Source organism: Prionailurus viverrinus, chromosome X (assembly GCF_022837055.1).
Source record: "Prionailurus viverrinus isolate Anna chromosome X, UM_Priviv_1.0, whole genome shotgun sequence".
Taxonomy (NCBI): Eukaryota; Metazoa; Chordata; class Mammalia; order Carnivora; family Felidae; genus Prionailurus; species Prionailurus viverrinus.
Genome location: NC_062579.1, coordinates 9,350,786 through 9,494,964, shown reverse-complemented (window position 1 = coordinate 9,494,964; position 144,179 = coordinate 9,350,786). Strand labels below are relative to the sequence as shown.

General features: G+C 41.2%; 2 protein-coding genes and 1 pseudogene across 5 annotated transcripts; all 3 read right to left on the bottom strand.

Annotated features, from left to right (window-relative positions):
- Positions 1–70,391: 70,391 nt before the first annotated feature.
- On the bottom strand, positions 70,392–74,018 carry MAGEB17 (MAGE family member B17). 2 transcript variants are annotated; one of them, XM_047844098.1, is made up of 2 exons: positions 73,947–74,018; positions 70,392–71,827 (listed from the first exon to the last, which is right to left on the bottom strand). In XM_047844098.1, exon 2 carries the CDS (start codon positions 71,769–71,771, stop codon positions 70,776–70,778), a length of 996 nt encoding a protein of 331 aa, XP_047700054.1. In that variant the 5' UTR covers positions 71,772–71,827; positions 73,947–74,018; the 3' UTR covers positions 70,392–70,775. The 2 variants fall into 2 exon arrangements, with proteins under 2 accessions (XP_047700054.1, XP_047700053.1); XM_047844097.1 differs by lacking the exon at positions 73,947–74,018 and adding an exon at positions 73,116–73,192.
- A 4,116-nt stretch (positions 74,019–78,134) lies between these two features.
- On the bottom strand, positions 78,135–119,095 carry GRPR (gastrin releasing peptide receptor). Of its 3 annotated transcripts, none has more exons than XM_047844810.1 (4): positions 118,298–119,095; positions 91,212–91,563; positions 89,234–89,613; positions 78,135–78,223 (listed from the first exon to the last, which is right to left on the bottom strand). In XM_047844810.1, exons 1-4 carry the CDS (start codon positions 118,708–118,710, stop codon positions 78,154–78,156), a joined length of 1,215 nt encoding a protein of 404 aa, XP_047700766.1. In that variant the 5' UTR covers positions 118,711–119,095; the 3' UTR covers positions 78,135–78,153. The 3 variants fall into 3 exon arrangements, with proteins under 3 accessions (XP_047700766.1, XP_047700768.1, XP_047700767.1); XM_047844812.1 differs by lacking the exon at positions 78,135–78,223 and adding an exon at positions 82,565–86,896; XM_047844811.1 differs by lacking the exon at positions 78,135–78,223 and having other exon boundaries at positions 82,565–89,613.
- A 24,840-nt stretch (positions 119,096–143,935) lies between these two features.
- LOC125157709 (60S ribosomal protein L17-like) overlaps positions 143,936–144,179 on the bottom strand; it is a 556-nt pseudogene continuing 312 nt past the window's right edge.

The following is a 144,179-nucleotide window of genomic DNA, read 5'->3' as shown; positions in this document are numbered from 1 at the left end:
GGAGCCTGATGTGGGGCTTGGTCTCACAAACAGTGAGATCATGACCTAAGCTGAAACCAGGAGTCTGATGCTTAACTGACTGAGCCACCCAGGCACCCCTGTTTCTTATGTTTTTTATTTTAGCCATTCTGACAGGTGTGAGATGATATCTCGTTGTGGTTTAGTTTTGCATTTCCCTGATGATTAGTGGTGTTGAGCATCTTTTCTTGTGCTTGTTGGCCATGTTTATGTCTTCTTTGGAAAAATGTCTATTCAGCTCCTCTGCCCATTTTTAATCAGATAATTTGGAGGTTTTTCGGTGCTGCGTTGTGTAAGTTCTTTGTATATTTTAGATATTAACCCCTTATTGAATAAAACATTTGCAAATATCTTCTATTGAGTAGGTTACCTTTTCATTTTGTTGATGGTTTCCTTCACTGTCCAAAAGCTTTTTAGTTTGATGTCTTCCCAATAGTTTATTTTTGCCTTTGTATCCTTCATTAAGCAACCATAATCTCATTTTAATCAGGTGTTCACATCTCCTATGACAACTTCTTTGATTTTGCCTTCTCCAAATCAGATCCTAAAAGTTTAATAAATCTTTCAGAATATATTTAACACCTAAAACTATCTTTGTAATTTTTTAGAGGGCTCCTGGGAAATCACAAAGTTTTGTTCTTTCGCCTTCCAAAAAGAAATGTTAGGTTTACTTATTAGTTAGTATTGATGAGTTGCATAGGAAAAGTAGTTGAATAAGAAGAGATACTCAGCTTTCCCTAGGTTAAATCTGTGTAAGTAAATGTCACTCATTAATATAAGTATTTTAGAAATTGTGGGGTTTATGGGATGTTCCTAGGGATTCATGAATGCCCTCACTGTCCCTGGTATGTTTCTATTTCTCGGAGTTTTGATGGTGCTTTGTCTGATATCATCTGATAGTATTACAACAGTATAATGTTATCAGTCATAATTTCAGTTATTTCAGTCATAATTTTCAGTTACACATCTGGGTCACAACCTTACTTCTTTAATTTGAATCTAGCATCTTTTAGTCCCGTGGATTTCAATTGGAGATGCACATCAGATTTGCCTGCCGAGTTTCGTAAAAAAAAAAAAAAATCAAGAACCTAATCCAGACTTACTGAATCTCTTTAACTTGATATACTTGATATCCTTACATATTCTTAGTATATGCTTAGAATATTCCTAGCATATTTTACATATTATGTTTCAGGATTTTTATGTATTTCAAGACATTTTCCTTTTGAATAATTATGTTCATTCATTTTTTTGGGTGTTATGCTAATCCATTTCTATACATCAAATTTAACATTCATCAACTTTGTGAAAATAGGCATAATCACTGTGCTTAAAGACATTTTGTCTTTCTTAACATTTGTGTGAATGTACATTTTGTGTATATTTTTAGAATGACTTTATTATCATTGTTTTTCATGGCCCAGAAACAATCTAATTTGTCAGCTGCATTATTATTATGAGCTCTCACCATACCTTTTACATATGAAAACCTTCAGTAAATGTTTGCTTTCAGTGCAAGTCTCTTTGCTCTGCAGATAGGTTTTGTTTTACTCTAATTCTTGCCTGAAGGCTCTGCTATAAGCTACAGGTTGTGTGTGTATCTTCAATAAAAAGGACCATCTCAGAACCTTGTGAAAAATGACCATCACATGCAATTCAAATTACTGAGACTTTGAAAGAAAGATTCTTGGGTATAGGCTTCTGATTGCACCATTTAGACAACTTGGTAAACATACCAGGGGACTGAGTCAGAATTTCCAGAAATTTTTAGTCAAGAAGCAGATGATTTCATGACATTAGTGACCCAAGATCCATGAGAACAAGAACTAATTAAAAGGACTGAATGAACTGATGATAAAGGGCACATAATTTAAAATAACGAACTCAAATTGACCAATGAATATTGATTGTATCATTTGAAACAGGAAAGAAATCTGAAAGCAGAGACCCTGATACTGGAGTGCTCAACACTTACAAGCTGGTTGCACAAAGTATGGTGCAAGGACCAACAGCAATCAGCATCAGTTGGGACCTTGTTAGAAATGCAGACTCTGAGGCCTTACCCCAGATCTACTGAATCAGAACCAGCATTTTAATAACATGTTTAGGTGATTCATGTGCACTTTAAAGGTTGAGATGTCCTGATATAGAACACAGGCCTACATACTACATAAATCAGTGAGATGACAATGAAGTATTGATTGTGTGATGCTTATTAATTAATGGCCCCCAGTTGCTCGGTGCTGGGACACATGAAAATCACCTAGAGAACTTCAAAATGCAGACTCAGCACCAGAGATTGCAAATTTCAAGTGGGGCCCAGAAAACAATTTATTTTGAAGGAGCCCCCCTGGTAATCACAGTTCACAGCCAGGTTTGGGAGTCACCGGAGGGTATGAGAAGTGAGACTTCCAAGAAGAGGATGGAATGGCCAGAGGAGTATGTCTTGAATTGAACCTTAAAATATGGGTTCAGTTGTTGCCAGATGAGGGCAATGTATTTGTGTGTGTGTGTGTGTGTGTGTGTGTGTGTGTGTGTGTGTGTGTGTAAACAAGACTGTAAAACAATGTTATTACAACTTCCTTCCAGAGTGAGAAACAAAAATGCGAAGTAAAGGAAAAATGTATTATTCTCTCGGGAGTTTTGGCAGGATTTTAAAACAATAACATTTCTCTGTTAGAAACTAGGATGGTATGATGCTGCTCATAATATCTTGGGAGCCAGTGTCACATTTGATTTATGTTTAGAAACAATTTGAATGGATAGAATATTATCAATTCCCACTTGGGGCTAATATATACATTCCTTTTCTCACATAAAGTCAATTTTAAACTCTTGCTCTACATTGAGTAGAAATAAACTAAGCTTGGATTCATTTTAAGGAAATGGAAAATATTTGCATGTGTTGGCATACTAGTTTGACTTTACTGGGTTCATTAAAAATCAGATGAGATGATAGATATGATTATAATTTAAAATGTGGGAAATACTATGCAAATATCAGGTCACAATCTGGATCCTTCCAGCCTCTCCATTCCTCCCCGCTTTACTCTGACTTTGCATACAACCTTCCTATTCACCATGGGTCTTCTTGACCCCCAATCAGATCAGACGTCCTCACTCCAAAACTTTCTTGATGTTTTTTTTTAGTCAACCCTAGACCTTGATTATATGTCCAGTGTTGCATTTTATAACCTTGTGTTATAAGTTATTTTTTTATATGTAGTAGACTTTGAGCTCTTTGAGGCAAATGATGACTTTTAAAGTTTATACTTGAATATCTGGTGCTGGAGTTTCATTTCCCATATGTTGGCATAAACCTCCTAACAGACCTAATCTCTTATGGATAACAACTATAAATTCTGGTCAAATGACAAAAACAAGTACATGGGTGCTGTGGAGAATAAACCAAGATGGGCAGATTTTGCAGGGGAGTTCAGCTTTGGAAGAAATGACTGTCACATTGCAACTTACCAGTTTTTGCAGCTTTGGCACCATGGCAGGCTGTGATCACAGCATAGTGCCATCTTTACCCGCTTTCTTTCTGGCCTGGGCAGCAAAAGGACAGAACTCAGGGAGGCCAGGGCTGCTGGAAAGTGCAAGGAAGCCCAGAAAAGAGATAGCCAGGGCAGGTGAACTTCACATTCTACATTTAAACCCTACTCACAATCTGACTTCATGCATCACACACATTCTGAAGATTCAAAGAAGCTTGCCGCTGAGGTGAATGGAACTGAACTGACATAGGAGTTTACCACAGGCAAAACAGAATTTTCCATTACATGTCTGTTCAAATAAAAAAAAAAAAAAGAAAAGAAAAAAAGAAAATCATCCATGTCATTTGGAGGAATTGAACAAAATTCTGAGTCTCTGCAACATAACTTATAATCCAAAAATCATTCAACATACAAAATGTTAGGAAAATATGACTCCGTTTTAAATGAAAAGGCAGTCAATAGATGCCAACCCTGTGATAACGGAGTTGTTGGAATTATCAGACAAGAACTTGAATGCAGCTTTATAATCAATCTCAACAAGGTAAAGAAAACTATAACCACAATTAATTAAAAGATAGGAAATCTCAGCAGAGATACAGACATTTCCCTTTGGTATTTCATTATAATGGTTAAGTAGCCTCAGGAGCTAGCCACCTATCCTACCCTATTCTTGCTTCTCTTCCTACTACCTTCTTTGTGCTTCAAATTAATATTTCACAAAAGGTATATATTTAACTCTAGCAGTATAATAATATCTCACAATCTATGATTGATATTTCTTTCAGGCCTACTTCCATTGAATTACTAGCTCATGTATGATGAAATGTCACACTGTGGTCTGGCTGTCAGCGAATCACTTAGCTAAACAGGCTTTGGTCTCTGCCCAGTCACCTTTATTAAATCTGGTTTGGGCATTATTGTCATAGAGTGTTAACATTTCTAGCTAAACAAACTCCTGGAAAAGAATGTGTTTCTCCTATAGACTTATGCCAAAGCTACACCCCAAAGTGTAATATATTGGGAAATTAATTTATTAATAGCAGCTAATGTTAATGATCTACTTAAAATAATTAAATCCCAGAAAACTTTCTTTTATCATTGAGTTTAGGAAATAAATACAGCAATTTATAAATGACGCTCCCTCTCATGATTTTTATGTTGATATAAGATTAAGTTTGGACATGCAGCTTTCTAATTTGATGGCAGTGGAGGCAGGACCTGTTAATAGTCATTCCATGACCACAATCATGGCAAACCTTAAGATAAAGTCGAATGGATCAACAGAAGGACACTCAGTCCTTACCGATATCATGGGGTCACTTTATCTAACTCTAGACTGTACAGTCATATAAACCAAAAAATCCACTTTGCTATTTGAACCAGTTTGGATTCAGTTTTCTGTTACTTATAGTTTCAAGTAACCCAACTGATATAAAAAGGTGTGTGGGCTCCCGGGTGGCTCAGTCATTTAAGTGTTTGACTCTTGATCTTGGCTCAGGTCATGATCTCATGGTTTGTGAGTTCGAGCCCTGTGTTGGGCTCTGCACTGGCTTGGGATTCTGTCTCTCCCTCTCTCTGCCCCTCCCTCTCTTGTGCGTGCACGGGAGTTGTAGGGTTAGTTATAACTTAATATCTTGCTTGAGTATATGCTTCAACTGTCATGAAAAATAATTTAGTTGGAATTTTAAAATCTCATTACATTCTAAAAACAGTGTTTCTCAGAAACATTTTTGCAATTTCTTATCGCCATCTATCAATGAACTGCAATTGCAGAAAATCTGAATTTTTCTCTTTAATTGTTCAGTGACATACAATTTCTTTCAACATTGCTGAATTGTTCTCTTGACTTCAGGTCTTTATATATGCTGCTTCTTCTGTTAATAAATCTTGTCTCCCAGCTCCTTACTCAGCTAAGAGATCATGATTCTGCTTAAGAGATCTTCTATGATGCTGTAGATTATATTCTCCCAAAATGCTGTATATTCTCCTTTTGTAACTTATTTTTCCAGACATTTCTTAATATCTTTCTTTCTCAATATTCTCCATGAGGCAGGTTCCAATGGCAGGTTGGATTATTGCTTCCAATTCTTTAGCAACTCCCTGTAGTAGAATTACACATCCATGCTTTTGGCCACATGTCTCTGCGGTAGCTGCCAGTGGACTAAGTGGAGGGTGAAGCAGAGATATCTGCTTCATTAACTTGAGTTTGGCCATATGATTTGATTTGTCCAATGAAATATGGGCAGAAATGACAGTGTACCATTCCTGAACTGAAGCTTTAAAAAGCATAGTACATCAGTCTGGATCCAATCAGGAAACAAACCACACGGTATTTTGAATAGAGAAAGTTTAGTATAATGATGACTATATCAAACTATGATACACATAGACATAAAGGGAACCCTAAAGAACACTGCAGGGATGAGAGAGAGAGAGTACTCAATGAAGGACAAACTTGGAAGGGGGCTGCCTTCCCATTGACCCCTCACTGGAGAGGGTATGGGTGCAGCACATTGGATAGTGGAGAAGTTTGCTGGGTTACCCTGGCCAGAGCTGGTCCACAGTCACAAGGTATCAGGAAACAATCCTTTAGGGTGCAGGTGAGCTGAGGCTGATGGACAGCAGTGCAGAGGGAGACAAGGTATCTGGAGTAGGATGGTAGGCAGCCTGTGATTCATGGTATCTGTGTTGGGAAGGGTGCAGGAAACAGCCTCTGGAGCACAAGTGAGCCAAAGCTCGTGGATGGGTATGCAGAGAGAGCTGGGGCACCGGTGCTAGCATGAGGTCTAGAGTGCAGCAGTGTCCACATTAGGAGGGCCATGCCTTGTGGGTCACTAGGCCTGTGGCCGACTGTGAGATCGTTCAGTGATGGTGCACTTTCAGCACATAGCTGGGACAGAGCACTGCTGTATGTTCCCTGCCCCCCTCCCCACACCATGGAACAGAAGCAAGAAAAAGAAAAACTTGGCACACTGGAATAAGGCAAAGAAGTTCCCTTCCTCCTGAAATGTCCCTCTACTGACAAAGCTTACTATAGAGAACATGAATACTGGGGCACTGAGTGGCTCAGTCAGTTAGGTGTCCGACTTCAGCTCAGGTCATGATCTCCCAGTTCGTGGGTTTGAGCCCCGTGTCGGGCTCTGTGCTGACAGTTCAGAGCCTGGAGCCTGCTTGGGATTCTGTGTCTCCATCTCTCTCACTGCCCCTCCCCCACTCGCTCGCTCGCTCGCACGTGTGCTTTCTCTCTCTTTCTCAAAAAATAAACATTAAAAAAATTTAAAGAACATGAACACTGTAAAGGACAAATAATTAAGAAGTCCAGTCTACTATTGCAAAGCCAGTACTGAATGGTGAAGTTGGAGTTGAGAGGCAATAAACTGATAACTGACAAGCATTACAAGTTTCCAGTAGCTCTTTTGAGCTGCTGCTCTCCATGAGAAGATCATGGGCCAGGGAAGCATTTCTTTTTCAGACTGAGTCTTACGATGTAGGGTAGAGATGAGCTCTAGGTGGAGCTTACCCTAGTTGAGACCATTGAAATGACAGCCAGTTCATAAATCCTGGAGTGTTAAGTACATGTTCATTGCAGAAACAGCAAGCTGTTGAGATTTTTAAAAATGTTTTATTTATTTTTGAGAGAGCACGAGCAGGGTAAGGGCAGAGAGAGAAGGGGACTGAGGATTCAAAGTGTGCTCTGTGGTGACAGCAGTGAGCCCAATGTGGTGCTGAAACTCATGAACCGTGAGATCACGACCCGAGCCAAAGTTGGACGCTTAAGCGACTGAGCCACCTAGGCGCCCCTAAGCTGTTGAGGTTTTTGAAGTTATTTGTTATACAGAAGGAAAAAAAAAACCTGGCTACTACATTTTGTGTTCCTCCATATCCCTGTGCCAGTGCCCAGATTATAAGAAGAGCTCAATATATACTTTTAGATGAATTGTTACTCAAACTTTGGGGTCTTTTTCTGATTGCTCTGAAGGTTTAGCTCAGGTGTTATCAAATGGGCTACAAAGTGACTCACCATTTCAGGTACACAGCAGAACAGGAATAATATTATGAAGAATCTTGATTTTGAGTCTGATCTTTAAAAGAAAAAAAAAACCCAAAACTCTTAATGGAAAACCTAACCCCAGGAATTGGTTTCTTAGCTTTTTGAATCCTTATAGCTCATTCAGTCTGGAGCCTTTATATGATGCAGCTAGGCTATTAGGTCTGGCTTCATCATCTAAATTGGTACCTTTTTGATGTAGCTTTGGGGGAAGAAGGTGAAAACTAATCAGAAGAAGATTGCCTTGTATGTGAGCCAGCTATTGCTGAAAGGGTGAATTTATGGGGGAAGAGAGAAAACAGATAATCAAAACATAGCCTCTGCTCCTAGGGCTGCAACCATCATAAGTTAATTTTATGTTCCCATCTTTTTCTCCTGTTTGGGGTCACAGAACACATCACATCCTCATATATAACTGACTAACATTGAAGAACTCTGTCCTTCCTCGCATTAATTCCTATGTTGATATTACTTTCATTACACCACAAAGAAGCATCAGCAGGCACTAACACATTCTTTGGTCAATTGAAATTATTTCCTGAATTTTATTTTATATTTCTGTATTATTTTTTACATACTCGATGAATATCTTTAATGTAAAGATATGAATCCCTTTCAAGAGTACCTGGTAGAAATGGTGGCATGATATTTCAGACATGATTGTTGGTTTGGCCACCATCGCTGGTCATGGCTCTTGGTGTCGTGAAGAGTTTGGCCCTGCTTCTCAAGGCGTGTGTGGTCGTGCTGCCCCGTCATTCGTGACCGCAGCTGTGTTTGAAGAGCTCGCTATCAGCTCTATGTCTGCCCTGGAACCTCACACTCACAATGAGCTGCCCTGAAAGCGCATTCACCTTGGACTTTGTACAGCTGCTGCGGTTGCTGCTGCTTCTTCGCACTCATCGCCATGATGCCACAGAGAGCTTTTGAGTTAATTTTTTCATGGTGGGTTTTGGTTTGTTTTGTTTTGCTTTGCTTTTTAATTAAACACTCTCTGAACCCTCCCTTTGTCAGTGGTATGGTCATTTATTTTTCTTCCAAGGATGTCATGAAAATGCTTTCACAACAAAATTGTACATCATGTTCATATTGTTTTAGGTCCATAACCTCTCTCTCTTTTGGACTTCTAAAGTTTTCCCTCTCTTTAATACTCATCCAATACTCATCTAAAGAATCTAAAATTGGTTACCATTTATTCATTTGCTCTTTTTCTGGCTTCTCTTTCTCTGAGGTGGAATAACTTTTGATACGTGTCTCTGAGCAGGGTTTTCAAGGAGTAGAAACGATATGGCTACTTATAAATGAAGATTGCAAACCGAATGTAGACCTAGATAGAATTTTAGATAACTTTTCTCGACCTTTCTCCTTTTGCAGTTGAGATTGAAAGAGGTGAAGCGGCCTGCCCTAGGTTACAGAACTAGGCAGTAGCCGAGTTAGGACCAGGACTTAATAGCCGTTTCTTCCCTCCCAGTTCTCTTTCTACTGTACTGTGCCACAGAGTGCACAGAGTGACAAATGGGAGAGCAGGAGGAGGTGTCAAAGATCACTCTATTTAACCATATTATTTTAAAAACAAGAAACCAATGCCAGGGAAATTTGGACATTTGAAGTGACGGTAGTGATGTGGGAAACAAAGGCAGAAGGAAATGGCAGATAGAATTAAATTTCCTTATAACCTGCATCCCATTGACAGATTCTTGAGGCAGGCAGAGTAAAACATTTCTCCAGGAACTGCCCACTGTCTTAATGCTAATGCTTTGCTAGAGGGAAAAACAACCTTGACTAGGCCTCCAGTATCCTGTGAGTCTTCTTGAAAAGAAATTTTTTTAATGTTTATTTATTTTTGAGAGAGAGAGAGAGAGAGAGAGAGAGAGAGAGAAGTCCGAAGCAGGCTCCAGGCTCTGAGCTGTCAGCACAGAGCCCGACGTGGGGTTCTAACTCAAGAACCAGGAGATCATGACCTGAGCCGAAGCCACTTGTGAGTCTTCGTTAGCATATGAAAATCTCTTTGGAAACTTACCCTGGACTTTCCCTCCCCCAGCTCCATAGTATATAATCAGTCTCTCCTCATGGTCCCAGGGCAGCTCTTCATGCCCACAGGTCCTGTCCCCGTGCTTTAATAAAATCACCTTTCGCACCAAAGATATCTTCACGAATTCTTTCTTGGTCGTCGGCTCTGGACCCCCAACCATCACCCCCAAAAACTTCATCAAGTAGTATTCTTGGCCTTCCAATAAACATCCCAGAGGGGACGGCTTGTTTTTTTTAAATCTCAGAGTAAAAAGTACCTCAGCGAATCTCTAGGCCAAAGGACTGACCCAGGTGAGATGAATCACTGAGGGCATCTGTGGCTTATACATTCATGCTTGTTGGGAACCTGAGCCATTCTCAAGAGTAGGCAGAAGGAGGAGGTGTGCTAGGCAATCTCTCCCAACAAAAATATCACCCTGTACATGTCCTTTTTGGGAGATTAATTCTTTTGGGTACTGAAGGCTTCATTCTTTCAGAATTCCCTATTAAAATGCACATAATCCTAAAGCATCATTTTGAGTCATTTCAGATGTTATTAGCTAATACTTCAGGGGTTTTCCTTAAGAGAAGGGCTCCCTTGATGTGCTCCTGTAATAAAGAAACAGAACTCGGGGAAAAGAGTTCTGAAATGAGATATTTCTTTTCAAATCAAGCTCCCTAAACCAAACTTAGGACGAAGTTGAATTTAAAACCTTGCCGCTTTCCAGAGGAAGCAGTAATCAGCAAGCGCAGTTACACTGAGTAGTTTGATCTAAATTATGCAAAATGTGGGAACCCCTAGATTTCCTCCTTGGTCTCATTTTGCAACTGCTTATGATCCCACATAGAGGAAAGGGAAAACTGGAGGTGAGTTTTGAGATAATCTAAATTCATTCTTTTTTTTTAATGTTTATTTTTGAGAGAGGGAGAGAGAGAGAGACAGAGCATGAGCAGAGGAGGAACAGAGAGAGAGAGAGAGGAAGACACAGAATCTGAAGCAGGCTCTGAGCTGTCAGCACAGAGTCCAACGCGGGGCTCGAACTCATGAACTGTGAGATCATGACCTGAGCCGAAGTCGGACACTTAACCGACTGAGCCACCCAGGCGCCCCAATCTAAATTCATTCTTGATTTTATTGGCAGTCTGCATATTTCATCTATTCCAACATGCCCCTTCCCCTCCCCATTTTAACATTTCTGAAGTCAAAATGTCCCTGATGTGTGGTGGTGTCTTACAATCATTGGCAGGCAGGTGGTCATTGTCAATGAGTTGTTGCATGAATGCGCGCGTGGCAGCTTGATCATTGTGCTTATGTTGTCATTTCAGCTGACTTATTTACACTGTTATTACCACACGTGTTGAATTTAACAGGCAGTTGAAATATATTTCATGGATTATTTCATGATGTGGTCTTGAAACATCAAGATTTTGGGGCGCCTGGGTGGCTCAGTCTGTTGAGCATCCAACTTTGGCTTAGGTCATGATCTCAGCTCGTGAGTTCGAGCCCCGCGTCGGGCTCTGTGGTGACAGCTCGGAGCCTGGAGCCTGCTTGGGATTCTGTGCCTCCCTCTCTCTCTGCCCCAACCCACTCCCATTCTGTCTCTGTCTCTCTCAAAAATAAATAAACATTAAAAAAAATCAAGATTTTGTGAATCAGAGTGGCATAGAAACAGCATCAGGGTATAAATTTAGATATTACTTGTAGAGACCAAGGGCAGGCCACCCCAAGATGGGTCACCTTGGTATGAACATTATTTTGATTTAAAAGCAGCCAAAATTCAGCAGATTTAGGAAAAGTTCTTTACCTCCCCCTCCACTGCTTAAATTTACTTTGGAAAGGAGATCCTGAACCCAGAAGAGAGCTATTAACAGAGATTTCTTTTTACCTAAAAAACTTACCTGCATAACAGGGCAACCTTTGTTTTCCAAATGTCTCTTCTCACCTTCTAGCTAATGGTCTTCCTTCCCTTTGTATCTCCAAACCCCTACCCCTCTCCTTCCTCAGGATGTCATATAAGCCTCTAGTTGCCTGGTTGTCTTTGGGATTTCATGTTTATGTGGATTCCTTGTATGTACTGTTATGCCCAGAATTCGTGATCCCCAAAGACCACCAGGGAGCCAAGTCCGATGCAAAAGCAAAAGAGCCTTTATTCGAGCTAGCTCGAGCTCAGTCCCCTACCCGCACCGACGCAGCGGTGAGATACTGTGGAAAGAGCGAGTTTCAAAAGCACAAAGGTTTTACTGGGGTCTAGGGACAGTTGGTGAGGTAATGGCTGTGGCCTCAGCCAATTGGCTGGGGAAGGGTCGGAGTCCTTTTATGCAGGTTGTCGGGCATGTTTTGATCGGGAAGTTTGAACGGGTGAGGGGGAGGTTACTCAAGGGGAGGAGGCGTGGTGAAGGTGAAGGACACAGAACTAGATGGAGTCGGCCGGCGTAGGCCCGCCCTTTCATGTACAAAACTAAATTTTATTTTCTCCTGTTAATCTCTATCATATCAATCTGATCCTTAGTCCAGCTAGAAGGATCTTGAAGGGCAGAGGAAATTCTTCCTCTCCAACATTAGTGAAACACATAGCAGTCACTGCAGAAATAATGACAGTTTCACATTTTTCTTCAGTGCAATGACCAAGTGCTTTATGGCATCTAGGAAGGGAAGATGATCACAAGTAGATAAAACTCTATTACATTTTGTTATTCCTGTTTATGCAAAAAGCTTTGCCTATACCTCCCTAAGCAAGACCGTACAGTATCAGCATTTGCAGAATGGGTGCTGGCCACATGGGAGAGAATCTCAAGGATAACAGTGGAGCACCATCTTAAGAAATGTTGTATTACCTACAGAGTTCTCAGTGGCGCAGAGAACAGGATCATATGTAGCCTACAGTATAACACAGATACAAAAACAAAACATAGGAAATTTTGTGTTGAAAATTAATTCCAGAGTTGGGTAAGGAACTTGAAAACCTCCTAGGAATTAAACCAATTTATTTCATGCACATTTCTCTTTTGACGTGTACATAATAGTGAACCATGATTAAAATCTATGTTTAAAATCTAAGCCTAAAAAGTTCTTTCAAAAGTTATATAATAAAATTTCTAAGTAATTAGGAAGTGTTGTATCATAATTTAGTTTGAGCCATTTTTTTCTTTTTTAGTGTTATACAAGTAATGGTGCATCCTATAATCAATGACATCTTAGATCCAATGGCAAAGGCTGGAAAAATCCAGGTCCTGTAACTGTCAAATACTTTGCACTATGTCCATTAATAGATAGTGAATGGAAGAGAGCTGAAGAAGAAAGAAGAGGGGGAACAGTCATGGTTACAAAGTCTGTCTTAGGTAATAGCAATATCTATGAGAGAAGGAAGCTATCCCTCAAGTTGATTTTCAAGTTGCTTTGACATTTACAACTCAAAATTGATCACTTTTTATCTAGTGTCAGATTTCTGCTGAAAAATTATTAGAGGCATGAACGGGAATTATCTTGATTTCCTGGATGAGATAATTAACTATGATGATTTTATAATCATACCTGTGATGACTCTACAGGAGGCCAAATATACTTATGGTGTTAAACTTTTGAGTAGTTTGGTGGTTATTAAGCAGCAGGTAATCAGATGAAGTGTGGAGGGCAAGGTCAAATACATCTCACCAAAGCAGATGAAACCCCCTCCCCCATAGATGGCTGCCACGGGCCAAAGATTTGGGTCCACTTACTTTACATCCTAGAAGCCCTGAGTAGCACCTATGTGATGATAAATGGGGAAGATTATGTGCAGGCTTACAGCACATAAGTGACTGTTCACGTTACACCATAGTGGCCTTTCTTCCGTTATACTACCATTCAATTTCTTTTTTTCCCCAGGATAATGACACTTAAAAATCGAAAACAACAATAAATAAAAAGTGCATTACAAGTATGTTTCAGCATTATACATTTCAGACAGACACACTCATTAATTTTATTTGATACTATAGTTTCTATAGTGAGAAGATTTCATTAAGAACAGATTTGAATAAATCTTCATTTTACAACATTTTATATACAAACCATATATTTTTGCTTTCAAATCGTTTGTTACTTATATAAAGTTTTTGTTATTCAACTGATATATATTTCCATCTGTGAAGTTGTATTTGGGTATCTTAGATTGGGATGGAAGGCATTATAATTCTCATTAAAATTAATAGAATTTAAATTAAAAAAAATTTAATAGCTTTTCATTTAGCAGCAGGGATTTTCAGGCTATGAATTAATAAGGGAATACATATACTTAGGATTCCTGGATTTAAAGAAGAAATAACCTTGCTAATGAGTATGTGATCCAAGGAAAAATATTTCTAGATTTGTACAAGTTTTGAAGTTTCTTGAGATTATATCAAGACATCATGAAAGACCAGCTACCCAGGGTTGGTTTTGGCTGGAAGCCCAGATGCCTAATACCAAAAGGTTCATGTGTGGAAGGAAGGGTGTGCCAAGTTCACTGGGATGCTTTTCTAGGCCATTTGTTTTCTCTTTTTGCCACATTTACATCTAACTCAATGGTTTATTTTCTCATCTTTGTATCCCTACTGCCTATCCAGGGTCTTTTTTTTGCCTTCCTCCTGTCCCAAGCCCCCTCTAACTAATGCATACAACTGGGCTCCTACAAAGCCAAGACTGAGAACCCCTAGAATAGAGGTATTAAAGGGGAAAAAAAGTTATCATTGACAGGTTACGATCAAAATACAAAGAAAATGAATATTAAAGACTCATGAGTGTATCTCTGAAGATAAATCTTCATATTAGATAATCAAATAATGCATCAACTCTTCAGAAATATTTGGAAGTTTGCTACCAAAAAAGATCATTTTTCATAAAGCAAAAGGAGACAGATAACACAAGAGCATGTGCATTTACAGATTGTTAAGGTTTTTCTAGTGCAGTAAACTGAACAGGCTGAGGTTGACATGGGAAAGTTTAAGTAGACCGAGAAAGGTGAACAGCTCTGGGATAACATTTCAGAATTTTTACATTCTGGAAGTCACAACCAAGTCTAAATTTGCTTAGAGATTTATTTATTCTATAAAATCTGGATTTTTCTATATTAATAATACCATAAAAGAGTAGTATGGACATATTTGAATTCAGAGATCCCGAGTACTAAGACCTATATTTTCTTGATGAGTTTTATTAATGTGAGACTTTAAAACACTTCTGGGATGTTGGTTTCCTTTTTCCTTGGCCCTAAGAACTCTAGTTCAGTGGTTCTTAACTGGGGGTGCTTTTGACCCCCAGGGGAAACTTGACAATATGTGAAGACATTTTTGGTTGTTTAACCGTGAGGGTGAGGAGAGGATGCTATTAGCATCTAGTGAGTGGAGGCCAGAGATGCTAGTTCTCACAGTGCACAGGATATCCCTCATGACAAAGGATTGCCTGGCCCCAAATGTCAACAGTGACAAGCTTTTGAAATCCTTTCCTAGATGATGCTGTCAGAGACTGGCAGAGTTTTTATTAATAAGTAGTTTAGTCAAGTACTTGAAATATGCATTGTGGGGTGGGTTTTTTTTTTTGCATTTTTAATATATATTATTGTATTTAATCCTCCTCACATCCCTATGAAGTGGGTATAATTATTACCGTTTTGTAGGTGAGCAAATGGAGGCATGGAGGTTTCAAATAATTTACCCCAATTCAAAGTTTGTACAAGGTAAATTGACTGCAGATCTCAAGCTCAAATCACCAAGCTTCATGGAAGCTTTGACAGAATGGCTAGGCGCATGCTAACACAATATGATCCAGAATTTTATCCAGAAAGACAAGAACTAATGTTTTGTGAAATTTCAATGAGCTAGTTTAGATTTCAGGAAAACTACAGCAATCCAAAAAATCAGTGGTTATTTGGTCATGTTTTACAGGTTTGTGACAGGGAGAATCTATTTCTTATCTACATTCCCCTCTGAGCCACAAGTTTTTTCATGTCAGGGAATTTATCTTATCCATTGTTTGATCCACTGGACCTTAAACATCTCCTGATACATAGCAGATGGGTAGTATTTATTCAATAAATGAGGGAATAAATGAACGAGTAAATGGATGAATAAGGGATGATAGTTATTCTCCCTGAGCAATTTTCATCCCCTTAATTTATACTGTGGTATTGCTAGCCACCAAAGTCTTTGAATATGGAATCTAAATCTTAGTCCCCCATAACTCTCTGTACTGTACAAGTGATAAAGATGTGCACTTTCCCCATACAAACAAACACGCGTGTTTGCCCATATTGACAAAGAACATGGATAATTCATTCTATGGGAGGGAAAAATCAATCAAGAGTGTTTGTTTTCACTGTGAACATCACCAGGAAAAAGATTGTTGCTGTGCATTTACTGATGAAATGTTTTAGGGGCAGCTGTAGATAATTTGCGTTTGTGCTTCCGGATCACAGAAATCTGCAGTCGCTTTAGAGACAGCAACTCTATTTTGTTTCTGTTTGTCTTAATCTCACAGCTGAGCTTTACTGGCTCCAATGTCATTTTAGTATTGTTTCCTTGCCAAGGTGAGCAGTGAAAATCACTTGGTGTTAGGATCGAAGATTCATTACAGGCATAGCTTTCATTCAGGTGGAGGCAAGCGTGACCACTGTTGACTCTGCAGGCATCTGCTGAGGAGCAAAAACTTTGGGGCATTGGGAATGTATCAACTCTCTATTGCTGCCTAACAAATTACCCCCAAACTAAGCAGCTTAATGAAGCAAATATTTATTACCTTATAACTTCCGGGAGTCAGGAATACAGGCACGGTTAAGCTGGGTCTTCTTGTTCACAGTCACTCACAAGGTCAAAAACAAAGTGCTGACTGAGACTGCAGTCATCTCCAGGCTTGAAGGCTTCTAAATTTACTCACGTGGCTGTTGATGGGATTCATTTCTTCATGGGCTGCTGGACTAAGGGTCTCAGTTCCTCCGTGGTTATTGACCAGAGGCGGCCCTCATGTTCCTGGTGTGCGGGCCTCTCCCTGGGGCAGCTTACAGTGTGGTAACTGGCTTCATCAAAGCAAGCAAGGAGGAAAAGCCAGAGAGAGAATGCAAACAAGATGGTAGTCACAGCCTTTTATAATTTAATCACCAAGGTGACACTGCATCACTTTTGCTACATTCTACTTATGAGGAACTAATCACTAGGTTCAGCCCACACTCAAGGAGAAGGGACCACATAGGGACATGAGTGCCAGGAGGTGAGGATCATTTTGGAACTATTTTAGAAGCTGCCATCATGGGAGACTTAGATTTCAGTCAAGTGACAGCAATTAGCATTGTGACAATTACTACATTATTTTGCTGCTTGGCCCTTAGTTTCCTCATTTGTAAAATGGAGGGTAGGGGTTGGACTGAGTTGCCATTTGTGTTCACAAAATGTTCATATAAGTATATTCTACTTCTGGGATTGATTTGTTGCATATAAGTATAAGGCATTTTTTATTGTGCTGGTTAAGCTTTTTGGCTTCAAGGAGTCAGGTCTTCTTCAAGTTACTGCAAGGAAAGTGATCATCTATAGTTGGGACCTGGGTGGTCTGAACTGAAATGGGAGGTGATAGGTGATTCGGAAAACTTACTCCTTTTAGACTCTCTGAGGGGCCTTTATCATGGCATTTTAAAAAAGTTTTTTTTTTAATGTGCATTTGTTTTTGAGAGAGAGAGAGAGAGACAGAGCGTGAGTGGAGGAAGGGAAGAGAGAGAAGGAGACATAGAATCCAAAGCAGGCTCCAGGCTCTGGGCTGTCAGTGAAGAGCCCAACGTGGGGCCCGAACCCACGAGCCACGAGATCATGACCTGAGCCAAAGTTGGACGCCTAACCAACTGAGCCACCTACGCACCCCTATCATGGCATTTTTACATTGCTCTGAGAGTCTCTTTTCTCCTCAGTCTTCTTTCTTCCCCTCAACACATATCTTTTACTTACTCAGTTTCTCTTTTCTCCCTATTTTAATTTGCCATCATCCTACTTCCTGACATTTCCTCTATGTGTCCTTTAAACAACTGATGCATTCCATATCTCCCAGTGTAAATTCCTGAGAAAGACAGTTGTATCGTTCCAGATCATATTTTCGTGACAAGCTTCCTGGAAGGTGTGGAAGGTCAAGACAGGCTCACTGTAAGTGATTTTACACAGATCCTCTGGTGTTTTGAATACCTTATATATGGAGTAACAAATCCAAAGATTACCTCTGACATGTCCAAAATGCTTCCACTTCCATCTTAGCTTTTTTTCTCTTTTCTCATGGATAAAAGAAAAAATAGTACACAATGAGGGGGAAAAAATGTAGGAAGGAGTGCAAATACATTATCTGTGCCCCAGACTCTATAGTAAGATAGAAATCTGAACAAGAAAAATTAACTCAAATGTATTGAGTGATTTGTTCTATTGATGAATTTTGGAAACTGATATTCTGACCCTCCTCCCCCACGAGAAGTATACTGGGCAAAGAATTATCTGAGTTATCTTTCATGAGAAGGTTTCAATTGATTTCAGCAGCCAAGACTTTCAGTTGATTTTCAGCTTTCCCGTGGATTTCAGTGAAATTGGAACTTGATAAATTCATGTTGACTTCCCAACTTAAAATGGAAGTCACAGCAGAAAATCCAGATCACTGAGAACATATTTACTCTGGAGTGAGGATGGAGAATGGCGCAATGCACAAAAGTCCCATCTTCAGTTAGGAATTAACATATTTTTTACATTTCCCTACTTCTGTTTAAAATAGAAATTCTAGCTTATAATGTAATTTCATTAATGCATTACTCTTGTAATTAAATTTGAAGACCCATCAATCCTTTTTTCATCTTTGTTGATATTTATCTTCCTTTTAATATCCTCTGAGGCTTCATTTCTTCCAGAAAATCTTTTGTAACTTGATTCTTTAGTTGGACTGATAATCATTTACATGCTCAATTGAGTCCATGTTTCCTCGTTCCAGATTTTAAAACCTTTATGCCTTAGTCAATCAATTAACAAGGTATTATTGAATATCTTCAGTTTGGGGGTACAGCCTATTATGGAGCTATGATATAGCAAGGGAAATGAGAAATAATTTTCTTAACCCTACATCCTACTTTTAGCCCTCAAGCCTGTGGGACTTACATTTCACAACCCCTTCCACTGTGGTAGTTATGGGTATCTACTGATCACATGTCCACAATTCTATGCTTCTTCCACCACATTCAAATATATCCTGCTACTTAGGCTAGGCTACCATATCCTATTGCTTTTGACTCATGTTTTTCTCAAGACAGCCCAGACTCCTTGCTCCCAAGCATGCCAAGCCCTGTCCCTTTTGCATCTTTATTCATGCTGTTTCTCTCCTTTTCTTTCTACCTGCCAAAGGCATTTGTGGTCCATCTCGGGACCTCTTCTTTCCTCGTAGCGTCTGCCATCTACTGTAGTCTGCAGGTGATCTCCTCGTGTCTGATGCTCCCATAGCAGGCAGAATACTTCTTTCATCCTTGACTGTACTGCTTTCCAATCGTATATGGACATAAGTCCTGTCTTTAACCAGACAAGAGGCTCCTTGGGGGCACAAAGGATAGTAATAGCTTCTTTTATGACACTCACAAATCCGGTATAAAAAGCTGAATTTGGTAATAATTAGAAAACACCTATAAGGTTTAGCTTAAGGTCACAGAACAGCAGAGATGATAGAGTGAACTTGCCCTTTGGTACAAGACAGACTAACTAGGAAATTGAGCTTATGAGACATTATTTCTTGATTCATTCATTCATTTATTGATCCTTTTACTTATTCATTGATTCCCTGCTATATTCCATGTGCTGATCTAACTCTATGGATAAAAAGTATGAAAGACTGGACAACATGATTCCTACCCCCTTGATACTTGCAATTGCACCAGAAAAAAAAAATAAATCCATGTAATTTGGATGGATAATATTTCTACATATTAACTTATAAAAGTTTTCTTTTTAATTCCCATTTTTCTCTTCCCCATTCAATCAAATGGGCAGCCGTGTGTTCTTTTTTTTTGATGGATATGTATGGAAAGAGTTGAAAAACAGAAGTCGTCCACACACTTTTCTGACTTTAATTCTCCAGGAGCTTAAGTCTTAGGGTCTCTATGATATCCTGAGGCTATCCTAGAAGTTATCATATAAGGTAAAAAGGAGTTACTGTGAGTTTTCAGGAATATTCAGAGTTTCAGAAGAGCAGAAGGAAGAGAGGGTTTCCTCCTTCCTGGACTAGAAATTAATTTCCCTAAGGTTGGAAAATGAGACGAAAAAGAGAAACCCAGGGTCTTGGAATAGCTTGGGTCTATAAACTGCTTCCTGACTGTTCTGTTGGAAGACCCCAAAGCTGATTGGCTCAATGGTGCATCATACAGATGTGAGTAGAAAACTGTGTCCCTGTCCCAATGGTAATGGTGTCAGAGATGGGGGATGTCTCAACAGGAGACTTCATGGACCATAACTGAAGATCAGATGGTCATTCTAAATCCTCCTCATCCCTGTCTCCAGTCAATATTTTGTCCCAAGACACAAACAACTTGATACATTGTGGAGAAGGTGAGGAAGTGCAGAGTCTTAGTAATCCATTAGCCTGTTGGAATGGGAATTTGGATTCAGAGATTAAGTTGAAGTACAAAACAATAATAATATTAATAATATAATAATAATAAGAAATGATAGATCATGTACCCATAAGACTATGGACTGAAGTATATGTCTGCCTTGTACTTTAGTGTCACAGTCCCATATGACAAAATGTTCCCTTTGGGCAGCCCAGATGATTAATATCAATTCCTGCACTTGTAAGTTTAACAGTATGCCATAGAAATAAATTTCATACACTCACTGTTTGACATTCTATAACAGGTGTCACTATACTCCAGGGTCCCACAAGATCCTCAAGTGAACCTTCCTTCATGTATCACTTGAAAACCCATCACCAAATTGCCAAAGCAGTGAGTTTAAAAATCTACCAAAAGTTTCGGCTCTTGGGTGGCTCAGTTGGTTAAGCGTTCGACTCTTGATTTCGGCTCAGCTCATGATCTCACAGTTTTGTGAGTTCGAGCTCTGCATTGGGTTCCATGCTGACAGCACAGACCCTGCTTGGGATTCTCTGTCTCCCTCTCTGCCCCTCACCCACTTGTGCTGTCTCTGTCTCTCTTAAAATAAAGAAGTAAACTTAAAAAGAAATCTACTTAAAGCAAAACATAATAAAATCAGACATACTCATTTCACAGTAAGTGGTGATGGCCACCCAAGAGAGGAGCCCTCCCTCAACTCGTTAACATATTCCTTTTGTGGCTTTGAGGGGTATTCTGAGGGTTACCATGATACAGGGATTTTTGGTTTTGTTTCTTCCTACAAAATCCTGCACCTTTGGACATTTTGCAAAAAAAAAAAAAAAAAAAAGAGTTTAGCTCAGCTTTTATAGTTGGCAGTTGACAAAGTCCACTTTTCTCTCTTGCTGAGTAGTAGCCTTGCTTCTGTGAATTACATCAGATATAAAGGGGGTTCACTTAGCATGCCCAAGGCAGAGTCACCAGAATTGAGACTTTCTGTGCTTGGTTGGCTATTCAGTTTGGAAAGTCTAGGATATGGATGTGATTCCCATGGGCAACAATTCACTTTTTAATTTTTGCACCCCAGCCAGTCACACCAATACTGTGTTCTCTGGTCAGGCATCCCAAGAAAGTGCTGTCAGAAGTCAAAGGGGAACATATTTCTCGATGGAAGATTTGTTCGTAGCTAATGAATATTTCATCACCAGATCTTATGTTATTCTGCACAAATATGAGCTTATCGATTATGTGTAGAAACTGCTTTGCTTAGTACCACATTTACTCCAAAGGATTTACATGGTAAACTTAAGTGAACAGTCTAATCCAAGCAGAATTAGCTGCCTTAGTGACAAGAGAAGGAAAATTTACATTTTAAAAAAGTGATTTTGAAATTTCATTATGCATGTGGAATTTCTCTTGCCTTTAGCCTTTCCTCTACGGAAAAGTAAAACTTATTCAGTCTCATATTGATACTATGGTTGAGTGTCTAAATATGAGTATTATTGTAATTTATAAGTCATAATCCTCTTGTTGGCATTTTAATCCCTCCAAAGGGCTTTTTGCTACCCCAGTAAGATTTTGTTCCTGCCTCTTCCCCTTATTGCCCCACCCCCAAGTCAGTGTATGTTTCTTTTACATTAATATTAATGTAGTGTAAGGGAAAGTGCAAGCAATGATAGCTAAAAAAAACTGAATAAAGTTTTAAAGATTGTTTTTTACTCCTATTTGGACCTAAGACAACAGAAACTGAAGTATTTTTAAAATTGTGAACCGCTGATTATAAAAGGAAAGCATACTGCCTCAGCAAGACTATGGAAACGCACCCTCCCCTCCCCCCCCCCCCCCCACACATAAACACACTTGTGAACCTAGATGCTCATCAAATCGTGCGGCTGCAAACCGCTTGAGTAGGTTGCCATTTTCTCGCTGGTTTGGCATCTCAATATTGTGGTTACAACTCATAAGTATGGTTTATAATGTAATTTGCTCCAAATTTATATTGGTGAAACCAAGTGGCCAGAAAAATATGAGTTAATTTAGGGGGCTATAATCTAATATTGGTATGCTAATGGCATTTAAGAGCTTCTAATCTTTCCAAATGAGGTCATGGCATATCAGAACTAATAGGGCATCTTGAAAAGATCCTAAGAACCAGATGGCTGGGCGATGGTTTACAAACTAGATAGTTTCCATTCAGGATATTTTCCATCTCAACTTAGGAAACAAATAAATAATTGTTATTTTGAGGAGGAATGATAACACATTCTAAGAGATATTTTTAAGGGACGGATTCCTTACTACTTGCTTTTTAGTTCTCAAATATGTCTATTGTAATCTTTGCTGGATTTTTAAAAAATATTGAAATATAACATAGATTCAATAAAGTTCACTAATCACAAGTGCACAACTTGGTGAATTTTATGAGCCAGGACCTGATATAGAGCATTCCCAGCACCATGGAAGGCTGCCTTATGCCTTTTCCCAGTCAATACTCTCTCCCCAGAGATAATCAGTATTCTGCCAGGCATCAGTATCAGTGAGCTTTGCCTGTGCGTACAGTTCATATAAAGGAAATTATATATATGGTATGTACTATTTTGGGTCTGGTTTCTTTCACTCATCCTTAAGTCTGTGAGAAGCATCTGTGTCATTGCATGTTGTTGTAGTTCATTTTCTTTTTACTGTTGTATGATATTCTATTATATGAATATACCACAATTTATTTTTCTCCTATTGATAAGCATTTAAGTTGTTTTCAGTTTGGACTATTGTGAGTAAAACTACTATGAACAAGTGTCTACGTCTTTGGAACACATACGCACTCGTTTTTCTTGGTTCTATACCTAGGAGTTAAATTGCTGGCTCATATAGTAGATGCATGTTTAGCTTAGTTAGATACTGTCAGTGTTTCAAAATGGCTTTACCAATTTACATTCCCACCAGTAATGTATATGAATGTTCAGTTGTTCTACATCCTTGCCAATACTTTGTATTATCAATCTTATTAATTTTGGCCATTCTACTTAGTGAATAGTAATGTCTTATTGTGGTATAAGTTCCCCTTTTCCTAAGGATTAAAGAAATTGTGTATCTTTTCATGTGCTAATGGACCATATGAATATTCACTTTGCAAAATGCCTGTTCAAATCTTCTGCCCATTTCTAAGTTGAGTCATTTATCTTTTTTGTATTGATTTGTAGGTGCTCTTTATGTATTCTGGGTATAAGTAATGTTTTTGCATATGTGAACTTTTTCTCTCTGTGGCTTATCTTTTTATTGTTTTAAAGGTGCCTTTTGATAAATATAAGTTATTAATTTTATTGAAGTCCAATTTATCAGTATTTTATAGTTATCAGTCTTCAGTCATTTTATATATGGTGTTTTGTACCATTTTAAAGAAAAAATTTGAACCTTTTCTAGTTTCACTCACATAATATAAGAATTGAAAAATATAAGCAAAAAATTTTAAGAAGTGAATCCAGCATTCTTATTGATGTGGATAATCAAAATTTTAAAGTGCTATAAAACCCGCTAAAATGTCTAAAATTTAAAAGACTAACAACATAAAATGTTGGTGAAGATGTGGAGCAACTAGAAGTCTCATTGCTGGTGGGAGTGTAAAATAGTAGAATCAGTTTGGAAATCCATCTGTCAGTTTTTCATAAAGTTAAACATTCACCCATCATATGACCCAAAATTTCTATCTCTAGGTATATACTTAAAAGAAATGAGAACATATGTCCACAAAAAGCCTTGTACAAGAATGTTTATAGTGAGATCATGACCTGAGCCGAAGTTGTATGCTCAACCGACTGAGCCATCCAGGCGCCCCAAGAATGTTTATAACAGCTTTATCTGTAAGAGCTCCAAATTGGAAATTACTCAAATATATATCAACAGACTAAATAAGCAAATTGTGGTAAATTAATACAATAGAATACTACTCAACAATAAAAAAAAATGGTAATAAACTACATAATACAAGTAATAACATGAATGAGTCTCATAAACGTAAGTGAAAGATATCAGACACAAAGAACACATACCACACTGCATCATTTCATTTATATGAAGTTGTAGAACTTGCAAATTAATATAGGGTAGTAGAAATCAGGATAAGCAAACAATTTACAGTTCAAGCAAATATTTTTCACGCAAGGAAAACACTATAGAGAATAGGGACAATGCAGAGAGAAAAAGTGTATTGTCTGAAACACAAACCCAAATCCTACTGGCAGGCAGCTTCAGTTTCTATTTGAGAGTATCAAGACAGTGACTGTTATTATTAGCAGCCCAGAAAATATCAGCCATGTGTGTCTTTGTCAGATGCTTTATTCTTCAGCACAGAAGACCATTTGGAGCTTACAGCTCATAGAAAACCAGTAAGTGTGACTACTGGGGAGATAAAGGTATGGGTAAGAGGTGACAGTCAAGAGGGTAAAAGGGCTGGAGACGGGGCAGAGCTCAAGATAAAAGGAAGGAGGAGGGTCCCCTTTACTATCTAAGGGAGAGGCAAGTTAGAAAGGGCTTCCAAAGCCAGAATTCCGAGAACAGTTTTAAGTAGTCTTCTGCATTCTCCCTTACCACTTAGTTACAATCGCCGCTATGACATAGATTAATCTACCCTTTCCTTATTGACCGTCGTTAGTGTGTGTCATCGTGAGACCTTTGAACAGTTACACTTCAGGTTTCAGCTTATATCAATGCTTATTTCCCATTTCTTAATATACTTTAATTAGACCATAGGCCTTGGTGCATCATCTTTTGGTCTGTTCTAGGTACAACTACAGATGGAATTATTTTCATGTTATGAGGAAATAAGAAACTAAGGAAAGGAAAGTGTGGTATCTGTTTTCCGCTGCAGTGTGGAAAGATCTTTTGGGAAGCCTAAGGCCCATTTTTAGCATGTTTGAGATATTTTCTTTCCCTCTGAGGTCTACATGCAGGGGAAGTGGTCATGGAGACTTACTCATCCAAAAGGTAAAACTCAGAATATTAGCTTAAAGATACAAAAACTGAGAAAGAGTAATGCATCCCTTATGTCCAGAAGTTGGCTTGGAACTATCAGCTAATCCTTGGTGTCACTAGGAACTATCCTGGCACAGGTAGGCCACGGTGCTTTCCTGTTGAACATTAGCAATATTATAAAACAAGCCCACTCTGAGACCATGATGGGTTAAGACAAAAAAAAAAAAAAAAACCAAGACCAGTAATCCAGTAATTTTACCAGTAAAAAACCAGTAATCATGTCTGAACACAGACAAAAACATGAGCATTGTTCAAACCACAGAAATGACCAAAAATCCTCTTATCTTGGCTAATATAAGTGACTTCTGCTGCTTCATCAATTATAACTTTAGCCTCATGCTAGTCTTCCCTCCTTTAGATAAGATTTATTAAGATACCCAGTCATAGAATTATCCCCATTTCCTGACAGCATCTAACCCAGAATAGTGTCTACTTCCTGAAGTTTTCTCCAAATCACCTACTCCAACCACATACTGTAATAAATCCTTTTTAACATCCTCTTATCGAGATACCCTATGTTCCCCACTATGTACATTCACTCTCATTGTGGTAAGTCAATAACGCCAACTTTGTTTGACTATAGGTATGTTCCTAGTGGTCTTTAGCTGATGGATATTAACATAAGTATAAAGAAATTGAGTGGAATTGCTAAGACAACATGAATACCAAGAAAAATCACATCTTGTGTATTTTCTGCATATAGGTCAGTACCCAAAGTCAAATTTGTGCCACTTAATGAGACTTATTGCTACTAGAAGCAAAAACAAATAAAACAACAACAACAAAAACTTGTCTACCTCATATAGAAACCTTGTACAGATTATGTGTCTATTCTAGATAAAGATGCCCAGGGAAGAAGTTTTAGGTGCCAGCCTTTGATAGGTCTGAGAGCACAGATATCATTATCAGAAGTTGAGGCTCACAGAAGCTGGAGAAGGACGAGTAGACCACCCCTGGGGTGATCGCCATAATGGAAAAAAAGTGTAAGAGAAAGGCAGGGTAAGATTGAGTCCTGGGACCCCTCCCTATCATTTACACGAGAACATGTGATGTGTACCTGAACCCTGTCCCAGCTCAGACATACAAATACTAACTTCGTACAGACTCTTGGTGAACAGCTCTATTCTCAAGGCTCTAGACAGTTTTACCAAGACATTGTCTTTTTGACATGGTATTTACGCTTACATTTATGCTAACTGTGTGGTAATTAAAAATCAGCTTCTGGAGTCAGAAATACCTGATTTTTAAATCCTTGCTCCATCACTTACAAGCTGATCTTGGGGAAGTTTCTTAACATTTTGTGTTTTAGTTTCTTCATCAGAATAATGGAGACGATAATAACTGTAGAGTTTTGTGTATTTAGAGGGTTTGCATAGCGCTTGGCACCTGGTAAGCTTTCAATAAAATGTAGTCATTGTTTTTATTGTTAGTCTGTATTTGGAAACACAATGTTATCTAGACCTAAAATTTAAATTTTGCTTTTGGAGAGTTTTACATAGATGTCATATATACTTATGTAGATGTGTGTATATGTATACACTCAAATATATATGTGTCCATATCCATCCACAAATACTTCATACATATGATTTTTCATAGATACTGGTAGTTAGATGGGCAAATGCAGTCAAATTACAGGGCCCAGGTTAGCTCAGGAAGGAATAGAAACCTGGAAAGTGCTGCAAGTGACCTTGTAAATTTATAAATCTTAGTAATAATTTTTATTTGGATTTTTCTCAAGCTGTTTTCCTAAGCATAGGTAGTTTGCTTCTTTTTCTTTCCTTTTTTAAAAATTTAAATCCAATTTAGTTAACAAATAGTGTAATAATGATTTCAGGAATAGGATTTACTGATTCATCACTTACATATAACACCCAGTGCTCATCCTAACAAGCGTCCTCCTTAATGCCCCTCACCTGTTTAGCCCATCCCCCACCAAGCACCTCACCAGCGACCCTCAGTTTGTTCTCTGTACTTAAGAGTCTCTTATGGTTTCTCTCTCTCTCGGTTTTTGTCTACTTTTTGCTTCCTTTCTGCTATGTTCATCTGTTTTGTTAAATTCCACATATGAGTGAAACCATATGAGATTTGTCTTTCTCTGACTTATTTCATTTAGCATAATACACTATAATTCCATCCACACTGTTGCAAATGGTAAGATTTCATGTTTTTTTAATGTTTATTTATTTTTGAGACAGAGAGAGACAGGCATGAGCAGGGGAGGGGCAGAGAGACAGGGAGACACAGAATCTGAAACAGGCTCCAGACTCTGAGCTGTCAGCACAGAGCCCGACATGGGGCTCGAACTCACGAACTGTGAGATCATGACCTGAGCCGAAGTCGGACGCTTAACCGACTGTGCCACCCAGGCGCCCCAAGATTTCATTTTTTGATTGTCAAGTAATATTCCATTGTGTGTGTGTGTGTGTATATATATATTTATATTTATATAATATATATATATATTAATATATATATATTCATTTGTCAGTCGGTAGTTTGCTTCTTTAAAGAATTTCAGAGGGCCTGGGTGGCTCCGTCAGTTAAACGTGTGACTTTGGCTCAGGCCATGATCTCATGGTTCATGAGTTCGAGCCCCACATCAGGCTCTGTGCTGTCAGCACAGAGCCTGCTTCAGATCCTCTGTCCACCCCACTCTTTGCCCCTTCCCCATTCATACTCTCTCTCAAAAATAAACATTAAAAAAAAAAGAATTTGACAGCTGTTCTTGTCATTTTTTCTCACCAGTTCTTGGGCCAGAAGTAATCATGCCCTCCCCAGCAGTGCTCTGACACTAGGGGCACCAAAGAACCACAGTGAATAATTATTTATCTATTATTAATTATTGCTTCTTAAAAGACGGACTCTTTTTTTTTTAATTTTTTTTCAACGTTTATTTATTTTTGGGACAGAGAGAGACAGAGCATGAACGGGGGAGGGGCAGAGAGAGAGGGAGACACAGAATCGGAAACAGGCTCCAGGCCCTGAGCCATCAGCCCAGAGCCTGATGCGGGGCTCGAACTCACAGACCGCGAGATCGTGACCTGGCTGAAGTCGGACGCTTAACCGACTGCGCCACCCAGGCGCCCCAAAAGACGGACTCTTTTAAGGAAGTCCCAATAGTCCATAACTTCTAAGTCCAAACAGCGATAATGTTTTTCATTAAAAGTAGCTTAAAATGGCTGTTGATTAGTTTATTGTGCTTTTTCAAAGGACAAGATCAGAAAAACCATCTAACACAGGGGAGGCATGATGGAAGACTTTAGAGTGGAAAGAGAGTAGCCTGGCCTTAACCAATTGTGATTGAAATTGCTTGCATTTGTGAGTTTGACAAGTATTTATGTCAATATGAATCATTACTAGGGCCCCTTCTAAGACCTTGAAAGGAGTCATTGCAAGTGTGGCACCCAGAAGCTTAAGCTTCTTTAGTAATGCTTCCTCTGCCCCTCTGCTCGCAGGCATTAAGAGAGTTTCAATTGCAGTTGTCACTTGTTGATCAAAAACGAATGGCTCTCTAGCAGTGCGGATTGGTGGGAGAACAGAGTTAGGATTCCCTTTCCAGGTGTTGGGCACGGTCAATGTCTGTCTTATTAGCTAGCACCGAATCCCCAGGGCCGCTATGAAGCCTTTCACAGAAGAGGTGTTCATAGTAAACTTGTGCTTCATGAAGAAGGAAAATATGAATTCTAATTCCAGGAAGACAGGGATGGTGAACTTCAGTGACTTATTGAGGGAGGAATAAATGATACCGGAAGTGTGCAAAGGCCTTTCTTATATGTTAGAGTTTGGTAAACCAGAGCTCATGCAATGGTGGGTCAAATCTAGCCCACCGCTTGTTTTTGTAAATAATGTTTTATAGGGGGGTACCTGGGTGGCTCAGTTGGTTGAGCGTCCGACTTTGACTCAGGTCATGATCTCACATTCCTTGGGTTCCAGCCCCACGTTGGGCTCTGTGCTGACCGCTCGGAGCCTGGAGCCTGATTTGGATTCTGTGTTTCCCTCTCTGTCTGCCCCTTCCCCACTTGTGCTCTGTCTCTCTCTCTCTCTCAAAAATAAAAATAAGCATAAAAATTTTTTAAAATAATGTTTTATAGGAACCCAGCCATAATCATTTGTTTACTTCTTGTCTAGCCTGTTTTCCTGCTACAACGGCAGAGACTACATAGTCCATAAAGCCTAAGATGTCTACTGTCTGGCCCTTTATAGGAAAGGTTTGTTGACTCCTGACATATTTGATCATATTTTGATTTTGAGTTTTATTTCATTCCTGTGAGGGAAGTCAGGTATTATTATTTCCACTTGACAGTAGGAAAGAAAAACAAAACAGATCTGGAGAGGGTAAATGTTGTTGCCTGGTTAGCTACACAGCAAGTAGAGTTGAAGCTGATCCTGAGTGCTGGGAGTAATTTAGGTGTACCACAAATGAAGGCTGCTAAACTACTTATAAATGAGCCCGTGTTATGAAATTTTAGACATGAAAAGCTTTGCTCAGATGAATTCATTAAATGAAGCAAGCCTCACAGTATCCACTAAGGCTTTGGGGCAAGTGTGGTAGGAGCCCCATACATTTCTCAAGCCTTACCAGTTAGTCTACTCCAGCTAACTTCCAACTGCCAGTGTTTACATGTCTTTAAGTGCAAGGCCACTCTGCTCATATATAGGACAGGCTGGAATTTCTGGGAAAGAATACTTTCCAGGAGCAGCAAATGTCTGACAAGAGTCGGTGGGTAAATACCCCAGCTCCCTTGCTAAATAACCCTCCTCAGCTAAATAACCTAAGGCATGGGTTTACACCACTTCCTTGAGTTTCCCTGTAGGATTGGGCTCTATTTGCCTACAGTGGAAGTTGGCTTAATAACACATCCTTTCTTGGCCGCCTTCTCTCCCTCTTCTTCTCATTTTCCCTCTCTCCTGCCAGTGTTATCTGCACCTCCCAAATAAACTACCTGCTCTCACAACCTTCTCTCAGCCTCTGCTTCTGGGGAAACCCAAGCAAAGACAGGTTGGGATAAATGGGAGCACTCCTGGAGAAAAGCAAATATTTGGCCTCATGCTGATAGCTGACCATGCTGTTTCAAAGGGGGAAGATCAGTCATTAAGATGGGGTTAATCTCTTGTGGTTCATTCTATTAACCCCACTAGTAGTTTGCTGATGAGGGCTCACTTTCCCTGCAGTCACTGGTCTTGGAATAACTCCACCCGCCACGTGGGGAGGGATGTGTGCGTCAGCCAAGACACATGCGGTTGCTGCTTTAGTGGAAAAATAGCACAATGTCATCAATCAATGCCTCACACATGCTCTCAGCCGAAGGGCAATTAGTGTTACTCAGGATGAAAACTAATATAAGGCTGTGGATGAATGGGTTATTGAAGAGACTATCGAATCAGCCTGGCTGTAAGAAGCGACCAGAGGCAGTGGGAGTGCTCCTTGTCTGTGCCAGGCAACAGCTAGTGTAGAGCAGCCTTCTGCCTCGGGCTTCGAAGGGGTCATTCCACTGATAGGAAGATTAGTCATTTTTACTACTTCCTCTTTTCTGGTTTATCCCCTCAACAGACTCAGCAAGCAAATAGGGTACATGTACTCCTATGGTTGTGGTCATGTTCTCTTTTTTAAAAGCAAGAAAATTGAATCCTTTCAATGTATTCACAGTATTTTTTTTTTTTTTTTTTTGCAAACTTTTTCCTTTTATGGCTACTTTTGTCTCTCTGGCTGTATTTCTCTCTTCCTTCTCCCATGGGTTCTTTCCCCTGCAATGCTGCCTCATCTTTCTCTCCCTCATTTTTCTATGTGCTTCTCTCTAGATTCCCTTTCCTACATTCTCTTTCTGTGCCCCAACCCCCTTCCTCTGCTCTGGTCCCTTTTTTGGGGGAAGGGGGGGGGTCCCTGGGACATTTTCTCATGTTCTGGCATTCTTAAAAATAGGTTCATTCATTGAATCCTTGATATAATCCCCCAAAGAAAAGCAGTTACGGTTACAATCTTTCTATGTCATTTGTGGCCAAATAACCCAACATAAAATCAGTTAGATTCATTCTCAAGTAAAATTCCCTTATGATCTTTAAAAGCCTGGCTCCTAAAGTTCCCCATCTGGATAGACTGCTTCTCTGTCTTTACCGAAGCCCTGCTGTCAGTGCTAAACATTACCCAGGCAGTGGGGGAGCACAAAGTTCAGCCATCTTTAGAAATAGGTTCTAAGTATTGTCTCCTCCTCTGTTTGCCTCGAGAGGGAGAGGCAGGAGAAAAAGTAGTAACTGGGGAAAGGCAGCTGTACGTGTCTGTGGTCTGCTGTTCACTGCCACCTGGGGCTGTGGCTTATTGGCTACAGTTCATGAGTGGGCCTGGGAAGAGAGAAGAGAGGCACAGCCTTCACCCCTGAATGGAACCAAGATGTCCACAGGCTGGATCTGACTGGATCTGAGATATTCCTGATGTTATCACAAGACTGAGACCCGGGACTTCCAAATAACTCCTGATTTTCTGTCTTCAGCCCAAACAAAGGCAGAAGTACTAAGAACCTGCTGGAAAACAGTGAGAGGAGAGAAAGAAAATGCCCTCTCAAAGTCTCAAAATGGTCTTGCAAACTAAAATTACAAAAAAAGTGAATAAATCATATGCTAAGAAAGAGAGTTGACAAAATCATCAGTCAAAACATGAATTCATGGATGATCAGCTAATAGAACAGCCTGTAAAAGACTCATAAGTATGTCTAAGATGATAGGTTAAAAAAGTAAATTTTCACAAAGTGAACAGGAAATTATAAAGCAAGGCAGACTTAAAAGAATCAGAGTAGGTAGATAGGAAAGGAACCATATAGAAAACTTAGAATGAAAAATGAAGTTATGGGAATTAAAGATAGGATAGGAAAGATCCTCAATAGATAGGATAAAATGAAATCTAGACACATTTGAATAGAGAATCCGTGAATTGGAAAACAGTTTTGAATAATTCATCCAGCATATAGTGCATGGATACTGATACCAAATATAAAAGAACAGTTATAATGGAGAAAGATTGAAAAATACATAAGCATAATACAAGTTCCATCAGAAAAAAAAAAGGGTAGAGTTGAAGTAGCAAATCTTAAGGAAATATTGATGAAATTTTCCCTTAATCGAAGAAAAAACTTGAGTTTGGAGAACAAAGCTCACTTTGAGACTGAGAAGGATAATTAAAATTATACTTCCTTTAGACACATGTTGCGTGGCAATGAAGAAGAACAAGGATAAAGAGAAAGTATCTTAAAAGCTACCAAATAGGAACAGACTAATAGAACAATTAAAAAGAGAGAAGACTTCTCATTAGCAACGATACTTGCAAGAATATAGTGGAGTAATATATGTGAGCTAGAAATTTATGTGTGTATGAATAATTATTCAAAAGTGAGGGAAAATAAAGATATTTATGGGTCGACAAAGGCTGAATTTATGACTCACAGACCCTTACTGAAAGAAATATTAAAGTATATACTTTGGCAAGAAGAGACATTAATGCAGAGGGAATGCTTAAGATGTGTGAAATAATAATGAACAAATAAATTTATAAAATCTGTCAGTAAGTTTCTTTAGTGACTGAGAAGAGTAAGAACGTTTTTGGAAACAAGAGTGAAACTAAACCTCAAAGCAACAATAAAATGAGGGGGATATTCAATGCGAAGAGTGAGAGCATGCTAAAATCTTTGCCTTAGCAAGGAGGATAAGTAAAACTGAATAACTTTGGCTTAGAAAATTTTTTACTTAAATATGTTTTTAAAAGTGGGTGGATAACCTGCAAAAATATATATAAAAAGATAAATCCAAGTGCAAAATAATAAAAATATACTTAAAAGAATTAAATTCACCCTATAAGAGACATGGACTATTACACAGGATTAAAAACAAAACCAAAATCTGCGACCTTTAATTTCAAAAAGAAACTCCTAAAACAAAGCCACATATAACAATGTAAAATAAAGATCCAGAGGAAAATACATCAGATTAATATTAATCAAATTAAAACCTGGGTAGTAATAGCAATATATAAAATGGAATTTAATTCAAAAGCATTGCCAGAAATAGTGAAAAACATAGTATTATACTAACTGTAAAAAAACAACCAGAAACAAAAGGGGACAAAAAAGGGACTCTTTAATCTGATAAAGATCTATTAAATACCTACACAAACATCACATCTATTTTTATTATTGTGTGATATGGATCATAAACATTGTATATAAAATATACATACAAATTAAATATGTAGAAATTAAAAAAAGATTTTTAAAAGAGAGCTTAACATCATTTTTAAACAGAATCTTGCTCTTTTGTCATAGTCATATGACCTGAATGTATGGTTATTTCACTAGGTGTTTGCATTTAGATATGGTATTTGATTTTCACAGAAACCTGAAGGTAGCTCAAAATTAATTTAAGGAAACATGGGCTGAACCTCACTTTGCAAATCTCAACATCACACACTTCATATGATTTTTCTACTGGTAAATGGATATTTCAATTATTAAAAAAGTTATTGTCTAGTTTGCAGATGTTATTATTTGTTTACATCAACACTAAAGACTTTTTTGGAATGAAAGACATTGCATATAAAATTAATAAGCGAATGGCTTAATGGGAGATTTTTGCAACATCAAAAACTAGAGTCAAAGGACTGATATCTAAGTATACAAGGAAATCATCCAGATAAGCAAGAAAAAGGGGAACTAGAAAAATGGGCAAATTATATGAAAAGGCAAGTCACAGAACTAAAATTCTAAATGGGCAAACAAGAAAAGATGTTCAGCCTCCCTGGTAATCAGAAAAATGCAAAGTGAAACAGCAGTACACCTTATTCTCATTTTATTGCCCAAAAAAACGGTCAAAAATACCAAGTGTTCGTGAAGAGGTGAGGAAATAGAAACACTTCTGCATGGCCAGCAGGGGTTTAGAGTGGTACAGCTATTGTGGACAAAAATGGTGGTGTCCTAAGTGAAGGTAGGCACACTCCCTATGAGTCGGCAATCCCACTCCTTTGTGCAGGATGTAGAAACACCTGCACACAGACCCACCATGGTATCTGACAAGGCCTGCTCATTGCAGCATTGTTTGGGAAACACAAGCGGTTGGAGGTAAACTAGCCACCCACTGGTGGGGGAATGGATACATAAAACGCATACTGTTCAGGAATTAGAAGCAGTTGCAGTATGGAAAGACCTTAAAAATACACTCTCAAGTAAAAGAAAAAGAAACAGATGAGAGCTACAATACTACTGTATAAATGTAAACACGCAACAGTTGGTAGTTGACATATATATGTCATTGGAGATACAACAGACACATTCATGTGAGCTTCTGGTTGGAGTGGAAATGGAGCCACAGGACTGGTAATTGGTGATGAAAGAAAAAGAAAAGAAAATGAAAGAAGAAAGTGACTATGTACCACCCCATGGTGATAGAATCCTCTTGTCTGAGGAATAAAAGAACTCAAATTTCTGTATCTGGAATTTAAAGAAAAGTGATTAATTTTTGTCTGTGTTTGTTATCCTTCATTCTTATTGAAACCTTTCTTTAGTTCCTTCAATTATACATTATAATGTCTTGACTTAAAAAAAAAACAGTCATGATAGTTGGGGTTAACTTTAATTTTGTCCCTTCTTTTCATGTATAACTTCCTTTTTCTGTCTCATTAATGGACTTACACTTTCATAATGTTGTATCTTAAAATGTCTACATCCTGAGGCAATAAAAATTCTGTGCCAAAGAACTCTCTTTTGTGTTACCGCTAACCTCCTCAAGATAAATTCTATTATTACAGTCTACACAGGTGATGGTAGAGTTTGAACTCATAACCCATTGTGAGCACATTATGCTGATGACACAGACTTCATACTGTTTGTGTCTATTAAATGATTCTGCAGATCTTCACTAATAAAGCTTCAGGATGTTTCAATTCGAAGGTATTGTATAACTGATCTAGTTTATCCCTTTACATTGAACCCCCTCATTCAAGCAGTGGTGTATTTACCATGAAGCCAGTGAAGCTTAAGCTTTAGGGACCCTACCTTGCAGGGGCTTCTTCCACATCTCTACCAGCGCCTGAGAGATGTATTGGCATAGTCTCAGGTATTTGTAAAATCTGCAAAAGAGGTTGAAAACGAGATCCGGGGGCGCCTGGGTGGCTTAGTCGGTTAAGCGTCCGACTTCGGCTCAGGTCACGATCTCGCAGTCCGTGAGTTCGAGCCCCGCGTCGGTCTCTGGGCTGATGGCTCAGAGCCTGGAGCCTGCTTCCCATTCTGTGTCCCCCCCTCTCTCTGCCCCTCCCCTGTTCATGCTCTGTCTCTCTCTGTCTCAAAAATAAATAAATGTAAAAAAAAAAAAAAAAAAAAAAAGAAAACGAGATCCGTTAAGACCACTTTTTCCGTTCTGATTTCCTCCCCATCACACTTCCTTTTCATGTTAAGGAACCCTGGAGTGGCCAGGAACATTGTTATTTTTGTAATTTTGTATTATTTTACTAAAGACTAGCACCGCAAAACCTGGGTCCACCCCAACCTTCATTTATAATGCTAATAATCATAGTACTCCACTGTGTGTTCCACCCTGCTCCCATCCTGCCTCTCAGGGGTAGTCACTGTATTGACTCTGTTTATTGCTTGTTTGCCTTTTTGTTTTATTTCATAACATGCAAGTTATAGGCTTTAACAATGTAGGATTTCTTTTTTGACTTGCAGTCAACTTTGTGACAGGATGTCGTACTTTACTCTCACCCTGAGTATTGTTGCTCAGCTGTGGTTCAATCATTGTCACTTCTGTTTGATATTTCATTGTGGGAATGTACCATAATTACTTTCCCCATTCTTCTGTCAATGGCATTTGCGTTGTTTCAAGTGTCTTGCAATTTTGAACAGTGCGCTAGATAAACATTGTTGTACATATTTCAGATAACCATGTACAGGAGTTTCCTTTGGGTATATACCTAGGCGTGGAATTTCTAGTGCATAGAGTTTGAGAATGAAAAACAATAAAACATACCATAAAGTTGAACAACATATTTAGATCAATATATATTGTATGAGAGATATATTACATAAGAGATCCATTCTTCCCCTCTTTTCAACACTTGGTATTGTCAGGTTTCCTATTTTTTTTGCAATCATTTGGGTATACAATGGACTTTGCAGTCTTGTCTTTCCATTCCTTGATGATGAGTTAAGGTGTGCATCTCTTGATGTCATTTTCCAGTCTTACAATAACCTTGTAAATTAGGGATTGTACACAGAGAGATTAAGTAATGTACCCAAGGTCATCCAGCTAGTAAGTGGTGGATTGAGAATTCAAACCCAGGTCTGCCTAATCAAAACCCTCACACTTATCAATCCTGTTATATTAACCACTACATTTCTTTTCAACAGATTGTGGGGAATAAGGATCTTGAAGAAGTTGCTGTTCCAGATCTTGCAATACTGAGAACCCAATCATCGAGAAGCCTTTCTTTCCCAAAGTTTGAATTAACAGCAGTCGACCCACCAAAAGTAAGCTATATGCCTTTTGGGTATTTGCATTTATCAAAAGAAATCTTTGGAGAAGCAGAATGGCCTGATCTATCTAGTCCTCTGAATTTACGAAGTGGGTATAATATTCTGTTTGCTTGGTGATGAACATTTAGACTAATACTTAAATCATTCCACAAACACAGAGTGAGGCCGGCAAACCAGGAAACATAGAGCTGAGAAAGAGTTATTGGCTTTTGAGTTTTGCTCTCTGAACCATTACTCTGGCAGGAAAGAGGAGATGTCATATTTTATAAAATTGCCAATTACAAAGATTTCTCGAATATGCAATTAATCTACTACATTTGTGTGTGTGTGTGGTTTGGGTTTGTTTGTTTGAATATCAAGGCCTCCTCTACCCTGGGTTCTAGTAACCTCACAGAGCCCCAGGAGTGACTTGAGTGGGGAGGCTGGTATTAGATCCAGACCTTATCTCTTTTGTCCCAGCCCAGGCACTCTGTGAGACACCTTGAAAGGAAATGTCATGGGACAGCCAATCCTTATCTACCTTTCTGTCACCAGGACATAGGAACAGAGCAGACAAAAGCTACAAATGCCTGCCTCTGGCATTGATTTTTGAAGGAGGGGGAAAAAAACCCAACAGTAGTAACTCTGGGATTTCCGATGCACAAATGTCACAGCTTTAAGACATCTGGCATCTTTTCAGTCTAGGTAGCTGATTTTAGCACCCAGTCAAGGGATAAAGAAAGGGTCCCTTTGCAGAAATTTTGAAAATAAGCATATCAGCATCTTCACCTTGGAACCTCTGAGAAGGGGTAATCATAGGTGTTTGGACAAGCTGGCTGTGGGCAGCTGGAAAGATAGGGAAGAAAGCCCGCTTTTTTTTTTTTAATAACAGCTGTAGTGAAATATACCTCACACATCATAAAGTTCACATTTTGAAAGTCTAAGTGGGTTTTACTATATTCACATAGTTATGCAACCATAACCACAACCTAATTTTAGAACATCTTTATCACCCCCCAAAAAAACACTGTACTTGGCAAAATCACTTGTATATTCTGGATACACGTCCCGTATTAGATATATGATTTGCAAATATTTTTCCCGTTCTGTGAGTTGTCTTTTCACTTTCTTGAAGTCTTTGAAGCATAAATGCTTTTAATTTTGATGCAGCGTAATATATCTGTTTTTCTTTTGTTCCTTATACTTTTGGTATCATATCTAAGATATGACTGCTGTCTAATCCAACGTCCTAAAGATTGATTCCTATGTTTTCGTTGGGAAGAAAAACCTTTCTCTGCCCTTCAAGGTCTTTCTAGCTGGACTAAGAATCAAATTGACAAGAGACAGATTAACAGGAGAAAGTCAAACTTAATAGCATGCATAAGGGGAATCCACACAGACAATGAAATTCCAAAGACAGTGAGACAACATGAAGTTTATATGAGCTCAGGAGAGGGGTACAGATCTGAGGACACAAAGGGGAGAAAGACCATTAGAAGGAAGGTGAGAGGAGATGTTTGGGAAACAAAGGTTGCCCTAGTATGTAGATAACAGATTCCTTTCTACCCGAGAAATCTAATAGAGTTCTTTCTGGTACAGGCACAGAGTAGAGGGGGAGGTAAAGAGCTTTTTCCGAATCTTCTGGGGCTCGTTTGCTTTTAACTCAAAATAACATTCATACCAAAGTGGCCCATCTTGGGGCAGCCTGCCCTTGGCCCCTATAGTGCCCTCTTCTGAAACTTCCCTGAAGTTTCACACATTGAAAGTTGAGCTGGTAGATTGTGGCATATTGCCGAACCACTCCTGACAATATGTAAGTTCAGTTCAACTCATTTCAGGAGGTGGTCATACAGCTATGTTCTCAAATTTAGGCCTATGGTTCAAGTAATCCAGTATTAGAAATGCCTGTTGTTGGGGCACCTGGGGGGCTCAGTTGTTTAAGCGTCTGACTTTGGCTCAGGTCATGATCTCATGGTTCATGGGTTTGAGCCCCACATCAGGCTCTGTGCTGACAGCTCAGAGCCTGCTTCTGATTCTGTGTCTCCCTCCCTGTCTCTGCCCCTTACCCACTCACACTCTGTCTCTCTCTTTTAAAAATAAATAACCATTAAAAAAAAAAAAAAGAAATGCCTGTTGTTTAAGAAAACAAAAGGAAAACAATGGTTAATGATTGGATCAAATTATAAACCAGTTTTTGAGTGCTGAGGAGAGCCAGTGGAGAAGATTTCTAGATGTCAAGCTCGAAGCATCTTCAGATAGAGTGAGAGCAGGCAGAAGCAGTGTGACAGAACTTCCTGGTTTGTAGTTGTGAGTGTCTCTGGTGATCTTTGAGTGGCCAATAGAACAGCAGGCATGAAGATTGTGTACACATGAGCTGTAGTGATGATTTTTCTGAAGTTTATATCGAGCCATTCATATTTAGTTTGCAGGGCTTTGGAAAAAGGGAAGTTTTTGTTCTCAAATGAATCCACCTCAGAAAGGAGGGAGAAAAATCAACATTAGTTTGGAGAGTTATAGCTAGACATTGGAGGAAACTGTTATGCCCAGAATTCGTGATCTCCAAAGACCACCAGGGAGCCGAGTCCGATGCAAAAGTAAAGAGCCTTTATTCGAGCTAGCTCGAGCTCAATCCCCTACCTGCACCGACGCAGCGGTGAGATACCGGGGAGAGAGAATGAGTTTCAAAAGGACAAAGGTTTTATTGGGGCCTAGGGGCAGTTGGTGAGGTAATGGCTGTGGCCTCAGCCGATTGGCTGGGGAAGGGTCGGAGTCCTGTTACACAGGTCACCGGGCGTGTTTTGATCGGGAAGTTTGAACGGGTGAGGGGGAGGTTACTCAAGGGGAGGAGGCGTGGTCAAAGTGAAGGACACAGAACAAGATGGAGTCAGCCGGCATAGGCCCGCCCTTTCAGAATCCAGAAGAAATCAGGATCTAGTCCAGTTTATAATGAAAAGGCCAAGTGGGATGGCAACTATTTAGCTTGGCTTTTGGCCTCTGGAGGATGTTAAAAGTTCAATCTGGAGATTCCTTATAAAAGTTCCAGCAAAGCATGTTTTCAGGAGCCTATATGGTCACTGCTATTCTTGCTGCACTTACGTAAATAATGAGGCCAAATTGTTTTCTTCCTTCTTCCTGCCTTTCTTGACTGTCTTTCCTGTCAGTCTTTCCTTCCTTCCTTCCTTCCTTCCTTCCTTCCTTCCTTCCTTCCTTTTCTTCCTCCCTCCCTCCCTCTCTCCCTTCCTTTCTTCCTTCCTCTCTCTCTCCCTTCCTTCCTCCCTCCCTCCTTCCTTCCTCCCTCCCTTCCTTTTTTCCTTCCTTCCTTCCCTCCTTCCTTCCTTCTCTCCTTCCTTCCTTCCTTCCTTCCTTCCTTCCTTCTTTCCTGCCTTCCTTCCTTTCTTCCTTCCTTTTTTCCATCTTTCCTTCTTTGGATTCTATAGATTTGGGTGAATTCCTCTTTTCTCAAAGTCCCCAGAATATCCTGAGGTTCCTGCACCTGCCAGGAAGTGACCTTCTTTACTCACCTGGTGAGGCTGCTGGGAACTCTGTAAGCAAGGTATCAGGCTGCTCTTTCCAGGGAACTGTATTGGCTCCATAAAATCAACCTTAGCTCCTTAAAGCTGTCTGGTCATATCTGGGTATTTCCATGTCTTTCTCAGATATGACATTCCAGACAAAATCTTGGTAATATAACCAATGTTTCCAATTGTGTCATGTCATAAGGAGAACAGATTCCTTTTTTAAAGTTTATTTATTTACTTTGAGAGTGAGAGAGAGAGAAAGCATGAGTGAGGGAGAGGCAGAGAGAGAGAGGGAGAATTCAAAGCAGGCTCCACGCTGTCAGCACAGAGCCCAATGTGGGGTTTGAACCCATGAACAATGAGATCATGACCTGCCGAAATCAAGAGTCAGATGCTTAACTGACTGAGCTGCCCAGGTGCCCCAGGAGAACAGATTCTTATTGAACTTATACAAATAAATAAATTGACATGAAAATATAAGAACACTCACTGAATTTCTGAAGTTTGGTGGGATCAGGTGGGGGAACAAGATAAATGTTTTAATTTGTTCACAAAGGTACATTTTAACAACTTGCTATAAGTCATTTGGAGAGAAAAAATTTCCTTAAATTTGGAAAAATAAAACATTTTAAAGAGTCAGCAATGTTTCAAACAAAAAGTCATAAAAATTTTAATTATTCTCAGTTCATTGAGTCCCATCTTACTGATTTTTATTCTGCTTGAATCCAGTTTTTACTAGTTCAGAAATATTCTTACCTAGTTCAGTTTTATAATTTAAGGTTTATCAGAAACTTGTACTCAAAAATTTTTCTGAGTCTCACTGAAGAGGAGACACATTTGCAAAATAGCATCAGAGTAAGACAGTAACTGTAAATGATGAGACTTAAAAATATCCATGGTCAAAGGGCTGATTAAAGTTCATTACAATGCAGTTGAGAAGGAAATTCGGTTATTTATGTGACACACAATGCTTTAAGCTAATAACATACCAGAACATCAGATTTCTAAGAGTTTTATATAATTTTCAGAACACTTATTTTAATAACATATCTACATAAATATAATCTAAACAGGGTTTAGTGCCACCTATTTGACAGTGCTTCTCATGTAATTTAATGTAGCAAATAAGTCTGTTTAGTTTAATATCTCACAAAATCTTTGAAATGTCCAGGAACTTTCTGGAACATCTAAGTTAGACTATGGTCAAAAGATTACAGAGGATGGGGAGAAGCCAGCGGAGTAGGAGGACACTAGGCTCGCCTCCTCCCACGAACACAACTAGATAACTATCAAATCATCCTAAATGCCCCAGAAATCGACCTGTAGACCGGCAGAACAAATCCCACAACTAGAGGGAGCAAAGAGGCCCCGTGGAAGAAGGCAGGACATGCAGAGAGGTGGCTTGAGAGAGAAATGGATCGTGGTCACTGCAGCAGGGAGGGAGCTGCGGTTGCAAAGAAGGATGACAGACAGACTAGTGCACAGGGGACGACATGGGGAAAACGACTCCCCATAGCAATTGGCTTGGAGAGTGAGAGGGGCTGAATTTCGTGACTCCTGCCAACCAGTCTTGAAGTCTGGAGTTTTAAAGGTCTGGGGTCTATGTGCTTGGCTGGGATAGAGCCCAGAGGATACTGACTGCCTGCTCTTGGAGAGAAGGCAGGCAAACAACCCACAGACATGCGGCATAGAAACAGCTATCTGAAGAGCAACTGGGGCACACAGTGGGGAGGTTATTTGCTTATCTTGGAGCATGTCCCAGAGAAGCAGCATTCCCGGAGAGACCTCTCTGGGAACAAAGGAACTGGCTGGTGCCATTTCCCTCCCCTGCGCCTCAGCATAAGCACAGGGCCACCTACAGGAATGCTGTATCCACACTCATGACCTAACTTGCCTACACCAAGCCCCGCCCCCCTGCACTCAGTGGAGCCACCCTTCCTAGTCACACTTGCCTCAGTCCCAGCGCCGCAGGCTCCCTCCCCCAGAGGACCGACCCAAACCCTTGCCAACGCCATGTCTCTTAACCTGGGAGTTCTGAGGAGCCTCTGTTCTGGCAGCAGTAGTGACAGGTCTCGTTTCACAAGCAGACCAGAGCGCACCTAGTTAAAATGCACCACATTCAGGCCAGGGACCCAACACTGCCTGCAACAGGGAAAGAGAGCCTCTGCGGCTGAGTGGCCTGAAGGATAAAGTGGCCAGGACACGACAGCAGAGCACACAGAGCACACACTAGACACATTCCCAGAAACGACCCTGGGGAACAGGAGACACCACATGGCAGGGCACGATAGCACCTCTTCATAAAGCCATTACCCTTGAGAACAGGAGATGGAGGTGCCTTTCCTAACACAGAGAAACAGGCACAGAGACTTAGACAAAATGAGAAGACAGAGAAATTTATCCCAAACGAAAGAACAGGATGAGGCCACAGCCAGAGACCTGAGTGAAACAGATAAAAGTAACATGCCTGGTAGAGAATTTAAAGTAATAATCATACAGATACTCACTGGACTGGAGAATAGACTGGAAGACATGGATGAGACCCTTAACAAAGAGATAAGGAATAACATATCAGAGATAAAGGGTACAATAAACAAAATGAGAAACATGCTTGATGGAATGAACAGCAGGATAGAAGAAGCAGAGGAACAAATTAGTGATCTAGTAAACAGAGTAATGGAAAGTAATCAAGCTGAACAAAAGAGAAAGAAGATTTATGCAAAATGAGAACAGACTTAGGGAATTGAGTCACTCCATCAGACATAATAATGTTCCTATTATAGGAGTTCCAGAAGAAGAAGAGAGAAAATGGGGCAAAAAAATGTATCTGAAGAAATAATAGCTGAAAATTTTTTAATCTGGAGAAGGAAACAGACATCCAGATCCAGGACGCACAGAGAATTCCCATTAAAATCAACAAAAGCAGACTCACACCAAGACATACTGTAATTATTGGCAAAATATAGTAATAAAAAATTTTAAAGCAGCAAGACAAAAGGAGACAGTAACTTACAAAGGAAAGCCAATATCTCTGATGAACATAGATGCAAAAATCGTCAACAAAAGACCTAGCAAACAGAATCCAACAATATGTTTTAAAAAGTCATACACCATAATCAAGTGAGATTTATTCCTGGACACAAGGGTGGTTCAGTATTCACAAATCAATCAACGTGATGAATCACATCAATAAGAGAAAGGATAAGAACCATGTGATCATTTCAAATGCAGAAAAAGCATTTGACAAAGTACAACATCCATTCATGATAAAAACCCTTTAAAAAGTGGGTTTAGAGGGAATATACCTCAACATAATAAAGGCCATCTATGAAAAATCCACAGCTAACATCACCCTTAATGAGGAAAAACTGAGAGCCATTCCCCTATGATCAGGAATAAGACAACGATGTCCACTCACCATTTCTATTCAACATAGTACTAGAAGTCCTAGCCACAGCAATCAGGCAACAAAAAGAAATAAAGGGCATCCAAATCAGTAAGGAAGAAAGAAAACTTTCATTATTTGCAGACGATATGATACTATATATAGAAAATCAGAAAGACTCCACTAAAAATCTGCTAGAACTGATAAACAAATTCAGTAAAGTTGCAGGATGCAAATCAATGTACAGAAATCCGTTATATTTCCATACACCAATAATGAAGTAGCACAAAGAGAAATTAAGAAAACAATCCTATTTATAATTGCACCAAAAATAAGATACTTAATAATACATCTAACCAAAAAGGTGAAAGACCTGTTTTAACTACATTTATTAGAATTCTTAACATTAGAAACCTAAATTTCTAATGAAAACTAAGTACTAAGCAATTGTGAACTGTTATACCAGTATACTTTAGATTGGCAAATTTATGAATATATTTCATAACTTCTAGAATCATGTTTTTTCTTCATAGTACAGTCTTTCAATAAAGCACAAAACACGTTTATTAACAGAAACAAGTTTATCTTCAGTTTTTCTGTAACAAGACAAAAGTAGATAAACCTATGTTCGGTTCTTACTGTTTCATTATTTTATCTTATATGGAAATGATTTATATATTCAATAAATTTAACTTAACTCATAATTTAATGTAGCAAAACTTTAACGTTTCAGGTTACCAAAGATTTTGAAGCTAGTTAAAAATTTACTTACCAAACTTTTTATCTTATTTCCATCTATTTAATTTACTTTTCTTAACAATTTTGTTTAGATTACCCATGAAACTTTATGAGGCATTAGAAAAAGTCAACTATTATTCTCAGTTTTTTTTTTCTGATAAATTTTTCATGATAACATGAACTTATATGACTTTTGGCAAACACAGCTAGAATAAGTTTTGTATTAAGTTTTTTTTTAACTTATAGTGTAACTTATAGTGTATATGTATAATTAACATATAGTGTAATAATGATTTCAGGAAAAGAATTTAGTGATTCATCACTTACATATAACACCCTGTGCTCATCCCAACAAGTGTCCTCCTTAACCCCTTGCCCATTTAGCCCATCCCCCCACCCCAAAACCCTCCAGCATCCCTCAATGTTTTCTATATTTAAGAGTCTCTTATGGTTTGTCTCTCTCCCTGTTTGCATAGTATTTTTGTTTCCCTTCCCTTATGTTCATCTGTTTTCTATCTTAAATTCCACATATGAGTGAAGTCATATGATATTTGTCTTTCTCTGACTGACTTATTTCGCTTAGCATCATACACTCTAGTTGCATCCACATGGTTGCAAATGGGAAGATTTCATTCTTTTTCATCACCAAGTAATATCCCAGTGTGTGTGTATGTGTGTGTGTGTGTGTGTGTGTGTGTGTGTGTGTGTGTGTGTTCTTTATCCATTCATCAGTCTATGGACGTTTGGGCTCTTTCCATACTTTGGCTATTGTTGATAGTGCTGCTATAAATAGTGGGGTGCTTGTGCCCCTTCGAGACAGCACTCCTGTATCCTTGGATAAATACCTAGTAGTACAATTGCTGGGTCATAGGGTAGTTCTATTTTTAATTTTTTGAGGAACCTCCATACTATTTCCAAGATGGCTGCAGCAGTTTGCATTCCCACCAGCAGTGCAAAAGTGTTCCCCTTTCTCCGCATCTTTGCCAACATCTGTTATTTCCTAAGTTGTTAATTTTAGCTACTCTGACCAGTGTGAGGTGGTATCTCAATGTGGTTTTGATTTGTATTTCCCTGATGATGAGTGATGTTGAGCATCTTTCATGTGTCTGTTTGCCATCTGGATGTCTTCTTTGGAAAAGTATTCATGACTTTTGCCCAATTCTTCACTGGATTATCTGTTTTTTGGGTGTTGAGTTTGATAAGTTCTTTATAGATTTTGGATACTAACCCTTTATCTGATATGTCATTTGCAAATATCTTCTCCCATTTCATAGGTTGCCTTTTAGTTTTGCTAATTGTTTCCTTCGCTGTGAAGAAGGTTTTTATCTTGATGAGGTCCAAATAGTTCATTTTTGTTTTTGTTTCCCTTGCCTCTGGAGACATGTCAAGTAAGAAGTTGCTTTGGCCAAGGTCAAAGAGGTTGTTGCCTGTTTTCTCCTCTAGGATTTTGATGGCTTCCTGTCTTATGTGTAGGTCTTTCATCCATTTTCAGTTTATTTTTGTGTATGGTGTAAGAAAGTGGTCCAGTTTTCCCAATACCATTTGCTGAAGAGAGTGTCTTTTGTCCATTGGATATTCTTTCCTGCTTTGTCAAAGATTAGTTGGCCATAGTTTGTGGGTTCATTTCTGGGTTCTCTCTTCTGTTCCATTGACCTATGTGTGTTTTGTGTAGTACCATACTGTCTTGATAATTACAGCTTTGTAGTATAGCTTGAAGTCCGGGATTGTGATGCCTCCTGCTTTGGTTTTCTTTTTCAGGATTGCTTTGGCTATTTGGGGTCTTTTCTGGTTCCATACGAATCTTAGGATTGTTTGTTCTAGCTCTGTGAAGAATGCTGGTGTTATTTTGATAGGGATCACATTGAATATGTAGATTGCTTTGGGTAGTATCAACATTTTAACAATATTTGTTCTTCCAATCCATGAGCATGGAATGTTTTTCCTTTTTTGTGTGTTTTCTTCAGTTTCTTCCATAAGCTTTCTATAGTTTTTAGTGTATAGATATTTTTACCTCTTTGGCTAGGTTTATTCCTAGGTATTTTATGGTTTTTGGTGCAATTGCAAATGGGACTGATTCCTTGATTTCTCTTTCTGCTGCTTCATTATTGGTGTATAGAAATGCAACCGATTTCTGTACATTGATTTTATATCCTGTGACTTTGCTGAAATCATGTATCAGTTCTAGTGTTTTTTCGTGGAGTCTTTTGGGTTTCCCCCCATAGAGTATCATGTCGTCTGCAAAAGATAAAAAATCCTTGGTGATTTGGATGCCTTTATTTCTTTGTGTTGTCTGATTGCTGAGGCTAGGACTTACAACACTGTGTTGAATAACAGTGGTGAGAGTGGACATCCTTGTTGTGATCCTGACCTGTGATCCTGAGCTGTCAGTTTTTCCTCATTGAGGATGATATTAGTGGTGGGTCCTTCATATATGGCTTTTGTGATCTTGAAGTATGATACTTCTGTCCCTACTCTCTTGAGGGTTTTTATCAAGAAACGATGCTGTATTTTGTCAGATGCTTTCTCTGCATCTATTGAGAGGATCATGTGGTTCTTATTCTTTCTTTTATTAATGTGATGTATCACATGGATTGATTTGTGGATATTGAACCAGCCCTTCATCCCAAGAATAAATCCCACTTGATCGTGGTGAATAATTCTTTTAATGTATTGTTGGATTTGGTTGGCTAGGATCTTGTTGAGAATTTTTGCATCCATGTTCATCAGGGAAATTGGTCTGTAGTTCTCCTTTTTAGTTGGGTCTTTGGTTTTGGAATCAAGGTAATTCTGGCCTTGTAGATTGAGTTTGGAAGTTTTCGTTCCCTTTCTATTTTTCGGAACAGCTTCAGAAGAATAGGTGTTAACTCTTCTTTAAATGTTTGGTAGAGTTCCCCTGGAAAGCTATCCAGTCCTGGACTCTTGTTTGTTGGAAGATTTTTTGATTACTGAATCAATTTATTTACTGGTTATGGGTCTATTCAAATTTTCTATTTCTTCCTGTTTCACTTTTGGTAATTTCTATGTTTCTAGGAATTTTTCCATTTCTTCCAGATTGCCCAATTTATTGTCATATAATTGCTTATAATGTTCTCTCATTATTGTTTGTATTTCTGCAGTGTTGGTTGTGATCTCTCCTCTTTCATTCATGACTTTATTTATTTGGGTCCTTTCCTTTTTCTTTTTGATTAATCTGGCTAGGGGTTTATCAATTTTGTTAATTCCTTCCAAGAACCAGCTCCTGGTTTCATTGATCTGTTTTACTGTTTTTTGATTTCAATATCATTGATTTCTGCTCTGATCTTTATTATTATTTCCTGTCTTCTGCTGGTTTGGGGCTTTCTTTGCTGTTTTTTTTTTTCCAGCTTTAAGGTATAAGGTTAGGTTGTGTATTTGAGACCTTTCTTCCTTCTTTAGGAAGGCCTGATTGCTATATACTTCCCTCTTATGACTGCCTTTGCTGCATCCCAGAGGTTTTGGGTGTTTTTGTTTTCATTGGCTTCCATGTACTTTTTAATTTCCTCTTTAATTTCGTGGTTACCCCATTCATTGTTTAGTAGGATGTTCCTTAATCTCCAAGTATTCATGATCTTAACTTTTTTCTTATGGTTGATTTAGAGTTTCATAGCATTGTGGTCTGAAAATATGCAAGGTATGATTTTGCTCTTTTTGTACTTGTTGAAGGCTGATTTGTGTCCCAGTATGTGATCTATTCTGGAGAATGTTCCATGTGCACTCGAGAAGAATGTGTATTCTGCTGCTTTAGGATGAAATGTTCTGAATATATCTGTTAAGTCCATCCAGTCCAGTGTGTCATTCAAAGGCATTGTTTCCTTGTTGATTTTCTGCTTAGATGATCTGTCCATTGTTGTAAGTGGGGTGTTGAAATCCCCTACTATTATGGTATTATTATCAATGAGCTTCTTTATGTTTGTGAGTAATTGATTTATATATTTGGGTGGCTTTCACATTGGGAGCATAAATATGTACAATTGGTAGATCTTCTTGGTGGATAGACCCCTTAATTATGATATAATGCCCTTCTTCATCTCTTGTTACAGTCTTTATTTTAAAATCTAGTTTTACTTTGTATGGCTACCCCAGCTTTCTTTTGACTTCCATTAGCATGATAGATGGTTCTCCATTCCCTTACTTTCAATCTGTAGGTGTCTTTAGGTCTAAAATGGGTCTCTTGTAAGCAGCATATAGATGGAGCTTGTTTTCTTATCCATTTTGATACCCTATGTCTTTTAATTGGAGCACTTAGTCCATTGACATTTAGAGTGAGTAGTGAAAGATATGAATTTAGTGTCATTGTGTTGCCTGTAAAGTTGGAGTTTTTGGTGATCTCTGGTCCTTTCTAGTCTTTGTTGCTTTCGGTCCTTTTTGTTTTGTTTCATCTTTTTTCCACTCAGAGTCCCCCTTAAAATTTCTTTCAGGGCTGGCTTAGTGATCACAAACTCCTTTAGTTTTTGTTTGTCTGGGAAACTCTTTATCTATTTTCAATGACAGCCTTGCTGGATAAAGAATTCTTGGTTGGATATTTTTCTGATTCAGCATGTTGAATTTATCCTGCCACTCCTTTCTAGCCTGCCAAATTTCTGTGGATAGGTCTGCAAACCTGATCTGTCTTCCCTTATAGGTTAAGGACTTTTTCCCTTGCTGCTTTCATAATTCTTTCCTTGTCTGTGTATTTTGTGAATTTGACTATGATATGCCATGGTGATGATCAGTTTTTGTTGAATCTAATGGGAGTTCTCTGTGCTTATTGGATTTTGATGTCTGTGTCCTTCCCCAAATTAGGAAAGTTTTCTGCTATAATTTGCTCACATAAACTTTCTGCCCCTCTTTCCTCCTCAGCTTTTCTGTCCCTCAGTTCACCTGTCTGCACCGCATACCTGCCGAGTTCTGTGGCTCAGGTTATGCAGATTGTGTGTCAATCCTGAGATCAATTTCCTAGATGTGCAAAGTGGTTTGGTGCTGATCTCGCTGCATTTCATGGATGAGACAAGCTGAGAAGTTCCATGTTGGTCTGCCATATTCCCTCCCACCCCCCGTCTGAGGTCCTTACGTTTTTTTAGTTTAATTCCAATATATTAATATATAGTGTGATATTAACTTCAGGTATACAATATAGTGATTCAACACTTCTGTACATCATTAAGTGCTCCCTGTGATAAGTGTATTCCTTAATCCCCATCACCTATTTCACTCATCCCCCTGCTCACCTCTATATTTAATGCTGGTAACTCATTTTATTTATTTTATTCTTTTAATTTTTATTTTAGAGAGAAAGAGAGAGCACGTGAGTGGGGGAGAGGGGCAGAGGGAGAAAGAGAATCTTAAGCAGGTGCCACATTCAGCACAGAGCCCGATGCAGGGCTTGATCCCACCACCTTGGGATCATTACCTGAGTAATGCTGGTAACTCTAAAGACATCCAAGTTAATTAAATGAACAACCTTAAATTAACTTGAATACTGAATATTTTTCCAGATCATGTGAACTTGGAAAACATTTGGGTTAGTTTCTTTCTGATTTTTGGGATGCCCAATCCTTACAAATACTTGCCTTCAATCCCACTGAATAGTACTCTTTTATAAGTTAATTTTAGCAATACCATCTGGAAATAGAGAAAATATCTCACATTTATAACATATATGGCCACACATACACAGACAAGATGCATGGACACACATACAGACAAGATGCAAACAGTCTTATAGCTTTTGTTCTTACAAATATTTGTGGAAAAGACATTAAAGACTCAATTTCAAAAACACTTCCCCCTGTTTTTCTTATGAAAAACTTCCTAAAGTTCGTATTTTTAAAAATGGCTCATAGATCCTAGAGAAGATGATGGAAAATTTATATCACAAAGGCACAAAGAAAGTATTCAGGTTTTCTCCAAGGTGGAGATTTGGAGCATTATGTGCCTTGTTATCAGAAGTATAACAGTCTGGGCATAAGAGCCCTTCCGGCAGTTTATATTTCAAACACACCTCTTTCCTCCTTTTTTTTCCTTGCAGTCTCTGGTGATTATGGTCTGTGTTTATGTTTTAAAGACATAAGATTTGGGACGCTTGGGTGGCTCAGTTGGTTGAGCATCCGACTTCGGCTCAGGTTACGATCTCATGGTTGGTGGGTTTGAGCCCCCCGTCGGGCTCTGTGTTGACAGCTCAGAGCCTGGAGCCTGCTTCCGATTCTGTGTCTCCCTCTCTCTCTCTGCTCCTCCACTGCTCACATGCTGTCTCTCTCTCAAAAATAAAGATTAATGGGGCGCCTGGGTGGCGCAGTTGGTTAAGCGTCCGACTTCAGCCAGGTCATGATCTCGCGGTCCGGGAGTTGAAGCCCTGCGTCAGGCTCTGGGCTGATGGCTCAGAGCCTGGAGCCTGTTTCCGATTCTGTGTCTCCCTCTCTCTCTGCCCCTCCCCTGTTCATGCTCTGTCTCTCTCTGTCCCAAAAATAAATAAACGTTGAAAAAAAAATTTAAAAAAAAAAAATAAAGATTAAAAAAATTTTTTTTAAATAAATATATAAAGACATAAGATTTGGGCACCGGGGTGGCTCAGTCAGCTAAGCATCCGACTTTTGGTTTCGGATCAGGTCACGATCTTGTGTTTTGTGAGTTCAAGCCCCACGTCGGCCTCTGCACTAATAGTGCAGAGCCTGCTTGGGATTCTCTCTCTCTCCCTCACCCTCTCTTTGCCCCTCCCCCACTCTCTCTCTCTCTCTCTCTCTCTCTTTCTCCAAATAAATAAACTTAAAAATTTTTTAATTAAAAAAAAATAAAGACGTAAGATTTATAATGTTAAGGGGAAAAGAATGCAAAAAAAATTTCCCCCCAATGTTTCAGGGTAATTGCTGTTTAAAATTTACTTTTGGGGAGCCTGGGTGGCTCAATCAGTTAAGCATCCAACTTCAGCTCAGGTCATGATCTCATGGGTCATGAGTTTGAGCCCCACGTCGGGCTCTGTGCTGACAACTCAGAGTCTGGAGCCTGCTTCAGATTCTGTGTCTCCCTCTCTCTCTGCCCCTTCCCCTGCTCAAGCTGTCTCTAAAATGAATAAATGTTTAAAAAAATTTTTTTAAATAAATAAAATAGAGTTTACTTTTTTCTTCTCAAGTGTAGGACAATTGTGTTCCAATATCCTGATCTATTATAATATCTACAAACATTTTAAGAAGAGTAAGTGAGGTTTGGGGAGTGGTAAGATAGTGGGACTTGCTTCTACAATTGCATATCTGTTTTTGCAGATACTTGTAAGACAAAGAATGGTTTCTAAATCCCCAAAGAACTAGATTACAGCCCGAATATCAGGGGACTAGCTCACTTTTTAAACTAAATTTGCTTCTTTATATTGGGGAGATTTTTAACGAAAATGGAAATCAAAAAACATATGCCCCTGTAAAGTCTGTATAAAGCATTTTAATGAAAGCATTCTTTCTGGGTACACAATTCAACATTAGCTTCTATTATCCCCTGAATATTGGCCTTTCACAGATCGTTTGCGGGAGGGGCTAGGAAAAATTTTCGTTCTGTTTCTTCTGTGGAGGTGAGGAGTTGCTGTGACTAGCCATTAATCTTTTTATTTTATTTTATTTTATTTTTCTTAATGTTTATTTATTTTTGAGAGATAGGGACAGAGCATGACAGGGGGAGGGGCAGAGACAGAGAGGGAGACACAGTATCTGAAACAGGCTCCAGGCTCTGAGCTGTCAGCACAGAGCCCGACGTGGGGCTCCAACTCGGGAACGGTGAGATCATGACCTGAGCCAAAGTCGGCCGCTTAACCGACTGAGCCAGCCAGGTGCCCCGCCATTAATCTTTTTAATTCTTCTCTAAATTTGGTAGCATCTTCGAAAAGTAGAGGCAAAAGAACTTTTACAATTTAAGGCTCGGCTGCTGTCCGGGGACACGAATTCTTTTGTACTGGGCCTTCTAGGATACACCTGTCAAGTACGAGGCATAGGAAAGCCTGATTCTGGCAGAACCAGGTTACCAATCCCTGGAAGGTAGGAGCAAAGGAAACTTTATCGCCAGTGTCAGATGCTTTTGTTAAATTCATTTCCTTGCTTTCAGCATTTATGTGATCAGCCTGTATACTTAGAATCCAGAGATTAGGCCTGAGTGCTCTCTGTAAATCTTATAAGTAAAGGGAAAACAGGCAGATGAGGCCAGATTTCAAGGGGAATTTACATTGGATGTGGACATTTGTTTTTAAGTCTTAAGTCTAATTTTTGTTCTTTCATCGTGTCAAGGGAGCCCCTGAGGCTAGCCATGATACTGATAAAACAATTGAGAACTCTCTATAGAGAATGTTTTTAAGTGTAACCAATTTAACGGTCCATTGTCTGGCCATGGGTGAGTAGCATCTATTAATAGGGACTTAGAACAATAAGCTTCTTTTTTTAAGTTTATTTTTTTTTAATTAAGAAAAATTTATAGCTTATTCATCCTGAGAAAGACAGCGCGAGTGGGGGAGGGGCAGAGAGAGAGCATCCTAGGCAGGGTCCATGCTGCCAGCGCAGAGCCCAATGTGGGGCTCAGACCCACAAAACTGTGAGATCATGATCTGAGACCAAGAGTCAACCGCTTAACTGGCTGAGCCACGCAGGCGCCCCAAAACAAAAAGCCTCTTAACGGTGTAGCCAAAGATGCAAGAGGCATCCAGAGAAGGCTTAGATAACCCAGCCCCCATGATCCAAAAGTTTACTCCTGGTTAGAAGGTGCAGGAGGATCAATAAAGTATTTTCCAGACTGAGAAGACACTTTAAGACTGAAAAATGAAACAAGCCACTGCATACTGTTTACAAAGCTGTAGTCAGGGTAACTTACTGACGGGCTGGGCTGGGTGTCAAGCAGGCAGACAACCTAGGTGGTGTGCATCCATTCTCTGCCCCCGTCTTGTGCTCCTTCTGGGCCTTAATCCCCAGCTTTCGAAGATTAAGGGGCATGATGGTGAGGTCACAGGGTAGTTATGTAAAGTGGCGCCATCCGTCATCTGTCAGAGGCCCTCTACTAGTTAGCTAAAGTGGGGCCTTCTGTGCACCAATCATCTCTACTAGTTATCTAGAGTAGAGTCTTCTGTTCGCCACTTTAGGGAGGATCAGAACAAACCTTTCTGCATCTTGTTCAGGCCATATATTAACCTCCACAAGGCCTGGAACCTGTAGCCCTGAGGGAGGTCATTGTGGCTCTGAACAAGGTGGAGGGCCAAAGGTGGAGTCAGTGTTGTTGGCATTCCTTCAACTCCTAAAATTACTCTAAGAAAGCAAAGGCCTTTGCTGTCCAGGTGGTAAGAATGGTGTAGTGAAAATGGTATCTCTGGTCCCCACAAAAACATAACATACCTCTGGCCACAGACCTGCTCATCTGTGCAACTGGGCAGGTGCTACTGGGATGGGACTTTTTAGCACTACCAGGTGATAGGTGATGAAGGGTGATTCGACAAGGCTGGAAACTCTCATGACAAACACTCCTGAGCTGGCATGGGTGGACAGAGAGAGAGTTGGATTCCCAGTCTGTTTGGTCACCAAGGGGCACCCTGATAAGTGCACCCTCTGAATGGTGGAAACTGAAGAGAATATTCTCACTGGTCACAAAGCCAAGTTCTTAGGACATAGTACAAGATGAAAGGCTTGATCTGCTTTTTCCTTTTGGCTAGGCCTTGGGTCTCTTGGAGCCACATTAATACCTAGGAGGTATTAAGGGATGTGCCACAGGGCTGGGGATTATGTGTTGTTTTATAGCATACGGCATTGCACAGAAGTTTTCTTGAGGTTGGTGGGTGAACTTGTCAATCTAACTTATTCTGTGACCAACTTATCCTAACGTGGGAGTCTTCCTGAGGTGGCAAGTGTTCTAACAGCTTTTAAGTGCTTGACCCGGGGCCCATTAATTTTGTGGCTTTGGCTTCCAAGATGTCCCTTAGCAAGAGCCTGTACATTTTTTGTAATGTTTATTTTTATTTTTAGAAAGAGAGCATAAGTGGAGGAGGGCAGAGACTGAGAGACACAGAAGCAGGCTCTAGGTTCTGAGCTGTCGGAACAGAGCCCCATGCGGGGCTTGAACTCACAGACCATGAGATCATGACCTGAGCTGAAGTTGGACGCTCAACTGACTGAACCACCCAAGCGCCCCTCCATATGAGTTTTAGAATCACGTTGCCAGTTTCTTCAAAAGAAGCAGCTGGGTTGTAATAGGGAATGTTTTGAATCTGTAGATCAATTTGGGGAATGTTGTCATCTTATCAATATTAAGTCTTCTGATTCATGAACACGGCCTGTCGTTCCATTTATTTAAGTCTTCTTTAAATTCCTTCAATGATGTTATGTGGTTTTCAGTGTACAAGTCTTGTATTTCTTTTGCTAAATTTATTCCAACGTATTTTGTTATTTTTGATCTATATAAATGAAATTGTTTTCTTAATTTCATTTTTGGATTGTTCATTGCTAGTGTATAGAAGTACAATTGATTTTTGTATACTGATCATGTATTCTACCTTGCTGAATTCATTAGTTCTTTTTTTAAAATTTTTTAATGCTTATTTATTTTTGACAGAGAGAGAGAGCCAGACAGAGCATGAGTGGGGGAGGGGCAGAGAGAGAGGGAGACCCAGAATTCAAAGCAGGCTCCAGGCTCTGAGCGGTCAGCACAGAGCCCGATGTGGGGGCCCGAACTCACAGACTGTGAGATCATGACCTGAGCCGAAGTCTGATGCTCAACCCACTGGGCCACCCAGGCGCCCCTGAATTCATTAGTTCTAATAGTGTTGTGTGTGTGTGTGTGTGTGTGTGTGTGTGTGTGTGTATTTCTTAGGATTTTCTATATACAAGGTCATGTCATTTGCTAATAGAGATAGTTTTATTTCTTCCTTTGTAATGTGGATGCCTTTAATTTATTTTTCTTGCCTAACTTCCTTGGTGAGGACTTCTAGTACAAGGTTGACAAGAAGTGGCAAGAGCAGATATCCTTGTATTGACTCACTGATCTTAAGGAGAAACTGTTCAGTCTTTCACTATTAGGAATGATTTAACTTTCATTTTTTTTGTAAATGCCCTTCCTTAGCATGAAGAAATTTTCTTCTCCTAATTTGTTGTTTTTATTATGAAAGTGTTGCATTTTGTCAAATGCTTTGTCTTCATCTATTGAGACGTTCATGTGGTGATTGTCTTTCATTCTATTAATATAATGCATTATATTGATTTTCACCTGTTAAACCAAGTTTTAATTCCTATGATAGATTACACTTTTTATGTTAGTGTTCTCTTTTATCTTGATCGTGAAGGGAAGGAAAAATTCTTCCTCTACCCTCTAGCTGGACTAGGAATTAAATTTACAGGGGCATCTGGGTAGCTCACTCAAGTCCCACTCTTGATTTCAGCTCAGGTCCTGATCTCAAGGTTGTGGGATGGAGCCCCCACACTGGGCTCTGCACTGACAACATGGAGCCTGCTTGGGAGTCTGTCTCCCTCTCTCTCTGCCTGTGAGAGAGAAGTGAGATGATTCATTTTCAGAAATACCAAATAAAAGCTGTGCTGTCTAGTTACAACCAATAGGTTGCAAACCTATTGGAAATATGTATGAACCCCCCCAACCCCCCCCACACACACAGTGGAGTCCCAAGCCCTTAGACACTTCACTTCCCGGTTCTTCTTCCCCTCTCCATTTCTCAGGCTTATTTTTCATGGGCTTTGCAATGAGCATGTGCCAAAGAACAGAAGTCTCTGTGTCACCTCAAGGAATGTACATTTGTTCCAGTCAGACTACTTTTTTACTTTGCCTGGGTATAGGCGACTTCCGGGTAGGGTAATTTTAGACTTGAGAGAAAGAGACAATAAATCTGTGAGGAATTGACAGAACAAAGAAAACTTCACTTTGGGAGTTTCAGTTAGTAAGGAATTCTTTTTTCTCTTTAATGGCTATTTATTTTTGAGAGAGAGAGAGAGAGAGAGAACGAGTTGGGGGTGGGCAGGGAAAGAAGGGAACAGTGGATTCAAAGTGGGCTCTGTGCTGACAGCCCGATGCAGGTCTCGAACTCACGAACCACCATGAGATCATGACCTGAGCCGAAGTTGGACGGTTAACTGACAGAGCACCCAGGCGCCCCTAAGGAATTCTAAACAGAATTTGAGCTGTCAGAGTAAATTGGTAAAAAGTAACAAAGGTTATTTATATAGCCTTCTTGGCCTTGAATTTCCTATCTCTGGTGATAAGGAAATCTCTTTACCTCCTGGTACAAAGAGGGCAACTTTCACATGGGAGATTTATTTCCTGCTTTAACAGGGATGGAGGAAGGTCTGAGTGTCTTTCCTGCACAGGCTGTCTTTTAAGTAACTTTTATTTAAAATAACCAATATACCAAAGTGGAGTACTTTGGGACAGCCTGCCCTTAGCCTCTACCATCAGTATAGCTAAAGGCTTGTCAATTTTGTTGATATTTTAAAGATTCCACATTTGGTTTCATGAATTTTATTGTTTTTCTATTCCACGTTTTATTTATTCCTGCTCTAATCTTCCTTATTTCCTTCTTTCTGCTTGCTTTGTATTTAGTTTGTTCTTCTTTTGCTAGTTTCTTAAGATGGAAGATTAGGTTATTAATTTGAGATCTTTCTTCTTTCCCACCCTCTGAGTACTGCTTTAGCTGCATCTCACAAGTTTTGGTATGTTGTATTTTCATTTATTTTCTAATTTCCATTATGATTAGTTCTTTGACCTATTGGCTATTTAGAAATGTGTTCTTGAATGTCCACATATTTGTGAATTTCCTAAATTTCCTTGTTTTTTATTTCTAAGTTTTTCCATTGTAATTTGAGAATACACTTTGTATTATGTCAATTTAAAAAAAGTTTTTTTAATGTTTATTTTATTTTTGAGAGAGAGAGAGCCAGAGCATGAGTGGGGCAGGGGCAGAGAGAGAGGGAGACAGAGGATCTGAAGCAGGCTGCAGGCTCTGAGCTGTCAGCACAGAGCCTGATGCGGGGCTTGAACTCACAAATCTCAAGGTTATGACCTGAGCTGAAGTCGGACACTTAACTGACTGAGCCACCCAGGTGCCCCTGTATTACTTCAGTTTTTAAAAATTTATTGAGATGTGTTTTTGTGACCCAATGTATGGTCTATCCTAGAGAATGCTCTATGTGCACTTGATATGACTATGTCTGCTCTTGTTGGGTAGAGTGTTAGATGGATGTATGTTAGGTCTAGTTGGTTTATAGCATTGTTTATGTTTTTTAAGAGTGAATTTTCAGAGGTCCTTATGCTACTACTCTGGAAGTGATTTTCCACTACAGTTAATTGAACAGAAAATAGCTTTAGGATGATGCTTCCAAAGTGCAAGGATTTTCCTTAGGTTGACAACATCAGTATTGATAAGATAACTTACTTGTACTTGTCAGTTCACTGCCTGGTGAAGCCGTAACCTTGTCTGTAGTTCTGTGAAGCAGTGTGGTTTTACGATACCAGTGAAAAGTTTTTCTTGGGCAGGCTCTCAAACTGTACTTAGTAGTTGAAGATGTAAAATAATTTTCCTGGAAGTATCTAATGTCAAAGGTTATGGTCGAATCTTTGCAAAAACCATACAGATAAAAAAAAATAATAGGAAGACATAAGAGACCGAATTTAATTGAGATTTTGCCATCTAGAGGACATTTGACACTGTGTTGAGACATTTTTGGTTTTCGTCACTGGAGATTGTTACACGTGTCTAGTTGGCAGAGGCCAGGAATGCTGCTAAACTTTCTAAAATGCGTAAGACAGTCCCCATGACAAAGAAGAACATCTGGTCCAGAATGTCCAAGTGCAAGATGGAAAACCCTTGCTCATAGTTGAAATCTAATCTGTTGAGATCAGAGGAAGAAATATTTAAGTTTTACTAGTATAAACATCATGCATATTTTAAATGCCTTGATTTTATTTTTTTTATTATCGACTGTATTCCCATGACTTACTTAATAAGTGCCCTAATTTTGTTTCATTGAGGAAAGGAACTCAGAAGTACAAGGTAGAAGTGCATTTTTAAAGTTAATGGATGACAAACTTGAAATTCAGGATGTATTGCTGACATCAAAATAAGAGATTAGCATAAGATAAATAGTACTAATGGAAAGAGGCCTTTGATAGGAAGTAATTAATGATTTCACACAGAGATTAATCATGAAGGGGTGGTATTTTCTTGAGGACTGATAGGAATTTGAAAATTCCTGATCTGACTTGAAAATCGGATACCTTTTTTTCCACCAAAAAAAGCATTTTATCCATGAATAATGATAACTTTATCTCCTCTTTTCCAAGTTGTATGCTTTTTTATTTCTCTAGTCTAATTGTTTTGGATAAATTTTTTTTAATTAAATAATAATGGTAATAAAAACTATCCTTGTACTGTCCACTTTTTTTTTTAATTTTTTTTTAACGTTTATTTATTTTTGAGATAGAGAGAGACAGAGCATGAACGGGGGAGGGGCAGAGAGAGAGGGAGACACAGAATCGGAAGCAGTCTCCAGGCTCTGAGCCATCAGCCCAGAGCCCGACGCGGGGCTCGAACTCACGGACCGCGAGATCCTGACCTGAGCCGAAGTCGGACGCTTAACTGACTGCGCCACCCAGGCGCCCCTGTACTCTCCACTTTTAATAGAAGTGCTTCTAGCATTTTCCCATAAATCATAATACTGACTTTGATTATATTCTATCATGAAAAGGGAGTAAATTAATCAATTTGTTTTATCAACAGTTTATTTAAAATCATGAATAGGGTGCCTGGGTGGCGTAGTCAGTTAAGCGTCCAACTCTTGATTTTGGCTCAGGTCATGATCTCAGTTCATGAGATCGAGCCCCGTGTTGGGCTCTGTGCTACCTGCTCTCTCTCCTTTCTGTCTGCCCCTCCTCCTGCCCCCACAGGTGCCCTCTCTCTCTCTCAAAATAAATAAATAAATAGTAAAAAAACTAAAAAATAAAATTACGAGTAGATATTGAATATATCAAATGCCTTCTCTGATTCTATAGAAAGTATCGTAAGTCCTTTTCTTTTGATTTGTTAACTTTCCAATCTTCAGCTTACTTAATCTTTCAAACAAGTTTTTTATAGTCCCCTGTTTATCAGGTAGAATCATAGTGTCTAAGAAATTAACTTTCAGTCCTCACCGTTGCCCGGTTCTAATTGTAATTTTAGCTGTCAGCTTAAACATGATGCCCACGGTCTGTTCCACAGTTCACATCCTCTTGGATAGAGGGTTACCTGAGAAAGATTCCCTGTGTCATTTTAATTTTTCATTCTCTGGAATTCTGTTCTCTGACATCCACATTCCCAACGCTACTGCCAGTCTCTCATATTATCATCCACTAATTTCATGGTGGGAAATGCTTATCCATGAGTATTAGTTCTTCCTTTGGAAAGCAGGGTATTTGTGATGCCTTTTTTTATTGTGTTTCCCTCCCATGGTTTCTTTCCCTGTATGCTGCCAGTTTGGGGGTGGCCAAAAGGAAAATTTGCATGAGATTTAGAAGTTTAGAAGTTTAGCAGCATCGGGGCGCATGGGTGGCTCAGTTGATTAAGCATCTGTCTTCGGCTCAGGTCATGATCTCACAGTTTGTGGGTTCGAGCCCAGCATTGGGCTCTGTGCTGACAGCTCAGAGCCTGGAGCCCGCTTCGGATTCTGTATCTCCCTCTCTCTTCCCCTCCCCCACTCGCACTCTGTCTCTGTCTCAAAAATAAATAAACATTAAAAAAATTAAAAAAAGAAAGAAGTTAAGCAGCAGCTATGTTTAGCAGCTACGTGTAACAATCCACTGTGTAGTGCCAGGCAAGTTGTCACTGATGAGCCGGCTGACCTTGTCAGCAGGGGGCAGTACCTGGACACATAGCTCATCCAGCTTCTTCTGGATTCCCTCTTTAGAGTTCTCTGGGACAGGTGCACGTGCAGTGCTAGGGCAAAAGTGGCTCCTCCTGAAGGTTACCGTGGCATTGAGCTGGAGGTAGCAAGAGACGGATGAAGGTTCCGGTTTGTCTTTGCTTTCATCTACACCCAGCTCAACTCCAATTGCTGGCCTGGCTGCACTATAGTGCCTTCTGGCTCAACACTAGACGCAGAGAAAACACTCTTACACAAAATATTCCCTACAATAAACCCTATGATAAATCCCTTACTCTGCATGCATTACTCTACACACATTGTGTTTCTGCTTCTCCGTTGAACCCTGATTGATTCAGATTTTCTCCTAGAAATTATTTCATCCCCCCCCCTTCTCATTAGTGACTTTAGGAAGTCTTTGGGTACAAGATTATTTCATACAGAATCATTGAAATTTTATATATTTTGCATCATCAGTTAAACATCAATATTAAAATGTCATTGAATCATCTTAAGGAAAATGTCCTGATTTCTCAAGTGCTAGTGAGTTATTTTTTTCTAAGGGGAGGTGGTCTCCTGAATGGAAGCCACTGAAATTGTTGGTAATGTATGTTGATTCTCCAACTCTAATAGTCATATTTCAGTTAAAATATTACATGGCTATCCTGGGAGACCATTGGTCAGATTCCCTCTTGTGGAAGTTGAAATTGTTCTGAATTGCCCCGATTCATAACACTCAATATACAATTAGTGAGTCCACTCTTCTTGGAAACAAATGGGACTAGAAATTGGAACTTTTTCCCCTTGTACTTAACTAAGTCACTCTGTGTGCGTGTCCCCAAAGACAGCTTATATGTACTGCAATGAATGAAACATGGACTGCTTGAATATTTCTGTGAAAGTTTTCACTCAGTGCAGAGATGGCGCCAGCTTACTATAATGATGCCATTTTTACATTAGAGAGGAGCCTAATCATTAGACCTTCCTTTTGTGAGGCCATAGAATTGCATTTGGCTGATAATGTAGTTTACATTTTTTGCCATTGGCACTTTCTGAGGAATTGATCCTCTCATGGGCAAGCCCTTCTGAGTTCATCATTTCCCAGCATATCTCAGCCATAGCACTATAGCATTTGGGGCCAGATAATTCTTTGTTTTGGAGGACTGTGTGGTGGTATCCTAAGCCTCTACCCGCTACGTCCCAGTAGCACCCCCACAAGGAGTTGTGACAACCAAAACGGTTTCCTGACATTGCCAAGTATGTCCTGGGGGACAAAATCACCCTAGGTTGAGAATCACGGAGCATTTTGATTCAGACACACTTGGACACGGGTTGGAGGGCAAAGAAATCTCACAAAGGGAGGGCTTAAGTCATGGTGAGCACAGTCTGAATACGGCTTAATATTGTTTGGGGATGAGAATAAAGAGGCAGTAGGAATATGCCAAGTCAATGCTGTGATCTTCATTACTGCTATATGAGATGAGCCAGTATGGAACAGGATGCCGTCTTTTCTTAACTACTAGAATGCATCTGATTCTCTCCATTTCTCTGCATCAGCTTGCCCAGGGACGTAAATACGTTTGCACCTGAGGGTTGCTAATTATATTCATTGACTACATGATAGGTGTTATAATAGAAAAGTAACCAGTAACAAAGTAATTATATAAAAAATATTGCCTTTGGACTTCAGTTTCCAGTAATAGGACAGGCAGTTTCCAGATTGACCCTCCTGCTGAAAACATCTAAAATACTAGATGTTAAAAATTAGTTAAAAAGCTGATATTTGGGAAGAAAGAAAGGAACGTGTAGTTAATAGATGGAATCAAGATAGAAACCCAGAGAGGTAAATAGTGAACTGAAGGAGTCTTTGACACTGAAAGTACCGGCCAAACTGATGTGAATTTGCACTTCAGTGTCACATTGTTGTGTGGCATGGATTCAGAGAAAACAACCAAGGGCTTGCCTAAGAGGAAGAGTCTAGCAGAAGGCTCCAGCCAGAACACTTTGGGTCCAAAGGGCTATAGTGTCAGGGGGCTGCAATGAACATCGCTCTCTGAATCTCTGTAGTGAGAAGACAGGGAAGAGATGCCCTCGGGAAGATGTAATCATAAACTGCCTCTTAAGAGCCCAGGCAGCCCAAATTCATATTTCTTGAGTGTTCAACAAAGCTGCAACCAATAATCTAATGGTTTTAGACAGATTTGCTAAGTGCCCACAGCTGGCAGACAAAAACAAAAGCCAGTTCTCTCTATACTAGGAACTTCATTCCAATCTCCAAGGATTCCAGCAAATAAAATTTTTAAGGAATACAAGCAGGAAGCAAAAGAAATTTTAAACAATGCAAGAAAATATGGCACCATGAGGGAGAATTAGCAGAGAAAAACAAGAGCAAGGAGAAACAGACTTACAAAGATTTCACATATTAGTCACAGAATGCAAAATAGCTAATGATTACTAACTATACTTAAGGAAAAAAAAAGGATAATTTTTACAGTACATGCAGGGGACAAGAAATTGTGGGAAACGGCCACATAGATTTGAAATAGAGCCTTTAGAACTTAAAAATTAACTAACTAGGGGTGCCTGGGTGGCTCAGTCAGTTGGGTGTCCGACTTCGGCTCAGGTCCTGATCTGGTTCGTGAATTCAAGCCCCGCGTCGGGCTCTGTGCTGACAGCTCAGAGCCTAGAGCCTGCTTCAGATTCTGTGTCTCCCTCTTTGTCTGCCCCTTGCCCGCTCACACTCTGTCTGTCTGTCTGTCTCTCTCTCTCTCTCTCTCTCTCTCTCTCTCTCAAATAAATAAACATTTAAAAAAATAGATAACGGGGCACCTGAGTGGCTCAGTCGGTTGAGTGCCCAACTTTGGCTCAGGTCATGATCTCACGGTTTGTGGGTTCGAGCCCCACATCGGGTTCTGTGCTGACAGCTCAGAGCCTGGAGCCTGCTTCAGATTCTGTCTCCCTCTCTCTCTGCCCCTCCCCTGCTCATGTTCTGGCTCGCTCTCTCTCTCTCAAAAATAAACATTAAAAAAATTAATAAAAAAAAAAAGAAAAATAAGTACAGAATTTAAATAGACATCTCAGAAGATGCCTGAACATATGGAGAGGCCATCAACCTCATTAGTAACAGGGAAATGTAAAGTAAACACCCAGTGAGACGTTGCTATACATCAAATGGACAAAAATTTTAAAGTGGAAAAATACAGATACTGGTGAAAGATATAGATCAACATATTCTCTTCTGCGGTGGTGAAAATTAGTATCACCACTTTGGAAAGAGTTAGGCAGTCACCTAGTAAACTTGAACATGTGCATGCCCTATGACCCAGTAATTCCAGTACTAGATATGAAACTTAGAAAGCCTTTTGCACAAGTGAACCAAGAGAAGCTATAAAAATTTTCATGGTAGCATTAAACAACTCAAATATTAGCCAAAGAAAAGTGGATAAATATATTGTGGTATATTTATGCCTTGGAATGTGTAGTGTAAGTCCTGACAGTTGGCTTTTCTTTTTGTAATGCAAGTGCCTGATTGAAGTTTTGATTGCCCAGGATCTACTTCAAAGAGGGCTATCTTGAATAAACACATTGCCCGCCACACTAGACTAGATAAAAAGCCAAGCCACTCCCTAACCCCTAGGCTTCTTTGTTTTAAAAATTTTGGTTGATTTCCATAAATGACCATTTGGGCGGCTATTTTTTTTCTCTTCCAGTGTTTTGAATTCCTGCCCTTATGTTTTCAATTTACAAATAAAGAGTGAACTTGCGGAAATCCTAGGCCCCATCCTTGACCCCAATAAAAGCAGAACACCAGGCCCTTAAGCTGGTATTCTCTCTCTCTCTCTACCTGCACCTCATTGTGTAGCCCCAGGTGTGCTGTGTAATTTCCAGGTCCCGTAAGTAATAAACCTTCATTTTTTCCCAAGTTCCCTGGTGGTTATTGGTTATTGCTGAAGAGCACCTTACAATCATAGTAAGAACCACAAGGCCCGTCCAGCCGTAACACTACTTATCGATAGGCTGGGACTGGCACAAAACAAATCTTACAGCAGCAATGAATACGAGCGAACGAGGACTGTGTGCTTCGACGTGGGTGAATACCGCACATAATAGCAAAGAAAGCAAGTCTCAGGTGATTGCCTACAGTGTAGGTCCATTTATATAAAGTTCAAAGGCAGATAAAACTGGACAAAGGATTAGATTGTTTAAAGATGTATTCAAAGTCGGGGGGGAAAAGAAAACAAATAACAAAATTCAGAATAGCGATTACCTCTGGGGTAGTGTCTTAGCTCCAGCTGCTACAACAAATTACCATAGACTGGGTCACTTAAACAGCAGACATTTGTTTCTCACAGTTCTGGAGGCTGAGAGGTCCAAGATCAAGGTGCCACAGCTTCAGGTCTTGGTGAGGGCCCTCTTCCTGGCTTGTTGAGGGATGTTTTCTTGTTATGTCCTCTCAAGGGGTGGGTGAAAGGCTAGCTCTCCTCTTCTAAGGACACTAATGCCATCATGGGGTTTCTATCCTCATGACCTAATTCCCTTTCCAAAGGCCCCACTTCCAAATAGCATGCCCTTGGGGTTTCAGCATATGGAAGGGGAGGACCCAATCATTCAGTCCATAGGAGGTAGGAAGTTGTATATCATTAAGGAAGGACACTGGGGATTACTGAGTTACCGACAATGTTCTATTTCTTAATTTTCACGTGAGCACATAAGTGTTCACGTAATTATTCTTTAAACTCTACACACATATTTTACAGGCTTTTCTGTATACAATATAGATTTCAGAGTTACAAAATAAAAGGGAGGAGTTGTATCACAATCCCTCTGGATGACTAGACTAGATAAAAAGCCAAGGCTGAATGCATTGATGTCCTGAAATTTCTGACTCATTGTAAAAGAATGAATATTAACTTTAACCCAGAAAAGAAAGGCACTCCTGATTTTGTCAAGCTCTTGTTTTTTCCTGCTAGCTTGTGACCGAGGGTTCTCACACTTCGGAGAATCTAAATGTCAAAGCATACTAAGATCTTTTATCCCTAGTCTGTTGGCCCACGAGAAAGGGGGACTGTCTTGTTCACCTGTCCATTGTCGTGCACAAAGCCAAGGCTAGCTCTCCTCTTGGGCAGCCTGGAACCCCCTGGCTCCCCAATAATTGCACAGAGAATTGAATAAAGGGTTCAGTGGGGATGTGTGGCGAGAGACTCCTTGTACCCTAGAGGTCCTTCTCAGTCCTCCCCACCTCCAGACTGCACATCTGCGCATCCTTCAAGTGCTTGCTCATAGCCTCACTGTTCTATGAGTTCTTCTCAGAGCTTAGTTTGAGGCCAACACTTCCTCCCCTGTTCTCCTCACATTCTTGTTTCTCAGTTTTCATTTTGCCCATTCTTGACTATTTGCGGGGATGTTGACCAAGCCCACTTATCTTTGCCACTTTTTTGTGTGCATATTTGATTGATTTAAGGAGTGGTACGATGGGTATCTCATTGGAAAAGAAAAGCCATTTCATACTGTGTCTGGTTTTCCTGGTCCCATATAGCTGACATAGGGGACTCCTCTCTAGTGAACAATGATACAAATATACTGGGGTGCCTGGGTGGCCCGGTCGGTTAAGCGTCCGACTTTGGCTCAGGTCATGATCTCACAGCTTGTGAGTTCAAGCCCCACGTTGGGCTCTGTGCTGACAGCACAGAGCCTGGAGCCTGCTTTGAGTTCTGTGTTTCCCTCTTTCTCTGCCCCTCCCCTGCTCAAGCTCTGTCTCTCTCTCAAAAATAAATAAACAATATATATATACATATATATATATATGTATATATATGTATATATATATATACATATATATTTTTTTTTATTCACATTAGGGGCACTTGGGTGGCTCAGTCGGTTAAGTGTCCAACTCTTGATTTCGGCTCAGGTCATGATCTCACAGTCGTGAGATGGAGCCCTGTGTTGGGCTCTGCACTGACAGCGGGAGCCTGCTTGGGATTCTCTCTCTTCCTCTCCCTCTGCCCCTCCCCCATTTAAACATTAAAAAAATATTTACATTTTCCTGGCAGGAACTCGTGCTTTCCTCAGTTTTGCTCTTAGCACCTTCATAAGATTCTGTGCGTAAAACAGCCACAGAAATCAGTGGTGGGTTGGAGCTCTCTGAGGCTCATGGAGAATGTTATCTGACCTGATGTCGCCCTTCTCCCCGGGGAATGTGCCCACAAGAGGGAGAGGACACGGACTGTCCTTCCACTGTCGTAGTAGCGTGAGCACCCGAGACTCTGAGACTCATCTCAGGCCTGGTGGCTTTTCCCATGGGCGTAGCATGTGACCTCGAGACATGGTGACTGTCGCTAAGAACAGCAGAAAGGAGTGTGTCGGGAGGGCACATTGCGTGGCTCCTGGAGGAGAAGGGCGAGAGGCTGTGAGCCCCTTCACCAGGGCACTGCTGTCGGACCCGACAGTCTTCCTGGTTCTCCTGCTCAGCCTGTCCCTCGAGGTTCCCTGGGGAAGTTAGAACTTGTTGCATCCACACGACTCCTGAAACAGAATGCTACGGGCACCAGTGACAGTTGCAACAAAGTTTATTACAATGAGAGGCAAGGCCGACGGATCGGGACCAACACTCTTGATAAGAGCGTGGCTCCGAACAGCTCAATGTTTCCTTCATTGGTAAAGCCTGATTCACAAGAGTATGAAGTATGATTTACAAGAGTAAAAGCAAGGCTGTTATCTTTTGACCTTCAGTGTCAAAACAAAGTTGTTATTTTTCAAGCTAAGCCCTACACTACAATTTAACCCTTACAAACTCACCTTACTAATGAGGTTGATGGCCTCTCCATATGTTCGGGCATCTTCTGAGATGTCTATTTAACTTCTGTACTTATTTTTCTTTACTTTCACTACTACTCAGGGTTCTCACCTGGACACCAATTAGAGCCAAAACTCCTACCTCTGTGACACTGGAGCCACCCGTTACACCGAGGTCCTCCCATCCCTGTGACTCCCCAGGCAAAACTGAAGGGCTCTGCACTGTGCACCCCAAGATAAGAACATGTGGGAACCTCTGTGCTGAGGGGAGTCCCCTCATATCACTGAGTCCTAACCTTGATTCATTAGTTCTTGAGTCTCCCATCTCTGCAGAACTGGGGCCACCCCCACTAGACTCTTCTCTTCCTGCTACCATGCAGGCAGAAAAGGCGGGGGGGGGGTCCCCAATCTAACAAGTTTCCTCTAGGCCTCCCAGGGTTACCAGCTCGGGCAGGAGCAGGGGAGATTTGGGGGGTCTCTTATGTTCTCAGGTGGGTGTTGCCCTCACCCCTCCACTGCCCTCACCTTGACACCAAGCACTGTGGTGTCTGGCCCGTTCTTGGGATGCCACCCTCAGCTGACCTGGGCTGCTGCCCTCAGATCTCACCTTCCTGGCACTACTGAGTTGGAAGTCAGGGTGAGGCAAATCCAGCCACAACTGTTTTGGACTCCCAAGAGCTGACAGCTGGGGCACAACTTCACGCGATCCCACTGTTCTGGTTGAGTTCTTTCCTCATTCTTCCTTCTAGGTCCCCCCCCCCCCCCCGCCCCCTTGATGTTTATCAGCGGTTCACACTACTCCCTCTACTGACCTGAGGTCACCCTCCGTAGACCAAGTCTCTAATGTTCCTGACAAGCCTATAGGTCTGAGGGCAGCCACAGGTTAGTCTGTGTGAGACCACCTATATCCTGGGGTGTTGATCTCCCATTCTCCTACAGAGCGTTCCACATCTTGGCTCCTGTCCCTGGATTAAAGGCTTCCTAGGGACACCTGGGTGGCTCAGTAGGTTAGGCATCTGACTTCAGCTCAGGGCATGATCTCTCGGTTCGTGAGCTCACAGCTCAGAGCCTGGAGCCCACTTCAGATTCCGTGTCTCCCTCACTCTCTGCTCCTCCCCCGCTTATGCTCTGTCTCTCTCTCTCAAAAACGAATAAACTTAAAAAAAAAAAAATTTAAAGCCTTCCTAGGAAATGCTACTCCCCTGCAAACTCGAGATGAAACTTGCAGATGAAATCAGTGTGGCAGGGGCAGGGGGACACGGGGCAGCTGTAGCTCAAGGCAGCGTGCTCAGGGCGGCTTGTAGGGCTGTCAGAGCAAAAGCCGGCTGATTTATTCCTTCTCTTCACCAACTGGACTTAGCCTCTTCTGTGACTTTGGTTCTAACACACTGACTTTCTATGAGGCAGGGATGGAGATGATTTTGTGAGCCCCTATCTTTTGAGGTCATCTGGCGTTGCATATGTAGATGATCATATTGTCACCAAATGTCTTTTTCTTTATTCGCACCACTTGATAGTTTATTGTTCTAGCTATGTATTCCACACCAGTAGCTTGTGCACAGAGCCCTCTTTTTCTCGCCTGAGACATATCTCAGGGTAGTGAAAGGAAACGTGAATCATGACACACGATATCTGAGTCTGGCTGAGAGGCGCAGCATAGCGTGGGCTTTAGATGAATTCAGGCCATGGATCCACACTGGCCCTGCAACCTAGCAGCAGCGTAATCTTACTCACGTTAGCGTACTCTCTGAACCCCGGGTTCTTTATCGGCGGAGCAAGTGTGAGAAGCCCCGCCTCCCAAGACTGATGGATGTACAGAATATATGTGGCAAATCCAGCTCAGAGCCTGACAAGTACTGAGATTTTTTTGAAGAGCAATTATTCCCATGATTATTTTGACCCAGACAATGTCACATACCATGCTGGGACTTTTTTTTTTTTTAATTGAGGAGGAAGTCAAAGAATATGCAATATTCTAGAAAAAACTCAAAAAACCCAAATCAGCCAAATTCTACTTACTAAGTAAAACTAATATTTCTCCATAAAATGCTTAGTCATTTGATGTGGGCACGTAGTGGACTTCCCAGTTGGATACGCCATGAAGCTACTATAGGTGTGCAAACGGCAGTGACTTGCTACGCTCTCAACTGTGCTTGCATTTAATCCATCTCTATTTTTTTTTATTTAGAGAGACAGAGAAGGAGCGTGAGCAGGGGAGGGACAGAGGGAGAGAAAGAGAATCCTAAGTAGGTGCCACGGAGGGGTTCAATCCCACAACCCTGGAATCATGACCTGAGTCGAAATCAAGGGTCGGGCCCTTGAGCGACTGAGCCACCCAAGTGCCCTGATCCATCTCTGTTTTTACTCATTTCACCACCACCAAAAATCTAGACCTCATTTGGAATATTCCATATTACACAGAAGAATGCCTAATTTAGGTTTCTTTTTAATGGAGTGATTGATGCCTACCCCCCACCCCCGCCCCCACCCCAGCCAGGGCAAAGTGGCTGACAATAACCCTTCTTCTTTTTTTTTTTTTTTAATTTTTAAGAAGTGTTTATTCATTTTTGAGAGAGAGAGCTGGGGAGGGGCAGAGAGAGAGGGAGACACAGAAACTGAAGCAGGCTCCAGGCTCTGAGCCATCAGCAGAGATCCCAATGTGGGCCTTGAACCCACGAACTGTGAGATCATGACCTGAGCCGAACTTGGATGCTTAACTGACTGAGCCACCCAGATGCCCCCCACAATCACCCTTATTCTAAGAAACTCTCTGGACACTGAGTGCACAAAACACCTGGCTAGTGCACCTGCTCAGGAACAGCACAGCAGTCCTTCCACCCGTCCCAGGTGGGCGGGCACTTGTCTCTAGTTCACCACATCCCTCAGGAACTGTTAGGAGCCATTTTCCATGGCTGACCTAGTGTGTCCGTTGAGAGACCCGCCATCTGGGGTTCTGGTCCCCGCTCACCATTTCAACAGCTTCAGCTAACCCTCCATGCAGCCAAACTTAACATTCCCTTCCACAAAGGGACCGGCAGCTTCCCAGGCTCCCAGCCTGCCTTGGCTCAGGGTATGTATCCCGGACTGCTTCCACATAGAATCTCCTCCCTTGTTCTCCCTTCTGTTCACTGCCCTTCAGGATTAGGGATGTATCTCACCATGTTTCTTATGTGATAGCTTCTCTTGGACTCTGAAATGTCATTGGCAGGGTTTGGGCCTGGCGCACACATCTTAGAACTCACAGGAAGCCTTCCAAAGAGCAGGTGCTCCATTCATGCTTGGTGAACAAAAGGGATAGTGAGCAAGAATTCTAATTTACGACAGTTTGATTTCTCCCACATTCTTGAAAAGCTAAGCAAATCCAGGTATATACCTTTTAATTTTACCAAAAGAAAGAGTGAAAGAAATAAGAAAAACCAAGAATTAACCACTTTTTATTTATTTCACTATCTTGTTGCCTCAACTGTTTCACTGTGGGGTTCTGTTACATTTTACCGAAACTCCCTATTCCAGTGCTATGTGTTTCTTGTACTGGATCACAGTAGAAGATGCAAGGGTTTTCAATTTGTCTTACAAAATACAAAACCATTACTCTCAAACGTGGTAACCAGCAATACATATGCGAGCCACGTCATTCATAAACGTACATTCTGAACTTACATCAACTTTTTAAAAAACAACACACTGGAAAGCTAAGAAACAAAGAGGTAAATCTATATGCTATTTCTAAACAACAGGAACACAAAGAAGAACTATACTCTGCTGTCTCCAGCTCCACCTCACTCCCCGCTGCTTTAAGGTTGACAGCACTTCCCCACTACAAAGTGAAGGCCCTGTCTTGGACTTCACTAGGGCTGAGAAGTGCTGCTGGACAAGGCCCCGGCGGCAGCTCTGGCCTGGGCTCTCTCTTCCTCATCTCGCAGAGCCTCCTCATAATGGGCCTGGAAGGCCCTGGGGACAGTATCGCTGGCTTTGGCCAAAAACTCTAGGACCTTCATCTTGCTGGTTTCAGCGTGGGCCCTCGGACCCCACAGGAACTCATAGCAAAGAGGATCACTGTCGGGCACCTGGCGGTACTCCAGGTACTTTTCCTGCACCAGATCTCTGGTGATGAGCTTCCTGGGCTCCCCAAAGAGCGGGTGCCTCCTCCCAGCATAGACCCCCAACACATTCAGGAATTCCCACATCTCCTCCTCGGTGGCACGGTTGTCATTCATGAAGATCACACTCAGGAGGGGCATCAGGAGCCCATTCTTGGGAAAGCCCACGCCATCGCTCAGACGCCCTTCGACGGGAAGATCCCCTTTCCTAACAAAGGCATAAGACTGACCGCTGGGGTCAACCTCCTTCAGGTCAAGGCCAAAGACCAGCTCCATGCGCTCAGTGGTCTTCCGGAGGATCTCGGGGAATTGCTCCTGGTGCTCTTCGCTGATAATCTGCAGCATTTCTGCCTTTGTAATGGGTTCTCTCACTTTATACTTGTGCAGCAGAAATTGCACCAACAGGCCCACCTCTTTGCTCAGATGATCTCTGAGAGCGCTTTCAGAGGAAGGCGGGGCGTGGGACAAACCTGGGCTTTCCTCCCCTTGGCTCTTGGCACGTTCATCAGAACTGGAGCCCGAAATGGCTGCAGCAGGGCCGCTGGCAGACCGGGCCCTGGGAGACTTCTGGGGAGAACCTGCTGCAGGGGGGTGCGGGGGAGCACCCTCAGAAACAGGCAAGGGGGAGGAGGGAGACTCTACCACTGCTGCAGTGGCCTGAGCTCCCGCGAGACCCTGGCTCTCACTTCGGGCCTTTTGGCATTTCTCACGGGCACGGAGCTTACTCTTCTGACCTCGAGGCATGACCGTGCCTAGGAATGGCGGGCCGAGTGTCACTGGAAGGCCCGTGCTGTGGGCACCTGGAGGACGAAGATAAAAGGGTGTGAGTCCCTTCAGCAGGGAGATGTCATTGTGGCTTTAAGAATGCCCCCCCCCCACCATTGGTGTCCTTGAGGGTGCTGCTGTAGGACTCCGCAGGCCTTCTGTTCTCTCAATCTGTCCCCTGAGGACCTGCTGGAGGAAGTCAGAGCTGCCGTAGGCCACAGCCTGCTAGTCCTGCCTGCATCCAAGACCCTCGCTTCTCTGCTCCTGTCTGATACAGCTCCCTGCCACCTAAGAAATGAGTCATCCCCCCCCCCCCCCCCAACAGCGCTGCACACAGCCGTCCAGGCTGACACCACAGGGAAGACTTCATGCAGCCTCCTCTGTTCTGAAGTGGTTTTCCCCCAGTGCTCACAAGGGATTTTTACCTTCACTCCCTGTAGGGCCTGGGACTCCTCTCTCTGCCGGACTGGGGCAGCCAGTCCTTAAACCAAGGCCCTCATTTACTGAAATCCTGCAAGCTGAAGTCAGGGGCCATCTGAATCTGTCAGCTCTGCCCTGGGCCTCCTAGGGGTTAGGCTCTGTGCAACCATCACCACTGGGGGTTAATTGGTCCCCATTTCCTCACTCAGTATCCTCACCTTGCCACCTGACCGGTCCTGGGCCTCCACCTTCAGTGGACCTGAGTCCACACCTTTTACACCAAGGTCTTTGCTTAAATGGGACCCCAGCGTTAGAAGCCAGGGTGAGCCACATCCTACTGAGGCTGCTGGGGGCCTAGAAAGCCTGAGAACAAGGAGGGGACCCTACGGGATCCCACAGTTCTCCACTGGGTCGTTAGCTCAGTCCTCACCCAGGGTTCTGATTTTGGCTCAGAGTAGGACTTCTGACTCCTCATTCTAATGAACTGAGTCAACCAGAGCCAGATCAAGGTCCTCACTTCTCTTGTAGTAGGGTCCCCTCCCTAAGGAGAGAAAAACAAAACAAAACAAAACAAAACAAAACAAAAACTTCAAGGCAACTTGGCTATACGGGTACGTGACAACATCCCTCACGACCTTGTAACATGAGACCACTTAATCACTGCATGTTTGTGTGCTCCCATATATGGGAGACAAAGAAGTAGAAAATATATAAAAAAAACTATGCCATGTGGCGTTCGGGGCTCACTCATTTCTTTGGTACGAACCCAACTGAGCGGTACCTGCACGAATAAAGTTGCTTCCTAGAAAGAAAAGCCTCGGTGTCACGACTCTGTGCGAGAATCCTGCTACACTCTGAGTCGCTGGAGGGGAAGCCGGGACAAACCACATGGGGGAAACCTACCTAGAGCCTCCTGGAACTGAGAGCATGGGTAGAGTTTTGGTCTGCCCCCTCTTTTGGGCTGAAGTCGTCTCCTTAGCACTCAGGGTTCTCACTCTGGACTCCCGTTAGGGCTTTGGTCTCCTCTTGCTGCAGAATTGGGGCCACTCCCCTAGACAACACCCTCCTCTCCCTGGAACATTTCAAGCAGGTCAGCCCCACAGCTCTACTGGAACCTCCCAGAACGGGGGCGGGGGGGGGTGGGGCAAGGCCACTGGATAGTTGTGTCAGTTCATATTCAGGATCTCCATCCTCCACTTAAATTCACGCCCTTTGGGCCAAGGTCCTCACTTTCCAAGTTCCACAAGGCTGAAGTCGGGGGACCCTCGGTACATCTGAGGCTGTATGGGGGCCTTCGGGAGCTAAGAGTGGGGGAAGGGCTGTTTGGGACCCTACTGACATGCAACAAAACCTGGGACTCCTCCCTCTACTGATCGGGGTCCATCAGCCTCACGGCCAAGTCCTCACCTCCCTCGGTCACTAGACAGGAAACTCAGGCCCACGACATCTGGCCATCCCTGCCTGCTTCTCCTAGATCTGGTCGGACCCTCACCCCCTTTCAGGGGAAGGTCCCCTCATAAGCACTCAAGGTCTCACCGGGACTCCACTTAGGGCTCAGGCTTCTTCCCGTGGCAAAACCGTGGCCTCCCCACTTAGGCCTAGGCCCTCCGCTCCATGGTGCCGTCCACACCCAAGTGTGCTGGGGCTCCCGGTGCGGACGCTAGGGCAGCACTCTGTGGGGCTTCCTTGGTGCTGGGTGTGGTGGTGGCCTCAGTCCACATTCAGAGTCCTTACCTTGAAACCTGAGCAGGCCTGGAATTTCGCCCTCCACTAATCCGAGGCCCTGTCCCTCCGACGAACTCCCTCGCTTCCCAAACTTCCAAGGTGGAAGTCAGAGTGAGCCACAAACGGCCAACGCTGTTAGGGGGTTCTGAGGGATGTCAGCAGGGGAGGATCTACGGCAACCCAAAGATCTCAATCCGAGCCGGCGACTCCTCCCTCTACCCACTTGAGTCCGCCAATCTCAGATGCTCCCTGAGTCCCTAGAAGGGGGGAGTCGGAGTGCTCCACGTCGAACTACCCCTGCCACGGGCTGCCAGGCCGGGCAGCAGGGGCGGGGCTCTGGGCACCTCCTCTTTTGGGGAGAGGTCCTCGCTAGGATTCCGGGTCCTCACCTGAGCTCCAGTTAGGACCCGAACCCCTTCCTCTGTAATTGGCACTGCTCCCTTTCTCCCAGGGCCTTCTGAACGAGAGCCCCGGACAGAAGTGAGGAGCTCCTGAGCTGAGCGGTTGGCTTCCCACGATTAAGAACAGGGCGCTGGGAATGTGTGACCCTCTCTGCTGGCCGGGATTCTCTCTTATCCTAGGTCCTCACCTTGGCTCCTGCTAGTTCCGGGGTCTCCTCGTTCTGTAGGATTGGGACCCAATCCCGCTAGGTCAAGGTCTTCCTCTTTCCAGGACCCTGCAGGCAGGAATGAGGGGGCTCCTCAGCCTGACAACTCTGCCTCAGTCTGGGCCTCCCAGGTTGCGGGAGTTGGGGGGTGGGGTGGGGAAGGGGGGGTCTGTGGTGTCTCCTGCATTAGAGTGTGGGTAATTCCCTGATTCCTCCCTAAATGTCATCACTTTGACCCCTGGCTAATCCTGGGACTGCCCCCCTCAGATCGAGGCCCTTTTCTCCTGGGACTACAGAATTAGAAGTCAAGGGGAGCCAGCTCCCCACCTCCAACGACTGACAGGTCAGGACTCGATGGGACCCCACTGTTCTGGCTGGGTCCTCCCCTTGAAGCCTGTTAGAGGCTCACATTCCTCCCTCTACTACCTGAGGTCACCCTTCTTACACCAAGGCTCTCATGTTCCTGATAGCCCTGAAGGGTAACTGGGATACTTCACCTCACAGGCCTGCCTCCAACCCTATAGGTCTTTGAGCAGCCATAAGCCAGTCTCTGGGGGTTGTCTATATTCTGGAATGTTGATCTCCCCAGTCCTCCTACATAGGGATCCTCGTTTCAGCTCCTGTCTCCTTGATTACAGGCTTCCTGGGAAATGCCACATCCCTTCAACCTCTCGAGCAGTTTCCCGACTATAAATTTTGCAGAAAACGGTTCTTTGCCCCATAGTTATGGAGACAAGGAAGCTGTAACTCGAGATGAGAGACGTAGGACAGGTGGTGTGCAGTCACCAGACTTACTCTTAGGTGACTTCAGTTCTGTTAACTTTCTACAGGGAAGGGGCAGAGTCTCAGGATTTTGAGCCCCTGTTCTTCGGAGGTGATGTGACACTGCATTTGTAAATGAGCATGGGATTGCCAAATATTATCTCTTTGCTTTCTTTATTCATACTCTTCATTTATTTTATTATTCTTATTGCTCTGGCAGTGTATTCCAATCCAGGAGTTTGTACACAGCCTTTCTTCTTACTGCCGGAGATACAGTTTGGAGTAGGGAGAAGACGCGTGAATTAGGAGATAACAGGCTGGGATGAGTGGGAGACCGTGGGGATGGTTTTCTTTTTAACGAGCCAGACTTGGGGACTGTGCATGAGAAAGTTGTTTTGTCTCTACGTGCCTTTAACCCACATATTTCGTAATGAAAATGAGCCCCTATGCCGTGGACTGAATGTTTGCGTCTCGCCTGCCCCCAATTCATATGCTGTAATCTTAGCCCTCCAGGGTGATGGTATTAAGGAGGAGGGGCCTTGGGGAGGTGATTAGGTCATGAGGGTGGAGTCCTCATGAGCAGGATTAGTCCTCTCCGGAGAGCACCCCAGGAAAGCTCTCTTGCCTATTCCACCGTGTGAGACACAGCAAGAAGGCACCATCTCTGAAGCAGGAAGTGGGCTCTCAACAAACACCGAATCTGCTGGCACCTGGATCTTGGACTTCTGAGCTTTTAGAACTAGGAGGAATAGATTTTTTTTTTAACATTTATATTTTTTATTTATTTATTTGCTTATTTATTTATTTATTTATTTATTTATTTATTGGAGGAATAGATTTTTGTTGTTTGTAAGCTACCCAGTCAACAGTATTTTTGTTATAGTAGCCCGAATGGACTAAGACACCTTGAAACAAATTTGACCGCCCACCGTGACGTACATGAAGGGCCACTTGAAGGCTCACCTTTCTGTGGTTACAGGCCAAGGAGCCCTGGTACCTTTCACTCATGTCTGGAGCGGGCATAATTTTGCAGTAATGGTGAATTATGTCAACATTGGTTGGTGATGCTAATCAGCGTCGTACAGCGTGGGTTTGCAAATTTAGAGAGCTACCTCTTACAGACACTGGCCTCTGCTCCGATGCTTGCACCTCATTCATCTTCTCAAGGTGCTCCCCAGCCTACGGCAGGGTAGAAGGGGATCTGTGCAGCTGGAGAGCTAGTCCCTGCATAGGAATGCGTGGTCACCGTTCATGAGTGACTCTGTGCCGCAAACGGAGATTGTTCGACAGTTCTGCTGGGAATGATAAGTAAGGTAAAATGTTAATGTCTTTGCCTAAAAGTTCGGATTGACAAGTTCTGACTCTTCCTGCTTTACTTTGCCTTACCCATGCCCTATGCTTGGTTGTGAGAGTCTGACTGCATTGACCCTCACAAAGGGAGTTTTGTGGGTTTCTGTCACTCATTCAAGCACTGGGATAGACACTAGGGCTGGAGAGAGAGGGGGACAGAGAGAGGGAGAGAAATAGAGAAAGAGAGAGAGAGAGAGAGAGACTGAAAGATCCTTGCCCCTGGGGCACCTGGTGGCTCAGTCGGTTGAGTGTCCAACCTTTGATTTTAGCTCAGATCATGATCCCAGGGTCGTGGGATGGAGCCCTGTGTTGGGCTCTGCACCGAGTGTGGAGCCTGCTTAATTTTCTCTCTCTCTCTCTCTCTCTCTCTCTCTCTCTCTCTCTCTCTCTCTTAAAAAAAAAAAAAAATCCTTGCCCCTAAAGTGCTCTATTAGTCTCATACTGGGACATCAGCAACTCCAGCTCTCAGGCCAAATCTAGCCCACCGTCAGGTTTTGCAAATGCAGATTTGTTAAAACACAGCCACGTTTATTCACTTACATGTTATCTGTGGCTGCTTTTATGCTACAACAACAGTTGGGTAGTCTTGACACAGACTGTCTGTCCCACGATGCCTAAAATACTTACTACTTGGCCCTTTACAGAAAGTGTTTGTCAATCCCTGATCTAGTGGGAGAGTCTAGTATTCACACAAGTAAATATATTTCAAGGCAGTTTATGAGAAAAGCTAGGACCCGTGCAGAAAGTGCTGCTTGAGCACAGGAGAGCAGGACGGCTTCATGGAGAGAGGACACTGGAGCTGAACTGTGAGGGTTGGGTAGGGTTCAGGCCAGCCGACGTACAAGAGGACATTTCAGGTGAGGTGGCCTTCAACCTTGTCGGCTCATTGCAGTCACTTGGAGAGCTTCGAATAGGGATGCCTGGTTCTCCCCTCTCAGAGATTCTGACTCAGTTGTTCTGTGGCCGGGCCTGGCCATCAGGAGTTTTTAAAGCTCCCCAGGTGTTTCTAAGGACAGCTCAGGGTAAGAAGCAGTGAGCCCAAAAGGTGTCAGGGAAACTTAGGAGCAAGGTGTGAATGGACAATCTGTCTAGGTGCAGGGGGAAGGGGCAGTCAGTGGGACATAAGCTTAGGAAGTAGGGAGTTGACATCCAGGCTGGGAAAATTGGGTTTTGTCATAGGAAAAAAAAACCAGTAAGAGAATGTGGGCATGAGAGCAACACGCTCAGACGGGTACACAGGGAAGCCTAATCTAAAGGAAATGTGAGGAATAACTAAAAATAAGAGCCTGTTAGGGACTATTTGTAGGAGTTTAGCAACACAAGGAACATGTCTTATCTAGGGCAGTGACGCGTGGCTCGGCAGATGCAGCGGTGACGACGGAAATGGTAACAACTTGGGCAGGACGTGGGCGGCAACCGTCAGAATGGGGTCCGCTATCTGGCCCAGGAGGCCTCTGCTCTGGAGGCTTAACGCTTTAGTTTCTGGATCATGGAGAATTACGGGGTCCTGGAGGAGAAGCTGAGGCTGCAGGGCGGCACTTGGGTCCTCAGACTCACTGCCGATTTCCTGTGGGGGACAAAGTCGTGTTTCACTGGGTAAACATTGCCTTTGGGAGATGGATTCTCATACCTGAAACATTTTACTTTAAAGTTTATTTACTTACTTATTTCGAGAGAGAGAATCTCAAGAAGGCTCTGAGGTCATGACCTGAGCCTGACTTCACCACGACCCGTGAGATCATGACCTGCGCAGAAATCAAGAGTCGGATGCTTAACCTAACCGACTGAGCCCAGCAGGGCACCCGTACCTGAAACATTTTAGAGGGACACTTGCAGACGCTGAGGTCCAGCTGGATGTGGGTGATGCTGAAAGGATGGAGCCAGAGGTGATGGTAAGGTTTTGAGTTTAGACAAATGGGAGAATTTTGACCACCCTTCGAAGGCAAAGGGGACACACAAAGAGGTGAAGCATATTGGGAGAGAGCAATTTTGGTTTTGAAGATAAAGAACCAGTTAGCATCTAAGTGGAGCTGGCTTTTATTATTAGGCACCTGCACAATTTGGAATGACCTCTTTTCTATGTTCTCTTAAAATGCGCAACAAAGCAGAAATTTCAAGACCCCGAGGGAGCTAGAGACCGGGGGGGGGGGGGGAGTTGATGCCCCTTTGCTCTCTTCACAGAATTCAGGTAGGACCTAAGAAGTTTTCACCCGTGGCTTGTGAGATGTTTTCCTTTGTTTGTTTTAAGTTTATTTATTTATTTTGAGAAAGAGAGAGAGAGAAAGGAAGAGAGAGAGAATCCCAAGCAGGTTCCCCACTGTCAGCACAGAGCCCAGTGCAGGGCTTGAACCCACAAACCGTGAGATCATGACCTGAGCCAAAGTCGGACGCTTAACCGACTGAGCCTCCCAGGCGCCCCAGCCTTTTTCATTAATCTAAGCAAAGCACACCTTCCGGCTTTAAATCCAGCAAAGAAGTTTTTGCCTGAAGTCTGGATTCTGCTTCTGAGAAGGTAGGTACACTCCTCTGACTTACAAAAAATTAGAACATCTAATCAGAAACCCAGTACCTTCTTTGAGGTGGGTTAATGGGCATATAGTTTTCAGGTTTTTTTTTTTTTTTTTAATCACTAAGCGACAAGCAGACACCATTTTTTTTTTTTTTTTTTTTTTTTTGGCAGAAGTTTAAGAAAGTTTTGTCCAACAGTTTGGACAAAAAAAAAACAAAAGGCTTTTTTGGACAAATTCATAGGAATTTGGGGAGCATGGCGTGTCCCATTAATTACTGTCAGGTAAAATTAGTCTTTCTGGGCAAGGCATGATGTAAGTACAACAGATAATAGCCACTGTTGGTTGAGCTCACGAGTGTACCACAAGAAAGGAAAAATAATCAACTGTGTGGTGAGTTCTACGATGATTCTAGGCCCGCAAGACTGATGTCATGAACTCATCTACTCCCAGTCCCTGGAGAGCAGAGATGGGACACTGGGGTATCTGGCCACTCTGTATAGACAGAATTTAGGTCCCAGTGACCAAGGTGGTAAACATAGGCCCCATGAGAAAAGAGATTCCAAGACTCTCAAGCAAGAAGGTTGGGGGAAATGTGTAGACACCACCAGATGGCATAGCAAAAAGTATCAGGCCCACTATGGATTTCTTCACAGTAAATGGCGTCCTCTGTCAGTGGTCACAAATTTAATATCATAGGATTCCCTTGGGGGATCTGTTAAGATTCTAATGCAGAAGGTCTAAGGCAGGGCCCAAGACCCTGCACTTTTGACCAGGTGATGTCAACATTGCTGGCCCACAGACCATACTTTAAGTAGTAATATCCTGGAAAGCTCCCCAAGAGTGAACCCACGAACATAGGCTGTTCTAGCAAATAGCACTTTGGTGAGTCAGAGCTAGTCCGGTCCCTCTGAGAGGCATTGAGGAGCACTGGGCTGTCATAGGAGGTGGGAAGGGACCCTGAGAAACACACTGGGTATGCATCAAAGTTGACAGGTGACCTGGAGCAAAATGCTTGACTTCACTGATCTCAGTTCTGGGAAGTAGGGGGAGATGTGCCTTTAAAATTCACTTTTATAATATTGAACACAGTCCAGTCCATATTCAAGGGATGCCTGCTTTTGTGTCATCTTCTTGGTAAGATGTTACCCATTATCTCTTGTATAAGAAGCCAATGTTTATCAATGTTGCACCCAGTGAACAGGAAGGTTCTCTGCCTGATGTGTTACAAGATGTCCCTGCACAGATTTACCTGCCCTCTAGCAAAAGGGTCTGCTGAACCTCTCCTCATCCACATCATCTCCAAGCCAATTGTTTTCATTTTTCTAATGTCTCACGACCATGTGGAAACCCAAATCACAACACTTTCCTTTAACTTCCTCATTTGTGAGATGTGGGGTTGTGTCTGGGCATTCTCTGGGGTATCTTTCAACTTCAATAATCCAAGACTCAAAGGAGATTATTAAATTCTCAATATTACAATCTACGTATCAGTGAAACTTCTTTTTCTGATGTGGTAGGCAGCATGCTTGCAAAGAGTTTAGAGTTTCTTTTTTTTTTTTTTACATTTTTTTTTAATATTTTATTTATTTTTGAGAAACAGAGTGAGACAAAGTGTGAGTGGGGGAGGGGCAGAGAGAGAAGGAGACAGAATCTGAAGCAGGCTCCAGGCTCTGAGCAAGCAGTCAGCATAGAGCCTGATGCGGAGCTTGAACCCACAAACTATGAGATCATGACCTGAGCCGAAGTCGGACGATCAACCGACTGAGCCACCCAGGCACCCCAGAGTTTAGAGTTTCTGATAGGCAAATTCACCCGGGCTTTGGGTAGAGCTCTCAGCAATTAACACAGACCAACCTTACATGTCAATTGGATTTTTATACCCTGGGTGTCTCAGAGATTTTAGTCTGCTCATCTTCCCATCTAATCCAGGAGAACTAGAGATGCACAATTAGGAATCACCACTTTTAGCTATTTAAAGCATTGACACTTTGAGAGAGCATTTGCAGTCTAATGATGGGCTCTACATGCCATACATCACAGGGCTGGGGTGCATGGCAGGGGACGTGGTGAGATATACTGAGACCAGAGAACCTTCTCCCAAGGTAACCCCATGGTAGTGCTCATATACAACCCCACACTCTGGGGCCTCCTTGGCATGGCTGTCTGTGTGCCTCTCAAAGAATTTGTTCACTGTATCTGAAAGGCATGCTTGGTTGCCTCTTCTCATCTGGAGTGCGGGGAGCTTAGACGGCTTCTGTTTGTGACCAAATGTGTTATTTCTTCGGTGCTTTCCTGGTCTCTGATGGCTAGGGTTACCCCAGAAAGCAGAAACTCTCAAACTTTGGTATTTAAGCCCTAAAGAGAACAATTGGCAATAGCTGTCAAATTATAAAAGTATATGGTCTGTAATTCCACATTTAAGATGTTTTCCAACAGCAACACTTGCTCATGTATGAGATTATATATGTTATTCATTGCAACATGATTCATAATAGCAAAACACTGGAAACCACCTAAATGTTCATCAGTGGGGGACTGAATAAATAAAGTACTATGCAGGTATAAGAAAGAGTGAAGAAGAATTTTTTATAATGATATGGACAGATCTCCAAGATATAGTGTGTAGTGAAGCAAGCAAGGGGCAAAGCAATGCATATAATATGCTACCATATCTGTAAAATGCTGGTGGACTGCAGGAAAACACATTCGTATTTATTTGCCAGTGCATAAGAAATGTCCAGAAGCATGTACATGTAAGAATCTAACAGCGATGGTCACTCACTGGAGGAAGTGGTGATGGATGCTGAGAACTCTGAGGTAGTATAGTGACTTTTCACTGAATGCCATTTTTAAAAAAAAGTTTATTTATTTTAAGAGAGAGAGAGAGAGAGAGAGAGCGAGCACATGCACATGATCAGGGCAGGGCCAGAGAGAGAGGGAGAGAATCCTAAGCAGGCTCCACGCTGTCAGCACAGAGATGGACGCCGGGCTTGATCCCACGAACCGTGGGAGCATGACCTGAGCCGAAATCAAGAATGGGTAGCTTAACCGACTGAGCTACCCAGACGCTCCTGAATGCCTTTCTTATGCTTTCAATTTTGACTCATGGGAAAAGCTTCCTTATTCAAAAGTTAAATACATCTTTTAAAAGTTTAATGAAACAAAACCCCTGTGTTCTGAGGAATCACATGGGGAGCTTGTTTTAAAATGCAGATTTTTAGGCCAAATCCCCAGATGTTCTGAGTCAATTGGAAATTGGAGAACCTGCATTTTGCAGCCAGCAGCCTGGGTGATTCTGACATAGATGGTTCCAGAATTGAACAACTGTGGGGCATATGGCCATACACTACATCCATGCAACAGCTTTCTTTTTACTGAACATTGACTACATGCATGTGTCCATTTCATAAATTATGCTTTATTGTATTAAGAAATAAAACACATTTCTTACATTCTATGACTTAAATATTCAGCTTACTGTACTGGCTTTGAGTTAATGTCACGCAGACCATGTACAATGTAATAGAAGCATTGGAAACATTTCTTGAAAAATAAGAATACAATCAATGAGCACACTTCACAGAATTTTACATGGTCACACAGTTTGCACATTTAAAAGGACCTGAATCATTCATATTAATATTGTGAATTTCTTATAAATAATTCATTAGTCTAAGGAGTCTGGGCAAAGCCAAGCCATGACATTATTTATACTAAGTACCACACCTGGAATTTGTTCTGACTTCTTTAACACAGAGCACATTTTTGATACAATAAATATTTACAGTTAATAGTAACAAGTACAATTATAATTTACAAAATATAAGTCTAATATTTAAAACAAAACAGAAAATGACATAAAGAAGTTTGTGCCATGTATTTTTACAACTCACCGAATCAACCCTTTCAACAAATTTTATTACCCCAAACTCTGCCAACTTGGATGCAAGAAAGGTTATGTTTGAATCAGTCAAGGCCAGATTACAGAGGGGAAAAAATTGTTTTTAAATCAATTTTACTTTCTTAATGTTATTCATTATCAATATCAATATGTCAATAGCACTAGCTAAAACTGAAGCAAATTGATGAAAAATTTGGATTCAAAACAGTCCCAAATTATATGTGTACCTTGCACACTGAAATCTCGAGTTATACCAAAATTTTCAAACTCGTCTGGGAATTAATGAAGTGTTGAATGTGTGAAGTTTTACTGTCCCATTAAAATGATCCTTTTGAAAGACCATAAAATTATGTAAGTCCTTCCATGTCATTCTATGGCTCTGGGAATGAATTTTAAATTTAGGGAACAAAAGAGAAATAATCTTATCTTCCAGAATGTGAGCTCTGAATGGGCAGACAGTGGTTTCTGGGTTTGTAACAGGGCACTAAGTCCATACCTGTACTCGGATTTTAGTCCAGGAGACATTTTTCTGTTAAAGGCTATTCACGTAGCCTGGGTCTCCAGGCTCAGGGAAATCATCTGCTATCATGTCTTACTGGGTTTTTGGGGGGAGGGGGGAAGGCGGGGTGATGGGGGAAGGGTTCCACCCCTTCCTGATACCTGTTCTCCAACGAATCCCACTTCACAGAAAGGTGCCTGGATTGACTGTTCTCACTTGGATCCTCTGTATATGGCCCTTCACCAAGGGTTTTCTCCACTCGGTCACAGAACTAGGTGGGAAATTCTTCCCAGGGCTTCCATTTGCCACCGAATTGTGTCTCTAGGGGCAAGTGAACTAAGGGACTTCCTTGTCCACCTACTCTGTGCTACATTTCAGCCTCTGCCTGCAGTGAGTCCTGAGGTGCTTAGAAACATCTTCCATGCCCTTGGTGTACAGTCCTCGACTTCATCAGTGGTTCAGGCCTTTGGACAAAAGCTAGAGTAGGGAATGGGATTATCTATCAGTCACTGTGAACTTAATTTCTCACATGGGGCTGGATTTGGGAAGCAATGCTGAGCAGTGGAATGGGATATATTGAGCTGGAATTCATGCTTGGCCCCTACCTAAAGAAAGGGTATCTTCGAAGGCCAAAGTTATGGTAAGAGATTGCTGGGTATTAAAGTTGTGTTTGTGTTGGGGGTGGAGGGCTGCTGGAGGATTGTCTTAAGAGGGATCCAGGTCCACATTCATACTCTGCCATTCAACTGCGGCATGTGACCTTGGGATGGTGAAGTGATCTCCCTGAGCTTCAGCTTCATCATCCGAATACTTGTCAAGGTGCTTGTGAGGAAGAATAGAAATGTGTGCAGCACTGCATTTGGCACATCATTGCTGCTTGGTGAAATCGAGCACCTTCCTTTCCAGCACTTCTAATAACATTTTTTTAAGTTTATTTATTTTGAGGGGGAAGGGCAGAGAGATTGGGAGAGACAGAACCCCAAGTAGGTGCCACACTGTCAGCGCAGGGCCCAACACGGGGTTCACAAACCATGAGATCATGACCTGAGCTGAAATCAAAAGTCGGACGCTTAACTGAGCGACCCAGGTGCCCCCTTCCAGCACTTCTAGAGTCATAGAACTCCACTAAGGTTTCACACAAATGTGTGATCTATGACTTGTGGTTTTGCTCCCCATGATCCCGTCCCTTCTTATCTTAGGCTTCCACTTCCGTGTGACATGGAATGCTGTTCTGGCTAATATGCCTCCCTGGTGCAACCAACAATGGCATCATTCCCTGCCTTGGGCCAAGTTAAACAGACTCACTTTGCAGGCACAGACTATCCCGTAAACTGGGAGCGTCCATGAGTATAAATGAAATCAGAGTTCACTGAACCATATGAAATCACCTTTTTGTAGGTCAAGTATGGTCCAATAGCTGTAGTTTCATGCTTCAGCTTCATAGTTCCATGGGTCTTTTAATCACACATGGTCACCAATAAATGTCATTTACTAATTTCCATAGTAAAGGAGGCTAAGCAGCTCTTTGGCCAGCAGGGACGGCTTAGATTAGACGAGGCAGTGAGTATAAAAATGCTTTATAGACCACGAACACTAGGTAAATGCAAATTATTTTTTTTAATTAATCGTGGACACATAATATTTGAACCCAGGGGCTGTTAAACTTTTTAAAAAATTAGATAAATTCCACTGAGTGCATTTCTAACGTGGTCTCACAAAAGAAAAGTCTGTTCTCTGTGATTTGTTGATTGCTCTGGATATATTGAGCTGGAGTTCACGCTTGGCCCCTACCTAAAGGAAGGGTGTCTTTGAAGGCCAAAATTATGGTAAGAGGTTGCTGGATATTAAAGTTGTTGTGTTTGTGTTGGGTGTGGAGGGCTGCCGGAGGTTTGTCAAGGTGGGTGCTGAGAGGAATGACCATCACATACAGGATAAACTAGGGCTTGGTTTCTTTGAATAGCTCACACAAAGCCTGGACCCAGGAGAGTGAATAGAATAATGTCTTGTTTTCAGCTGTTCATCTGTTTTATGAAAACGCAGCCAAACATAGACAAATGTGCAAAATGTGCCCCATTCCTCCCAGCAAGCCAGGGTTAGCAATGGCACTCTCTAACAACAGCTGCTTCGGGGCCTGGATGTGAAGGGCGGAAATGTCCAGAAAGTTGGCCTCTCTCGCATCTCACCTCCACAGAAGTGTGTACTATTCACTCACTTCTCACGTGGTCAGGTTTCCAGGGCGATCATTCCTATCTAGCTTTCAGGAAAGTTACTTAGCCACCTTTTAGTCCACAGGTTGAGGATGTCATTCAACTCGTAGTTCCCAAGCAAAGCTCATCTCTCTTACCAGAAGACATTTGGTACATGCATTGACTCTGAAACCAACAACCAACTGCTACTTTTGGCATAAACAAAGACTTTACAACTTCAATGTGCACGTGTCCTTTGGACAAGTTCATTTATTTCTGTTCAGTGAGCCTTTTCATAACAAGCTGAGCTCGGGTTCATCTGAAGCAGCCTCTAAACTGTGTATTTACCATCCTTCCCCACTTCTCCATTCTTCAAGATGAAACCAAATTGTTTGTGTGGCAAAGAGGGAAACAAGAGGGCTTGTTAATGAGGCAGAAGGCCAGGGTTAGTGGGGGGGTGAGGGCAGCCAGAAGAAGAGGTTTAGCCATCCACATTTATGGGGAATCATCACCGACAGGGAGGGGCCTCGCCTGCGCCAAGCAGGGAGGACCATCTTGCTGTGGAATATCACTCCTAACAGCAGCTGCGCCCTCCCTGCCAGCGGCGGCCGATGGTGGGCAGGCTGCCTTGTTTATTGCTTAATCTATCACTGTTGAGCTGCCTGCCTCAGGGAGGCTCAATTTAAGATAGATTGAAAGGTAGTGTCTGTCAATTGAATAAACACAGATGGTTTTCCACAGAAAAAATTGATTTTTTCCCCCCTCACCAAAGACATAAGCGCTAAACGTGATTATCTTTGGAAGCCAGGCGTGAAATGTCTTAGCTCCAGCCCCTGCCACACTCTGCCCTAGCAGAGAGGTGATACCACATGGGGGCTTGGGTCTCTCTCACCGGAATTTTAGGGTCTTGAGGTGGAAGAAGAAGTTGACTTCCCTGGAGAAGGGCCCGGGTAAGTCCATCCCAATAAGCAGGTTCGCGTCCGTCCATCTGTTGATTCCCAGTTTTACCAGTCCTGGGCTGTTGGCTGGCACACGCCTTCTACAGCCCTTCTGTTTAGAAGTCTCAAAGAGGTGACAGGATTTGCCTCAGGACACACAGCTGGACCTAGATTTCAGTCTCCTGAAATCCATGCCATGATGTTACCTGAAGGAGACATTAAGATGAGTCCTACTCCCAAAATGTCTTTGAAGGCAGGTAGTTCAGAGATGCTTGAACAAGTCACACAAGTACCCAGAATGCTACACAATGTAGCCCCTAACGAGGTACGAAGTCACTTATACTCAAGAGTTTTGAAGAAACCCAAGGGTAAAGTTGTGGAGCAGTAGTTGGAGATAACAGGTGCATGGAGGTCAGAGGTGAGTAGGGAAAGTACCCTTCGTATAATGAGGAGACTGAGCAATATGTTTTCTTATGTGTTTTTCAGCTTTAATCCCACAGCATAACAAGCTAATGGGACACCATTCATACGAATTATTCCAGGGAGCCCCTGAAAGCAATAGACTAGTCTTCCATTCCACTAACATGAACATGAGTGTAGCATGTTGGTTGAAGGACTTCCCCAGACGAGTTGTTGCAAAGGTAACAGAAGTGGGGCACCTGTGAGCAGGCTGGCTGTACAAATGCTTTAGAAACCAAACTGGAAGCAATGACAGGACTCAGAGGATTTCAGCGAGAGAGGGATTTAGCACTGTCCTCTCATTCTAGAGATGAGAAAATGAGTCTAGAGAAGGGTTGATAGCCAAGCTTACATAGCTAGAGACTAAGCTGGGATGACCGGCTAAAAATCTTCATTCTTTCTGCTACACTTGCTCTTCAAACTGTCCAGTGTCATTATGGGCTCCCAGGAGAGCAGGTAGGAACAGTACAGAAGGGCATGCGGCTCACGGAAGGAAGTGAAGAGGTCTCACTCCAGCCAATACAACTGTAAACACAGATGTTCACAACCGTCTGGGTCCTAACTTCTCAAGCTCTGCAGACGGTGAGCACTTCCTTGTAACAAGAGATGAAAATCTTTCAGTACGTGCCATGTGGGAAAGAGAGCCAACGGTTCGTTCTCGCTTGGACAGAGAAAACTGGAATGAAAATCGTCTTCAGATGTAAGGGATACATATTACGGCACATTTGCGGAATTTGGATTTATCTGAAAGTGGGTTAACGTGTTTGCAGTCCAGCAGAATTAGCCTATCATGGAGTCAAGAAAAACTTGATTCAGGGCTTCTAAAGTAGGATAGTCAAGTCTCTTTACTCAGGAAAATAAAAATATTTCAGTCCAGTTCTTTTCTGCACGTAGGCTGTGTTTCATAAATACTCCTCTTACATAGAAAGTTAATGAACCTGTGGCTGTTTTATAATCCATTCTTAATGCTAAGCCCCCTGCAAATTATTTATGCATATTCAAACAGAAATATATATTACTGAAATTTTATTCATTTCCTCTCACAGACTTTAGGTAAGCATATGTTAAACGTAAACATGTTTCTCTTTCCACTCAGGTGTGATCTTTTTTTTTTTTCTTTCATATGAACTAACTGCTTCACTGGAGCAAAGAGCCAAATCTAAGTAAATATGTTTGGCTGAAAACTTGTATACCAAAAATAAATACTATACTTTATGCACTTATAAATGATGAATTGCGAGCAAGATCAGTTTTCCCCCAAAAGGATTTCTCTTCTATGGTAGGAGTGTACCATGGATGATTGAAATGGGTAACAGCAAAAAGAATCTCCATTGAGTTAGAATTCAGAGCACGAGATACCAATCCACAGCCTCATGTGGATCTTTGTATACGTGTCTATGTGTCCGGCTGTGTTTTTGCCTTAAAATGATGTGTCGAGTGTTTCTCCTGTGTCCCCAGTAACATCTTTTAAAAATAATCAACACTCAGGGATTCGTCCTAAACTGGCTGCCAGTGTTATCAATTTGGGGATGGTCCATCATACATGGGAATTTTTCATAGGGCTGACTTTCAGGTTACAAGTGTAAAAAAACAGTTCCTTGGTTTGTGATCATAAACGTTCCTGAAAAATCACTCAAATCATATTTTTAAAGCACTAGTTTCTGCTTAGAGAAATGACAAGGTGAAGTCTTTCACAAAGTGGACATTTAACGTGTAATTTTTCTGCTATATAAATCTATTTGTTCATGTAGTTTCTGTGACTTAATTGGCCATAACTGTATATCAGGGCTTGATGCTTAAAATAATACTTTCTTATTTGTTCCCTTTTCTAAAATACGGAAAGTTTGCTCTACATCAGAAGAAGCATTCACAAGTTGAAATGGAAAATACAAATCTTGACGGGCCTTTCAAACGTAAGAGCAATCCATTTGGGCCTCTCTGCAACCTGCCTATACCAGTCATGAGCCTTCCAAAGGGTCTTTGGAGGGTACAGAGACAACAACAGGTGTGAGGGTTCTTTCCTAGCCATAAAGCACAACTAGGGGCCCCTAGGGGGACAGGGTCAAGGATCAGCCTAAACATACCCTTCATGACAGATGTTTCCGTTGATGAGGCTGAAGGTGGCCACAGAGGGGTTGGTACTCTTGAAGGAGGTCATGCAGGTGGTACTTCTGCCGGTGCTGTGAGAGCGGGTCAACAGGCCAGGGCGGCAACAGAGGAGCTGGGTGTTGAATTGTTTCCTGAAACTCTTGCTCAGCAGGTAGAGGGCAAAAGGGTTCACACAGGAGTTGGTGAAGGCCAGGAGGCGGGCACAGATGCTGGTGATGAAGTGGAGCATGGAGGTGTCCACCTCCGAGTAGTGGTAGGAGCGGTACAGGTAGATGATGTGGTTGGGGAGCCAGCAGAAGGCAAAGAGGCCCACAAACACCAGCACTGTCTTGGCGAGGCGCTTCCGGGATTCGATCTAAGGAGAGAGTCACGCACAGAGCCAGAGGGACCAAGGGACAGTGTTGGATGGATGCAGAGCAACAAAGATTCAGACAGAGAAAAGAAAAAAACAGGGAAAAAGAATTGTGGGAATAGATGAGCTCACAAAGCCACAGAAAAAGGGTTCAGTGGGAGAAAGGGGACAAGAGAGAATCCAATAAAATGGGAGAAAAGCAACAGAAACAGATGGAAAAAGGGTGTGTGTGGGGAGGGGGGAGTCAGAAACACAGACATGAAAAAGCCAGGAAGCAGAAATCCATGAGGTAGAATATAGTTAGAATGTGCCACTGAGAACAGATCTTTAAACAAAGTTGATTACATGCTTGAATGGATTGCTCAATGAAATTCTAGTAAGTGACCTCTTTTTCCTCCAGAGAGCTCTGGTGCCGTTTATCGGCCATATGACTTCATGTCTTTCTGGGCTCCACAGTTAATAATTTCTTATTCCCCCTGATGCTCAAAAGAGCAGCCAGCTTTGTTCTTCCTCATTGGCCAAATCAAAATTACTTCCTATTATTATTATTTTTAGTCTCAACTTATTTCTGGGCTATACTAATATAGGGAGGTTCTTAGACAAAGTGGGCTGAGGATCGTTTGCTCCCAACACCCTCTGGTACCACTGCAGGGGGAAACGTCATTCTCATTAAAGAACCAGAGGTACAATGGATGTTCACTATTGAGAGGCCTTTCAAATATGGAGACAGTTTCACTGAGAACTGCCACTCTCTCCTCATAATTGAGGCAAAACAACAACAACAACAACACTTTAAAGGGTGAAGCCACCGAGTCAGCGGTACATTTAAATGGATGGGGAGTCTTTCTGCTTCTGCATCCTAAATGCCACAAGATCTACATTTGGACTAGAAAGCAAGAACTGACAAAGAGGGTAAAGCCAGAGTCCCTGGTTTCTACTATTCATACCTCAAATCTGAAATTCTGTAGGATTATGGGGGACAGGGAAGGGAATCTAACACATGTGGAGGGCATTCTGCATTCTGGGCACTCTAGGTCATATATATGCTCTGTCTTTTAATCTTCCAGCCTTACAATATGTGGGTTATCACCCTGTATCATGGGTAAGGGAACTGAGGCTCAGAGAAAGTAAGTGAGTTAAGTCATGAAGTCTGGATAAGAACCCAAATCAATGCGAGCCTATCTTAGTCCAACGACTTCTTTTTCTTCAACCAGCTCCTTTTTCCCGCTCCCTCTGCTTTGTCCCCATGTGGTGACACTCTTCCTATCCAAACAATGTGATTGGAATTTAAAGAAGTCCCATCTCTATGGGCCTCAACACTTTATTTTGTTACCAACAACACTTCTTTAGATATTCCTCAAAAGGAAACCCATACTTCAAATCTTCCAGATTCTCAATACCTCCCTAGCTTAGGTCTTTAATAAGAGAACAAGATTATAAAAAACACCTGAAAACCTGGGCTTCTGTGGCTAGGAGTTTCCATTTACCATCTGGCCGCAGATCACCCACCTCCTCTAATTGCAGAATCAGGTGTGCTTGTCAGTGGAGTCCAAAAGGGATCAGATCCCTAAGGAGGAAACGAATCAATCCTCAGCACCCACCTGCTTCTTGACATGTATATTCCCTTCCACAGGCAGATTGTAAGCGCTCTGGATCAGATTTTTAGCAATGAAGTAGTAGTAGACAGAGATAATCGACAGTGGGATGATGTAGAAGACCAGGAAGGAAGCCATGGAGTGAATTTTGGGGTGCAGCTCATTAGAATGTGGGTACGGAGCACAGCTAATGAAGGTCTGGTTGGTGCTTTCCTCATGAAAGGGATGTAGATCAGAAAACACAGCCTCCGGGATTGCCAGAAGCATGGAGATAACCCAGATCAATGCAGCTTTGAGGCAGATCTTCATCAGAGCATGAGAGGCCTGGATATCCATCGGCCGGACGATGGCTTTGTACCTGGGGCAGGAAAGATGGAATGTTCTGTGTAAGTTGGCTAATATTATTATGGATGCCCCAAGGATGGGGCAAGCCAGGCAACTGGGTGCAATATTTAAGGAAGCGCTCACGCTCAGGTTCATGCAAGTGCTGACTCTGAACTCATACTACCATGACAGTGAGTGCCTCCCTAAATGTTAGACCCTGAGCACATTGCTTTCCTTATCCTAGTCCTGGCTCTGAAGGATGCGTTCTTGTTTCTTCACCCACAATCTCTCTTGATTTTAAGAACACTTCTCAGAAAAGCTGAAACTCCTTTCATTTTTCTTCTTAACTCACAGAAATTAATAGCAGGCATGTTTAAAGAAGGACACAGGGACAAGGAGTTTGAGTCCTTTTTTGGCAAAGCCTTCATTTTGAGTATTCGAGTGCAGTTCAGGGAACCTGAAGTCATTGAGTATTTACACATGCCTCTTCTTTTTTTCAAAGGGTGCAGAACAAATAGCCCACTGAAAATGTTATATCAGAAGCATCCCTGTAAGTGTCAAATTAATCTTTCCCCTGCCCTCTTGCAGTATTTAGGTTCCTCCTGGTGTCTGTGCTATATGTGCCCCAGACTTGGGCTGAATGCTCTGGGAAGCAGACATTGAGAGGAAACCAGAAGGATAAGAGGCTTAGTGGGGAGTCTTACCTGTGAAAGGCAAAAGGGAAGGAAGCAAGATTAGATGGAGGGTAGCTGTCAGACCCCAATGCAGACCTGACAAGGTCTACACCAGTGAAAGTGACCAACCATCCTAATTTGTCTGGAAATTTCCCAGCTTTAGCATTGAACATCCTACATCCTAGGAAATCTCTCAGTCCCAGCAAACCGTGACAGCTGGTCACCCTATGCCAGCCTAATGGTACCAAAGATTGTCCAGTGGAGAAGTCCTGTCTTGGGTAGAAATTGCCAGGCCCTTGTATCACCACCTTGCCTAGTCATGGGCTGGGGCCACCCAAAAGGAGTGTGACCTCAGTTACTCTCTGGTAAAGTCACTGGGTGGGAACTGTCCACAAAGAGCATGACCATAGCTTGAAAGCTGAAGTGGACCCTGAAGGGACTGACAGCCACAGGCTATCAGATAACTACTGTCCCTGCAGCTGAGTAGTGAATCTTTTGATCAAGGGAGGTCTGAGCAGAGCAGCTCAATATCTGCCACAACTTGCCATACAACACAACACCTAGCACATGAGCTGCTATAGTGTGGAAGTTGATGTGAATTGGGACCAACTAAATGTGAGGGTGTTCATTGCTGAAAATGCTGTGTTAAAACTGGTTCTACCACTGATACTCTATTATATGATAGACTTCGGTGATGGGGGAAACACTTATTTCCACTTGCTTCCATGTTGATTAAGCTCCCATTGGGTTACCACTCTTTGCTGCACCCTGATTCCTCATTCACTTTCTGCCTCCCTCCAGGGAAAGGGGAGTGAGTTATTAAGAGGTGAATTTGAGAAAAAGAACCTGGCATGTACTCTGGGCTCAGAGAGGCCCATGGTTGTCTAATTGCCCCTGACTAGGGAAATGGCACATGTAATATAGGAGATCAGGTGTTTGCAAGTTCATTATTGCTGTGGACCTAAGTCACAATCTCCAAACAGCTTTATCCGGCATAGAAGCAATTATTTTTATCATTCTCTATTTCTTTATCTAGCTCTCTCTTCCCAGCTTAGGTAGAAAAGAGAGGGCTCTTACTTAATGGACATCCCCGGCATTCTAGAACAATACTATAGCCCCACTTTAGTGTACCTGGGTTTGCTTTTCCATCCATAAATTAGTTCATTGTAAACAATTAACACACTAACATAAAAACTTCAAAGGAAGTTCAATTTTCTTCTGGCACTTTCTCTAGTTACTGTTCATCTCAAACATTTTTATTCCTAGTATGTAGGTAAGGAATTAATATCTTTAAAGGTACATGAACATCTCTAGCCAAAGATATCTCTAATAAATCAATTAGAGATAAAGTAGTAATCTAAGTTACTCCAAGTGAAGTGAAGCTGATTCACTCCTGCATGAGGCAGAAAACAGAGTGAATGGCTTACCTCCTTCCCTCTTGAGAATCTTGTACTCCTAAGTACAAAATGCCATGGGAACTGTTGAGCTGCTATTTCAAATTCATAACTTTTAAACATAAAAGATAGTATAAAAGCATTACTTTTATAGTTTTGCCAGAAAAATAGTTTGAATCTAAATCTAAATAAGCTTCTAGATCTATATACCAGTTTTCAGGAAATATGAAGATAAAAGAATCTGCTAAATGATGCCATGAAGATACAGTCCAATCCTGAATTGGAAAATTCTGTAGGAATGACTCCATTTTTTTTTCAACAAATATATGGCATAAAAAAGGAGGGAGAAAAAAGTTTTTAAAAAAGGAGGGAAAATGGTTATAGACCTACTGAGATGTGTCATACATATCAATTCAGTGCAAAGTGTAGACTCCTTTTAGATTTTGATTCAAACCAAACAACCATAAAAAGATATTTTTGAGACTATTGAGGAAAATCAAATCAGAAAATCATTCAGATTTAGTACTGGTGATATTAAGGAGTTATTTTTAATATACTGGGTGCGATAATGGCATGGCAGTTCTGTGGTTTTAAAAAGACTGTATTTATTAAAAACATGCCTTAAAATATTTACCATGAGTATATTTACAGTGAAATACTATAATGTCGAGGAATTGCTTTTAAATATTCAGATACGTTCATATTTCACTTGTACAATTAAAAAACAAGTAAAGGGACTTAACAGAAGACCATGGGGGAAGGGAAGGGGAAAAAATAGTTACAGAGAGGGAGGGAGGGAAACCATAAGAGACTCTCAAATACATAGAACAAACTGAGGGCTGATGGGGGGTGGGGGAGAGGGGAAAATGGGTGATGGGCATTGAGAAGGGCACTTGTTGCAATGAGCACTGGGTGTTGTATGTAAGCGATGAATCACAGGAATCTACCCCCAAAACCAGGAGCACACTGTTTTTGCTGTATGTTAGCCAATTTGGCAATAAATTATATTAAAAAAAAAAAAAAAGAAAGCTCCACACTGAGATATACTGTGGCAAATTTATAAACTTCAAGGTTATAAAAAGAGTTCTTGTATCCAGGTAGAAAAAATAAATCATTATCAGGGGGAAAAAATAAGTAAAGGGGTGCCTGGGTGGCTCAGTTGGTTTCAGCTCAGGTCATGATCTCATGGTTTTGTGAGTTCAAGCCCTGCGTAGGGCTCTGTGCGGGCAGCACGGAGCCTGGAGCCTGCTTGGGATTCTCGGTCTCCCTCTCTCTCTGCCCCTCTCTGATTCACACTGTCTTTGTCTCTCTCAAAATAAGTAAATAAACCTAAAAACAATTTTTTTTAAATAAGTAAAAATGCACCACAATTTTCGGTTTTAGAATATTCATAAATTATCACAGTAATTAAAGAAATCCCATTTACTAAGCTCTTGCTGTGTGCCAAGCAGAGAATACCATCTACATTATCTCACTTACATTCCAGACAACAGATAGGTGCTATTATCCTCATTCTACAGGGGACAAACCGAAGTTCACTGTTAGAGGTGGTGGAATCAGCATTCAATTGAGGACCAACTCCTTTCAGGGTGTCACAGCTCTTTTAGAAGAAAGCTTTGGGTAAATCCTTCTTAGAAGCAGAGAAACAGCAGAGGTTTCCCTAATGCGTCTGGAACACACCAAATGTTCCCTGGAAGTCTAATGGTTTTCTAGAACATGGAACATATCAGTCTATTTCTTCTTCTGGTTTAGACAGGAGACACCACGGGGGGGGGGGGGAGTTCTTGTTTAGGAGTGATGGCTGGTTGGACTGGGGTGGCTACTTAATCTAAAGCAGCCAGTGAACTGCCTGTCCAGCTACTAAGCCTCTCTCTTGAGCATTTAAACTGAAAAAAATGAGAGGATGTAGTCATGTAGTCAATAACAGATGCTGGAAATAAAAGATTTTGATGCCAGGGAAGGGATTGGGCATATTTTAACCGTGTGCAAGATGAACGAGCAGCATAGGTAGACTGAGAGAAAGAGAAAGAAAGAGCCAGACATAAAAGCAGAAGCTGAGATGATGCGGCCCTAAGTCAAACAGAGGGTCCTTGGTTTCTGGCACATGAACTGCTTTGGAATGTACGAGAGGTCTCCTGTTACAATCTTAGAATTCTCCCATTCCCTTTTCACCTGAGTTACTCTGAGTGGCTTCTGTTCTTTGTCAACAAAAGAGCCTTATCTAGAACAGTTAGACGTGACGGACATTTAAAGTTATCATCAGGGGCGCCTGGGTGGCTCAGTCGGTTGAGCGTCCGACTTAGGCTCAGATCATGATCTCGCAGTTTGTGAGTTCGAGCCCCACGTCGGGCTCTGTGCTGACAGCTCAGAGCCTGGAGCCTGTTTCAGAATCTTTGTCCCCCTCTCTCTCCATCCCACCCCTGCTTGTGCTCTGTCTCTGTCTTTCAAAGATGAATAAACATAAACAAAAATTAAAAAAAAAAAGTTATCATCAGATTTATTTCCAGTATCGTTTCGCATATATCACCCCCTACTTGCTGCCCTCTGAGAGAATGAGCTGTCAACTTTAATTGTACCCAAGAGATAGACTAGTCCATGGTCTGTTCCTAAAGTCTCCACTGCTTTCCTGCCTTCTTTCTTTCTGCCCAATCCCAGAGTCTCCATACATCTGAATCCTGTCCTTTCAAATTCCAGTTGATAAGTATCATCTTGATAAAGATTTTGCTGCCCAATCTAGGCTTCCATGATTCCTGTTCTTTCTCCTAACCTGTCTAATTTCATGAGAGGATTATTGATTCCTTTCACATAATGCTTGCTATGCACCATCTTGAATTGTTTGCTAGCTTTCCGTGGGTATGTCTTTTCTACCTGACTTTCTAATAAATGTCCTGAGGTTAGAACATCTTTTTCTCTTCTCTTCCTTCTGTGTCACTAAAAATGTTCCAGGTCTCTTGTTCTGCATGCCACTTACTTCAAAGCAGAGGCTCAGTGCATACTTGCTAATTAATTGATAATAATATGTGTCTTGCAGGTGTGTCTCTTATTTCCAACTTCTCAAAAATGAGAGTAGATTCACTTTTACATACTTAGTAAAATTCATTCTTCCACAGACTGACAGATTCACTCCTGATACCATGGGCCTCAAGACAATTGCTTCCCGCTCCTGAAAACATCTGTGCACCATTTTTCCTATGCAAACATTGGAAAGGTCAAAAACATTCTGTGGAATGAGAGTAATGTCTCAAAGAGATTTTTGGCAAGTAGAAGTAGCCAGCTCCCACATCCAGGTTGGAAACCTTTGCCCACAGAAAAGTATGTCTTTTATTCAAATATGGGCACTTTGTTTATTTTTAGGGACCCAGCATTTCAGCCTTCATTTGTAATTACCTATTGAGGTCTGTAGGAGTTGTTGAACAACACTATTTTCAACTCTCCTGATGCACACTACCTGTGGCGGACTGAGGTGAAGAGAAAACTAAAGTAATTAAACGGTCTCTAGGTAATTGGCACATCGTCAGCATTTAAATTAGAATCCTAATACCTAATCAGATTTGACAAGAGTATTAAACATTGGTTCTATTTTCTCCTGAGAATAACACCAGGGACTTTTCTGAAGAAATGTGAGGCAATTATTAGCTGACTTGTAAAATGACTATAATCCAGAGTCATGGAATCTTCTCTCTCTTTGAGCATTTTTGCAAATGGAGAACTTGCTGATCCTTGGTGCCCATCCAGCCATTATCTTTAAGTGTGTAACAGATTACAGTTATTCTTTCCTGTTCTTCTCTCCAGGCCAAATAACTCCAATGCTCTTTTCACTCCTTCTTAATATACTCCAGTCTTCTCTGGGCTCTAATGTGGACTTGGGAGCAGAGCTTCCTAATGGTGATTCTACCAACTAGATTTACGGTCTTGGACAAATCATGGGCTCTTTGCACTTCAATATTCTCATCCCTTAAAAGAAGATCATAACCACAACCTTCAATGATTCTGGCAAAAGTGATTAAACTGCTGAGGAAGAGGTTTTAGGGGAATAGGATGTTCACATAGTCTCAAAGAGTCTCCCTATAGACTACTATCTACCCGCAAAGAGGAAAATGTACCTTTATGTTGGGGAGCTCCAAAAGTCACCCCTTTAACCAAGTGGTCAAATCCAGAGTGAGCTTCTCTGATAGTCCAACTAGGCACAAGGTCTAGGGCCCATGATACTTGTAGGAGTTTAGAAAAGTGTTTTAATTTCTTTTAAAAACCAGAAGAAAAAAATGAATACAATGCATCTTGGATTATATTTATCTTTATGCTGAAATAATTATAAAATAGAATTCTTAATATTTTTTTTGCGGAGAAAGGGTCCTATAAAGGTAAAAATACCAAGGGCCCATGAAATTCATAATTTGGCCCTGATTTAATTTAGCATCACCAATAATGGGACCATCTGAGATCATGTGCCTCCTGATATAATGCAGTGGGATAAACACAACATTGCCAATGCAGTTGTCTTGCTCCAAATTTTTAATCTGAATCTATATATGAAGAAACAATCAGACAAATCCAATTCTGGCACATGCTACAAGATAACTGGCTTAGAGTCATCAAAACAGTCCACATCATTTTTTAGAAGAATATAGGGGAGTTATTGTTATACCTCAAAGGAGATTAAAGAGGTATAATAAGTAATCCTTTTCACAATATATACATACAGCAAATCATTATGTTATGCCTCTTAAACTTATACAATGTTATGTGTCAATTATATCTCAACGACACCAGAAAAACAAAATATAACAACCCAATGCAATGTATATACCGTAATTTGATCCTGGATTTTTTTTTAAAAAGGTAATAAATTACATTTTTTTGGAAAATGTGGGAAATATGATTACATATTAGATTCTATTAATGAATTATTGTTAATTTCAGTAGGTGTGATAATGGAATTGGGGTTGTGCAGAAGAGTGTCCGTGTTCTTAGGAAACACACCGAAATAGGAGTGAAAGGTCAGGATATTTGTACCTTACTTTCCAGAATTCAACAAAATAAAACAAAACAAACAAACATGTGTATGTCTCACACTGGAGAGCAAGAACAATGTCTAGGGAATGCTAATTGTTGAATGTGGGTGGGTATTATACAGAAGTTCATAAACAAGGGAGAAAACATGCTAAAATACAGAATTTTAAAAAAGATAAAAGAGTAAAATAACAATTTTAAAACAACGTGTTATATATTTTATTGACTATAAACCCTTTTGTCATCAGAAAAACTTTATTATAATTATAATGTGACTGAATGTGTCATGTCTGATTAGTGCCTATACTAGGAATGAGGGAATTGTCTTTTTTGTTATATTCATATTGTTCTCTTGGGCTTGCAATTTTAGTATCATCTATAATCTGTGGGGTTTTGTTTTGCTCTGTTTTGTTCTGTAGGAATATTTTTAGGTCACTTGTCCATTTGGGGAGGTTAGTTTAATTAAAACTAGATCATACAAAAAAAACAAAACAAAACAAAATACACAGCAATCTGCCAAACCTCTCCGAAACCTGAAAGTGCAGGGAAGAATAGGGTGCCATTGTTGAGCCTTCTATATGGTGGGACCTGTTTTCCTGCCACCTGAGCTGCACGTGATAAGGGATCCTCTGATGTGGACTCGGGGAGAGAGTGAGCCTCAGTTTGGACACTACATATTACCAATATTTAGTTCATCTTTTCTTTTAAATAAAAAATCAATATAAATATAAGTTTTGAAGCTTTCCTCCTTACCTGTTAGATCAGGTTGCACCTCTCCTAGAGGGCATGAACCCCACTTTGTTGTCCGTTATCCAGTAAGATACTTTCCGGAAAATTTAGCAAATGTTTCAGGGAGTTTTCTAAGAGTCAGCAGCTGAGACTTCTCTCCTTGCCCTGGGAGGAAGCGAGCTTTAAACTCAGGTGAAGGCAGAGGGTCATGATCCATATTATAAAGTGTAGTCATACTTTTTCTTTTTCTCATTTTCTTCAGAGAAAGATCAAGACACAGATCATGGATCCACACAGGTCCATCTCTGAGTAAAGTCCTGAAGTTTGTGAACTGCAATTCCCCCTCTATTGTGTTCTTTCCCTGTAGGCACATATGGTTTCCCTGAGAGCAAACCCTGCTTTGGGGAGGGGCGTGCATAGCAGTCATTCCCTCTGTAGTTTGGCTTGACGTCAATGCGATCACTTTCCCTGCATGGAAAGCCCGACCTCTGATTGTAGAAAGAAGGATCTCTTTTGTTTATTCCAATAAACAAGTTTTGTTTATTCCTCCAGCAGATGGAGGAGCCACTGGAGGGGCAAGGGCTGCAGGCAGCCACACTTCTATTTACTTCTTCAAAGGCTTACTTTGCAACTACCATGTGGGAAGTTCTTTCTTGCAACAGATTGAAGAGGAAGAGTATTGTGTACCTGGGTTTCAATTAGATTGATTCTGTTAACAACAACAGTAGCTAAAACTTGTGGGAGACTTACTATGGATCAGGTAACTATGTTATGAGCTTTGTTTAAATTATCACTGTTTTATCTTCATAACAATTCTCTATAGTAGGTACTAATATTATTGTTCTTTTACAGATGAAGAAACTGAGGCAAAGTAACTTTTCCAAGGCCATTAGTGCCAAGCATTGGAGACAAGATTTGAGCCCACGCAGGCGTCTTCCTATCATGATGATCCTGTGGTTGACCAGGCAGCCTGGGCTTTCTGGTGTAGAGGAGGAAAAATAATTTTCTCCCTGCTGTTCTAGGTTCTTGGCCGAGACCCACCCACTCCCCCATAACAAAAGACAATTTAATAGGAGAAAAACAAATAGAAGTTTAATATCCTATATACTTCCTATACCCATAGGAGAGGCCCAGGAAAATGGAGTAACTCCCCCAAATGACCCAAGCCTCCATCTTAAGTACCATTTCCAGTTAAAGGCAAAGGAAGATGGGGGGACAGGTATGGGAGGTTAACCAGGAAAAGTATAGTAAACAAGAGTAAGATTGTCATGCAGATCTAAATCTTGGCCTTCTCCATAGGAGATAGGAGCTCCTAGAGATTTAGAGTCATCCTCTCCCTGGTACAAAGACAGACACACCCTTACAGATGGAGATTTCCCTTATAAATGGAAATGTCTCTTACCAAAAGGATAACTTTGATTAGGGTTTTCAGAGCTTGTCCTGTGCCTGCTGTTTCTTAAATAATCTGCCTAAAATAATCCTCATGCCAAAGAGGCACATTTTGGGGTAGCAAATTCTTCTCCTTTTTGCTGGCATTGAAATTAAGGGAGAAAAGCAAAGAAATGATTAGAATGTCTGTTCCCTACCTACTGCGTCCATGGTGAAAGCACCGTGTTTCCAGACAGGCATAAAAGTCCTTTCTTCCTTGAGTCTGTTACACTGAATCTCGGGACTCTTTCACTGCCGTATACACACCCTGACATTCCCTGTGGCCTGCGCCTAGAGTGAGGTCCGAGCTCTCTCATAAACTCAGAGACCTCAGGGCCTAAAGAGGCCATCCGAATGAGACTTTGGAACCCAGCTGAAAAGGGCGTCAGGGAAGCTCTACAATCCAGAGGCTGGCACTAGGCTGGGGAAGAGGCGCTGTCATGGGAAAGGTTCGGAAGGGCAGGTACTGTTGGCATATGGGGGATGGAGGAGCTGAAGTATAAAATGAAAGAGAGAAGCAATTATTGGACTTCTCTGGCAGAAGCAGTTGGGCAACTATTGACCCTTGGGCCCAAAGCAGGTTTCAGCAGGATGACCAATTCCGAAGCTCAGGGCTAATCCTGTAAGGGAATCCGTCAGAAGGGGTGGAAGCAGGATGAAATATTACAGTTGCCAGTGGATATGTTTAAACTGACCAAGGAGCAGTAACCCAGTTAGATTTCAGTAGGTGTGCAAACATCCTGGCACAAGTTGTTCGGAGGCCATTCCTCAAAAATGTTATGGATGGAAGAACATATATTTATAACTTGTTAGACTTTTTCAGCAATTTATGAGCCAAAAAGTTTGAAGAATGTTTATAAATCTCACTTGCAAGCTGCAGTTAGACATAACCTGCATTTACTCTACTGAGTAACACAAAAGAGAGCAGAGAGTGGGGAAAAATCACAAAGCCAGAGAAAAATCACCCATGCTCTAGGGTAGAAGGTAAAGTAGACTTGGGGTAATAAATTGTCTTCCTAAATTGTCATTCACCCCCAAACAGACCCCGAGACGGGGATTTAGGCGCAAGTAGTTTGGGAGGGGATCCCAGGAAGCACAGGGAGGGAATAGGGAAGTGGGACAGGGAGGGAATGGAAGCCAATAACGAGTACCACTCCAGGCAACTGGAGCACAGGCCTGCTGGGGACCCCTTGAGAGACTGGTGAGCACATTCCAGAACTGTGCCACCAAGGGGTGAGGAAGCTAAGGTGTTTCCCATTGATTCCCATCCCTCTCTGGTTGAGGATGGTCTTCTAGTGTTAACTCTGGAGTGCTCCCCCTGCCCCAAACCTTCCCATGGCCAGATATCACTCTCACTCAGAGAGAAACAGCCAACCCAGCGGTGTAAGTGACCTCCAGGGAGTGCGAGGGATATGGGTACGCCACCAATAGTGACCGATATGTAAATTCTTCTCCCGGTCCTGTCAGTTTCTCAAACACATATACAAAAAATGAAATATCAGGGATATTATTAGTTTTTAAATATACTTCAAATTATTGGAGATAAAAATAGAATTTAAAAAATTTTGTATTAAGTTTATTTATTTTGAGAAAGAGAGAGAGAGAGCACAAGTGGGGGAGGAACAGAGAGAGGAAGAGAAGATCCCAAGCAGGCTCTGTGCTATCAGCACAGAGCCTGATGTGGGGCTCAGATTCAGGAACTATGAGATCAGGAACTATGAGATCATGATCTGAGCCAAAATGAAGAGTCAGACACTCAACCAACCGAGCCACCCAGGCACCCCTCTTTTTTTTTAAATAAGAATTATTAAAGCTCAAAAATACCATCATGGCATATGAGTCATTGTGTCTAATTATAAAAATTTAACAGCACTATATTTAAATAACCTTTTGTGAGAGGCTTTGTACATGGTGAAATGTTGACTCAGCTTTGTAGCTTATTGGGTCCCCTGGCCCAGAAGGTTGATCCTGGCAGTGTTAGAGAGTTATACCCATGTGGTGAAGGAGCCCACCACAGAGAGAGAGAGGGACGGGATGGAGACTGGGAGCCCTGCATTCTACATCCACTTCGATAATTAGCTATTTTTGCATAGTGTGCTGTCTCAGTTTCCTTTTCTTTACTTTAATGTTATTTATTTTTATTTAAGAAAAACTTATACAGCACTATGTTCGGGGTATAGCTCTGAACACTTATCGCGGATTAACTTTCTGAATCTCTTATATCAGTGTAAGGAAGTAGGTACTACTGCTGTCATCCTCTACTTACAGGTGGAGAAACTGAGGCACAAAAAGTGAAGTCACCTGAGGCGACATAGCTACCAAGTGACAGAGCCAGGGTTTGAACAGAGGTCCTAAGTCCAGATCTTAAACTATGAGATTTTCAGATCTCTGTTTACTTCATCTGTGAAATGGAACTAATGATATCAACCTTGCTCGCTGTAAGGAGGGGCTAAATGAGGTGTTTCAAAAGCACTTTGAAAACCAGAAGCACTATCTAAATGAAAGGCTACTGCATTTCATGAAAAGAAAGGACTGTCCACTGATTATCAACTGGTTGAGATTTCAACATCCTCTCAGCAACCTTATGAACTTTAAATAACAGTCATGCTAATTACATTCACTCTTTTGACTAGGAATTCTAACATTTCAAAAAGAAGTCAACACATTATTTCATTTCACCATTTCAAAAGTTACAATAGTCCTATATATCTTAAAAGTAAATACCCTTATCCCCATTTTACAGATCAGAAAACTGAGACCTATAGAGTGATTTGCCCAAAGTCACACAGTTGACAATTAGAAGAGCCAGGGCTCAAACTCAAACATCTTTCCAAAATTTTTTTTTTAATGTGTATTTTATTTTGAGAGAGAGACAGAGTGTGAGTGGGGGAAGGGCAGAGAGAGAGAGAGACACAGAATCCAAAGCAGACTCCAGGCTCTGAGCTGTCAGTGCAGAGTCCAATGCAGGGTTCGAACTCACAAACCGTGAGATCATGGCCTGAGCTGAAGTCAGAAGCTTACTGACTGAGCCACCCAGGTGCCCCTCAGACATCTTTTCAAATTCAATGCTTTTGAATTTGTCTTCACTATGAATAGTGCTCCACTAAATGTGACCTTCAAAAATTAACAATAAAAGAGAAAAAAATACAATGAAAGAAGGAAGGAAGGGAGGGAGGGAGGACAGTTGCTGTTTAATAGGTAGGAGTTCCAGATTGGGAAGATGAAACAAATTCTGGGGATGGATGGCGGTGAAGGTCACACTACCATGTGAATGTACTTAATGTCACAGAACTGTACACTTCAAAATGATCAAAGTAGTAAATTTTATGTATATTTTTCCACAACAAGCAGAAGGAAGGAAGGCAAAAGGAGGGGGGAGGGACGGAAGGAGGGAAGAAAAATTTGTAAGTTTGTCACCAGGCAACTTTGGGGGCATCTTAAGAATCAACTGAAAAAGTTTGCTTTGAGTCAGCAAAGATATCATCAAGGAAGGTGGTCTAGACAGTTCATTTGAATGACTTTTTTCAGTTAAACATTTTAGTAGAAAAGTGCTAACAGCCTTTTCCCAAGAGATCTCTTATGGCCCAAACACTTCTTATTTCTCTAACCATTTCAAGCCCAGAAGAGTTGCTGGAGGTACTGAGGAGATGATTCTCCCTGAGCACAATTCCCCTTTTGAATACTTTTAAAGGGACTTGCTTAACATGAAGTCACTTGCTTACATGAAAAGACCTTAGAGGAGGCAGCACCAGGTGCGACGGTGAAACATTCTGAGGAGGTAGGGAGAAGAGCAGAGCCTGGTCACATCTTTACTACCCCGTGAGCAGCGGGAAGCCTCTGCCCCCATGCCCACTATCCATGTGAGCTGGAATCCAGCTCAGCCTTGATTTTAAACTCTCTCATTTTCTTCATTTACACAACTGTTAGTATCACAGAGGACCCAGGGCACACTGGAAAAGACACATATCTTAAAGATATGTGGTTGCTTTGACTCTCAATTTTTGATCTGAAAGCAAATGTGCATGATATGACAATGCCTCATACACAGCTGATTCTTATTATATTGTCTTGACTAAATCCCCTTGGAAATCTGTCCTGGCTGACTGGACAGGGGTCATGGATTCCCCTAGGTCCTACTTTGATATTGTAATAGTGACGTAATGGGACAGAGGGTGGCTGTACTTGTGGTGAACACAGCATAATGTTTAAACTTGTCAAATCAGTAAGCTGTACACCTGAAACTAAGGTAACATTGTGTGCCAACTCTACTCAAGTAAAAAAAAATAGTAAACACCCACTGCTGAGTGACTGCCTCAGCAAACACCCACACACACTTCTACGTCAGGGACAGCAAACTAAGGATCTACTGCCCACATCTGTCCCTCTGCTTGCTTGTTTTCATACGGTCCATGAGCTAAGCATACTTTTTACATTTTATTTATAAAGTTTATTTATTTATTTTGTTAGAGCAAGAGAGCACGTGAGCAGGGGAGGAGCAGAGGGGGGGTGGAGAGAGAGAGAGAGAGAGAGAGAACCCCAAGCAGGCTCTGCCCTGTCAGTGCAGAGCCCAATGCAGGGCTTGATCTCACGAACTGTGAGATCCTGACCCGAGCCGAAACCAAGATTTGGACACTTAACTGACTGAGCCACCCAGGCACCCTAGTTTTTATATTTTAAATGGTTGGGGAAAAAAATCAAAGAAAAATCAGGAGTGCCTGAGTAGCTCAGTTGGTTGAGCATCCCACTCTTGGTTTCGGCTCAGGTCAGGATCTCACAGTTGGTGATTTTGAGCCCCACATCTGTGCTACCTGTGCGGAGCCTGCTTGAGATTGTCTCTGCCCCTCTCTCTCTGCCCCTCCACCACCTGCTCTCTGTCTCTCTCTCTCTCAAAATAAATAAACTTGAAAAAGAAAGAAGAATCACATTTTGTGACATGTGAAAAGTACATGAAATTCAAATTTCAGTGTCAATAAATAGGTTTTTACTGGAACACAGCTATGCCCATTTACTTACATAATACCTATGGCTGCTTTCATGCTATAATGGCCGGTTGAGTGGTTCCAACAGAGACCTTATGGCCCACAAAGCTGAAAATATTATCTGGCCCTTGACAAAAAATGTTTACCGGCACCTGGCCTATGTGCACTGAATGTGTGAACATGGATAGCATTCTGTTGTTCTCTTGCCTGTTCATACCAAAATTGTTGGTTCCTTCTTTAAATGGAGGAGAGAGCCTGTCTTCCATTTCGCATGGCACTCTGCCTGTTAGGCTTATTAATTTGTGATAATGAAGACAATAGGCCACTGACCTTTGCTGTTGGTTTTCCAGTATCAAACACTCATTGTTTAGGATGCTTAGTGACCTTATCAGCAAGGTAAGTACGAATTTAGTATCTCAGGCTCTGCCTGACACTATGGATATAAAAGTCCGTGACCATTAAGGATTTAAAATTCTGGTTGGGGAAGCAGGCTATACCCAGGTAAAGCCCTCAAAGAACAATAGAATGATATTTACCTATTACATTCCCCTTTGTGAGGCACTCTCAGAATAGACGATGCTGGGTCAGTCTATGAAGTGCTTTTATCATGGTCAGACATATGAGTACATGTTTAAGGACAAAGCTGTTTTCTATATAATTATGGAATAGAAAACTTAGGAGTCATCAAGTCCCATTTCCTTCACATATGGAAGAGGAAACTAGTGCCCACAGAGGTCCCATGGTTGGTTAGCTGAGAACCAAGACTAGAACCTGGGTCTCTGGATCCCCAAGTTAGTTATACTTGACTATAGCCCTTCAGAGTCTCAGGTCTTTTTAAAGCACCAGTAAAGAATGCTTAAAACTAAATATTTACTACACTTCTCTTCATCCCATATGACATGTTTTCCTCAAACCATCATTTTAACCTTTAATTTCACCTCTGCTGACAAGCTAGGAAAGAAAAGATGCCAAATTCTGATTTTTCTGTTCTCCTGTGGTGTTGCCAATCATTTAACGTGGAAAGGGAAAAGAAAATAATGAAATTCTTAAAAATCTGTTTTGATTGCCATTTCTTTCGAAAGAAATAAGCGTTTCCCATATGCTCTCATGGAGAAACAACCGTAATTTTGTTTTTACATCAATTTTGTATTGTTTTTTGTGTGTTTAACGTATTTCTCATAACAGAGGCCTGACCCTGGTATGAAACTGCCTGATAAACAAAACAACACAAAACAAACAAAGAACACCACCAATGGGAAAAAAAGAAATCGTGAAAAGCTTGAAGTTAACCTGTAGTTATTCTATTTATATGTACACAACATAAAGAAATAAGTGAGTCACATGGACATATTATTATTGTCACAATAAGTTCTTCTCACACTGGAAATAAATGTCTTTATGTGCTGCACTTCGCATTTTCTCTCTACTTCTTTCCTATTACCACTGGCCAATTGGTCTGCGTACAATACCAAAAAAGAAAAAAAAAAGAAGAAAAGAAAAAAAGAAAGAAAAAGAAAAAGTAATAAAGAAGTGAAGTTTAAAGAAATGTACCTAGGAACATTTTGGCTCTTGCCTTCCCACGAAATTTTAGCTGTTCTCAATCACTGCATAACTAAATGTTGGCTCTAGCTCCCGCATATTGGGGCTAAGAGTCCTGGCTTGGTTGAAAGATCCCAGAGGCTTTGATGTCCCTACAATATTTGGCAGGGCCCACTGCTGCAGGCCTCAGCTGAGACTCCTCACTTACTCACTTTGAAGTTAGCCAGAGCTCACTTCTCTGAATCTAAATTGCTGAGTTAATTTGAGGCTATGAATGCTGATCCTACAGGTCTGGCTAGGGAGTTCTGTACTCTTCTTTAGAGGAACTGGGATATGGAGAGTTTTGAGGGCAGCAGACCAGGTCTTTAAGAGAGGTGGTATGGGATTTTCCACCTCTGATAACAGCAGACTAGCTTGTTGCTGAGCAACTCTCCTAACATAAAAGTTAGAAAATCTCTTTGAAAACATCAGAGAAATACCAAGGCAGTAAGGATTCAAGGGGCCAAAATCCTGGAGAGGAGGGTAAAGGAATGAAGCTATTGTTCAGCATCATTTTCCCCTTAAAGCATTTGTTAAGTTTCAATCAGCAGCAGAGACATAAAGCTGAGTGGAGCTTCCAGCAGTTTTAGAAGGAAGGAGGTCAATAAATGGAGTACAAGGGCCACCAAGGAGAGGAGGCGAGGTAAACACCCCAGGCTTTCAGTTCAGATTCCCAAAGGGGTAGACCCCAGGAGGAGGGATGAACCAATTCTCACAAAGACCAAAGTTCAGCCTCCAATCTGCACGGTCCCCAGTTGGGCCAGGTATACTGCCACCTAACTGCCTGCAAGAAGCAAGAGCTAATCTTTTCTGGATAACATCCAGAGCCTCAAATTATTTACAATTCATTATATACAAAATCAGGTAGTCAAACAAAATTGCCTCATATACCAGGAGGCAAAACAAGATGGCCAAAACACAGGAGAAGAAAATCAATAATAGAAACAGGCTTATAGAGTTACCAGAGAGGGATTTCAAAATATACTGGGACTAATTCAAGAAATTAAAATGGAAATTCTAGAATTGCAATATACCCAAACTGAAGTTAATAATTAAATGGAAGCTTCAGAAGCAGACTAGACACAGCTGAAGAGAGGATTTGTGAGCTGAAAATGGCCAGACTGAAGTACAGTGAGAAAAAAAGCTGGAAAATAAGGAAAAAGGAGAAGGAAATTTATGGGACATGGTGAGACGGTGAAACGAAAATGTGATTAAAATAGTTCCCAGTAACTGAGGCCTGACCCTAGTATGAAATTTTCTGCTTCAATAAAAGCAAAAACAACCAAAGGAGGAAGAAAACTTGAAAAGCTTGAAGTTAACCTACAGTATCCTATTTATATGAAGAGAGCATAAAAAAGGAGAGGAAAAAGAGAATGAGACAGAAGCAATATTTGAAGTTGTAATGGTTGAGAACTTTACAAAACTGGCTAAAACTTCAAGCCACAGATTTAAGTAAAGCTATGAATCTCAAGCAGGAAAAATACAAAGAAAACCACTTAAGTGCATCACAGCAATGCTGCTGAAAACCAAAGATACAGGAAAAAATCTTAAAATCAGTCAAAGAAAAATCAATAATTTTGAAAAGCAACAACAAAACTGACATCTGTCATCACAGTAGAAATCAGAATACAATAAATGGCAACTTCAAAGTGTGAAAGAGAACTGCCGGCTTAGAATTCTATGCCCAGTGAAAATATCCTCCCCAGATTACATCAAATAAAGGCGTTTTCACACACAAAAATAGAAAATGTATCCCCATTAGACTTAACACTGAGTGAAACATTGAAAGGCATTCTTTGGACCGAAGTAAAATGATCTCAGATGAAGTCACAGAGATGCAGGAAGAAATAGCAACAGAAAAGGTAAATATAGGAATAAATTTAAATTTAAAGATAAATATGTGAGTAAATGTAAAAAAACTAACAAAAAGTATGTAAAAACAGTAAACATAATGAGTTGTGGGTTTTAATATACAAAGAGAATTAAAATATAAAATAGAAATAATCCCTCCCCCCCCCCCCCCCCCCGGCAAAAAGGCAGGAGGGAATTAAAATAAAGTGTCCCTGGGTTGCGATCCTTGAATTCTCCAGGAAGTGGGAAAGTACTAATTTATAGCAAATTCGAATAAGTCAAGGATACATGTTGTAAACTGTAGGGTAGCTCCTAAAAGAATGCTAAGAAGAGTTTATATAATTCAACTTATGGGGAGGGGTAGAATAATTAAAATATTTCATTAATTTAAAAGAAGGCAAGAAGGGAAAAAGGATAATGAAACAGGCGAGACCAATAAAAAACAAATAACATGGTAGATTTAAATCCTGATACATCAGCAAAGTCAAATTTATCAGAGTGTCTGTGTTCATAGAACAGAAACCTGTAGCCAAATTACAAAGAGCAAAGACATTTGTTTAAAGTCACACATGTTATGCATACCCACAAAATACCAACATGGATGAAGAAAATTTAAAACATAATACAAAGGCATCCATGGCAAATAGGTTAATGGGGATCATCAATTAAATGAGTATATAAGATTACTCAAGGCACAAAACTTTAAATACCGTGAAATTGTATGGCCCATGTAGGAAAGAAATTTGATACTGGCTTTCTCAAATAGTTTTAAACATTTTATAATAATCTAAACATACATGACATAACCAGTAATGAGTTATGGAGCTGAAATAAACTTTTATCTTTTTTTAATGTTTGCTTATTTATTTTGAGAAAAGGGGAGAGGGGCAGAGAGAGAAGGAGAGCAAGAATCCTGAGCAGGCTCCGCAGGGTCAGCGCAGAGCCCACTGTGGGGCTTAAACCCACAAACCATGAAATCATGACCTGAGCCAAAATCAAGAGTCCGATGCTCAACTGACTGAGCCACCGAGGCACCCAGAAACTTTTCTAACCTCTCATTAATAGTAAATCAATTTTACAGGGTGCCTGGGTGGCTCAGTCAGTTGAGTGGACAACTTCGGCTCAGGTCATGATCTCGCAGTTCGTGAGCTTGAGCCCCATGTCGGGCTCTGTGCTGACAGCTCAGAGCCTGGAGCCTGCTTCAGATTCTGTGTCTCCCTCTCTCTCTGCCCTTACACAGCTAGTGCTCTCTCTCTCAAAAATAAAATAAAAACATTACAAAAAAAATTTTTTTTTAAAGTCAATTTTAATCAACCATGTGACAAGTCTGACTTGTCTTTCTAATTTCTCTATAGAAAAGATTATCACTGGGGCGCCTGGGTGGATCAGTCAGTTAAGTGTCTAACTCGTTGGTTTCAGCTCAGGTGATGATCTCACGGTTTGTGGGATTGAGCCCCAGGTGGAGCTCTGTGCTGACAACACGGGGCCTGCTTGGGATTCTCTCCCTCTCTCTCTGCCATTCGCCTGCTCATGCGTGCATGCTCTCTCTCTCTCAAAATAGATAAATAGACTTAAAAAAAAAAAAAAGGAAAGAATATCACCAAACCATTGTGATTTTAAAAGGAGACAAATGAGGATGAAGTCAAAATATCTGAGAAAAGAAGTGTGATGGACATGTATCAGGCAGTTAATTAATAGATACTATGTTTTCTGGATTTTGTGATGTTTGTTGAGTTTATCAACTTATTTAAATTTGTAACACTGTGATTTCCAAATCTAACATGTTTCTAAATATTTTCAAACATTCACTGCTCTACTTAACTTTTTGTTCATAATTTTACTTGTTTTTTCTTAAAAACCATCCTCCAAACAGTTCCCATAAAACCTGGATAAGGTCTTGTCATCTAGAGTTAGAATAACTATTCTACTGCAGTCATTTGTTAACCATCAAAGGGAATGAACATGATTCACAAACCATAATCCAGCATTTCTGGTTCTCTGAGTAAGACCTACCAGAATTCATTCATTTCTTTATTCCTTCCTTCATTTTCCATCCACTCAGGTATTCAACAAACACTTACCAAGCATCTACTACAGGTTAGGGACTGTTTTAGTATCAGAGAATATGCCAGTGAATGAGATAGCCTCCCATTTTGTGTGGGGGGTTATATTTCTAGTGGTAGAAGATAGACAATAAACAAGTAAGTAAATAAATGAACAAAATAATTCTCAAGAAAATAATACTGGATGATATTTACCTAAGAGAAATGAAGACATACCTCAATTCATAATCACCCAAAACTGAAAACAATCCTAATGCCCATTGACTAAAGAAGGGATAAACAAACTGTGGTATATCCATGCAGTTTAATACTACCTCAGCAATAAAAAGGAATGGGGGTGCCTGGGTGGCCCAGTCTGTTGAGTGTCTGACTCTTGGTTTCAGCTTAGGTCATGATCTCACAGTTCATGGGTTCAAGCCCATGTCAGCCTCCACGCTGACATCACAGAGCCTACTTGGGATTCTCTCTCTCTCTCTCTCTCTCTCTCTCTCTCTCTCTTTCTCTCCTGCTCTCTCTCTCTCAAAATAAATAAATAAACTTAAAAAAAAAAAAAGGAATGAGCTACTGATACATGCAACAACATGAGTTGCAAGAAGCCAGACTTAAACAACTATACACTGTATAATGTCATTTATATGATATTTTGGAAAAGATCAGTCATTTCCAGGAGCTGAGGGTGGAGGAAGGAAGGGGGTAGACCACACAGATACAGGAGAGTATCTGGGTGTGATGGAAATGTTCTACATCTAGACTGTAGTGCTGGTGGTGTGTAAGTTTGTCAAAATTCAGAGAAATGTACACCTAAAAGTTTACTGTTTGTGAGTTACACCTCAGTCAACCCCAAAAAAGAAACTGGATGATGGAATAGCATTGGTCATTCCTTTAGACTGAGTGACCAATGAAGACCTCCTATAGAAACTGATGTTTAATGTGTAAAATGAACCAGCAGCCTCTTAGAGGTTCCTAGGCAAATCAGATCTTTTCTGTAATGTTTATTTTTGAGACAGAGAGAGACAGAGCATGAACGGGGGAGGGTCAGAGAGAGAGGGAGACACAGAACGTGAAGCAGGCTCCAGGCTCCTAGCTGTCAGCCCAGAGCCCGATGCGGGGCTCGAACTCACGGACCGTGAGATCATGACCTGAGCCGAAGTCGGACGCTTAACCGACTAAGCCACCCAGGCGCCCCAAATCAGATCTTTTCAAGTAGCAGCAAATATCAGATACTAATCAGCAGAATTTCCAAGTTGACTGTAGTAAACAAAATCCCTTGTTCCATTACGGGGAGGTAGAAAGAGAGGAATGGAGAAATTTTTTTCTTTTATTCTGCAAAACATGTGTTTTAATTAAGAGAGAATTTATGCAAACCCTACATACCAGGAGGATTTACAAGTGCAAAAATGCTAATTTAGTCTATTTTCAAAGGATGTTATTGACAAGTACAGTTCAAAAAACCTCACCAGGAAGCCCTTTCAGGCTATGCAGTATGTTTCATGATCAAGTTTGTGCTTTTTTTTTTTCTTTTTTTTTTTCTTTTTTTGCCTCCATTCATATTGAGTTGCCAGAAAAATAATTAATCACATAAAAGTCTAACACTTTAAAAGATAACATGTAAGAGACAAGGTCAAAATTCTTTTTTGCCCTTCTATCTGCAGCACTCCAGTTGAAAGAGCCTTGCATCTGCCCTCTGGGCACTCCAGAGTCTGCCAGGAGCTGCCACAGATCTGTCACTGTGGGAACACACAAGTTGAGTCTCCTTTCCAGAGAGGCAGTGTATGCTTCAGAAAAGTCATACTGTGGAGAAGTTATGGACTGCTGGCTCATGTAAACCCCTCCAACAGAGGGACTTTCTGGAAAAGATGCTTTGCAAGAAATTAAATTTTCTTCTCTTGTGCAAAAAAAGGCCAATGTCCCTAGAATCCGTGAGGCTGGGCCTCTAGAACATTAGTGGAGCATTTGGATCCCCTTAGAAGGGCACCACCGTGGAGTCACTCAGGTTATCTTCCCTCAGAATAGTAGGGTTTGAGATCAGTAGCTCCTGCTGTCCAGGGAAGGGAAATGGAATCAGACTCTGTGTTTTGATGGTTTCTGAAGAAAAGGTTCCATTTTCCCCAAAGGAACTGGGACTTAGAACGAGGAAAGCCAGGATTATAGTCTGACTGTACTCTGAACCTGTTGTGACAAGGCCAAATTCCATCTTTCGGTCTCTGTCAAACAAGGGTTTGAACTTCAAGATGACTTCTACTTTGTTGCTGCTCAAACATCACCCAAGCTGTGTTTAGTGTCCTCTTACTAGAGGAGCTAGTAAGCTAGCTAGGAGGCATTTGATAATTGCCCATCTGAGGAATCCCTGATACTCTCAATGAGAGATCAGCTAGCATGGATCTTGGAAAGGAGATTTGGACCCCAAGACATAGAGCAAACTCTCTTCTTTCCAAGAGAACTTTCTGCAGTGATGGAAATGTTCTGTATCTGCACTGTCCAGTAGAGTCACATGTGGCTACTGAGCCTTTCACATGTGGCTGGTGTGACTAGGGAGCTGAATTTTTAGTTTTATTTAAATTAGATTTAAATTTAAATAACCACTGTGATTAGTGGCTAACATGTTCGACCATGTGACTTGAGATATCAGGAAAGGTTGAAAACTACATTATCTCATAAATTCCTTGCAATGAATGCGAAGAATCTGTACTTCAAGATGTTTGCATAAATGCAACACTTTTCTGTTTCTTTCCACATTCCAAATCACAAGGGAGGGGAAAACTTATGAATGGTCTTTTCCATGGGATCAAAGAAGGATCACAATTACACTGGAACTCCTGTATACAGCTACCCTTAGGATTCATTCTGCCAGCTCCATTCTAGCAGAAATAGCACTGAAAAATAATACTGAAGCAGGCACAATATAACGTGGGCATTATATGCTGTCAACATTAAATATAGCTTTAAACTTTACATTTACTGGAAAAGAAAACACGAACTCTCCTCATCCTTCTCCTGTTGAGGGTCCAATTCAGGTCTTAAATTCCATGTACATAATACTGACGTGCCTAGTACAGAAATGGGCATCTGATAGGAAAGAGCAGTATGCAGAAAAATCCATCCATCCATCCAACCACTGTCCATCCATCTGCCCATCCACTCAGCCATTCACCTGTCTGTTCTTCTGTCCATCCATCCACCCATCTCTTCATCCCCCAAATCTATTTATAGAATCAGAAAGAAAGGTTTTTCTCTCATTTACTCAAACAATGACAGCTTAGTAGAGAGGAAGAGGTAAGAAGCCGGTGACCGTGTTTTTAAACATTTTAAGGAGTATGCTTTCAGATGAATTCCAAAAGACAAGAATAATAAGAATGAGAAGAAAAGTGTGCATTAATTAACCATAATTTTAATTAACCAATAGTTACTGATCATACATTTGGTGCAAAGAACCATGTGAGGTACTGTGGAAGATATAAGGATGTGTAAGAAATCTCTGCCCTCAGCATCCTTAATAATCTACTTGAAAAGTTAAAGCAATGAATATATAAGAGGCTAAAAAAAGACAAATGAGTGAAATACTTCAAAAGAGGAAGATGAAAGAAGTCACAAGATAGTTCATGTCTCAGATGATGAACTTTGTGTTTAGAGTAGGGTCAGGAACTTTGGGCTAGAATGGTCCCACTTAGGGCTTTAAGGGGGAAGCGTGCCAAATTCCAAGTGATAGGCAAGATGACAGAATTGAAAAACTTTGGAGAGACCTTAGAAATAATCTAGCTCAACTCTATTACTTTACAGATGATTCAACTAAGGTCAGAGTGTTAGTGATTTGGTCTGACTCCCTGAAATGGGCAGTAATGGCAGCAAAAAGCCTAAAAGGCAGGACTGTTGACACCCATTCCCAGCCCATACATCACACGGGGAGTAGAATCTTCTATGTAGGAAAGGAGAAAGCATTCTGGAGAATGTGCACAAAACCATAAGCAAGGAAGCAGAGCCAGGAACTCGTCAGTTTAACCACCAGGTGCATGTGTAAGGGGAAAAAAACATAAAAGGAGAGGTAGGGCAGGGACCAAAAGTAAAGGGGCCTGAATGCAAATCTGCAAATGGTCAGCTGTGTGAAACCCAGAATTCTGGTTTCTGGGACTGCCTTGAAGTCTCCCTTTGACACAGTGGCAGCAGTATCAACTTTTCCAGAAAACTGTTATTCCTTTCATATTAACAAAGATTCCAGTTTGCCTGGGGGAAGGGAGGACTGTAGAAGGGAGATTGGAATGAGTGCTGGCACTGCTGGTGAGCCTACAGGGGGCGGGGACGGATGATTATCACTATGCCCATTCACACCTCAGAAACCCTGATTCAGTAGATTTAGGGTAGCAGCCAAGAAGCTGTATGTTTTTTGAGCTTCCCCAATGATTGGTGATGATCATCCAGTGTGGAGGGTCCTCTGGTTCATCCTTTTACCAACCTGTCAAATACAGACTAGCACTTTAGAAAACTCTTTGATGATATTTACTAAATATATGCCACCAGTGATCCAGTGACTCCATTCCCAGGCTGAGACCCAAGAGAAAGAAACACACATGTACCCCAAAAGGCATGAATAAGAATATCCAGAGTAGGCTATTAGCAGCCCCCAACTGGAAACAACCCAATGTCCATCAGTATTAGAATGGATACACAAACCGAGATATATTCATACGGTGGAATACCACACAAGAATTAAAAAGAACAAACCATTGCTATGTGCACCAACATAGATGACTCTCACAGACATGAGAAGCATAAGAAGTATGATTCTATTTATATGAGATTAACGAACCGGCAAAAATAATCTACGTTAACTGAACTCAGAATAGTGATTGCCTCTCTCTGGGGGTGGGTATTAACTGGAAAGAGACAGAAAAGAAACTCCTGGGGTGCCAGATATTCTATATCTCCAGCCGGGTGGTGGTTACGTTGCTATGAAGACAGTGCAAATACACTGAGCTATACACTTGTTCACTTTACTGTATATAGATCATACCTTGTTGAGAAAAAATAGAGATTGTGTGTGTGTGTTTGCCCTGCCAACCTCATGACGTTATTATAAGACTCCAATAGCTTTTTAAAACGAGATAGACAAGTATAGTTTTATATTATTTAACTAGCTCAATACTTATTCTTGTTGAAATTGGTTAGATGCAGTACCTGTGATTCAGGTGAGCCATCAGCTTTCTCAAGCCTTTACCAAAGCACAAAAAGTTAGTTACACGGAAGCTTATAGTAATTTCTGAACTTGGAAATTGGAAATTTCCGAACTTGGACACACAGTAACTATAAAGTCACTGAGAGCACACTAGAGCTGCCAAAGTGTGCAAACCGGCTTTTGAAAGAGCCTTTCTGCCGATGGTCTGCTTCGAAAGCTCCCTGCAGCTGCATTTGTACATTCCACGCCCTCACTTTTCTCCCTGCCCACCCCCCCCCAACACCTCCGCACCCACCAACCCAGAATGCAAAATCTCCTCTTTCCGTCAAGAAAATGGTCCTCATCCCGAGGTGCCCTGGGCCATTGGTCATGAGCCACAGACAGACCTTCTGCGGGCTGGGGAGTTTGCCTGCCCCTGGATCAACGTGTGAAACTGCCTGTGGCCATTAGCACCTGCTGGGCAAACGCTCAGGTTAGAGCAAGCTGGACGTGAGCTGCGGGAACGGAGAAACCCTGTCTGGCCAGTCCGATGTGCAAACCTTGTCTCTGGGCTGTTATTTTTCCACCTTTGAAAATGAACAGTGTACTTCAGGCAGCTAAGTCTAAACACATGTCTACAAATACTGATGACACTATCTTTATTTGTCCATTACTTGACAAAGCCAGATCACCTGGGGACTGTTTGTTCCTCTACAAAATGAGAATCCACTATCGTATGTATTAAAATGTAGGACATTCTCTTCAGAGTATAAACTTTCAAGAGCTGCTTCTCTGTCTTTCCTGGTACACTCTCAAATCCGTGTGTATCTTTAACACCATATCATCCCGTGGATTTTAAAATAAAAATGTATAGGCTCTGGCTCAATGTTCCGGTTTTTCTTCATTTGACCATATGCTCCATGATGTTTCTGGAGTCTATCCATCACTGGGTCCGATTTCTAGAGCTCAGAGGTATGTAAGATATATGCAGCCACACGTGTGAACAACCTGCAGATATTTCCTGACTGGTTCATTCAAGCAAGAGTTGTTTACAGAATAGATGCTCGGTAAATGTTCAAAGACTGATGATGAATCTTTAAGAATGAATACATGTGAATTTGAAAGCAATATGTGCACACAAGAAATGCAGTTCACAGATATGAGTATTTCCCAGAATAAAACACTGGACTCCCTCCCCCCACTGAAAAAAAAAACCCCAAAGGCACCGTATATGGAAGTACATCACTAAAGATATTAAAATTCAAAATCAGACTTGAATGGAGCTTTCTCAAGGAGAAAAAAAATCCACATCATGCTTATTTCACTAAAGAGATACTTAGAAAAACCAGCTCTCTGGTTACAAAGAGAGCCAAATACAAAATCAGCTGTGAGAAAAGTTAAATAGTCTGAGGAAAATAAATTTCAAGGAAATGCTGCTTATTTTCTCCTCTTGTTTATTTCTGAAAGCCTATTTTGAGGAAGAAATTCAGTGAGACTTTTCTGTTCTCTGATGACGTTGAATTGCTTCTAAGAAACATTTGCCTGGGGTGTAAACTCTATTAGGTGTGACTTTTTTTTTTCTTCTCACCACTCAATTAATTTTGCAGGGAGGGAGAAATTAGGAAAAAGCAACACTAAATCGATTTGTTTCCTGAAAATGAACGTCAATCTTATGCTCAGAATATTTTTTTTTCTCATTTGTCCCCTTCTGTCCCACCACTCACTCACTTTTCTTTCTTAAACCAGTATGTCAAACTTGAGAAGTAATCTCTAGAAGAAAAACATTCCTGGGAGGGAATCGGAGTGTGAGTAGAACTTCCCTTTGTGCAAGCAGCTCTGTCTGCCCCAAGGTGGTGGCTCATTCACCAAGGCATCTATCACCCTCAGAGAGAATGTGACTTTCCTCCAGAACTTACCTGTCCGCCGAGAGAGCCGTGAGGGTGAAGACAGACACCCCCACCGAGGTGAGCTGTATAAAGGGGATCAGCTTGCAGCCAATCCTGCCAAACAGCCATCTGTCGGCCAGGTACCTGCTGGCATCCACGGGAGCACATGTTACCAAGAGGAGCAGATCTCCCAACGCCAGACTGGAGATGAACAGGTTCGGCACATTTCGCATGGCCTTCACAGTACAGAAGATCTTGATCAGCGTGATGTTGCCGATGAGGCCTATCAGAATGATGACCCCATAGATTGCAGGGATGACATACAGGATCCCCGGGTGGAACCAGTCGTCGTTCATGGGGACATCTGCACTGTGACTGGAGATGTTGCAGTGCAAGAAGTGGTCCACTTCCAAGTTCAAAAGCAAACAATCACTTAGAGCCATCCTCTAGATTCTTTCCCACCTGAAAAGTGCTCTTAGATGCTGTTGCTTAACTTTGATTTTGCAGTTGGGTGAAGATGAGGATAAAAATCTATGCTGGGCTCTTTATCTTCTTTAATAAAAATAGAGTACATATACACTATAGCATTCAGAACTGTCTGGCACTATTTTGACGCTCGTGCTGCCGTGGTCTTCACTTGACCAATGTACTACATGTCTCTATTCAGTAAGTTAACAACAAAACAACAACAAAAATTCGGCCAGAAAGGGCTCAGAATTAAACCTACTCTGTACCAACCCTTTCTACCTCCATTCTAGTCTGAGTCTCCCTGGCTGCAGTTTACAAAGAACTTTTGGCCGGCTATTTTCATACGGCATTTCCTATCTTTCCTGATATTTAGAACCTGAAGGTTTAAAGTGGGTAGAAAAAAAACTGCACAGAGAAAGCCTCAAATCCTATAGGCAGGATGCTGTGCACGTCACTGACTTAACCAGCAAACAGCAGCTCTGCTGAGCTGAGGCTCTGAAGAGGAACCAGGGCTAAGTACAGACAGAGAATGCCAGCCCCCTGCTGGACACTTCAATCACTGCCCAGTAGCCTGCGCTCCCCAGATGAGAATCCAGCTGCAGACTTTAACGGACACCCTTGGCTTCTCATTTATGATACAGCACCTACGGCAGTTATTTAATAAGCATTGCTAGCCCTCTGCAGGGCCCCACAAAATCTTGCTGATACTATCCATGCCCGTGAATCTAGATAAAACTCACATCCCATTTTCTCATCTTTACCAATACATTAGAATGACATGTTAGGGTTGCTATAAAATGAGGTCAGTATCTGAATTAAATGCACACAGATGCACAGGATGTCCCCGTGTGAGCTGTCCCACCAGCCTTCCCAATGCCTCTTTGAATGGGGACTGCCACTGAGGAACAGTCGGCATAGGATTTGTGCCTTAAACCTTCAGTAACTGACATCTGGGAAAAGCAGAAGCAGAACACACACGCACCCTTTCCCATAGCTTTCGCAAGCCGTTATTGTTCCCTTTACCAGGGGGAAATAAGATCAGGAGCCAGCTGCATTCTTAAATATCAGTAGCCTTTTCCAGAAAAATGGGATTTTTCTCACTGGATCTAAAAATTACATGAACTGGCGTTTTGATGCAGGTATTTGAAGTTTTTTTTATTTGAATGCTTGCCATGTTTAATAGCAACTTTCCTCTTAAGTCCTGAGTAGGAAATTAACTGAAAAAGACTTACAGATAGAGTACCAAGGAATTGGGGAGTGGAAAGAAATAACTTAGACTTGGTGGGGGGCCAGAAAAGGCTTTACTGAGGAGGTACAACTAGATTTGAGTTTAGACCTTTAGCCAACAACTTACAAATCCATCACAAGGATTCATCTCTAAGACTTAGGTGGAGCCTGCTCTCCAGGTACATTACAGGAAGCCAGTTACCAACAGGCACTGTCATTGAAGGTTTGGTTTTTTGGGATCCATAAGGAGTAAAGAAGCTTGTACTTAACACCAGGCCAGAGTGCACCAAGAAAGACTCCAAGCATGTTGTCATGGCGACTTCCAGGGGCAGGTGACAACATTGAGATGCCTGCCATGCTCCTCCACAATCCAAAGGGCTGGCGTTCCTCTCAGCCAGCAGTCGGAATCTGCTGCTGCGTGCCTGGAGTAGGAAGAGCTACTCGGTGGACATCAGTGTCACCAGTAATGAGTCAATGACCATGAGCCTAGCGGTGTTGATTAGTTGCTAGCAGTATACCTTATGTAGTATATGGTTTCTGTGCTTCCATCTTGGCTCCTTCAGGTAATGCTTTAACAAGTTATGTAGGCAAGTTACTGGGTGTCTTAAACTTCAAGTTCCTAATCTGTAAAGTGGGGATAATTTGTGAAGTTAACTGAAATTATCCATGTTAAGATTCCATAGTATTTGGCACACAGTAAGTGCTCAATTAATACCAGCTGCTAGTACTATAACTGTTATTACTGTGGTGATTGAGAGAGATGATTGTTGTGGTTTTCCTTTGGAAAAGCCCAATAAAGTCAGAAGAGTGATCGACCTCGGATCAACTGGCAAAAGGTCCTATTCATACAGGTGAATCAGCAACCCTTCCATTTACTTGAAAGACATTGATCACACATCTGCCAGTTTTCAGGCATTGTGCAAGAGCCTGAGAAAAAGAATATGAAGATACATGTTATTACAAGATCCTTCACGATCCCAGGTACTCTAGCTCATAGTCAGAGCACCTGGTTTCAAAGAATAATGCAAGAAGGGTTTTCATATAGATTCTGCAAATGCTTCTGTTTGTTTTATCCTGATTAATCATTTTTCTTCTTGGAATTCATCACCACTAAACCAGCCCTACAAGAGATCCTAAGGGGGACTCTGTGAGTGAAATGTTACAAGGACCACAAAGTACCACAGACACCACTACAAGCATGAAACCTACAGACATCACAATGACTCTAAACCCATATCTTTCAACAATAACACTGGATGTAAATGGACTGAGTGTGCCAATCAAAAGACATAGGGTATCAGAATGGATAAAAAAACAAGACCCGTCTATTTGCTGTCAACAAGAGACTCATTTTAGACCTGAGGACATCTTCAGATTGAAAGTGAGGGGATGGAGAACTATCTATCATGCTACTGGAAGTCAAAAGAAAGCTGGAGTAGCCATACTTATATTAGACAAACTAGACTTTAAATTAAAGGCTGTAACAAGAGATGATGAAGAGCATTATATAACAATTACAGGGTCTATCCATCAGGAAGAGCTAACAATTATAAATGTCTATGCACTGAATTCAGGAGCACCCAAATAAATAAAACAATTAATCACAAACATAAGCAATCTTATTGACAAGAATGTGGTAACTGCAGGGGACTTTAATACTCCACTTACAACAATGGACAGATCATCTAGACAGAGAATAAATATAGAAACAAGGGCCCTGAACGATACATTGGACCAGATGGATTTGACAGATATGTTTACAACTCTGCATCCCAAAGCAGCAGAATATACTTTCTTCTTGAGTGCACATGGAACATTCTCCAAGAGAGATCACATACTGGGTCACAAAACAGCCCTTGATAAATATAAAAGAACTGAGATCGTACCACGCACACTTTCGGACCACAATGCTATGAAGCTTGAAATCAACCACAGGAAAAAGTCTGGAAAACCTCCAAAAGCGTGGCGGTTAAAGAACATCCTACTAAAGAATGAATGGGTCAACCAGGCAATTAGAGAAGAAATTTAAAAATATATGGAAACAAATGAAAATGAAAATACAATAATCCAAACCCTTTGGGATGCAGCAAAGGCAGTCCTGAGAGGAAAATATATTGTAATCCAGGCCTATCTTAAGAAACAAGAAACATCCCAAGTACAAAATCTAACAGCATACCTAAAGGAACTAGAAGCAGAACAGCAAAGACACCCCAAACCCAGCACAAGAAGAGAAATAATAAAGATCGGAGCAGAAATAAACAATATAGAATAAAAAAACCCAGTAGAACAGATCAATGAAACCAAGAGTTGGATTTTTGAAAAAATAAACAAAATTGATAAACCTCTAGCCAGGCTTCTTAAAAAGAAAAGAGAGAGGACCCAAATAGATTAAAAAATGAATGAAAATGGATTTATTACAACCAATCTCTCAGAAATACAAGCAATTATCAGGGAATACTATAAAAAATTGTATGCCAACAAACTGGACAACCTGGAAGAAATGGACAAATTCCTAAACACCCACACACTACCAAAACTCAAATGGGAAGAAATAGAAAATTTGAGCAGACCCGTAACTAGTGAAGAAATTGAATCAGTTATCAAAAATCTCCCAACAAATAAGAGTCCAGGACCAGATGGCTTCCCTGGGGAATTCTACCAGACATTTAAAGCAGAGTTAATATCTATCCTTCTCAAGCTGTTCCAAAAAATAGAAATGGAAGGAAAACTTTCGGACTCATTCTATGAAGCCAGCATTACTTTGATTTCCAAACCAGACAGACACCCAGCAAAAAAAAAAAGAGAACTATAGGCCAATATCCCTGATGAATATGGATGCAAAAATCCTCAATAAGATACTAGCAAATCGAATTGAACAGCATATAAAAATTATTCACTGCGATCAAGTGGGATTCATTCCTGGGCTTCAGGGCAGGTTCAACATTCACAAATCAATCAATGTCATACATCACATTAATAAAAGAAAAGATAAGAACCATATGATCCTGTCAATCGATGCAGAAAAAGCATTTTGCAAAATTCAGCATCCTTTCTTAATAAAAACCTTCGAGAAAGTCGGGATAGAAGGAACATACTTAAACATCATAAAAGCCATTTATGAAAAGCCCACAGCTAATATCATCCTCAATGGGGAAAAACTGAGAGCTTTCTCCCTGAGATCAGGAACACGACAGAGATGTTCACTCTCACTCACCGCTGTTGTTTAACATAGTGTTGAAAGTACCAGCATCAGCAATAAGACAGCAAAATGAAATAAAAGGCATCAAAATTGGTAAAGATGAAGTCAAACTTTCACTTTTCACAGACAACATTATACTCTACATGGAAGACCCAACAGACTCCACCAAAAGTCTGCTAGAACTGATACATGAATTCAGCAAAGTTGCAGTACAAAATCAATGTACACAAATTGGTTGTATTTTTTTTTTATTTTTTATTTTTTAAAATTTTAATGTTTATTCATTTTTGAGACAGAGACAGACAGAGCATGAATGGGGGAAGGTCAGAGAGAGAGGGAGACACAGAATCCGAAACAGGCTCCAGGCTCCGAGCTGTCAGCACAGAGCCCAACGCGGGGCTGGAACTCACGGACCGTGAGATCATGACCTGAGCCGAAGTCAGACGCCCAACCAACTGAGCCACCCAGGCTCCCCTTGGTTGTATTTTTATACACCAATAATGAAGCGACAGAAAGAGAAATAAACTGATCCTATTCACAATTGCACCAAGAATCATAAAATACCTAGGAATAAACCTAACCAAAGATGTCAAAGATCTGCATGCTGAAAACTATAGAAAGCTTATGAAGGAAATTGAAGAAGACACAAAGAAATGGAAAAACATTCTGTGCTCATGGATTGGAAGAATAAATATTGTTAAAATGTCAATATTACCCAAAGCAATCTACACATTCAATGCAATCCCAATCAGAATTGCACCAGCATTCTTCTTGAAGCTAGAACAAGCAACCCTAAAATTTGTATGGAACCACAAAAGGCCCCGAATAGCCAAAGTAATTTTGAAGAAGAAGACCAAAGCGGGAGGCATCACAATCCCAGACTTTAGCCTCTACTACAAAGCTGTAATCATCAAGACAGCATGGTATTGGCACAACAACAGACACATAGACCAATGGAATAGAATAGAAACCCCAGAATTAAACCCACAAAAGTATGGTCAACTAATCTTTGACAAAGCATGAAAGAATATCCAATGGAAGAAAGACAGTCTCTTTAACAAATGGTGCTGGGAGAACTGGACAGCAACATGCAGAAGATTGAAACTAGACCACTTTCTTACACCATTCACAAAAACAAACTCAAAATGGATAAAGGACTTGAATGTGAGACAGGAAACCATCAAAACCCTAGAGGAGAAAGCAGGAAAAAACCTCTCTGACCTCAGCCGCAGCAATTTCTTACTCAACACATCTCCAAAGGCAAGGGAATTAAAAGCAAGAATGAACTATTGGGACCTCATCAAGATAAAAAGCTTCTGCACTGCAAAGGAAACAATCAACAAAACTAAAAGGCAACCAATGGAATGGGAAAAGATATTTGCAAATGACATATCAGACAAAGGGCTAGTATCCAAAATCTAGAAAGAGTTCACCAAACTCCACACCCAAAAAATAAATAATCCAGTGAAGAAATGGGCAGAAGACATGAATAGATACTTTTCCAAAGAAGACATCCAGATGGCCAACTGACACATGAAAAGATGCTCAATGTCACTCATCATCAGGGAAATACAAACCAAAACCACAATGAGATACCGCCTCACACCTGTCAGAATGGCTAAAATTAACAACTCAGGCAACAACAGATGTTGGCAAAGATGCAGAGAAAGGGGAACTCTTTTGCATTGTTGGTGGGAATGCAAACTGCTGCAGCCACCTTGGAAAATAGTATGGAGGTTCCTCAAAAAATGAAAATAGAACTACCCTATGACCCAGCAATAGCACTGCTGGGAATTTACCCAAGGGATACAGGAGTGCTAATGCATAGGGGCACTTGTACCCCAATGTTTAGATCAGCACTTTCAACAATAGCCAAATTATGGGAAGAGTCTAAATGTCCATCAACTGATAAATGGATAAAGAAAATGTGGTTTATATATACAATGGAATACTACTTGGCAATCAGAGAGAATGAAACCTGGCCATTTGCAGCAATGTGGATGGAACTGGAGGCTATTATGCTAAAAGAAATAAGTCAGGCAGAGAAAGATACCATATGTTTTCACTCATATGTGGATCTTGAGAAACTTAACAGAAGACCATGGGGGAGGGGAAGGGGGAAAATAAGTTACAGAGAGGGAGGGAGGCAAACCATAAGAGACTTTTGGGTACTGAGAACAAACTGAGGGTTGATGGGGGGTGGGGAAGATGAGGAAATGGGGGATGGGCATTGAGGAGGGCACCTGTTGGGATGAGCACTGGGTGTTTTATGGAAGCCAATTTGACAATAAATTATACCATAAAAAATAATTTTTCTTCTTGAAATTGCTATGGTGGGTTTCTTTTCTCATCCTTTACCTTTCTTTCTCTCGATGCCAATGATTACTTTTGGCATTGGTTTTGGTCATCATTACTGGAGGGATAGCCTTGAACTATGCAAAATTCAGAGGAATTCACCACTTTTTGACTGGGAGAATTAGTCAGACCTTAGTGCTCAGAGTTGTCCTGAAGATTTCTAAACAGGCAGCAACAGTCAGTGCCTGACTATAATATTATACTAAACCTTACCTTTGGGGCCTTTTACCTTCCGAAAATTGCTTGAGTATTGTTTAAATAGAAATAAACTCTGGCTTCTTAAAAAAAAAAAAAGTCGCATCCGTTTAGACCCCATTCCCTCCCTAGAATGAAGCAACTACCTTTTCTCCGGAGGTGACATCTGATCTTAAAGGTGGAGTGAGTGTGTGGCAGGGTCTTTTGAACAAAGAAATTACAATGTGCCTAGAATAAAGGTATAAAAGAAGGAGCACGGCAATGAGCAGGAGACAGCTTTAGGTCCAGAAAGGTCTCCTGGATCAGAAGAGAGGGGCTGGGGAATGAGCTAGAGGCAAGTTTGGATGGCAACATGATAAATTGTATATTCTTGATAAGTTTGGTACAGAGAACATATTTTTGGTTCACAAGGAGGACTCCTGGGTGTTGTTTTCTTTCTTTCTTTAGACACCCCTGGGTGCTGAGTTAGCCTCACTTCTTAATTCCAACTGAGCTGTTAGTGTTTCTTCCCATATAAGTTAAGCTGATGTTGATACAATTTCGCATGGCTGATGGTAGCCTTATGTGTTCCATGGCACTACAGGCTGTTCTAATGATATTATAGGAGTAAATATATATTGAGGTTCAACACCTAATATTCTCTGGGAGCAAGGATTTTTAAAAAGCTAATTAGAGAATTTTTATGTCATTTCAACTAATTATCCATAATGAGTCTTTCCATCCCTACCATTATGTGTCACCTTCTGGCAGATTACCAAACATACTCAGACATTTACTTAGCATTTCATTTAATGGCAAACATGAGATGCTTTTGACTTAGGAAAAGGACACAGAACAAATATAATACAAAGTCCCTGTCCTCAGACACTTGTTTCCAGATAGAATTGGAGTGTGACTCAGCATCCTTTGTATGTGTCAGGGCAGGGTGTCACTTCTATTTAAGTCAAGAGAGTCATATTTTCCATTCTTCCAGAAAAGTGGGTTTCCCATGGGATTTGACTATGTCAAGTGGGAGTAGGAGTAGTGACTTGGTAGAATTCGGGAGGATGGATGGACTTGACAGGGCTAAAGAGAGTGGAGACAAAGTCTTCCTACCAGCTATGTGCATGGCACTTTGTCTTCCAGTAGCTGGTATTCTTGGTGGCGTGACAATGAACATACACAGACAAGATAAAGTAATTATAGAGTGGGTAGAATTTGTAGGTGGAGTCAGAGTAAAGAGAGGGGAATGCTTTGAGTCTTTTTAAGAGACAGCCTGCCTGGAACAAAGGTTTGGAGGGGAGTAATAAATGAGAAATAAAGGAGCTGGATCTGCTGGGGAAGACTCTGTATTTAAGGCTGCAGATTGGACTTTAGCCTATAAGACACTGGTCCTCATCAGGACTACCTGGGGCACTTCTCAAAAAATAGAGATTCTGAGCCCCTACCCTAGACCTACTGAGTAAGAATCTCCAGGGGGAAAAATTAAGAATCGGTATGAGGTCTCCAGGGGATCTGAACACTCTCCTATGCTGGGGACCAATGATGCTGGTAGTGTGAGATCCAGAAAGGCTGGCAACATGACAACACTTGTGTTTTCCACTTTGTGGAGGGAGAAGGTGAGTGAGGAAGCACATTCAGGAGATTTTTGCCATGAGCCCTTGCTACCAAGTGTGGTCCTTGAGCCAGCAGCATGAGTATCACCCAACAGTTTGTTAGAAATACAGAATCTTGGGGGCACCTGGGTGGCTCAGTCAGTTAAGTGTCCGACTTCAGCTCAGGTCATGATCTCATGGCTTGTGAGTTTGAGCCCCACATCAGGCTCTCTGCTGACAGCCCAGAGCCTGAAGCCTGCTTTGGATTCTGTGTTTCCCTCTCTCTCTGCCGTTCTCCTGCTTGTGCTCTCTCCCTCTCTCTCAAAAATAAATATTAAAAAATAAAAAAAAAAAGAAATACAGAATCTCAGGCACCACCCCAGACCTCATGAATCATAATCTAAATTTTAACAAGAACCCCAGGGATTCATGTGCACATTATAATAGTCTGAGAAGTGCTAATCTAGGTGTTAGGGAGATCTGGCAGAAAAGGTTAAGAAATCAGGGCAGGAGGTGGTAACAGATAGGAAACTGGAATCTCAAGTTCAGAATGGAACCAGCAATGAGACCAATCTGAAGCTGAATGAAGAACCACTGAATTGAGGCTTTCTGATATCGCTGAGGATGGCTAGGAACTGTCCCAGACTTCATGGCAGATAAGCTCTTTTTGCCACAATACAGGGGCAAGAATCTCATCACAAATACAGGGAATATAGGCAATGGAGAAGCCCAAGATGGTGAATTTTTCTTTTTAGTCTTGTGACTCTGGGAATAAAGAGCAAGGGTCAGGAAGAAGCCACTGTGGAGAGAAATGCTGAATCTGGTTTTAGGTATACTGAATTCACTATTTGAACAAGGGAAAGTAAGGACATCAACAGAAATGAGAGCTGAAGGTTGAAGTCAAAGAGTTAAATAATTAAGAGGATTTCCTGAGAACTAACACACTGAATGCCAAATAGTACAAGTGTATAGAAAAAGACTTGCCAAGAATCAAGTGAACTTAGGCTTCAAGGACAAGGTCACATGGTGAAAGTCAGTGGGTACTGAACACAACTTCAATGTTATGCAGTGGCAGCACCATTGAGAAGCTGATGAAGGCTGCAGCAACCCTTGCTTGAGAAGAATCAGAGATGTCACATTTTAGTGCTGCAGCAAGGACCAGAGACACAGATGACTATATCCAGATCCTGAAAGGTTGGGATCATTTCAAGTTCCCTTCTCTTTTCTCAGCATTCTGTGACTTTTCATGGGGCTTGGAAACCTAGGAGATGGGGGGAGTCTACTGAAAGGAGTCAAATTTCATTTTGAGCCACACAAAGCTGCAGAAGGAAACACAGTTAACCCAGAGAAAGCCTAGCAGAGAATATCAAACTCCAACTCAGAGCCAAGGCAATACCTGGTGTGGTGGTTTGAAAATATATCCTTGGTTCTTGGTACTTTTTCCCTCAAGAGGTGAAGATCAATTTCCCTCCCCTTGAGTGTGAGCTGTACTTAGTGACTAGCTTCCAGGAAACAGAACGAAACAGCAGTCATAGTGTGTAACTTCCAAAATTAGATGACAAAGGATGTTGCAGCTTCCTCTGTTCACTCTCTTTTAATCACTTGCTCTGAAGGAAGCCACCATGTCGTGAGGATGTGTCAAGTGGCCCTATGGATAGGTGCATATGGTGAGGAACTGAGGCCTCCTGTCTAGGGCTAGGTGAGTGTACTCTCTTGGAAGTAGATCCTCCAGCCTCAGTCGAGCCTTCAGATGACTGCAGCCCTGGCCGACATCTTGATTGCAACCTCATGAGACACTGTGAGCCAGAACTGCCCAGTCAAGCCACACCCAAATTCCTGACCTATGCAGATAGTGAATTAATAAATTTTTTCATTTTAATCCACTGTTTTATGGTAATTTGTTATGTAGCAATAGGAAACACCTGGTAAGCAGAATGGATAGAGAAGGTGAGAAAAGAAAACCACAAAAAGACAAAATAAAACGGAAAAGAAATACCAGAAAAGGCAAGTGCTATAAACCTGAATTGAACCTTGAGTGGTCAGACAGGGTATGAGGGAAAAAGAAATTATGGTCAAATCTAAAAAAGTTATGGAGACTAAAATCCATTTGTTATTTGGTAACACCAAAGCTTCTTATCTGGATAAAATATATGTATTTTTTAAATGTTGTAAATGAACTGTACTTTCTTATCTAGCCACCATATACCTGGAAATCAGACAATTTATATTCCATTTCCTATTTGCTCAGTGAGCTTGGGCAAGTCAAGTTAATTCAATGAACATTATATGCCACTGAACTGTTCTGTGTCATTAACTCTCCCTCCGTAAAATACAGGGGCACTTTCCCCTTGCCTGTGCTCCAGGAAAACCTGAGGTATTAGTACCATCCAGTGGCACCTAATGCAATGGAGAGTGGCAGCTTCGCGCTACCCTCAGTCATCTCTCTTTCCTGTTATTTCTTCCTTTCTTCCAGGAGAATCCAATCAGCATAACCCTAGACTCCTTAAAACACATCCCTGTACTATCCCTCCAATAGCAGATCTGACATGATAAATGTTACTGGGATGGATTCCTTTTTAAACATTTTATTTTGAAATAACTTTAGGTTTACAGACATTTGCAACAATAGTACAAAGAGTTCTCATGGGGCACCTGGGTGGCTCAGTCGGTTGAGTGTCGGACTTTGGCTCAGGTCATGGTCTCGTGGTCTGTGGGTCTGTGGGTTTGAGCCCTGCATCAGGCTCTGTGCTGACAGCTCAGGACTTGGAGCCTGATTCAAATTCTCTCTCTCTCTGCCTCTCCCCAGCTCATGTTCTCTCTCCTCAATAATAAATAAATAAACTTAAAAAATATATTTAAAAAAAAACAGTTCTCATATACCCTTCCCCTAGCTTCCTCTTGTCAGCATCTATAAAATGAAGACAATTAGCATGGATACAATTCTACTATTTGAACTACAGACTTTATTCAGATATCACCAGTCTTTCATTACTGTCATTCTCTGTTCCAGGCTCCAGTCCAAGATACCACACTCCATTCAGTCATTATGATCCCTTAGTTTCCTCTTATCTGTGACAGTTTCTCAGACTTTCCTGTTTTTCATGACCTTGACACTTTTGAAGGGTACTAGTCAGGCATTTTATAGAGCATCCCTCCATTCTGGTTTGTCTGATGTCTTTTCATTATAAGGCAGGGGAGAGAAACTTACGGAGGTGAGGTGCTCTTCTCATCGCATCATATCTAAGAGTATGTCTTAGTTGCTGCTGTAATAAATTACCATGAATTTAGAGGCTTAAAATGACAGAAATTTATTCTCTTATGATTCTGAAGGCCAGGAGTCTGAAATGAGTCTTACAGGGCTAAAATCAAAGTTGACAGGTCTGGTTCCTTTGGGAAGCTCCAGGGAGAATTGTTCCTTGCTTCTTCCAGCTTCTGGAGGCTCCCAGCATTCCTTGGCAGTCGGCTACAGCACTCCAATCTCTGCTTCTGTCATCACATTGCCTTGTCTTCTTCCATAGTCAAACCTCTCTCTGCCTTCCTCTTATAAGGACTTTTATGATTACACTGGCCTCACCCAGGTAATCCAGGATAATTTCCCCATCTCAATTGCAACTGCAAAGTCCCTTTTGTCACATAAGGTTTGCCATAGAACATAGTCACAGGATCCAGGGATCGAGACCTGGATATCACTGGGGGCCATTATTTGGCCTACCACAGGCTATATGATATCCACATGATTTATCAGTGGTGATGTTAACCTTGATTGCTTGGTTAAGGTGGTATCTACCAGGAGTCTCCACCGTAAAGTTATTATTTGGGGGAATAGGTTCCTTTTAACGACCAGAAGTATGAGCAGAAGTGCTCATAATGTAATGAGGTTGACATTGTGTAGTCATTCAACAGCAGTTACATTAGGTGCCAGACCCAGTTCTAGGCAGTGTAATGGTCCCTACTCTTAAGGAGCTAATTGCCTAACTAGGACAACATTTTTGATTTCTTAAATAAAGTGAGTTTATAAACATAAACCAGCTTTCATTTTAAATAATCTGGACAGTGCTTGAGTGATGACCTTTGATTATATAGAGAGTTTCAGGTCATGTGAAAATGGAAAATAATTTGAAGTATAATTGGACTTTTCTGTGACTATTTTCCACTATTATACGCTCTCTTGGATTTTCTTCCCAAAGGTGGAGTATTATCTCACGGGCAAATCAATAAATACAGCATCAGGTTTCTCATGAGAAAGTCTGGCTTTTATTTTGTTTCCAGCTAGTTTTATGGGACAGAAGAAGCTGAGAAGCACCCCCAGACGCTGGGTGCTCGTGTAACGAAAGTGGATTTCCACACCTCACATTTCGCCCTTTTTCTTTGGCCTGTAAAAGAATACACCATGTTCTTCTCTAAGGAAGATGCTAGGAAACAGGATTACCCGTAGATTTTTCTCCAGATGCCACTGGAGCACTTCAAACTCAGAGTGGTTCCATGGGAACTCACACTCGGCATAAAAACTGTTATTTCTACTGCTTGAAGGAGGTTCACCTTAAATTAACTCCAAGTCACGTCTGAAATATATATTCCACAGCAGGTTCTTCAAGTATATGCTTGCTCAAATAGAACAACTGAGAAATACACAGGGGATTTATCATTCACGTATTGCACAAATCACACTTCCCCTTGTGTCTACTCCAATGTATCAGAGGCAGAATCCTCTTCAAACTGCTTATTAGCTGCCTGCCTTTGATGAAATCACTTTTTTAAAGCTTATTTATTTATTTTGAGAGAGAGACAGAGACAGCGTGATTGGGGGGGAGGCAGAGAGAGGGAGAGAGGGAGAATCCCAAGCAGGCTCCATGCTGCCAGCTCAGAGCCCGATGTGGGGCTTGAACCCACGAAGCCATGAGATCATGACCTGAGCCGAAACCGAGTTAGATGCTTAATTGACTGAGCCACCCAGGTGCCCCTCGATGAGATCACTTTAAAGTTCTCTATGCTTACATTTTTCTTCATATATAAAAGGTTAAATGACATTAAAGTTTGCCATCTTTATCTTACAGAGTTGTTGCAGAGTCGAGATAGCAAATATGAAGGCATTTCAAAAGGTATAAAGTTCTAAATAATTTTAAGTCACTGTGTTGTAAATTACTATTACTATTTGAGGTGTGATAACAGTATTCTAGTTATGTTTTTGAAAGTCTTTATGTTTAAAAAAATTTTTTTTAACATTTATTTATTTTTGAGACAGAGAGAGAGCATGAACGGGGGAGGGTCAGAGAGAGGGAGACACAGAATCTGAAACAGGATCCAGGCTCTGAGCTGTCAGCACAGAGCCTGACGCTGGGCTTGAACTCACGGACCGCAAGATCATGACCTGAGCCGAAGTCGGCGCTCAACCGACTGAGCCACTCAGGCGCCCCCGAAAGTCTTTATGATTTAGAGTGGGAGGGTGGGGGGGTCATCAAACTTTTTCTTAAAGAGCCAAATAGTAAATATTTTTGGCTTCATGGCCCATCGGGTCTCTGGGAAAGCAGGCAGTGGACAATAGGCAAATCAGTGGGCATGGCTGCATTCCAATAAACCTTACTGATAAAACAGGAGGCCGATCCATGGGCCAGAGTTTGCCAAATTCTGTTTCAGAGAAAATTACTGAAATAAGTTGATGAAACGATATGATAGCCAGGATTTGCTTGAAAATCCTATGGAATGTGGAGAAGTGGGTAGGGGTAAAAATGGAACAGAATCGGTCCTGAGCTGATAATTGCAGAAGACAGAGAAAGGGTATGTGGCTGTTCATGTTTTGCATGTGTCTATTTTGTATGTCTTAAATCTTCCACTATTAAAAGCTTGTACAATGTCTACAATTGAATCTAGTATTAACAGGATTCGTGATGCCAAGCAAGTAACTCCGCACGTATCTTTAAGGCCTCGGTTGTGTGGCACAAACTGGAGCTTCCTGGGAGGCTGGCAGCATGATTCTGGCCATTCACATATGCCTTTTTTCTGTTCTGCATCAATCTGGAGGCCCGAGATTGAAGTGCCAAGGGGCCCGCATGATTTGGGGTGGAATTGATTTCAGTGGATTGTCAGCCTAGGAGAATGTCTCTTAGATGTGGTGGGGAGATGGACCGATTTGCTTTGTTTACTATCCTCTCTGTCTCATCCTTTACCATTCCTCCCTGAAGCTGTATTAGTGTATTTTAAATTCTGCTTGTGTCCTACAGAAGCCAAAAGAGTGAGATCAATGTTTCATCCAAATTCTAAGACGAGGTGTGCTAAACACGGCTCTCTATCATGGGCTCAGAGAACCTAGAAATGGCTTTGCCTATATCCCTCTTTTCTTATATGACATATATAGGCTCAAATGGTTGTTCTACACCGTTATGCAAAAATTCTAGAGAGGGCTTTCTCATACTTCAGTGACCGCTAAACACTCCCATTTCCCCCCTGCTTGAAAACTACTACCAGCACTCAATTTTCTGTTCTGTTCTGTTCCAGTTTTCCCTTCCTTTTCCTCTAAATTGCTGCTTAATGAATGATTCCAGATTTATGGGAGGGAGTGAGGACAGGGGATATCTAATAGAAAGAGCTAATAGTCATTAAGATGCCTTATGTGTGTGTGCCCCCAAGAAGTGCTTACAACCACTCTATGATATAGGGCCGTTTACATCCTTTTTACAGATGAGGAAACAAGGAGGGGGAACAGTTTGCCTGAACTTACATGGCTAGGAAGTGTGTTCTGGTAACTGGGTACTTCACAAGACTGCATGCATTTGGGGGGGACAAAGGATAGAACCAAAGAGACCTCAGAGTTCTCCTGGGAGGTGAAAGGACATATAGGAAGGGGGAAAAGTGTGCTGAAACACCACTCAGTAGAAACCAGGGATAAATAATTAGGGAGCTGAAACATGAAGGGGAAAAAACTTGGAGTCCAGCAGCTATGGTTTCTATTTCTTCCTCAGCAATGGCATCCTGTATTTTGTTTTTCTGTTTTGGGGTTTTTAATTTTTTGCCTCTAGGGAAACAAACAGGATGCTCAGTTCCTGTCTCATGTCTACAGTCACATTTCTTTAATATGAGGACCTCAACTGTGCTTCCTCTTTCAATAAGCAAGATGAAACATGTTCATGGAAACAGAAAGCAAATTATGCACCATTTTGCTGAAAGCACTGCCATGCTTCCTGGTGACTCTCTTTCTCTTTTTAAAGGTTGTATTTTTAAGTAAGCTCTATACTCAATGTGTGGCTCGAACTAATAACCCTGAGATCCAGAGTCACAAGCTCTACTGACTGAGCCAGGCAGGTGCCTTCTATTTGACTCTTAACAACAACAAACATTCCCCATTTCTGATCATGGCAAAGAGGCTACTTGTAGGCTCAGAGCAAGGCTTGATGTGTTGTTTTCTATTTCCTCCTCACACATCCTCCTTCCTGTCCTAATTCCACTTCTGCATCCCTTTGCCAACAGGGGGGATGCCACCTTTCAAAAGGAACAGCTCGGCTGTTCTATTGGGATTAGAAAGACCTCACTCCAGTCATCCAAACATGCGCTACTATTCATTCACTGGTAAACTCCACGTTTGATGATTATGATGGACAATAGACTTGCTCTTTGGGGTCTGGATCATGGGACTCAATTTCTGAAGCACATTCTCTTTCATTAATCAAAGGCCTAAAAATATGGGGACTCACCTTTGATAAAAGATTGGCCAGATTCCCTGCTCCCCTCCCCCCACCCCTGCCAGGTTGTGAGGCTGACTTACTGGTGATACCTCATTATGGCCACAGCAAAGAAAGCCTGCTTGTCATGCATCCAAAAAATAAAAGAATAGAAATTTAATAACTCTGAGCAGGTTGTAGCAGATGATGACGTTTACGGGCTTCTGAAGCATTTTCTTTGAGATTCAGTGACTTCAGATGGTTAGAGGAGCAGAACTCAATTAACAATTTTTAAAAACCTTCAATTAAAAAAATCACTGAGGTGAAAACAATCAGATCAGAGAACGAATGAGGAGAAGCTTTTGTTATTAGGCAATCCAGAAGCAACACCAACTGTACTCTGGGAGAAAAATGCTTTCTATCCTTTCTCAGAAACAAGGATATACAAAAAGCAGGGCTAAAGTTCTTCCTTGGATGCAGCTGCTGCTGGGCCTAACCTGGAACCATTTGCTCCTTAAATTCTCACTCTAAGCTTTGGGTCCTTTTTTTTTTTTTTAATGTTTATTTTATTTTTGAGACGGAGAGAGACAGAGTGCGAGCTGGGGAGGGGCAGAGAGAGAGACACACAGAATCCAAAGCAGGCTCCAGGCTTTGAGCTGTCAGCACAGAGCCCGATGCAGGGCTCGAACCCGTCAACCATGAGACCATGACCTGAGCCGAAGTCAGACACTCAACCAACTGAACCACCCAGGCGTCCCTAAGCTTCGGGTCCTTCTACGATGATTTTGTATGTGGGTACATGTGCAGCTAGGGGATGGGAGTTATAACTAGCATTTGCTGAGTAGTCACTATGTGCCAGGCACTATTCTAAATGCTTCCTTCTCTTGATTTTCACTCCTATTAGGTAGGTATGCACTATTATTAGTCCCATTTTAAAGAGGAGGAAACCAAAGCCCAGAGGGATTTTCATAATTCACCCAAGATTAGTGCTATGACCAGATTTCAAACACAGGCAATCTGCCTTAGAGTCCAGGCTCTTAATACCATGTTAGTTCCATGGGATTTCCAGATGAGAATTCGTGCTACCTGGAATCAAATATTTCTTAGATTTAAAATAGAATCCCGCCCTTTTTTAGCTGAGAAAACTGAGACCCAGAGAGGTTAAGAGATGGTCACAGTAAACTAATGTTGACTGGGGTTCAGTCAGAAATCAGGTCTCCTATGAGCTTACCTATTTCTCTTCTTCCATTTCCCAACCATGACATTTTCCTAGGAGACATTTCATCAGAAGAACCATGGTATCCATGGAAATGCACTTCTCAGATGTGTTGTTCAGCTACAAGGAGTATGGTTAGCCGAGAACCTCCAGCTGTTAAGTGCCTTCAAGATCCACTTTAACTTTTGAGCTGAGGCCATGGAATAAAGTCTGATCAATATACTCAACAGGCCTGGTGGGGGAAAGGTGACAGGGAATGATTCTTTGCTTCTGCCATTGGTAACATTAATTCTGCAGATTTCCCAGGACCCTCTTGTCTTCCATTCTCTTCATTTTCCTCTCTCCTCAGTTTGCTCCCCTTTCTACTCCTTGATTCTCTGAAATGCAAAGTGGAAAACTATAATTGTTACGGCTCCTGGGTTCAAGCTGTCGATGTTATTAGGGTGTACAGACTGGGGAATAGAGGACAAATCTATACCAATTTTTCTCTGTTTAAAGCTTTCTTCCTAGTTCTCACTGTTGGGTATCCATGTATGCACCCCGACATGGCGAGGAGTCAAAAGCATGGGTCTAAGCCATGTTAAATTGGTAATAACTGTGCAACTCTCAAAACTGTTTTCCCCATATGTAAAATGTGTGACATTGCGCTAGATTCACAACTTCTCTATACTCCTATTTTATCATTTAGAAAATAGGAATAATAACCTCTAATTCACAAGATAGTTGTGAGAATGAAATGACACATAGTGAGGCTCAATAAACAGTGGTTCCCTTTCCCAAGATCATTGTCAAATTTTGTGTTTGATATTTATCGTCCACTCCATTATAGTCTCTTGAACCATATTTGTATGAAATTAGCTAATTCCCACATTTTAGGGGGAGACTTGATTTTTCTCTATAATCACCCCGTCTTTATGTGGCTATAATACAAAATACATTATATATAATAAAAATTATATGTATAATCTATATACTTATTTTTTGGACAGACAAATCAAATGATTTGATAAAGGAACTGACTGGGAGATGTGTAAATCCGACTGGGAGAAGTAAATCTTATTGGTGAGAAGGAGAGATTTGTTCTAATTCATGATATGATGAGAAGAGATGTTAGAGTTCTAATAAGGCATGGAATGGTAAAAGGATTGTTAATTGACTATAATCCCTCAGTAATTTATGGCTATGAGGGACTAAAATATTAGGAAAAATGGATTTTCAAACTGCTGTAACATTTATTCACATATCCAGTCATTCATCCGCCTACCTGTTCATCTACCCATCTACTAGTCACCATCCTCCATCTACACATCGACATTTTTATCCATCCATCAGTTTATTATCCAGCCATTCATCTACCCATGCATCCATCCTTCCATTCACCAATACCTTCCAATGATACCTTGAGAGGTAGTAACATTACAGTGCATAGAAACACATGGAATAAATGGTCCTTACCATATGGGAACTTTCCATTTAATAGGGATAAAAGAAAATAAGAGGGAATATGAGATAAATGTTCCCAAGAGCTGTATAATATGACTATAGATGTTCTAAGCATGAGAAATTCTTCTGACAGAAGAGAAAGATGAATTTCTTCAGTGGAAGAGACAGAATTTATTTTGGGTTTGAAGATTCTTGAATAATTGGCAGAATACCATAAGCAGAAAAGAGAGTGCATTTTGGGCAAAGAAGGTAGTAGAGAGGGCAAGTCATAACTCCAGGAATGATGAATATTTTGGTTTAGCCAGATGATACTGATGGAAGATTAAACCTAAAAGGTACATCGGGGGGTGGGGAACATGGGAGGTCTACAATAATGGTCTGAGAAATTTGGTGTTTTCTTGGTAAGCATGCAAAGACACTGAGATTTTTAAGTAGTAGACTGATACAGTTAGAGTTACATGTGCCAAATATTTTTAATTCACTTCAGTTTTCAATTAGGTATTTAAATAGCTAAAATATAATACACTGGAGGTTCCAAAATATTTTCAGTTCACAGTACTCTGTGTCTCTGTAATTTTTCATGGGATTTCTAGGCCAAAAGAAACACCTAACAATTCCATTTGTTAAGTAGTTAAGTCCAAATAACTTATTAAATACTTGTATCCTAACAATTTAGCAGCTGTTTGGAAAAAAATAATGCATACAAATAATTTTTTGAAAATTTCAGTCTTAAGTAACCACAATTACTTCCAAATGGGATATGTGCACCTGCTGGGCACTGTACAATTTCTCAGACTTTGGAATCGGATTGGCTATCACCACCCTCTACATTGATTTTCACTTGGTATTTATTTGGTTTTTACCACAACAACTGTTGAACACCCAGGTTTGCAAAGACATCATGTTTTCAACAGTGATGTCACCAGATCTAATGTTGAAACTGTGAACTAACTCAAGGTACTAGTTTGCATAGTGTCCAAAAGATGTTGCACAGCCCTGAGTTTCCCTCAAAAATTTAAAATATCCTACTAATCTCACTCTTGGGTATATATCCAATGGAAAAGAAATCAGTATCTCAAAGAGATATCTGCAGTCACATGTTCACTGCAGGATCATTCACAACAGTCAAGCTCTGGAAACAATCTAAAAGTCCTTTTGCAGATAAATGGATAAACAAAATATGGTTATATATAATGTATACACATACTACACACACACACACACACACACACACACTCGAAAGTATTATTCAGCCATCAAACAGAAGGAAAGCCTACTATTTGTGACAACATGGATGAAACTGGGAGGGATTATGCTAAGTGAAATAAGGCAGACAGTGAAAGACAAATACTATACCACTTATATGTAGAACCAAAAAAAAAAAGAGGCTAATTTCATAGAAACATAATAGAGTAGTGGTTGTCAGGGGCCGAGGAAAGGGGCAAATGGAGAGATGTTGGTCAAAGGGTACAAACTTCCAGTTATAAGATGAGTAAGTTCGGAGGATCTAATGTACAGCATGGTGGCCACAGTTAATAAATGGTATTGTATACTTGAAAGTTGTGGCAAAGAGATATAAGGCATTCTCACCACTCACACACAAGCATACGTGAAAGAGTTAACTATGTGAGGTGATGAATCTGTTAGTTCTCTCGATCTTGGTAATCATGCTACAATGTATATGTATATCAAATCATCACATTGTGCACTTTAAATATATACAATTATATTTGTCAATGAATCCTCAATAAACTTGGAAACAAATAGACAAAATATCCTGCTGTACTGTCGTGAATTTACTGCAGTGTGCCAGGGTACCTCAGTGCATGACTTAGGAATTCAATATTTAATCATTACCATTTGACAGGTACCATCCTAGGCATTTTATATATAGTTTCATTTAATCCTCACAATGCCCCATTTTTCAGATGGCAAAACTGAGGTCACAGAGCTGAAAAGTAATGAAACTGTCCCTAGACACTATATAACACCTCTATTAATATATATCAAATCTTTCCCCAACTTGACTCTAAACAACATAAGAGTAGGGGCCATATCCTATATATCTTTGTACTCCCAGTGTCCAGAATATCCTACTCGATGCTGTTATCAGGATGTAATGTGTTTCTTGATCTTACCTGATTGGTTTAATTTTCCCAGGAGCAGGCCCTGAGACGTGAATTTTAGTGCACATAATTTATTTGTGAGATAATTAAGCAAGTTCTGGCAGGTGAGTGGGGAAGTGTGTCAGGGAAGGGAAGGAATGAATAAAGGGTACACTACCAAGGAACTTTCCACCGTGGGTGACGAGCTCAATCACACTGGGAAGTCTGGGAGCCAGTGTAGAACACATGGCTCAGAATTATCCTACTGGAGGGGCAAGGGAGCTGTGTTATTTACACACCAATTCCCATGTGACATTGCTTGAAGACTGCTAGGGGAGCTGGAGGGGTGATAATTTCTTGGCCTGCCTTGTGAATTGTCAGAGAGGGCTGCAGTGGCCAGAGACAGTTCTCAGGAAAAGAGATGAGATCTTGTCAGCTAGAAATCAGATCCATCCACTAAAATGCTTAGACCCAACTAGACATGGGTGAGGCACAGACAGTGACCGCTTCAGTGGTAGTCTGGGACAGGGCTTAAAAGATGACTGAGGAAGGGCAGTGCTTTTCCACATGGGTGAATCACAATACCTGGGAGGCATGCACAGTTTGTAAAACCATGCTTAATAGAGTATGATTTTATATTTAGAAAAGAAATTTTTTTTTTGCTTTTATCTCTTTGGTTGGTGAATATATACAGAAGATAGTAATTTTCAAGAGAGTTCAGCATAAAAGTACAGCATTGAGACAGATGAGTCTCAGAAGTGTTTAAAATGTTTGAAAAGGGCTAAGCCAGATCCCTCATGGCAAAGCGGTACCTAAGGAGGAAAGCATTTGCTAATATGGGCTTTCCATTTTGTCTTTCTAGCCAAAGGGAAACAAGGTACAGATCTCAACTGAAATGGAAAACTGAGATTTAAATCCCCATTTCATCTACATCGTTAGGGCCACGTTGAGAGTTTATCTCAACAGAGAAAAAATGACCTTTGGGACTATGCACAAGCATTTAGCAGAAAGACTCAGTTTCTAAATGCATTTTCAGCAAAATTAAACGGGTTTGCCATGTTCCAATTCAACTTAGCTATGCCCTGTGAAACTAAGAAGTTTTCTATAAATTGCATTTTAGAAACCATTTAAAAATGTCAAGTAATAATCTCTAAGGGGGAAGAGAACTACAAAGCAAGTCACTAAAATCAGCTATTTATCATTAATTTCCTTTTCCTAATGGAAATGACTGACTCACACCTTTGCTGAATTCCATTTTGGCCAACAATATTTTTTATGCTAATCTGAGAGCTCATTCTTCAAAGAAAATATATGAAAACAATCTTATTTTAGGCCTTAACTGTGGCTCAGATATGTCTGGTGAATTTATATATCTATAAACTGATTTGCATAAATACACTTGGATGAAGGAAGTTGCTCTATCACCTAGGGAAGAGTCAAAAATGGTCTTTTGAATATAGGTCTCTGGCCTGGGCCTGTATACTTATGTTTGAACTCTCTGGAGAAATAGGATAATAGGAACCACTTAGGAACCCATTTTCATGAGAAATTCTGAATATGTAGGTCCAGGATGCATTGTACTATAGCTCTGCTGAGGACTGTGGAAGAAGGCTGCAGGGAACACAATGTCTCTTTGGCAACTTGAGGGTTCACAGTTCTGGGGCACCTGGGTGTCCCAGATAGGCTGGCTGTAATGATGAATAGCACCAAGTAGCAGATGTTCTTGAGGTGTTCAAGGGGAAGACAAGAAGGCTTCTCATGAGTCACCAGAAAGGACTTTGCAAAACCAGTGAAGTCTGAACTTTTCTTTCTATCATGACCACTTTAGTACCCTAGGCTGGAGAAACTTTGGTTGATACTGAATGAAAACGGTACCATGTTTCACATGCATCAATGTCATATGCCTTTCCAGATAATAATTGTGGAAATGTATGAATGGCTTTTAATTATGTGAACAGAAAATGGAAAAATCTATATAAAATAAATGTAACCAGGTGGGCAGTGTTGTGTCATCTTCATAGTTTATATCTCCAGAGCATATTTTAAATATATCTAGTGTATGCTTCACTGAGCGCCTGCCTGGTTAATGGGAAAAGCCCTGGATTGGTGGGGGTGGGTGGGTCAGGAGACCTGAATTCTAGTAGCTCTTTGACCATAGGCAAATTTTGTATGCATGATTAAATGGTTAACCCTATCTCTTCATCCCTTCTTAAATCCATACCCTCAGCAGTGCCTCATCGTGGGCAGAGAATATTTCTTTGCCCCTTGACTTTGGGCTTGGCCATGGAACTTACTTTGGCCAATAACTTGTGGGTGGAAATAATAGTCTTTCAGTTCCAAGTCCAGGACTTAAAAGGCCTTCTGTGCCTCTACTTGCTTTCTTGTGCCTCTGCCATTACTAAAGGAAAACCTCCTCCAGTTAGCCACTGGTTCAAGGAAGATAAGAGTCATTTGGAGCAAACCCAAGGACATAAAATGTGAAAACAGAACTCTAGCCACAAAAAACCTAGATCAACCAAACCCCAAATCAGCAAATGCCCAGAAATGCATTAGCTAAATACATGCTTATTGTAAGCTGCTAAGATACTACAGGTGTTTGTTATGCAGCCATAGCTGACTGATACATCTGATGATCTTTCTGGAGCATCCATTTCTTCATCTGTAAACTGAATAAGCTTACTACATAACCTCAGATCTCTTGTAGCTTTAACTTTTTTTCAAAATAAACTCCTTTTCACTTCTATATAGCTGAATATTTTTGTCTTTTCTTGTACTAGTAAAGTGCATTGATTTCAGGAAGTGCTGCTCCTGTGGTTAGACATGTCAGTTCTGTATTAATGAAACTCATTGGGCAATAGAAAGTCTTTCAACCATAGCTAAGGAGCCACATGAAATGTGCATAGATTGAGCCTCAGATAAACAGTATACATTTAATTTCTGGCCTTCAAAGTAAAAGTTTCAGAAAGAGCTCCTTGTTTCTTTATTGACTGAAAACAAGTATGTCTCCTGGACAGACAAGTGTGAGGAGAAGAAGACTCAGCATCTGCCAGACTCCTGGGAAGCATTTATATTTTTGGCTTATAGAATTCCAACCAAAAGAGTTCAGTCAAGTTTTCCCTTTGGGGACAAGCAATCATTAGCTTCCTCTCTGGTAACATATTTCTGTACTCAATTTTTAAAACAAATTCTTGACTATACCATATTATTTCTTCAAGAGAAAAATAACGGTATTTAACCTCTTTCTATATAGAAAGTTAACTTTCTCCTTTGTTTTTCTTCCTTTTCTTTGCTGCATTAGAAGTATCTACTTCACCAGCAACACTGCTTCTAGAGGTAGAATGCAAACATAGAGCCCTCCAGGCTAATAAGTTTTAAGTGGCAAAGATTTGGTTCACCAAGCTCTATTGAGGAAAAAAAGAGAGAGAGAAAGATTGTGTGTGTGTGTGTGTGTGTGTGTGTGTGTGTGCGTGCGCGCGCGCGCGCGCGCGCGCGTGCGTGTGTGCAGGCACATGCATGCAGATGTGCAGCAGATAGGTAAATAGGGTGTAGGACTGAACCCTGGAAAGACTAGGGGTGGAAAAAGATATTGGTGTGGTAGGCTGAAAAATGTCCCCACAAAATATATCAGGTCCTAATCTCTGAAACCTGTAAATGTTACATTATACAGAAACAAGATCTTTCCAGATGTAGTTAAGAATCCTGGGATGGAGAGATTATCCAGGATTATCAGGGTGGGCACTGAATGCAATCACACATATCCTTATAAGAGAGAGGTAGAGGGAAATTTGACAGACAAAAGAATGGAAGGCAACGTGGCCATAGAGGCAGACGTTGGAGTGATGCAGCCACAAACCAAGGACGCTGGCAGCCACCAGAAGCTGGAAGAGGCAAGGAATGGATCACCCCTAGAACCTCTTGAGGCAGCCCAGGCCTGCTGATGCCTTGATTTCAGCCTAGTGATACTGTGAAGATCCTTAAGTCAATCATATCTGCAAAGATCTTGCTTCCATATAAAGTAACATCTCTCTCTCTCTCCCCTACCTCAACCTTCTGCTGCCCAAGCAGATGTTACACTGGGGAATGAGATAATGACTTCTCCTCATTGTAGGTACCCCGATCTCTAGGAATTGTTTTATTCCTCCAATGGCTTTCCTTGTGAAAGAAAAAAAATAATTTTATATATTTATCTTTTTGTTCTGTTTTTATTTTTATTTGCATTTATTTTATGCAGAATTTACCTCCGGGCCATAAGTTTTTGTTTCTTCAGTTTCTTCTGAGATAGCTTATTCTTCTGTGCAACTTCTTCTTCTGGTTTAAGAACAATTTGGTCTTTTTTCAGTAAGGATCATCTCAATGTGGCAGGGAGAGCTCATGTTTGGGCTAATCCAACCATGAGCCTTGTAAGTTCTATGCTGTGTCTTGTGGGCTTGTTTCACCTGGATGTGCTCAATGACCAGAGAAGCTCCATCTAAACCCTT

Excerpts from the sequence above, each read along its gene's own strand:
- MAGEB17 (XM_047844098.1), bottom strand. The coding sequence starts at position 71,771 with ATGCCTCGAGGTCAGAAGAGTAAGCTCCGTGCCCGTGAGAAATGCCAA.
- GRPR (XM_047844810.1), bottom strand. The coding sequence starts at position 118,710 with ATGGCTCTAAGTGATTGTTTGCTTTTGAACTTGGAAGTGGACCACTTC. Across the intron at positions 91,564-118,297 it reads ACGGCTCTCTCGGCGGACAG|GTACAAAGCCATCGTCCGGC; the intron begins GTAAGTTCTGGA and ends TTCCTGCCCCAG. Across the intron at positions 89,614-91,211 it reads ATATACATGTCAAGAAGCAG|ATCGAATCCCGGAAGCGCCT; the intron begins GTGGGTGCTGAG and ends CTCTCTCCTTAG.